Source organism: Halichoerus grypus, chromosome 1 (genome assembly GCF_964656455.1).
Source record: "Halichoerus grypus chromosome 1, mHalGry1.hap1.1, whole genome shotgun sequence".
NCBI classification, from domain to species: domain Eukaryota; kingdom Metazoa; phylum Chordata; class Mammalia; order Carnivora; family Phocidae; genus Halichoerus; species Halichoerus grypus.
This window is the reverse complement of record NC_135712.1, coordinates 29,013,514-29,157,692: the sequence shown is the minus strand read 5'-3', so window position 1 is coordinate 29,157,692 and position 144,179 is coordinate 29,013,514. Positions and strand designations below refer to the sequence as shown.

The 144,179-nt window shown below is 36.9% G+C and overlaps 2 protein-coding genes and 1 pseudogene across 3 annotated transcripts; 1 reads left to right on the top strand and 2 right to left on the bottom strand.

Moving 5' to 3' along the window:
• The first annotated feature begins 31,600 nt into the window (after positions 1-31,600).
• On the top strand, positions 31,601-118,497 carry LOC118535992 (multidrug resistance-associated protein 1-like). Of its 2 annotated transcripts, XM_036092669.2 has the most exons (28): positions 31,601-31,818; positions 36,983-37,044; positions 44,741-44,888; positions 45,642-45,784; positions 50,605-50,782; positions 60,241-60,495; positions 62,800-62,865; positions 64,889-65,026; positions 66,859-67,005; positions 68,750-68,834; positions 68,920-68,986; positions 69,377-69,503; positions 73,329-73,505; positions 76,566-76,733; positions 78,058-78,220; positions 84,015-84,090; positions 90,860-90,920; positions 91,380-91,599; positions 100,901-101,055; positions 102,986-103,141; positions 106,008-106,207; positions 107,376-107,502; positions 109,069-109,170; positions 111,416-111,559; positions 113,870-114,028; positions 115,520-115,686; positions 116,649-116,843; positions 117,391-118,497. In XM_036092669.2, exons 1-28 carry the CDS (start codon positions 31,747-31,749, stop codon positions 117,515-117,517), a joined length of 3,885 nt encoding a protein of 1,294 aa, XP_035948562.2. In that variant the 5' UTR covers positions 31,601-31,746; the 3' UTR covers positions 117,518-118,497. The 2 variants fall into 2 exon arrangements, with proteins under 2 accessions (XP_035948562.2, XP_035948566.2); XM_036092673.2 differs by lacking the exon at positions 66,859-67,005.
• Positions 118,498-126,424: 7,927 nt separating this feature from the next.
• On the bottom strand, positions 126,425-139,201 carry HSPA13 (heat shock protein family A (Hsp70) member 13). The gene is made up of 5 exons (XM_036092667.2): positions 139,061-139,201; positions 137,134-137,474; positions 133,455-133,668; positions 131,498-131,665; positions 126,425-129,589 (listed from the first exon to the last, which is right to left on the bottom strand). The coding sequence occupies exons 1-5, from the start codon at positions 139,146-139,148 to the stop codon at positions 128,922-128,924; spliced, it is 1,479 nt and encodes a 492-aa protein (XP_035948560.1). The 5' UTR covers positions 139,149-139,201; the 3' UTR covers positions 126,425-128,921.
• A 4,326-nt stretch (positions 139,202-143,527) lies between these two features.
• LOC118535990 (large ribosomal subunit protein eL33 pseudogene) lies at positions 143,528-143,923 on the bottom strand (annotated as a pseudogene).
• Between the last annotated feature and the right edge of the window lie 256 nt (positions 143,924-144,179).

Genomic DNA, 144,179 nt, shown 5'->3' with positions numbered 1-144,179 from the left:
ATAGTGTGTATATATGGTTTATGCTTAATATCATGGATTTAAAAAGTACAAAATAAAAAAGTCTTTGGACTTTCCCAATTTACTATGGGCAGGAAGCAGGCTGAGAAACTCACTTTGTTGCAAAAACTTGGCTATCCCGTCTAGATAAGGACCCAAAACGCAAAACCAAGAACTTAGAAGGCCGTGCCAAGAGCCAAGGAGAATCATTCCCAGGAGCAAAACTGTCCCCAATTCCGGATTTCACAATTACTAACCCCAGTAACTGCTGCGCCTCTGATTCTGTCCCTATTTGAACTGGGGATCTTACTACAATTATTTTTGGCTCACCATCATGTGCTGGTAGAAAAACTTTAAAACTGTAGGGGCACCTGGGTGGCTCAGTCGGTTAAGCCTCTGCCTTCAGCTCAGGTCATGATCCCAGGATCCTGGGATCGAGCCCCAAGTTGGGCTCCCTGCTCGGCGGGGAGCCTGCTTCTCCCTCTGCCCCTTCACCTCCCCCTGCTTGTGCTCTCTCTCTCAAATAAATAAATAAAATCTTAAAAAATAAATAAATAAATAAATAAACTTTAAAAAGCTCTCTTTAGCTTACAGTTTATCCGAGAGGGAGGAACCACGCTCCAGGAGCCAAAGAACCTCACCCATGCCTGGACCTGAGTTAGATGATGACCACCTGAGCATGATGCTGTACCATGAGAACCCCAGGGGTCACAGGAGGGGCTGAATGTGTTTTCTCTATAGTCAGAGGGCAGGCAAATTCTCACGCAATAAAGATGACCATAAGTTCTTTGGCACTCTCCTCATTGAGTTAGGGGGTGTTTGTCTCTTCCCCTTGAATTCTGAATGGGCTCTCTGACTGCTTTGGCACATAGAATATGGATGAAGTGATTAAGTGCCAGTTTCTGGTTCCTAAACCTTAAATAATTAATGGTTCCACTTTCTGTATCTTAGAATATTTACAGTTGGAGTCTTGACTCTCCCTGTAAGCAGTTCGGCTGTGGGGACGTCCTGAGATAGGGAGAAAAGCACAGATGAATCTAACCTTCCAACAATTCCTGCAAAGGCCAGGCATCTGAGTGAATCCATTTTGGACCCATCAGCTGAATGCCACCAAAATGACTCCAGCCAACACCACAGGGAGCAGAAGAACTTCACAATTGAGCCCTGCCTACATCTCCTACCCACAGAATCATAAAATGTCATAAAATGTTTTGGTTTTTAACCACTTAGGTTTTAGCCACTTTGGAGTCGTTTATTGCCCTGTCATAGATAACGGGAACATCTCAGTCTGCAGCTGGTGGGACACAGAGAAAAAGCATTCATACCATTTTAATACGGAAAAGAAGAACTGCTGTTTCCCTTGATCTTCTTGGGGTGAAGATGGCCTCAGGGGCAGGTATTGTCTGTTCCACATACAATACATTTTTCCAGCACCACATTTACTGGATTTGTAAGCTTTATGAATTTTGGAGTTCAGTAACTGGAGACTATAGATGTAATACAGATATAATACTCTACATTTTCTTCCCAAGCTTTATTAATAAAGATTGTTATGTTTTGGTCACTCCTTGCCTTTTCATATCTTTGGAATTCAGATGGAGCTATGGGGGGATATTTTTTCATCCCTCTCTAAAGTAGTTCTGCCAAGCCCAATTTCCAGAATTTTAATGCAATCAGATTGGTTTTATTTGTTTTTAAATACTAGTGAAATGGAGAGGAAAGAGCTGATTTTTTTTTTGTCACGTTCCATTAACCAATGTAAATAACTTTTCCATATGCTCACTGAACAATTTAAATGCATTTCTGCAGTCAACCTGCCTTTAATCTTTTTGCAACATATCTGTTAACTGGGGAGTTGAGATCTCCATGGCACCTCTCCCTCCTTATGGTTAGAGAGTGAGGAAAATTATAGAACTTCAACCCTTACAGTTAATCTGTAAAATTTTTAATGCTCATTTAATTTAAACCATAAAAAAATCCCATTTAATCATACGCTATATCCATAAACAGATATGTTTAAAATCTGGTCTTAAGAAATCTTGGGAAATCATTTGCTTTAAAGCTGTTCTAAGAATTTTCATATTCTGCTTATTGTTGACTTTCGGTGTCTTCTCTGAGCTGGCCATCTGTGAAGCTATCTCTTGGCCTTCTTCCCTCATAACTAACTCTGGTCATTGCAAGCCACATAACCTAGAAAACTTCAAATCCATTTTAATCTTCTCAGGTGGAGTAAGATTACAAAAGCTCTGTTTATCTCACTAAACACCTTTCATTTCTTCACATTTCATTCAGGGAGACAAAGTAGTCTCCTCCCATCTTCTTTCTAAATCCATCCTGTTTATTCACAGTGACGGTCATGCAGATCCAGCCTTGTTATTCTCAAGCTAACTCCAAGCATCTAAGTGGTTTTAGGCTCCCCAATATTTCCAATAGCTATTAAATAAGAATCTAGATGTAAGAAAGTGTAAAATATAAGATATTCCTTAAATAAGAATCTGGATTCTCTAGCTGTTTTGTGATTCAATCAGAGTTCTACATCCCTCAGTAGACTAGATTATTTTGGGATTCCATCCAAAGGGACAGCTGTGTACTGACAAGATGTCCCCTTTCTCTGGCCTCCTCAGTACTAATAAAGGAGGGCTCCAGAGCTCTGTGATGTTCTGGTGAGAGCCTCACCATTCTCTCTCCCTCTACCTTCAGTCCTGGTACCCACAGCTTCCCCATCATTATTTTCCCTGAGACCATGAAGATCAGTCTTATTGTGGGGTTCATCTTGATTTCCTTCAGTGGCTACAAAAAGCACATTAAGTGATTAGGAGAACTATACAATTTTCCATTATTGCAAACTTTTGTTCATTCAAAATTTTAATAAACATTTGTAATTCTAAAAAAAAAAAAAAAAAAAAAAAAAAAAAGCACATTAAGTTATTCCTCATCTCCCAGACTATTGGGACCAGAAATTTTGTGAACATCCCTCCTCTTTACCCATATTCCAGCCTTTTCCAATTCCTGAACCTTCCTGCTGCGCTTTTAGAATTCAGTCTTTCAACAGAAAAATCCCACCTCCTTAACCTGTTCCCATACTCTCCTGCTATAACTAAAACTAGATTCTCCCCTGAGGACACTGGTTCCCTGCAGCCCTCTCAAAGGGCGACACTCTCCTCTCCTCATGCACTGGCCCCTTATTCCTCAGCCTGAAAGAGGGGTAGTTGTCTCTTTCCCTGACATTGCCACTTCGAGATCATTCTCCCTTCTTCTCTCCATTGGAATATATCTCCTGCCATACCTCCTCATTGCATCATTTACAGCATCATTTACAGCATTCTTTCATTTCCTGAACCTAACTCCTGGCTCACAGTCAGTGTCTTTAACACTATTCCCGCCAAAATTTCAGTGATGTCAGCAGATCCTTCCAAAGCACTGGTCCCTTAGTTCCCCGAACTCTTCTCGAAGCTTCTCAACTCTTACCCTCGTACACTCACTCCCATGCTCATACGTTAGACTTTTGCCCCATCGCCAAGAAATGCAACTTCTCCATATTTCAATTTCAAGAATTCTACACTTCACTGAACAACTTCTGTCTTTCCATTAACAGGTGAGGAAGATAGAAATTAAAAGAGCTCATATAATCACATTTTTAAACCTTGAGCTAATGTTGGCTATAGAATGCACATTTCATAATATTGCTTGGTGACTCTATTAGGAATTTGAACTTCTTTTTTTTTCTTGGAGAAGATATAGAATAGAGACATTTATTAATTTAATCAAGAACTTATTGAGCAGCTGTAATGCCAAACACTTCTTTTTTTTTAAATTTTATTATGTTATGTTAATCACCATACATTACATCATTAGTTGTTTTTTTCAGTTGTATACTTTATTTTTTTAATTTTATTATGTTATGTTAATCACCATACAGTACATCATTAGTTTTTGATGTAGTGTTCCATGATTCATTGTTTGTGTATAACACCCAGTGCTCCATTCAGTACGTGCCCTCTTTAATACCCATCACCAGGCTAACCCATTTCCCCACCCCCCTCCCCTCTAGAACCCTCAGTTTGTTTCTCAGAGTCCATAGTCTCTCATGGTTCGTCTCCGATTTCCCCCTCTCCATTCTTCCCCTCCTGCTATCTTCTTCTTCTTCTTTTTTTAACGTATAATGTATCATTTGTTTCAGAGGTACAGATCTGTGATTCAACAGTCTTGCACAATTCACAGTGCTCACCATAGCACATACCCTCCCCAATGTCTATTACCCAGCCGCCCCATCCCTCCCACCCCCCACCACTCCAGCAACTCTCAGTTTGTTTCCTGAGATTAAGAATTCCTCATATCAGTGAGATCATATGATACATGTCTTTCTCTGATTGACTTATTTCGCTCAGCATAATACCCTCCAGTTCCATCCACACATCATTACTTTTTGATGTAGTGTTCCATGATTCATTGTTTGCATATAACACCCAGTGCTCCGTTCAATACGTGCCCTCTGTAATACCCATCACCAGGCTAGCCCATCCCCCCACCCCCCTTCTTCACCATCATAGATAATATTATGCCAGATATCTTTGTGCAAACTGCTGATTGTTAATGAATTTATTTACTATATGAATTTCCAGGGGTTCATAGATTCAGAAAGATGAGCACTTTTAACACTCCTGCTGCATTAGTTCAAAGTGGCTAGCTTTGCTCAGAGGAGTTATAATGGGAACTGAGAGATATGAAACCTTTTCTTCCTTTATATTTCTGTATTGCTTGAGTTTTAAAATAAGAACCAGCATTAATGAATCAGTGATAGAGCTAAAAATCTTAGTTTTAAAAATAGCAGATAATATTAACCAGTGATTCACAGAAGACAAAAAACAAATTGGCAATGAATATGTGGGCAAAAAAAATGTTCCAAAGATGAACTTTGAGGCCAGCATGAGTATTCTCTTACTCTTCGTAAGAAATTTAGTTTTTGCCTCTTTATACTTTCAGGATTTTTATCTTTACCATTCTTGTTTTTTTTAATCCGAAGGTATATTCAAGGTGCTATTTTCATCTCATTTACAGGATATTTAAAGGTGTAAATATATTCTTGTTGGTTTTACCTGAGATATGCTGTACTCTTCTTCCAATCTGGCTTTTTTTTTTTTTTTCATTTATGGGCTATATAAATCCCCTCTCTCATGCAGCTCCCTTTTTATCATGTCTTATTCACCTTCATGCCAACCTACTCTTTCTTTGTGGTTCTCCCTCCATATTTAGTTAATGTGGAAACCTCTTGTGTCATGAGGTAAATAAACATGCTCACTATTACATTGCTTAAAGTAAATAATTTTTGGAGTTTCCTCTTTTCTCAGAAACTTTATGAAGACTTCTTTTCTGTTGCTTTATCATACATTTTAATTTCCCTCTCTTAAAATGTACTCATTTTTAGATGAGAACTCTCCTCAAGCAGTGTTTACCAAATTACACGGAATGAGGAATGAGTTTACGTCCATCGTGTGCCAGCTTGTGTGCAATTCCAATTCTTGTGTTGGGACTTTATCCAGAACGCTGTTTCAGGAGCATGTGCTGAGTTCATAAGCTCTTTCATTACTTAGAAGGGTTCTATCTATTTCTGTCCTGCAGGAATGAGATGAGCCTTTTCTATATTCACCACCTGGGTTTTTAACTTTCGGAACAGATAATGCACGTGCATCTGTAGAACCCTCAGGGTGCACTGTGGCCAGAGGTCTTCCTGACCCCATCCCTGTTTCTAATGCTTTATTTGTGAGCATGACCTTTTGCAGAGGATAGTAAGCCACCACCACCAGTCTTGATTTTGGGCAGCCCCTGATTCTACCCCACTCATATTATGGGAATTTTGGTATCTAATTAGGTGTAGAAGAATTTTAAGTGGGATGTAGATGTTGATATTGACATTACAAAGTATCATCTACTACTAGCATCTACGAAGTAGAAGAATAGCTGTCAATTTTCTATTTGATAATGATTTCCAAGTTCTGAAGCAGGAAGGGAATGGCAGAGGACGGAGGGAGAATGGTTAGCTGGCTTCTCACAACTAAGCTGACCGGCTTCTCACTTCTAGCAGCCTGGCAGAAAATTTCCTATGATTCAGACAAGTTTACTACTCAAATGTGGCCATTTCGAGTTTTTCTTTTCTTCTGGTTCAAGAATCAATTATTTCAGTCAGAAGCTAAGTGAGGCAAATTAATTATAGCCATTTTCTTTAAAAGACAAGAGGTCATTAACCAACTACTTTTTATTTGTGAGATGTAAAAAGGAAACCCAAACAAACATGTGGGAAAAATTCTATATAAAAAATGCATTTTGGGGCACCTGGGTGGCTCAGTCAGTTAAGCGTCTGCCTTCAGCTCAGGTCATGATCCCAGGGTCCTGGGATCGAGACCCGCATCGGGCTCCCTGCTCAGCGGGAAGCCTGCTTCTCCCTCTCCCACTCCCCCTGCTTGTGTTCCGTTTCTTGCTGTGTCTCTCTGTGTCAGATAAATAAATAAAATCTTAAAAAAAAAGATGCATTTTATTTTCAAATAATCCTGAATGAAAACGCAAACCAGTGATACTTTCTATCACCGACTCTATCTTTTACTAAGAAAAGCATTTAAATATGTACTATAGGCACAATTCACTTAAACAGAAAGAGTAAATATGTTGTAAAAATCTCGTTAGTTCTCTTAATGGCAGTCTCATATCATGAAAGCAAGTTCATCTGTTCTGTCCCCATAGCTTCTGAGGAAGATATAGTACTGTCGACCTAAATAAAGAGGCAAGCCTAAAATCATTTTTAGAAAATGAGTTTACGGGCGCCTGGGTGGCTCAGATGGTTAAGCATCTGCCTTCGGCTCAGGTCATGATCTCAGGGTCCTGGGATCGAGTCCCGCATCGGGTTCCCTGCTCAGTGCAGAGCCTGCTTCTCCCTCTCCCTCTGCCACTCCCTCTGCTTGTGCTCTTCTGTCTATCTCTCTGTCAAATAAATAAATAAAATCTTTAAAAAAAAAAAAAGATGAGTTTACTTGATTTTGGCTCAGGTCATAATCTCAGTGTCATGGAATTGAGCCCTATGTCGGGCTCCATGCTGGGCATGGAGCCTGCTTAGGGTTCTCTCTCTCCCTCTCCCTCGACCTCTCCCCTCCCTCTCTTAAAAAAAAAAAAGATGAATTTATTTGGGAATAACAGAGGAAGTGTAATTTGGGACGGATAAACTGTAGCAAGGTACAGGCAAATCCACTGAGGGTTTGGGAGGTTTGTATTTGTGGGCAGGGGATATAAAGAGGGGAGAGTTCAGTTAGAGTCTGATAAAATCAAAACAAATGGAGACTAGTCTTGAAAATTCGCTGAGCAGACAAAACTACTCCAGTCATGCAGACAAAGTTCAATTCAGATCATTTGCCAGTCCAACCCAACCTGGGATATTTCTTGTTCAAGACTCTGGAAAATAAGCAAATTTTCCAAAGTCGATATGAAGCAATCCTTGATTACTTTCCTATCATTTAAAAAAAATCCAAATATTACCAGTTTTCTATAAATTAGGTATTTGGGGGAAATCAGTCTCTCAGACCTTAAGTTTTGCTTTCCTGAGGGCACATGTATGAGATTTTCCATTTATATTCTCCGGTTCTGTTTTAGATAGACATTCTTTCATAGTACCTTTGAATCAAGCGGACTGAGTATTGATTTTTCTCAGCACTCATCTGACGATATCATTGTCTACAGATACTTAATACTTAAGTCAGTGTGCACTGATAAATAATTTGATTGCAGGAACATATGCATTTAAACTGACATATCGTTTCTTAGGACATTTTCAGAAATTGCCATATGCGAGTTGTCCTAAATTCTCTGGATAACAACAGATCCTTTAATGTTTCTTCAAGAAACTGAATGTCTGAAATCTATATCCAATCCAAATCAAATATAGAAACATAGGCCATGAAACCTGTACCATTTCTATTCTCAGTTGATTCATATGTAAAGTGGAAAACAATGATCTATTTCACATGTTAAGGATAAAAGTAACTAAGAATGTCTTAGACAACTTATAAATATTTAGTAAATATTATTTTTCCTTATGGACTACAAAAAAATCTAATTCATCATATTTATTGCAAGAGTTCTGTTTGTAATCATAAGAGGGTGCATGGAAATGGACTGATATTTTTTCCATACAAACACTTAGAAGCAAAGCTCTGTTTCACATCAGTGAGAAAACAGTCAACAAGGCAGCCCCATTTAATAGGTTTCAATATTAATACAAGGGTATGCTATAGCTATGTTCAGTTTTCCATATCTCTGGTTATGTTTATCCACTGAGTCAGATAATTGATACAATTCTCCAATTCAAGTTATCAGTGTAGGGATGAATTTTGATATTTTTTACCCTGTAGAAAACATGATTAGAAGAGAAAGATAGCTCATTTCCTCAAATTGTTTACCCATTATCTAACCAGTATAGTCAGATTGTAAGGGATAAATTGCTAGCAGGAAAGCAAGTTAAAATTCTTAGCAAGTCCAAGGCAACTATTTGGGGATTCCAGAGTGCAGTGATGTCGTAGGGACATGGCCAGATCATGCAAGTGCTCACCAGACAGCCTTACTTATTCTATGGTTTTATTGTTGCAAAAACATTAATGTTTTGACTCATCATCCCCTTTGCTACCATGGATATAACAATCATGAAGTCCCTTCCAAAATTCATTTCTGTAATGAGAAATAGGAAAGAAAAAAATTATACCTTACATGTGTCTGAGAGTTGTAATATTGTAAAATTACAGCTTTCTGAGAAGAAAGATGGCACTGATGAATACAGAATAGTTTTACTGAGTCATTGATCCTTCTTAGCAGATGTCAAAGGAAGGCTAAGAAAATCCTGCCAGGCCTAAGAACTATAGGGCAAACTACAAACTACTTCCAGAGAATAGGACTCTTGAGTTCTAACCATGGGCACTTACTTTGGAGTTTTGCAAATATCTGTAAACAAAGGGTTTGGTTATTAATCCAGCTAATCTTGAGTAGAGGATTTTTTTTTTCCGGTCTGAATGATCAAATCCTGAGATTTGATAGAGAGTCACAATTCGTAATCTATATATTAAACAAAATCAAACTTCACTACTTAATTCAAGAAGCTTTAGACATTGAGCTTCTAGTAAAAGGTACAGAGTCAAGGGCACTCAGTATATTTCAGGACTGACCAACACATCTCCTTTAATCCTTTGCTCTTTTCTCGCTATGTTCTTTCTCAAAAATATCTCATTCATAATCTCTGTGAATCATACCTGTAGCCCATATTCCAGTACCAGTCACTTGTTCTCTCCTGACCAGTCACTTGTTCACAAGTACCTATAATGTGCCTTAACTGCAGATATCTGATGTAGTTGTTTTGCAGAACAGAAGGGGAAAAGTGGAGGTTACAGCTCTGCTCCAAAAAAATAAGTCCTCTTCAGATTCAGCAGGGAACCCTCTTGAGTTGTATCTCAGGGCTGACAGTGGACACCTTTAAAATATATACATATTTTTAATTGCACGAGTATTTGTATAGGTGTTTGACTGGCACCTGATCATCGGGAATGAAAAATACCATTTCGGCCAACAGAATTTTGCATATGGGTAAAAAAAGCCCGTTGTCAGTGCCATTAAACAAAACAAACAAAAAACAAAATCCTCCCTATGGCTCCTTTAAACCTTCTAATTTTAATGATTTCCTCTGTTACACGAAACATGATGAATCACGCTGATATGTGGCCTAGTGAATTACTTCCTGGAAGATATTTTTATTTTAGATTGTTCATTGAGAGATCATTTCTCTTCAGAGAAACCATGTTCTTGCAAAATATGTGGAAAAATACTTAACGTCTTTTTAATCAGTTCCTCAACAACTTAAATAAGTTACAAAATAAAGTTATATAAAAATTGTGCTGGTAACTGGCTTAATCTATTGTAAGTGAACTGTTTAAAAATGAATTACGCTTAACAGCTGACATGAGTGATTAGGCAGTAAGTCTTTGTTTAGAATACCTTGAGATGCCGTTAGAGGGCAATGCTTAGTGGGAAACTAGGAAATATACCAGCACTGCATAGAAATGAATAGGATAGTGTACGAGAGAGTAAAGAAGGGAAACTGAGGAAAACAGAGGGAGAGCAAAGAGAAGACAGATGATCAAAATAGTGCGAGACTGGACCCTTTGTTGGTGGAAAGCACCATTAGATAGTGTTTTATTTTTTTTTTTTAAAGATTTTATTTATTTATTTGAGAGAGAGAGAGAATGAGAGACAGAGAGCATGAGAGGGAGGAGGGTCAGAGGGAGAAGCAGACTCCCTGCCGAGCAGGGAGCCCGATGCGGGACTCGATCCTGGGACTCCAGGATCATGACCTGAGCCGAAGGCAGTCGCTTAACCAACTGAGCCACCCAGGCGCCCACCACTAGATAGTGTTTTAGACTCAATTTCAAATTATTTACAATTTCAGGTTACTTTATAGCAATGTCAACCTAGGTCATCTGTCCAGATTATCAGTAAAGTCAACTAGGCCAGTAAGGACCTTCTGTGCGTGTGCGCATATGCACGTGTGTTGAAAATGAGGAAAACCAAGCTCAGCGTTTGAGTTAATAAGGTGTGGAGCAGTGCCAGTGTATTATTTGTACTAATTTAGTGGAAGCAAGAATTTGAAGATAAAGATGACTATAGCTATGACTATGCTGGGTATTCCTAGAAATCTTGAGGAGCCCCCTGCATACTTCGTAAGACATGGATTTGGGATTTGAATCAATCTTACAATCTTAAGTAGTAGGAAGAGTTTAGCTATCACGGAAGATTCTAGATGACACACACGTACACACGTCTTTTTATTGAGACAAAGATTAGCATGGAGCTTTTAAGGGGTTACCGGTTCACGGTGTCAGATAAAACAGTCTCAGAGGCAAGTAGACTCTCCTAATTACTAGAAATGTATCTGTACCTACATCTATCTATCTGTCTACCTACCTACCTACCTACCTACCTACCTACCTATCTATTATTTGCCAAAAATAAGGGATTAAAAACCCATAAGGAATTTTCGAAGAAAGAAAAGCGTAGCCCAAACAATCATGGAATATACTGTTCTTAATGGTGGAGCAACAATAAAAGTACTCTAGACCCAGAGTCTGTAGAGAGCGAGAGCCAAAGAAGGTGCAGGTGTGACTCACAGTGTGATCTGCTGGGTTATTTGCAGAAAGATCCTCCAGATGGGATGACCCTCGGCCCATCCACTGTAAGCCCCTCCTTCCAGCAGCAGCCCTAGGGCCTCTGTCTCCTGGTAGCTCTGGAAAGTTGTGTCACACCTACCAATGACTTTATCAACTCTTCTTTGATTCTATTTCATTTATATTTAAATTTTTATGCTAGAAAGAAAACTATAGTGTTAATACATCAATAGTGGTACTAATTCCAATGCTGTGGGCTTGAGAAATAAATGTAATCAAAACAGTTTTATGTTACAAAATTCCTAACAGATCTAAAGAGTTGTTAATATAGTTAGAACATAGGGAGGTCAGTATGTCATAAAGCACTAGGGTGATACTTGGTGCCTTCCCTTAGAAAACGATTCCTTTAGAATTCTGGACAATAGCTCTCAAATTTGGGGCAATGCTCTGTCACCTTGAAACTCAGTTTTGGGTTCATTTGATTTTAGTGTTCTGCTGGTTGGGAGGAAATATAAACGGCTTCTTAATGGGCCTAGGAGGAAATCTATAAATAGAGCAGTATTGGGTATTGAAGGATTTGGCTATTAAAAGTTGGAAGCTATTTGCCCTGATAGAAGGCTGGTCTCCCCCTCTAAAGGGAAATATACTGTCCCTGATGAGCTATTGACCTAAGGGTTAAGCCCAATGGGTTAGAGAATGAGAAGCCTAGGGATGTTAGAGGGAGATATGTTGTTCATTCACCTCGTGTTTCCATTCCATGGACATCCCCAAAATAATTCTTCATGGCCTTTTATCCTAAATCTTATTCACTTGATCCTATGGAGGTATGGGGTTCTTCATTGAAAAAAACCTGTTAATCCACATTTTCTGATTATACAGACATATTGATAAAAACTAGATGTCCTAGAGATTGAACTCATATCTTCTTCCCCATCTGCCCTGGACTCACGTGAGGCCGCAGTCCCGGGAGTTTACGTCAGCTCTGCGCAACCAAATTTTTCATTGCTTGGTTGTGTCAGTATCTACACTCGATGGGAGGCAGTGTTCACGCGTCTTTCCAGTCTGCCTTCGTTCTTTCAAAGGCCCTCCTTAGAATACCTGTTTGCAGTTTTCTGTTGTGTTTCATAGTTTTTTCACCTTGGCATTTGAAGCTCTGTTTTTCACTCAGGGTCAAGGAATTGAAACTGGGAACTGCAAATTCTGACTTTGCACTCCCACTATGTCCAGTCATGATAGCTAATGCAAACCACGGGTGGTGAGGCCAGGAAGACACCCCAACAATGAAATGCATGAAAGCTTCAGTAATAAAATACCAATATAAGATTTCCTCATTTTAATAAATCCCTTACCGAGTTCCCAGGGAGAAATTAACTAACAAAATTAATCTCCTCACAACCTAAAAGAAATTAAAGGAAATTAAAGTCCCACAGACTGAAATCAAATAATCTTGTCCTGTGAGTTAAGGCCCCAAAACTCTCTAAAAATTTTAAGTTAGAGTCCAAGGAAATTTAAATATTTTGTGGTTTTGTGTTCTTCTCAGTAGCAGCCTGAGCAATTCTCCATGTCATGGAGCTGAGTTTCCTTTGTGGCTACATCCTGGGTTCTGTCTCACAGTCCCCATAAGTTTTCCAGATCCAATAAAAGCAACTGGAGAGCACTCCCATCCAAGGATTTATTATGGCAATGCGTTTTATCACATCTGGAAGGAAAAGTTGATCTGTGTACCCATTACCTTTCTCAGAGGTGTTTAGAGATTGCTGCCTTATAAAATTTAGAAAATCCCTAAGGTGATAGCCCTGGACCCCAGGTTTTTTGAGGTTTCTTATTTTGGTACTCCCCCAACTATTCAGAAGTTTATCACCTCAATTGCCCCCTTTCAACCCTGATTACTCATCCTCTAAGCTTGCATGGAGAGTAAGGGCTCAGTCCCACGAGTCTGAAAGAGGAGTTTAACAACCTCCATTTTGACCTTAGTCTGTACTTTCTAACTGATTAAGTTCTTCTTTCCAGCTTATCTCTTAATTTAGGCAAAAGACCTGGCAGACTTGGCATCCTGCGATGGGAACCTGAACTACCCCTCAAGCAGTAACGACTGCCCTGACTCCAAGACGCCACATGATTGACCCCAAGACAATGACCTATCCAACCTTTACTGCCCCGCTGCTATACCCACTGACCTTTGTCCCACATCTTCCTTATATAATCCTAGAAAGTATTTTCAGCAGTTTGCAGACAGTCTTTGAGACATTAGTCTACTGTCTTCCCAGTGTTCGCTTCACTGAAATGAAATCCTTTCTTGTGTCACCACCACTCACGTCTCTGTCTTTGGGTTTTGTCAATGGCAAGTGGCCGAACATGGTCTATTTGAGACCCCTGTAGCCAGGTGCTCTTGAACCCTTGAGCCCCAATTACAATATCCCCACTTCAGACACCATCACAAGTCTGGGTTATCATCTGTGCTTCTGACCAACTGGCTCTGGATCCCATACCAACAGCTCCCTCCTTGGTTCAATTAATTTGCTAGAGCAGCTCACAGAACTCAGAGAAATGTTTTACTTACTAGAGTACCAATTTATATATATATATATATATATATATAACTAAGGAACAGCCAAATAGAGATGCATAGGGCAAGGTATGGGAAAACCATGCGGAGCTTCCACGACCTCTCTCTGAACACATCACTCTCCCCAAATTTCCATGTGTTCACCAACCTGGAAGCTCTCTGAGCCTATCCTTTTGGGTTTTTGTGGAAGCTTCAGACCATGGGCATGGACGACTAAATCATTGGCCATCAGCGATTGATTCAACCTCCAACCCCTCCTCCTCTTCTGAGGTCAGGGAGATAAGATTAAAAGGTTCCATCTTCAAATCACAGAGTTAGGTCTTCTCTCAACCAGCCTCCACCCTCAGGTGGATTCCAAATGTGACCTCATTAACATAACAAGAAACTCCTTTGTAACTCTCCTCTCTTAGGAAATTCCAAGGGTTTTAGGAGCCCTGGGCCAGAAATGGAGATCAAAACCAAACATTTCTTTCTTATTACAAATCACAATATCCAAAGTCATACCTCAGAGTCATCCCACCGGAGGGTGAGGAGTCTGGCCATTTATCCTTGGACTCCCATCCGCCATCAGTTAGGAGTTGCCCTGGCACATCAACTACCCATGCCATCCTTTCTAGGGCACTGGAGAAGCAATCGGGAAAGAGACCTGCAGGGAGAAAGCTGTGAGCTATGGGGCTCTCTATTTAATTGCTGGGGAACTCAGATGTGCTGGGGGTGGGGGGTGGGCGGTATGCATACAGTGAAGATGCATTCTCAGCATCTGCTACATACTGTAGCCTGGAATTTTCCTGTGCTACCCCCCTACTGCTTCAGCTAAATTCAACAGTTTCCAGGAAATTTCTGAGAATTTAACCTTGGAGGATGATTCTTTTCCTTAAGTTAGTTGAACCCTAGTGCTCCTTTCATTTTAGTTTTCTTTTGCTTTCTGGTCCTCTGGTCCAGATACTAGTCTTTTTTGCTTTTTTTTTTTTTAATTAATTTATTTATTTGAGAGAGCGTGCACAAAAGAGAGCACATGGCGGGGGTGTGGGGAGAGGGACAGAGGGAGAGGAAGAAGCAGACTCCCCGCTGAGCCAGGAGCCTGATGGAGGGCGTGATCCCAGGACTCTGGGATCACGGCCTGAGCGGAAGGCAGATGCTTAACTGACTGAGCCACCCAGGCGCCCTTGACACTAGTCTCGTTTTGAAAGGCCACCCACAGTGGGATAGATTTATAAAGCATGCACAATAAATTCTGAGTCTGTGAAAAAGATGGATTATACAGAGCTTTCCCAACTGCACCTCACTCAACTGGATTGTGTCACCCGGAAGGTATTCTCTTATCAGAGCAACATCTAACCCAGTCTTGGACTCTTCTGCTCAGATCCCTTCAATATGTATCATCTCTACTGTGCCTTCCCTTTGAAAACTATTCGCTTAGATTCTGGAACATTTCTCTGAGTCAGGGCAATACTCTGTCACCTCGGCATTCACTAAATAATGGTTTGTGTATATTATACTGATTTTACTTGTTTTCCACTTTCACATTTACCCATGCTTTATACAATCCTTTGATATGGATGTTCTGCTTTTTAAAGGATGTGTCACAGTTTGGATTCTCCAGGAAGTAAATTTTGAGATGGAGTTTAGTGTACAGGATGTTTATAGGAGAGTATCCTTGGGGTCAACACCCAAGGAGGGAGATGTGAGCAGTAATGGGCAGAGGGAGACATTGAGTGTCCTATCATGATCAGAGCTAACCTGTTTTGGACTGAAATGGCCTGGTCTTTATACCCTAACCTCTATCAGCCTACATTTAATGTAGGCTACCCCAGAGTACATGGCCTTGTGCAATGCCATAAAGGCTGAATAAGAAACACAGGACAAAAAAAAGAAAGAGAGAAAGAAAGAAAAAGAAAGAAAGAAGAAAGACACAAAATAAGATGGCATATTTAAACCCAAATACATCAATAATAACATGAAATATGAGAGCTCTAGATAAATGACATTTTCACACCAACTTTTTAAAAAGTCCGTCTATCTGCTATTTACAATAAACCAACTAATGGAAAAGGATACTGGAATGTTGGAAGTAATGGAATGGAAAATTATATACCATGGAAACATAAAGAAAAAAACCTAACATAAATGTATTAATATCAGGAAATAGAGACTTTAGGGGCACCTGGGTGGCTCAGTCGTTAAGCGTCTGCCTTTGGCTCAGGTCATGGTCCCAGGGTCTTGGGATTGAGCCCCGCGTCGGGCTCCCTGCTCGGCAGGAAGCTTGCTTCTCCCTCTCCCTCTCCCCCTGCTTGTGTTCCCTCTCTCTGTCAAATAAAAAATAAAAAATTTAAAAAAAAAAAAAAAGGTTGGGGTGCCTGGGTGGCTCAGTCGTTAGGCGTCTGCCTTCGGCTCAGGTCATGATCCCAGGGTCCTGGGATCAAGCCCCACATCGGGCTCCCTGCTCGGCAGGAAGCTTGCTTCTCCCTCTCCCTCTCCCCCTGCTTGTGTTCCCTCTCTCGCTGTGTCTCTCTCTGTCAAATAAATAAATAAAATATTTTTTAAAAAAGGAAATAAAGACTTTAAAGCAAACACTATTATACACGATAAAGTGGGCACTTGAAAATAATAAAAGGTTCAATTCTTTAGCTTGATATAAATCTCAAATTGTATGTACCTAATATCATCCTCAAAACACATAAAGCAAAGCATTGCCAGAGATACGAAAAGAAATAGACAAAGTCACAATTATACTGGGAGAATTTTTACACCTTCATACATAAAATAAAGAAGCACATACACAAATCAATCAAGGATTTAGAAAAGTTGAACAATGCAATTATCAATTGTAATTAATTGATACTGATATCAAAATATTGATAATTCCTATTTGCTATTGATAGCAATTATAACTGATAATTCAATTTTTGACTATTTGTCTCTCTGTATCCATCTATCATCATATCAACAAGAACACTAAACAATTAAGAAAGCTGAACTTACACTGGGTCATAAAACAAGTCATTAAAAACTATAAAGATTTATATCACATATATCAGGGGTTGGTAAATTATGAACCACAGGCCACATTGAGCTTGCTGCTTATTTTTCTAAATAAATGTTTGTTGTAATAGAGCCACACGGTCGTCTATGGCTGCTTCCATACTGCAATGGCGGCATTGAGTGGTTTTGTCCTTAGGGCCCTCAGGATTTGTGCTTCTGCTAATTTCGTGATCTTGGCTCCCAATGGAGTAATTCTTTCACTGGGGGACCCAATCATTTTGTGCCATTAAATTGGAAATTGAGCCTACCACCTGGCCACTTTGAGCTCCTCATGCCTGTACATCAACAGGCAAAAAAGGGGGTAAATGTCCTGAGTGGGCAATTAATTCTGACTAGGTAGAGAAAATGGATTGCTACTACACGAGGCGGAAGTGGAATTCAGGAGTTCTCCCCGCATGTATCTCAGCATTCTGGAGTTCACAGCAAATGGAGTATTACTTAAAGTGTCCAGCAGATGGTGCCCAAGTAACATGCATAGTTAATTTGGGGGCTCCTGCAGGCTAGTCCGACTTGATTTGCTCCCACCGCCAGCTGTCCTTTGCCTTAGAGGGTAAAGTCTTCATTTGCAATTGAAAATGCTAGCTGGACAGCCTCCTGCCTCTATATAGAAGCTGAAAGTAATTGCCGGTTTTACTTTGGGTGTAGAAAGAATAAAGGTTAAACCAAGTATCTTCTAGCTTTTATAGACTTACTGATACAGTTTTTATAGAACCATAAAATATTCTTGAAATTAAATCAAAAGTGTGTGGGCATAAAGACAATACTTTATAGCCATATATCATATATTTTAATTGAAAAGTCACTTTTGAAAGATGTGCTCAATTTTTAATCCATACTGTGCATACGATTTTGTTCTACGGTTAGTGTTTAATCCTGAACAAGAACACTTGTTAAGCTTTATTTGATCTTTTATAGGAATTCCCCCATCAGCTGAAATGAATAGCTGAGATTTTATAAGGGATTTAATTTAAATTTACAAAGCTATAGATAATCAAAAGCACTTGTTCAATAAAGTTGAAGTTATAGTGTATAAAGGATTTAATTGTTTGGGGCAAAATGGTTGAAAGCAAAGGCTCAGGAGACAACCTGGGTTCATACACTTCTGTACAATTTGGAGCAAGGTTCTTAGACTGGCTTTATGCCTCAGTTTCCCCAGCTGTAAAATGAAAATAATTATAGTTTCTTCTTCATAGTATTATCCTGAGATAACATGAGTACAAATAAAGCACTTAGAATATGTCTGGCACATAAGAAGCACTAAATAAATGCTGATAATATTATCACTATTATTTAACAAATTTAAATTTCATGAACGTGTGTCTAAAATATTAAAATTTTACTGTATAATTTGGACCACTCATTTAGGGTAAATGTGTCCTTATTTCTTATTTGAATATTTTATGCAAATCAAATTTCTTTGTGGGTGGAATGCAATGTTATTATCTTTCATTTAAGTAGCATGACAGAGTATATGTAATTAAATTTAAATGAATTTCAGGTAAATCAGGATTTAATTCAGGAATCAGAATTAATTTCCTCTTTCTATTTTATAAATGGCACATTCTGGCTCAGTATACCAATATTTACATTCTTGATAATTGAAATATAGTTGCAAATTTTATATTTAAATGTAATAAACAGTTTGGAATGCATACCTTATATATTTCAAATAAGGTATCCAATTTAATATATTTCAGTTAATTCTATAGCTACAATCATATAATTCTATAGCTATAATCATATAATCATACCATATAGCTGCCATAGTTATAAAAGTTTATTCAAGTGACTTTGATGGGAGCACCAGAAGGTTCCTTACTCCCCAACAGTCTCATTTAGGGAGATTGCTGCACCTGTGTTACATTGAGAACCTAGCAACAAGACCTTAACAATTTCATTTTGGTTATATTGAAAACATTTCAATACTCCTGACGTTAACATATACATTTAACACAATCCCACCCTGTACACTTATTTTACAACTGAAGAAATTTTCTGGTAAAAATAAATTTGCAAAACCAAAGAATGTATAGCCTACCAAAGAATGAAACATATTTTGATCCAATAGTTACTAAAGTATTATTGTACAGCCATAAGAATATATCAATTAAAAAGAATAGAAATTTTAGAAGTAGATACAACTGTATATGAAAATTTAGAATATAAGGAAGTATATAACACTAAATAATGGCAAAAGGGATTACTTAATTAGCAATGTTGTGATAAATGAAAAACTTATCTAAAAGAATTACATTCACGTATTTTAACATATTAAAAATAAATTCCAGTTAGATTAAAGGGGTAGATTTTTTAAAAATTCAAGTCTTAAGAAAACCAATTCTCTCAAAAATCCTGCAAGATTTTTAAGTACTAATTGCATAGCATAACTGGGGAAACTTAGCTCAAAGAGATTAAGTAACCTACCTAAGGTCACTGAGCTCATTAGAAAAGTAAAGAATCCAACACAAGTTCATTTGAATATAAAATCTGCAATTTTCCATTACAATTCTATATAAGGTGCTTAGAATAGTGCCTGGCATATTTTGAACTAGATTAAGGTTGTCATTGTTAGCCGTATCCACAGAGCTGGAGGAGTGTTGCAGAACCAGGTAAAATAATATGTTAGTATATAACATATAACATATAACATATAACAAAAGTATATACTTTTGCATAATGTTGCCAAAGTTAACTAGAGCCATTGAATGTTTAAACCTCCTGAACTAATAATTCTTGGTAATTCATTTCAAGGAAGTAATGAAAAGACGTGTATGAAAACACTTTCTGCACAAAGAGTCCTTTGTGACAGTAAAAATTTGAAAATAATCTAAAATTTACTCCATTACTTCATTAATTAAATTATGCCTCATTAGCCATAGAATATTGGGTAGTTATTAAAATAATTATGTAGAAAATGTAGCAAAAGGAAGAACATAAATGTAATCCTGGTAAAATTGCAACTAAATTCAGTAATGGTGCTTATAGAGAGAACTAGAACATAAAAAAATCATATATAGAGTGGCCATTAGAGGAGGATGGAATTTGGGTGATTTTTTTCTTTGCTTTTTAAACATCTTCTTTATGATTGTTCAATTCATAAAACTGTGAGATAATACATTCAGGTTATTTGCCTAATATATTTATAAGCATAATTATTTCAAACGTGAACATAGGTATATTTGACATTTAAATTCAAAATGATGTGACCTTTAAATAGATAGTGTTAGCTATTAAGAAGAAATAAATTTAACATATTAAATAATACGTATTTTCATTTTCTCTTCCATTTTGTCCAAATCAGATAAAAAAATTTTTTTCTCTTTAATCCTTAAATTAACTCTCAATTAACAACTAATCATTGCAGGGAGAACCCATGTCTAAATTTTTGTAGGATCTACTACAATTAAGGCTAGATAATAGTCTTGGAAGAATCTAAAGCTTTTTTTACTTCTCTCTGTTCATTAATGTGCATTTTAAAAGCCAAATTAATAAAACTCTTGCTTCTACGGCTCATCCTTATCCCACAAATTCATCTTGTTAATGTTAATGGGAAGATAATGACTACTTTCTTGTGTCGTAACCACCACCTTTTCTTTAATAGATAAAGATTGATGGTGATTCTGAGTAAGAGAATATTGGTCAAGCGGGGGACAGGGAAAGAGGCAGAAATTGTGCACAGCCTGTCATGACCCCTTTTCACGCTTTTAAATACATGTGATTTTATCATTTCTACTTCTAGGTACTTGAAAATCATTAGCTTTATTTCAAAAAGATGTCTTTTTAATAAGAAGCCTCGTTTGCAAATCTCTATCCTTTATAGAATTCCACTATCTGCTGTTCCCAAAACTGTAATTCATTGGATCTAAGATGTCAATGATTAGGCATTTACCATTATTTCACAGACCTCTAAGGAAAAACGATATTACCAACTAAACTATGAAACAATGTTTTCTTACCTAGCAGATGTGTTCTTTTATATGTACATAGAGAATATTTTTAGGCTTTAGACCGAGGTTTTATTTATCACTCTTGTGCCTACAAGAAAATGATATACAGAAGTAAACCAAATCAATTGACACATTTCTAAAACTTCTTTGTCCTCAGATCCAACTTTTATGAATCTCTCTTCCAGTCAGAGCTGCTGTGGTCCTCTTTGTCTGCACCCTATCGGCCTCTGTGCCAACAAGAACTGGTGTGGGTGGACGTTCTGATAAGTGTTCCACTGTTGTCCCAGTTTCTTCCAAACCGCAGACGCCCATTCTGCAAATTTTCATTGCAGTTTCCTTGAATTTTGCCAGATACCATATTCCTTCTTCCTCTTTTCCCTTAGGTATTTGCTTAAAATCCTTTTTCAGAGAGACCTTTGCTGATCACCACATATAAATTGCAACAACATCACTCATCTTCCTTTGCCTCTTCCCCTCAGCATTTCTCCCCATAGCATGCTATCTGACATCAAAACATTTCTTTATGTGTGTGTTCATTGTCCCCACAAACATAAGACTTATAAGTTTTATGTGGGCAGGATTTGACTGCCTTTTCTAATTTTTTTAAAAACTTGTATCCAACACCTAACACAGTGCCTACTCCGTAATAGATATTCAATGAATAACAGATGAATGACTAAATGACCATTCACCTGCACTGGAAAATTCAGAAAAGGTATTCGTAGTTGGCAGGAATTGCCCTCCCTTTGAAATGCTGGGTTTATGCACTGAGAAAATGTCTTCCTCTCTGAACCCTATTCTATGATAACAACCCCACCCCTTTGTGCTGACACCATCTTCCCCCAGCTGTGTTAATATCACTGTGCACTCAAGCTGTTCCAGCCTTTGGGCTTTGCTTGCACGGTTACCCTCTATTCTAAAGAGCTTGATGGTAAAACAGCTTCTGGTTGGGCGCCTGGGTGGCTCAGTTGGTTAAGCGACTGCCTTCAGCTCAGGTCATGATCCTGGAGTCCCTGGATCGAGTCCCGCATGGGGCTCCCTGCTCGGCAGGGAGTCTGCTTCTCCCTCTGACCCTCCCCCCTCTCATGTGTTCTCTCTCATTCTCTCTCTCTCAAATAAATAAATAAAATCTTAAAAAAAAAAAAAAAACTGCTTCTGGTCAATTCTTAAGTTTATCAGCCGGGTGACTCTTCAAGTTACTTAGTTTCTCAAAAATTCATGGGTTTTGGGGCGCCTGGGTGGCTCAGTCGTTAAGCGTCTGCCTTCGGCTCAGGTCATGATCCCAGGGTCCTGGGATCGAGCCCCGCATCGGGCTCCCTGCTCCGCGGGAAGCCTGCTTCTCCCTCTCCCACTCCCCCTGCTTGTGTTCCCTCTCTCGCTGTGTCTCTCTCTGTCAAATAAATAAAATCTTAAAAAAAAAAAAAAAAAAATTCATGGGTTTGGTTGTGTGGACTTAGATTATAAGTGTAAATAGTATGCCAACGGGCATAATAAGTGCACTATAAATATTAGCTATTATTAAGTTTGGAGCTTAAAGTCTTCAGGGTTCTGTCCTAGCATCTTACATGAGTTTGATGAAAAGTCTTCGAATCTATTGTAATAGATGTGCACTATGCATGACGCACAGAATGTACAGAAAGACACATGTGCAGACGTGTGTAATGTGGCTCAATAAATGTTCATTTAAAAAAGATAAATGTGGACTTTGCCCCACATATGTCTCTTTGGAAACCAAATAATGATTCAGGCAATGGTGGGGAAAGATAGAGAAATAAAGAATACAGTCCTGGGAGTGCCTGAGTGGCTCAGTTGCTTAAGTGTTTGCCTTCCGCTGGGGTCATGATCCCTGGGTCCTAGGATTGAGCCCCTGCTTGGTGGGGTGTCTGTTCCTCCCTCTCCCTCTGCCCCTCCCTGCCCCACTCATGCTCTTTCTATCTCAAATAAATAAAATCTTAAAAAAAAAAAAAAGAATACAGTTCTGCTGCAGGTTTAGCAATACCTAGTCATGGGCAGATTATATGTTTTATATGTTTTCAAGTAATTTGCATCATAAAAAGCATGAAAAAAAACACAAAGAAAACGTGTTTAGGTTTCTGCCTACAGTATTTCCTTACCTGAAATTGATTGCCTCCTGCTATTCCTGTGGCTGGCTATAGTTTATCATTATGTTCTAACCTGTGAGCCTTCCCCAACTAATTTGGAAGGTGATCCATATCTTGATTCATTGTTCTCTAATATTGCATCTTGTTCATTTTCTTCATAGCACCATGCATTTTGTAGTTATTTATTTACTTGGTGTACTTGTTTCTTCTTGGTCTCTCCCTCTAGTGTATAATCCAGTGAGGATAAGGACAATTCACTACATTTCCAGCACCTACCAGAATGCCTGGCACATAGAAGTAGTCATTTAATGCTTGTTAAATACATTAATTAAATAAAGCAGTGCATATTTGAAGAAATTCTCTGGAAAATATTTGGAAATTTCTTTTTGCTAAATGATGTGCATACAACTTTGGGGGGTCAAAAAAATATGATCACAAATAAATTGTACCAGAAGATGAGCAGACTTAGTAGCTTCTCTTACACATTTGCAAATCACTAGTTTTTTGAAGAAAAATGAAAGCGTAGCATATTGGTATGGCGGCACAAAGAATCCTGGATTCAAGGAAATCTAATACTTTGCCCTGGTTTTCTTTCTAACGCTAATGGTGGGAAAGTCATTGAACTCTCTCCTGGCCTCTCTACCTCTGTGACATGGTGGATTTAGAATAAATCCTTTGAGGGGCGCCTGGGTGGCTCAGTCGCTAAGCATCTGCCTTCGGCTCAGGTCATGGTCCCAGGGTCCTGGGATCAAGCCCCACATCGGGCTCTCTGCTTGGTGGGAAGCCTGCTTCTCCCTCTCCCACTCCCCCTGCTTGTGTTCCCTCTCTCTCTGTGTCTCTGTCAAATAAATAAAATTAAAAAAAAAAAAAAATAGAATAAATCCTTCGAAACTTGAGACCTTTTCTACTATTGCTTAGTTTTTAACTTCTCTGGTGTTGATTTTTAGCTTTTGTAATGCAGTCGAAAGCAGAGCAACTTGCACTTGCTTTTAATACATGGAATTAATAAGTGATTTGACTATTTCGACTATTATTTTTGAAAAATATGTAAAAGAAGCCGCATTGAAAATGGAGTCAAGAAGCCCTGAAGGGGGCGCTCTCGTGCACTACAACTCAATGAAAGAAGCATACTTCACATTCCCCAACTGAAAGAAACTCGCTTTACATAACCCAGCAAGAGGAAGGATTTCTCTATGCCCAGCCAATGAGAAACTGCCACACTGAGCCAATGAGAAGCCATCACCACCTGAACGCAACAAAACAGCCCCGCCCAGCTTCTTCCTTGCCCCTCTCTTGTGTTCTCCAGGCGTGTCTCTGCTTTGCCAAGGTTTGCTCGTCCCAAGTTGCAATTCCTCCGCTGTTCTTGAATTAACTCATTTTGCTGGTAAAATGACCGGCTCTTTTGTTTTTTAAGGCCAAGATGTTCTGCTCACTTCATTTTGCTATTGGCTGTCATTTTAGGAAGAATGCAGGGATTAAAAAGTTGGCCATTTTCTCAATGGTGTCAGATTCTGAGGTCTGAGCTTCATAGAGAAAAACCTGTGCATAGTCAATAGAAATAAACCAAGTCATTCTAACTTTAAAAATGTTTGATTCTCCCTGTCAAAATCAATACCTGCCCTTTTGCTGCTAAATGCTATTGTGATCAGTATGGAAATTCTGAAGAGATTTGGTTATGCTTACTACTGGGAAAAAAACAGTAGCCATGTTCAATCAAGAATAAAGGTATCAACTCCAAATGAGGTACCTGCACATACCTTTCCATGTATGTAAAAGAAAGCCCAGTTCACCTTTAACAGGCAGCAGTCTGTTGGCTGACTCAGGTGGAAAGTTGTTCCATCTATCCCTCCAAGGGCATATTTGGAATTGCGATCTGGTGACTGTTTAAATATAACTCATAAAGGTTATACTCTGAGATGTTTCCATCTCCAGTTGCCTATCACTTTTCTATCCAATCTGGACAGCCACAGTGACACTCGCAAACATTTTCAATTCTTGCGTCTTAATATATTACAGGTTCTCTTTGTTGAGTGAATTCAATCATTCCTTTAAATACTCTTGTTCTCCTTTTGAGAAGCAGATCTGGAAAGACAGCCTCATAATTCTGCACACTGGCCGTGCTTTACATTTCTGGTTTCCAATCCGAGCTGAGCCCTAACCTTTAGACTTTTGAGATCCGGCTCTAAATGTAATATGATTGCAATATTTACTGACTACTTAACCACATGCCAGGTTCTGTGCGTAACATTTTAATCTGGTTTCTAATTCAGTTTCTAATATAGTACTTTTGGTGCCCTGTGAGGTAAAAGTTAGGCTGAAAAACTGAGGCTAAGAAACAAGAAGCTAGGTGATTTGCGTAGTTTCACACAGCTAGCAAATGCAAACTGAGATTCTACCTCTGGTCTCACATTCAAGCCCTGCTTTCACCCGGCCCTCAATCATCTCCTCCTTTCCTACGCTGATAAGTCATTTGGGGAAACTTGAGCCCTGGAGGTGCAAAGCTTGTGTTGAAGAATTATGTGCCTGTTTATAAACACATCTGCCTATTGGCGAAACCGCCCTTTTTTTAACATTTATTTTTGTCTACTTTAAAAACTAATGCAGGGGCGCCGGGGACGCTCAGTCATTAAGCGTCTGCCTTCGGTTCAGGTCATGATCCAGGGTCCTCCTCTGTTGGGCTCCCTGCTCCGTGGGAGGCTTGTTTCTCCCTCTCCCACTCCCCCTGCTTGTGTTCCCTCTCTCGCTATGTCTCTCTCTGTCAAATAAATAAAATCTTTAAAAAAAAAATAAAAACAAAAACTAATGCATGCTTGCTATAGGGAATTTTGAAAATATATAAATACAGAGAATAAAAATCTTTCATAATCTCACTATCCAATGGGGACCACTACAAACATCTGATTATTTGCAAACAGTAAATAATTTAACATTTTAAATAATTTAACATTTTTATACTATAGTAATTTAATTAATTACATATACTTTATAGTTGATATCATCTATAAAGTCTATATCATTTAAAATTATATAATTATATTGTCATGTTCAGATATTAACTTTTATCATAAATGTCATTTTTTATCATGACATAATATTGCATCATGTGGATGTATTTATAATTAACTCAACAGTTGTCCTATTGTTATAATTTACTTTTTCTTTGTTCCAAATATATACATAATGACCCAGTGAAAATATTTAGCAATGAAGTATTTGACTTCATTGCTGTTTATTCTCTTGGGAGAGAATATGAATCAATGGTGAATTTTGTTATTTAAAATTAAATTTTAAATTTACATTTAAATTTAATGTAAACCCTCTTCAGAACTTTCTTGGATGGTAGTCTTGTTATGCACCACAGACAAATAACTAGTCTTAGTACCTAGTCTTTTTTCACCTATCTTTCTCACTTTGTTAACATTTGGACCCATGATGCGAAAGTAATCATGGGTAAAACTGCTGGCTCTTTAGAACAAATAAATGCAGCAAAGCCAAGTACAAGTAGTCATCACATTCTTTACCACTGTGGATTCACAGTAAGTTAAAATGTGTGTGTGTACAGCTATTCAGTCTTGACCCTTGAGTATGTATTTCTAATATTTTGTGTGATGAAATTCAAAGTACCCACAAAGCACTCCTGCTGCATGACAAAGTACGATGGTAGCTTTGAGGAAAAACACTTAGACAATAGTTTGAACGGAAGCTGAACTGGCCACTATTTCATGGAACACCATTTTTACACGAAAGAATGACTGAAGACAAAGTATGGTTATTCAGATTTGGATATCTGGCAGAATTTGCTCAAGAGAAAATAAACTGATTCTGCCATTTCAAGGGATACAACTGACGGTGTTTGTTGCCAGTGAAAAATTCAAGGTTTTTCGAGAAAGTTATATTTTTAGACTACCAGTATCCAGCATTATGAGCTTGACAGCTTTCCAATATTTAAAGAATTTTTTGATGACATTGGTGGTGATATCAATAAACTTTTTTTGATATTACATAATGATATGTGTCAACATTTGGAAGATATTCATTACTCAGGGAACTAATATATTCCAAATAACCAAGACATCATGTTACAAAATCATACAGTTATAAAAGACTCATTCAAAATGCAAGAGACACCAGTGAATTTTAATGTAGCACAAAAGGTTTACTGATAGGGCTTCAGCTTCTACATTGCAACTAACTTTTAAGAAACTAACAGAGTTTTGCTGTTATATCCAAGAAAAATACCCAGAACTACCCGAAAAGCAACAAATTAATCCACCTCTTCTAACTACATATGTGTGGGAAGCCAGATTTTCTTCATCTACTTCAATCAAAAGCATATATTATAATAGGTTGAACGCAGACGCAGGTATGGGAGTCCCACCATCTTTTACCAAACCAGACGTTAAAATGTAAAATAATGGGATGCCTGGGTGGCTCAGTTGGTTAAGCAGCTGCCTTTGGCTCAGGTCATGATCCCAGGGTCCTGGGATAGAGTCCTGCATCGGCCTCCTTGCTCAGCAGGGCACCTGCTTCTGCCTCTGCCTGCCACTCCTGCTTGTGCTCTCTCTCTCTGACAAATAAATAAACAAAACCTTTAACAACAACAAAAAAAGATTCTCTCTCTCCCTCTCCCTGCTCCCCACCCATCTCACTCTCACATCTCTTTCTAAAAAAAAGAAAAGAAGATGTAAAACAATGTCAGTATTCTCAGAAAAAATTTTCATTCTTTAAATATAGCTACTTTTCATAAATAACCTATCATTAATGAAAACATGTAATGGGTTTCTTATTATCTTTAAATAAATTGATAAGTAAAAAATTTTAGTCTCAACTAATTTCTAACATAGTGAATATCCATAGAGATATTCCATATACACAGAAGTTAGTTAAGTACTCAATAATTTTGAAGAATGTAAAGAGTTCCCGGGTCCAAAAAGTTTGAGTTAGATCTCTCGGTCTAAGAGAAAGTCGCACACCAGTCTTCAGAGAGATATTCCTCACAGCACTGACCATGGGAGCAAGGAGTTGGACTTAGCCTACACCTTGTTCACTAGGTGACTAGGTAAGTCATAATCATCATAATAATTCATTCAATATACACCATGTGCTCTTGCTGTTCTAAGTGCTTTACTTATTATATGATTGAATTATGTCATCCTTACAACAAATCTATGAAGAAGGCATCTCTATCACTTTCATTTTATAGATGGGAAAGTGAGCCCTGAGAAGTTAAATGACTTGCTTTCATCTTCCACTTCTTAAATGGTGGAGCTGAACTTCAACCTGAAGTCTTACTTCAGAGTCTATGTGCTTAATCACATTCAAGTTCCTCTAAATTGTGGTATTTGCATAGAACAAAGCACCACAGAGAAGTCAGGAACAATAGGTGAGTACTGCATGGCCTCACAATAATAAGTTAAAAAATAAGGGGCGGAGGGAAGGAATTGTATTGTAGTGACTGCATAAGAAAATGCCATTTGTATACTTTTGTGTCACTCCGGATAAATGACTTACGGTGGGTAATAAATGGATTGGAAATTGAGTCAGTGGGGAAGTAAAAAGAAAAGAAAACAAAATAAAAATGGTGCTTCACAAAATGATGGTAGTATGCCATGAACTGAAGAGTACTGTTAATTCAATTTTTAATACCAAGGTTAACAAGAACAGTGAAAATACTGTCTACTCCAGACTCCACCCCGTATACGCACACAACCTACAGTTGCCTTGAGGAAAAGAATTCTCCCCTCTCTGCCATGGAGACAACCATTTGCTCAGCTAACTATGGGAAACATGCAGCTCTTTCTTTCCAGCTTTATTCTAATCAGCCTCAGAGATTCTGACCCTGATCTGTGAAGCTCTCAACAAGAAAGGAAGAGCTGAGTGCCTGCAGAACTTGTAAAGTAAGAACAGAATCCCTGGGAGGACAAGAATCCTCAAAATTGGGGCGCCTGGGTGGCTCAGTCGGTTAAGCGTCTGCCTTTGACTCAGGTCATGATCCCAGGGTCCTGGGATCGAGTCCCTCATCGGGTTCCTCTGCTTCTCTCTCTCTCCCTCTGCTGCCCCCTCTGCTTGTGTGCTCTCCCTCTCTCTCAAATAAATAAATAAAATCTTAAAAAAAAAATCCTCAAAATGAACCTAAAAAAATGGAATACTGTGACATAAAACATGCTCCACCCATTACTAAATCCATATGCCCTTTTATTCCATCTCTCCATGATTTTTTTTCCTGAGGAGGAAATATTTATTTCAAAATTCAGCTAGTGTGAGAATTCAGCGATAGAACGCTAACTTTGCAGCAATGCTTTGCTTATGTCAAGGTCATTTTATTTTATACTTTCTGTTGCCTAGGCAAATCTGAATATTTTACTGTTTTTTCTTTGAAGCAAAGAAAATGGTCATTCCTTTCTTGAAAACTCATGCCTTCCTTCTTATTAGCATAGTCTTACCTTGAGCCTCCTTCAAAATGGAGAAACTTAAAATGGAATCCTGTGGGGCTCCCAGAGATTTTTCCCCCAATTCCTTTGAGTGGAGACTTCATCATTCCAGTTCCCCAATACACCTATAGCCCTCTCTCACCTTTAATAATAACTACTAATAATTAATTACCTTGGGGATCTCTGTCTCCTCCCACTGATCAGTGGATTGTGTGTCTATATGGAGTGTGTATAGAAATCTGTCTGCTTTCAGCTGCCAGAACACCAGCCTTTTCTGAGGGGACTGATTCCAAGAAGAGGGAGGAAAACACATGTTGAATTTAAAGCCTGAGCTATTTTTAGGCCTCTTCTTCCTGGCTTCCTCCTCCAAGGCACAGGTTCCAAGTTCCTTCTTTCCTTGTATCTGAAAAGCAAGGACTAACTCTACAAAGATCTCGTATTTTCCACATGGAATCCACACAGTGAGCATTTTAAAAGTACAGATGGAGCAGGGGCCCCTCAGGCTGAGGCTGTTGAATATGAAATGTCCCCAGATTGCACTTGAGTTTGTGTAAAGTTCTGGAAGAAGTGAGACAAAGTTTCTAAATCCCAAGCTGCAACCTCAAATTTTCACAGACACATTTGTTTCAAACTAAAATCTACAACTTCCTCTTTGCAAAGGGCCAGACAAATATGATCTAAAGAGAGGAAGAAAGCCAAATAAACTGTATTCTAAACATCCCCCAGAACTTTAATTCTATGATGAATCATTTAGTCTAATCCTTATATAGAAATTGTCTGGTTCCTCACAGCTTGGCCCATTCTATGGGCAAGCCAAAATTTCCTCCAGGTATCATCTATGGGCCTTTTTTCTCCAGGAAACAGGCTTTCTTCAATCCTAAATCTCAACTCTTTTTTTTTTTTTTTAAAGATTTTATTTATTTATTTGACAGAGACACAGCAAGAGAGGGAACACAAACAGGGGGAGTGGTAGAGGGAGAAGCAGGCTCCCCACTGAGCAGGGAGCCCGATGCGGGGCTTGATCCCGGGACCCTGGGACCATGACCTGAGCCAAAGGCAGACACAACGACTGAGCCACCCAGGCCCACCTAAATCTCAATTCTTTCCATTTACCTCTAACATTAATTTCAAGGTGCAGACAGAATCTCCCTTAGTCCTGAAACATAATTACCCATCCTTGTGAAATTATCACATTGCTTTATCTTTATCCCATTATTCAGAATTTCTAAAATTACTCCCTCTTAGGATGCCTGGCTGGCTCAGTCTTGGAGCATGCCACTCTTGATCTCAGGGTCAAGAGTTCAAGCAAAAATAAAATAAAATTACTCCTGTTGCTTCAGGTCCTAAGTAAATTGAAACAAAATATTTTCTCAGACCAATGACACATCTCAGGGGTCAGCAGATCTTTCTCAAAGGACTGCATACATCAGTACTTTATACAAGGCTACTGTTTGTCAAGTTATTAAAACTCAAATGCCATCCTTAATATTCATATTCCCTTTTATATGTCATGTTTCTCATTTAGCCCTTTGCTGATTCTAGTTACTACGAAGTTTTTCATTTATTATGTTGCTTTATAACTAATTTGAAGAGTAAAATTTAGATTTCATATACTGTTATGGTTTCCTAATATTAGGAAGTATTAAGGGAAGTATTTCATTTGTTCTAATTTTAAAGTCATTGCAATAAAATTCTCTCCATAAAGTTCTACTGACACCTGTTGTCCTTAACAGTTTTCTGTTCCGGACCGCTGTAATATTCTGTTTATAAACATGTCATCCCAGGGAGAAATGAGTTTTGTGCTTCTATCATAAAGAAGGGGCGCCTGGGTGGCTCAGTCGGTTGAGCCTCTGCCTTCGGCTCAGGTCATGATCCCAGGGTCCTGGGATGGAGCCCCGTGTTGGGCTCCTTGCTCAGTGGGGAGCCTGCTTCTCCCTCTCCCTCTGCCCCTCCCCTCCGCCTGTGCTCTTTCTGTCAAATAAATAAATAAAATCTACAGAAAGAAAGAAGGAAAGAAAGAAAGAAGGAAAGAGAGAGAGAGAAAGGAAGGAAGGAAGGAAGGAAGGAAGGAAGGAAGGAAGGAAGGAAGGAAGAAAGAAAGAAAGAAAAGAAAGAAACATTTTCTAACAAAGCAATCCTGCAAAGTGAAGAGGGGAGAACTTAACTGAGTCAAGTGCAAACTGCCCCAGAGGCAGAGATCATCGCCCTCTACAGAAGGTCCCGCCGCTGCTCATTCCGCCCCTTCCCCCCACCTCCCCCCGCCCGGCGCCGGTCCGCCCGCCTCGCTCCCGCCCCCTGCCTCGCCCAGGGCGCGCTCCCGGGAAGGGCCGGCTCAGGGCAGGGCGACAGCCGGCTAGGTCTGGCTGAGTGCTCGCGTCCTCCCAACTTCTGGGCGCCGGAGCGGCGGACCCCAGCCGAGAGAGGGAACAGCCTCGGTACCTCCCCCCGCCTCCCCTCGCCAGGCGCCCGCGGACCATGTTTTCCATCCCGCGGAGGTGGGGCGCCGGCAGCAACTACGAGCGGGTCCCCGAGGGGCCTGAGGCGCAGGTAATGCTCCTTGGTCCTGGGGACCCTGGGGGGAGGCGGGCGGTCTTCGCCACTCTGGGTGGGGAGAGGGAGGGGGGGAGAGCCGCCGGTTCGGACGCTGGCCTGTGAACTGATGTTTTAGAGCCCCCGTTTTAGTAGTAATCACACACAGACGGACGGACACACACAGGCGCGCAGTCGTGAGAGCGGACACCAGTCCTCAGGACGATGTGAAATCTGAACCATCAAGATCTCAGTCAAGGTGGCTGCTGGAGGAGAGAAAGAGGCTTCTTTGAAGGGGTGAAACACTCCCCCGTCAACAGAAACAAGCGTTTGAGAAAAGAATGAATGGACCTGGCATCAGTGAAGGAGGAGAGGTTGGGATGGATTCCACAAGCAGTGGCAGAACCCACCGAAACTGCAGGGGAGATTCGGGGTAAATACCACGGGGTTAACTGACAGGTGTTAACTGACCGGGTACTGGGAGACTGCGGTTGGGGCAATCCAGAAACTGCGGACACTTAACTGTGCCTTGCTCTGCCCCCATGATTAACACGTGCTTCTTCCACAATAGAAGTCATGTGCTAGGACCCTAGTACAGGGCGACCAACCCTGCGGTGGTGTGTTAGGAGTAATTTCCCTAACAAAAATTCCACTTGTTTTGCTTTTCACCACTGTACAAGACGAAGTCTTAGAAATAGCCCCTCACATAAGTAGTTCTGTAATTCTAAAAAGGAGAAAGAAAAATTCAGGTTCAGGGGATCTTGTTTTAATCCTGGTTCTTGTTAGTGGCTCCAAGTGTCAAATATGACAGCATTCTTCTAATTACATATAAAATGAAACTATAAATGTTTTTAAAAGTAAAGCAAATTATATGTAAAGTATCCTTTTAAAAGTCTATAAAATATAGATGTTGAATAAATCCCTTGAAAATGTGAAAGAGCTCCACCAGGACAATACACCTTTTTTTTTTTATTTTTTACTTTACAGGAGAGATGGCAGTTTTAAGCAGGGAAATGGGTTTAACATCATTGGTGCAACTACGGAAGTGGCCAAAGGCAGTGAATCACAAACTTAATAGGGTGGGAAATTATAAAACTCAAACAATTGTCTCACCCAAAATTGTAGTCAGTTCTTCCTGTAGGATTCCAACAATGTTTATATCCTTGACTATTATTCAACCTGGATAGCTTTATGGACCAGGAATCCATTTAGACAGGATTGAAAATACTAGTTTTAATCGCATTTTCTTTTTGTTACTTCATGATGCCAATTTAAAAAAAAAATAGTTGATGGCTTCAAAGCATATTGAAAACCTTATGTGATTACATTTCATTGCTGAGACTTTATATTTTGACATAATAGATCTCAGACAAAAATCCCACCTACTTATAAGCTAAGAACATGCTTTCTGATAGTTTCTAGGGTTGGCATGGTGACCTATGAATAGAATACTTCTAAATACTTGTGATTAGCAGGGGCCATTCATTCACCCCCCCCCCCGCCCCCAACATGTTTATTATGAGCTAGGCCCTGGGCTAAACCTGAAAATATAAAGATAAATTGAATCAGTTTTCTGTCTTCCAGAGGAACTAAGTCTAGCAAGAGAGAAGTACCTGTCAGCAAATGTTTTGATAGTCAGGAAAGAGTGAGGGTACATTCAGTGAAGACAGTTCTGAAGAGTCCCTTAAATCCTCCCTGAGGCATATGTTGAGATTGCTATGGTAACCCAGAACAAGAATATAAGCCCTAAAAAAAAAAAAAAAAAAAAAGAATATAAGCCTTGGAGGCTGGGATGGGAGGAAAGGAATTACCAAAGGCAGTAAATTTTTTTTCTTTCCCCAAAGGCAATAAATCTTAAATAGGATTGAAGTACAAGTGAGAATTAGCCAGAAGTGAAGTAGAAGGATGTGGGCAGGAGGAAAGATATCTCAGTAGCTGCAGCGTGTAACAGAGTTGAGGATGTGGAATTACGACTGGAAGATACAATGGGCTAACTGGATTAGATCCTATCTCTTAAACTTCTTTAAGTTTCTTAAACTCTGGGCCTTAGTTTCCTCCTCTGTAAAATGGAGTTGACAAAAATGGTTTCACCACAAAGACATATATATATATATATATACACATATATATATATAATTTTATTTATTTATTTGAGAAAGAGAGAGGAAGCATGAGCAGGGGGGAGAGGCAGAGGGAGAAGCAGACTCCCCACTGAGCAGGGAGCCTGTCGGGGCTTGATCCCAGGACTTGAGCCAAAGGCAGCCGCTTAACCAGCTGAGCAGCCTGGGAGCCCCACAGACATGTTGTATTTAATGAGATAATATACTTCATACAGAATCTGGCACATAATAAGTGATTAAGAAACAAATTATTTTTGCTTTCTGGATGTTTTCCCTTCCCCACGAGGCTGTCCTTCCACTTCCCCTAACTTCCTCCACCAATCCCAGAACCCTGCTCCAGTATGCACAAAGGAAGCTCCTGAAGTTAGGGGTTATGAGATACTGTTAAATGTAGCAGTCGCACAAACCATATCCTCGTGGGACCACATCTCAAGGTTGAACCCAAGGAAGATTGAAAGCAAAACACTTCACTAATCCTGGACCCTGGCTATGCTGTGGTCTCATGGTCTAAAAATTTCCTGCTCCTCCATCATCATCCAGAAATAACAGGACCTCTGTTCAAATGAAAATTGCCCTTAAGTCTGCCGTGTTAAGGTATGTTGATAGGACACCTGCTATACCTGCAATGGTAGATAAGTATAATAGATAAGAAAATGGACTAGAAAACAAAGGCCTGTAGTGGGCTTGGGGCAACAAGGGAAGTGGGAAACATTGGGGTCAGTTCGGTCTGCAGACCAGAAGTGCTGTCAGAGTGAGATAAGTGAGTTAGAAGGATTGAGAAATGTTTAATGGAGAAGATGGGAGTAAATTAAGACACTGAAAGATACTCTTGTTACGGAACTTGGACTGGATCGCCTGACGGAAGAACCAAGCGGCACTCAGAGATCTTGGAGGATAGGAGGTTTATTTAACGCCGGGGCGCTCAGAGGAGAGTGATCTCCAAAGGTCTGAGCCCTGAGCACGAAGGGGGTAATTTATACACTTCTACTTCCTCATACTTGGCACATTTGGCGCGCGCGCGAATCAGGGCAAGGAGAAGAACCCGGAAGAGCCTCGGGGCAAGGACTGGGACTCTCTCACTGGCTGGGTGGGCCATCCTAGGACACAGATTTTCCTTATCACTCTTAGAATTGTCCTGTCTTGGTTTTCTACATAGAAGTTACTTTATAGCAATATATCAATAATGAACTCCGTGAGACCCATGCTATGAATTCAGTATTTATTGAAAAGTCATTTGTATATCCTTGGTGCTTGATAAGGCTTATTACCTTCACCAGATATTTTACCTGTCTACTGTAATTTTTTTCTGGGAGGTAAATTTGGAATTTACTGTGATAAATTCAGTGTAAGAAGCCTGGCCCACATCTAAGGAGGCTATTTACCAAAGGACTCAAAGGGCTTCATATAAGATGCTTTCTTTTTTTTACTTAGCTCATGATTCTCTGGATCAGTTGAGTCATGACCTGGTTTGGGTCAGCTTGGCTGATCTTTGCTGATCTCTTTCAGGCACTAAAGCCAACTGGAAAAGGATCGTCTAGGACTAATTTACTCCTATGTCTAGTACTTGTTCCAAGCCAGGATGACAGACCTGTCAGATGAGCACCTCAGTTCTCTCCTATGGGGTCTCTCATCCTCTAGCAGGCCAGCTCAGGATCAGACACATGGTGCACTCAGGGTTCTGAGCACAGCAAGCCTCTCGACACTTAGAATCGGAGCTCTTTTGGTGTCACTCTTGTGGCATTTTCATGATCAAAATTTTCAAGGGGTGGAGACTAGCGTTTACCTCTTGATGGGAAAAGCTGCTAAGGATCTGTAGCCATTTGCAATCTGCCACAGAAATACACGTGTTTTGGAGGTGAATACGATCTCTGCTTTGGTGGTAAATTATCAAGTTGGCAACTCCCTGTGAAATAAAATGTGACTTGCAGGTTAATTCAAGAATTTTCAGAATATTCTCCACAATATGTGCACTTATTTTCCAAATAATATGTTTGGTAATAGGAGTGATGATGATATAGTTCACATGTATGAGTTGTTGTTTTGGGCCAAGTATGGTGATGGTTTTACATCTGTCACTGCATTTACTTTTTGCAACAATAATATAAGGATAGATAGCAATTGAGTAAATGATTTATAGTAGATCATTACTGTAACTCAGAGAACAGATGTGGAGTGAACAATGTTTTCTCAGGACATTTGCTGTATAGGTTGGAATTTTGTTGCACAAATTCCTTCTAGGATAAGAATTTTTTAAAACATAGTGAACACTTTATGTATGAGATCAGAACTGGATTAGAGAGGGTCAGTGCTAAAATTGTTAAGTATGGGACAATTTCTCATAATGAACTTTACTGTGGTGATCAGTTTTACTTTTTAAAATATAGACATTGGTGCTGACTCTAAAAATATAAAATGATTACTTTTGAGGCCTTTTTAAGCCCTTCTTTTGGTTGAACTCACCAGGTCAACAGGAAGAATTTTATGGTAATGTTGTAAACTCCCAAAATAATATGTAATTGTGATAAATAAATGTTTATATATTTATACCTTTATACTAAAATATGTAATTAAGCACACAGATGTAAACCAAATGCCTATTATATTCTCTTATTTTTATGTTTTTAGAAAAAAAAACAAAACTATCTTTAATTTAGTGATTAAAATGTTTTAAATTTAGCCTATATAGAGAGCTAAATTATGTATGTATACATAAGCAAATACATACATATATACAGTCATAGAAATTCAAGGAGATATATATATAGAGAGAGAGAGAGAATGAGAAGTAGAAATTTCAGAAATGATTTCCCTTTCCTACATGATTTCTTGCTATGTAAACAGAGTCATAATGATAATGTTGGGAGAAATCTTAAAATGCCTCTAGTCCAACCACCATTCTCATATCTTCATTTTATTCCTTAGGGATTATGATAGCAACACAGCTGCAACTATTGGTAGATGAAATTATTTCATGTTTACTTTTCCACCTGTTGACAAAGATATTTCAAATTTGAAATAAAGGCATATTCTTCATAGACTACTTGTTATATTTTTCTTTTTAGAAATGCAATCCAGAGAAAAGTGCTTCATTCTTCAGTAGGATGACATATTCCTGGTTTAGCAGGTAGGAATTGTACTGATTTGTTTGTAGCATACCATTCTGAGGAAGATTCCAAGGAAAATGACACCTAAATGTTATTCCTCCAGTCTAAAGCATGGATATTTTTATAAATTGACTTTGTTAAGACTTTTTTCTTATTTTATTACAGAGAAATCACAAGACAGTAACATACAAAGTAGTTCCACAGATAAGATTGCTAATACTCCTGCAATATGTCTGTCCCTTCATAAGATTTGTAACCCTGTTAGGACTAAACAAGGAGAGAAATTTGAATTTTTTTTTTTTAAGATTCTATTTATTTATTTGAGAGAGACAGAGGAAGAGAGAGAGAGAGCACACACGAGCGATTCGGGGGGGCACAGAGGGAGAGGGATAAGTGGAGAATCTCAAGCATACTCCGTGCTGAGTGGGGAGTTCGTGGGGAGGCTATCCCACGACCCTGAGATCATGACCTGAGCCGAAACCAAGAGTCAGGTGCTTAACTGACTGAGCCACCCAGGCACCCCAGAAATTTGAATTTTTTTTAACATCCAGTATATATGTGCATATAATTTCACTTAATTCTCCCCCAAGTCTTATGAGCTAGGCATTTACATATAAGAAAATTGAAAATTGAAGCTTAGGGAAAGGAATTAACTTGTCCATTGATACCCAAGAAGGAGCGCACCAAGTTGGTGTTGGAAGTCAGTTTCTTTGAGTCCCTGTTTCATGCTTTTTTTCACTTGGATAGTCTACTCTTTACTAGGAATGCTCCCACAAATATGTGTGTGTATATATATATACTGCTATTAAAACACATACATAGTCATTTTTATAAGACGTATAATGTGGTTTATCTCACAGAATAATTCATCTATAATGTGTGATGAGGGCTTTAACCCAGAATTAAATCATATTAAAAGAGAAGAATTGATTTTTCCAATTTTATAAATTCAGAAGCTTTCTTTAGAAATGTATTTCTTTCCCCCCATAACAGAAAGATTATGATACAAAAAACTATTATCTTAACTTTATGCCCCTTGTTTTAGGGTTAGTAGAAACAAAATTGCCCAATATGATCTACAAATATGCTCTCAATAGTAGATGAATGCTTAAAAAAAAAAAGAAAAAGAAAAGGTTGATCGTGTGCTGGATGCCCTGCATTATGCTAACCTTTAAGAATGCAGAGACAGGGGCACCTGGGTGGCTCAGTCCTTAAGCATCTGCCTTTGGCTCAGGTCATGATCTCAGGGTCCTGTGATTGAGCCACGCATCGGGGCTCCCTGCTTGGCGGGAAGCCTGCTTCTCCCTCTCGCACTCCCCCTGCTTGTATTCCCTCTCTCGCTGTCTCTCTCTCTGTCAGATAAATAAATAAAATCCTAAAAAAAAAAAAGAATGCAGAGATAAATGCCCTAGTTCGTATCTTCCAGGAATTCATAGATTTAGAAAGATTAAAAAGTATGCTGTCAATTACCCAAAAAAGGCAAAAGGCAATATAAGCATGATAGAGAAACACAGTTTTCAGGAATGCCATCTAACCACATTTGCACAGTTAGGGAATGTTTTACAAGTAATTAATGTTTGAACCCAACATGTAACAATGTAAGAGTGAACCAAGTGGCATTCCAAGTTGAGCAAATACTGTATGCAAACCAGAGAGGCAAGCGTGGACTGACCCCTCCCACACTGCAGCCTGTTGACGTTTAAGAGATTAAGCAGAGTGTCATGTAATTCTTGCTCGCACTTCAGAAAATCCCCTTTGCAGTTGTGTGGATATGGTATGTACCAGGTGAGAATGGAGACAAAGGGAGTGGTTAGGAGGTTCTTCAATTATGCTGTAAATTTATGCTTATGGTCTGAACTATGGTAAAGAGGATGAAGAGGAAGGAACAGATTCAAAAGCTAATGAACGATTAGATAAAGAAATTGAAGAACTGGGAAAAATGTTAATCAGTTTCTGGCTCAGATAACCACCCGATTCAGGTGTGGCGGAAAAACTGTATGTTCAGTTTGGAGAAGCTTCAATTTGAGATGTCGGACTCATCCCCGTAAAAAATATCTAATAGGTGTTTGGATATATAGGCTTTTGATCTATTGATACGGATTTGGGAGTCATTGACTGTATGTCAGTCGTTGAAGCCATGAGTATGAATGAGATCATCCAGAAGGGAGAGCCTATTGAACGGGATGAACAAACAGAACATTGAGAATCCTCAGTATTAAATGGTGAAAGGAGGGGTAATCTACCGAGGAAGCTAAGGAAAGGCATTCCGAATGTAGGAGACAAACCAAGGAAAGAGTGTGTTTGAAAGCTAAGGAAACTGTCAAAAAAGGAGGAAAATAAGGTGGTCAATAGCGCCAAATACTGAAAAGGGGTAGATTAAAAAAAGAACTGAGTATTCTTCATTGAATTTGGCAATGTAAAGGTCATTGGTGATTTTTATGAAAGCAGTTTAAGTAGAAAACTGATATACTTGGTCAGCAAATAATTGGGCAGAAGCAAATAGATTGCATTAAGTTATAAGAATTTCAAGTTAACACAAATCTAAGAATCACTTAAAGAGGATGGCAAAAATTTTACATCAATATGCTACATTAAGTTACACACTAGAAAAAAGAATGGTTAAATAGGAGTTATGTAAATGTGGGCTATTTACATTTAATGATTTTGATTTTTCAAATTTGTGTATGTATAAATATATTTTCCAAACCTGAGTTATATTTCATTCATGTGTTGAGAGGAAGAGTGATGTCTATTCTGGCTTTAAAAATTTCAGACTATCATTTTTAAGTCACAGGATATCATAGAATTTAAATAATGCAAATAAAATTAATTTTAAGGAAATGAACTTTTAAAACTTTATCAGACTATAAAGACTATGCATTTATTTTAAATATTATAAACACCACTTTAGGAGGCCTAAAATATGAGCTAAAATTAAATTTAATAAGCAAGATAAGGCTTAGCAAATTTTAAAATATAACAACTCAATGTCTTGAACAAACCCATAAGCTGTAATTGTTGACTATCACATTTATTTTCTGTTAAGATTTAACATCTCAGAACTAGATAGGAAATATTTTTATAGCATGCTGCTATCTGGAACTGTCACTGGCATGAATCTAATTTGATTTCTTATCTGGTAATTAAACATTTGCAGCTAAAATATAGCTATTGTTTAAGAGAATGTCTCTTTGAAGACAGTGGTTAATTGTGTTCTCAGATCTTCTCTTTGAGTTACAGAATAAAGTCAGAAATTATTTCCTAGGCCAAATTCAAGCTCCCATAATTATATGAATAATCCAATTAAAATGTGCTCAGATGATACAAATAATCAGGGAATTATATGCTTATGATCCTTAATTCCTAAGGCAGGAACTGTCTAGATAGTTTTGATGATCAAATAATTATGAAGCCTTTATTAGCAAATATAATCTGTCATCAGTGTATAATAATCATTGTCATAGAATAATCCCCTTGACATACATGGAAAAATCTAGTTAAAGTTTTTTTTTTTCTTTAAGATTTTATTTATTTTTTTGACAGAAAGAGACACAGCGAGAGAGGGAACACAGCAGGGGGAGTGGGAGAGGGAGAAACAGGCTTCCCGCCAACACGGGGCTCAATCACAGGACCCTGGGATCATGACCTGAGCCAAAGGCAGATGCTTAACAACTGAGCCACCCAGGCGCCCCTAGTTAAAGTTTTTATAGGTCACAGTTGAGTCACTGTTTTAACCAGGGATACACTATTCAGTCTGTCCTCCCTTTCCTCACATATTAATAAAACATATATTACCTATGTCGTATCTTGTAAGTTTTGGATAGACTGACCTTTTGCCGTTTCCCATAACACAGTCACCCTTTTCCAGAAATGTTTTAAAAAGTGATTAACAGTAATGAAATTGATGATGCAACTATATATCTATGTTTTCCAAGTTTTCCAATGTTACTCATCTACAAAATTTATATTTCATCTCATCTTCCTAGCGAACTGCTACTGGTTTGCTGCTCTTAAGATCAGTTGGATGAGATCTTTACTCGCACTTGTTAATGTCAATATCAAATATACGCAAAATTCTCTCTAAGATCACAAAATTGAAAGCAGAGTGGAATATTACACTTAACGGCATTGTCTGCCTTTGGTTAAGTTAGCCTTGGTTTATGTCACATTTAAAAAACTGACCAGTCTCTGGAGTTCTTGGTGTTTAACCACCTGTAATAATGGGAAATTAATACTGCTCTACCTCTTTTAGAGAGCTGCGAGGATCAAATTAATTTAACTGAATGACCTTTGAAAAGAAGTATCAGTCTAAAAAATACAAGATGCACTTAGGAATCAAGTCCACAAGTTTATGGGACCTGGTGCATGCTACATTCCCCTTATTGGGACAGTCAGCTCTTGGTCCCAGTTCTTCCCAAAAAGCTGCCTCATCATTTGCTTTAAAAAGAAGCACTCCTTCCTCTTTTCCTGGATGCTTATGTGTGATAGAAAGACCAGCCAGGGTGATGAGAGTATTTAAATTTACCAAGGGAGAGCAAAAAGAGGAGGAGGAAGCACACACCTGGGGAAAGGCAAGTCACAGTAGTTAAACAGCTGAACCACGTGCATCACAATCAATTCATTTGAAGTGTCACTTTTAGATGCTGCATTATTTGGAGACTCAGCATGAAAGCCAGGGGTCACTTATCCCCGTGAACCAAAACCGCTGAGTTTTTCACAGTTCTAACTCAAAATGCTGAGGCAGTAAATGTTATTAAAAATGCTTTTGTGAAAATCAATGCAATCTTATTTTGAAAATGAATATTTATTTTGTGGAATGGAATAGAAAGACTTAATATGACATAAAAGTAGTTTATTGCTTAATATGTTTTTGAAAGTGCACTGCAGGAAAATGTCCAGGGTATTTGAGCCGACAGAAACATGATTATCGAAGGTCCTTTCTTACTACATTTAAACCTTTTTGTTAAATGTGAATTGTAATATGATATTATGTAGTATAATAAAAGTGAAATTGAATCCAGTGCAGACTCTGGTTACCATAGGGTTTAAATCCATCTCAGGGTCAATCAATAGAGATTGTTCAGTAATAATGACAATGAAACCAGTCCCAGTGTGGAGTAGTGTAATACTTTGTTATGGTCTCTTGGACTAATAATGTACTTTATAATGGAAAGAACAGAAACTATTGAGTCAAAAGGCCTGGGTTTAAACGTGGGTTTAATTTCTTCCTGAACAAGTCCTGTCACCAAGCTCATAAACTGAGAATATCTGAACTACATCACTTAGGAACTTGGCTGGCTTTTATATCCTTTGGGTAAATACCTAGTAATGCAATTGCTGGGTCCTAGGGTAGTTCTATTTTCAACTTTTTGAGGAACCTCCATACTGTTTTCCAGAGTGGCTGCACCAGCTTGCATTCCCACCAACAGTGTAAGAGGGTTCTCCTTTCTCCACATCCTCACTAAGTAAAATAAGTCAGTCAGAGAAAAACAAATACCATACCGTACGATTTCACTCATGTGTAGAATTTAAGAAACAAAACAGATAAACATATGGGAAGGAAAAAAGAGAGAGAGAGAGAGAGAAGCAAACCATAAGAGACTCTTGACAGAGAACAAACTGAGGGTTGATGGAGGGAAGTGGGTGGGGGGTGGGCTAAATGGGTGATGGGTATTAAAGAGGTCACTTGTTATGATAAGCACTGGGTGTTATACGTTAAGTATAACTAATCACTAAATTCTACTCCAAAAACAGATATTACACTGTATATTAACTAACTAGAATTTAATAAAAATTTGAAAAGAAAGAAAAAAATCAAGGAACATATCAAGCAACAGAGTAGCCAAATAATAACAGCTGAAACAAATAGGTATTTATTTTCTTGTTATTGGGCAGAACGCTAGGAATAAGCGGGTAAACTATGTTATAAGGGGCCCAGAGTTTTTCTCTCTTTCCACTTCCCTTCCTTATTATTTGGCATTTTGCCGATGGTGGAAAAGTTGGCTTCTCTATGTCAGAGCATTATACCTCCAGTGCCGGCAGAAAGGAGGAGGGGAAGGGAAAAAGGAGGCAGAACATTTTTTCCTCTTGAAGTTTTGTGCCTCCTTTTGAAAAAGAAAGTTCTCCTCAGCAGACTTTTGTTTAGGTATCCCTAACCATAACTGAGTTAAATTATTAATGCTTAGCAAAAGATACTGAGATTACCAGGACTACCTTAGACCAATCATAAGTTATGACTCTGTGGCTGGGATAAGGACTTACCCTGAGTTTGAGAGATTTTCACCTGAATAAGTATCAGATTCCTGGTGGTAAGAAGATGATGGGGCAGAAGGATGGCTGTAAGGTAAGTATAATTTATTGTCTGCCACAACATTTGTGGTGTAACTAGACCATGAATCATAGTTTGCCAGGGACAGTCCTGATTTAGACCCATTGTTTTTGCATAATTATTCACAGTGTCCTTTGGGGTAAACTCACTGAATGGGGGAGAGTGGAAGTACTGAGATGCGCACTAACTTGCCATACTTCTTTTTTTTTTTTTTTAAAGATTTTATTTATTTATTTGACAGAGAGAGACACAGCAAGAGAGGGAACACAAGCAGGGGGAGTGGGAGAGGGAGAAGCAGGCTTCTGCCGAGCAGGGAGCCCGATGTGGGGCTCGATCCCAGGACCCTGGGATCATGACCTGAGCCAAAGGCAGACGCTTAACTAAGCCACCCAGGCGCCCCAACTTGCCATACTTCTTAAGGCATCTTAAGAAACAGCACTGTCACACTGGCTCATATTCTGTTGGCCAAAGTAGGTCATATGGCCAAGGCTAAAGATTATGGGGCAGAGACAGGTATTCCACATCTAGTTGGACAATTTGTAAAGTCAAGTGGCAAAGGGTATATAATGTCCCAGTGGAATAGGAGAAGTTGCAAATGCAGAGGTTAGATCCATTTCTCCTCTGATACAAGACAGAGGAGTTGTAGTTTTTTTTTTTTTTTTAAGATTTTATTTATTTATTTGACAGAGAGAGACACAGAGAGAGAGGGAACACAAGCAGGGGGAGCGGGAGAGGGAGAAGCAAGCTCCCTGCTGAGCAGGGAGCCCAACAGGGGGCTCAGTACCAGGACCCCAGGATCATGACCTGAGCCGAAGGCAGACGCTTAACCATCTGAGCCACCCAGGCGCCCCAGGAGTTGGGGTTTTGAAGTGAACACCTGACTGTGAAAGTTAGCTATGTAAATTTCAGTAAGGGAGTAAAGTAGTAGGTGCTTCCAATATGAGATGAGTAAAGGAAGTTAGTGTTTCACTGAATAATCCAAGTAATTCTTCTAAAAGCTACAAATGATTATTGCACATTATTGAACTGCAGGATATGTTGTATGATTTTTCACAATACAATCTAGTCATTGCATCCTGATTTTTTTTTTTTTTTTTAAAGATTTTATTTATTTATTTGAGAGAGAGAGAACGAGAGACGAGAGCATGAGAGGGAGAAGCAGACTCCCCGCTGAGCAGGGAGCCCGATGCGGGACTCGATCCCGGGACTCCAGGACCATGACCTGAGCCGAAGGCAGTCGCTTAACCAACTGAGCCACCCAGGCGCCCCATTGCATCCTGATTTAAAAAATAATTTATAAATCAAAGAATAAGATAAATGCATGCAAAATTATTTTTAACTTGATTATTGGTTTTGCTGAATTGTTTACCTTACTCTTTCATTTTTAGAATAATTGTTTTAGGCTATAAGAAACCTTTGGAAAGAGAGGATCTTTTTGAACTAAATGAAAGTGATTCTTCCTATATTGTGTGTCCCATCTTTGAAAAACAATGGAGGAAGGAAGTTTTAAGGAATCAAGAGAGGCAAGAAGTAAAGGTAATTAATTCTTAAAACCTAATTACTACCTAATTAGGTAGTACCTAATTACTACCTAAAACTAGAAAGAGTTCTTCCAAACATGAGATATTATTATTATGAATTTAGAAAGTCCTTAAAATATGTGCAATGACAAGCCATTTTCATAAGTACAGTTGGTTGTTATTGCAACGAATTTCTGTCATCAAATTATTCGGCAACCCCTCCCTTTAATATCAGGAACAATGTGTTGATATGTTATCTTTGGCTTTTTACCAGTATCTTTTGCTCAACTATCATGGCAAAGATGGGTTCTATATCTCATGGCCTCATATCTGTTGGTCCAACTAATAACATGGTGACCAAGAGCAAAGCTTATGGAGCAAGGACGGTTACTCCTTATCTGTCTAGTATCATATATACACACATATATATCCTCTTTAGAATTCCCAAAAAATACAATTTGAAGATAAAACTGTATTTATATTAATTAATTACATTAATGAAACAGTTTCAGCATTCACAAAATAAAATACAACTGTTTCTCTTGCCCATTTATACCACGTGGTGTAAATAATACCAGGTGGTCTGGAGACATACAGTTCCAATGATATAGGTCATATTTTCAAGTTTAACTGAATTTATCCCTTCTTACCTTATTATCTCTGGAGTACAGTACTAATTTTATGGTTGGTGTATATATATATTTCATTTTTTACCTCTATTAGCTCTGTCCAATTTTCTCATTGTTTCTTATTTTCTTTCATTATGTAGGCATCCTTTCATAAAGAGGCACATGCCAGGAAACCATCTCTGGTCTATGCATTGTGGAACACCTTTAAGTTTGTCCTGATTCAAGTTGCTTTATTCAGAGTGTTTGCTGATATTTTGTCCTTCACTAGCCCACTCATAATGAAGTAAGTTGTAGTCTTGTTTTTTTGTTTTTTTTAATCTCCCCACAGGTAAATGATAAGCAAGTGTTCCACTCTCAAAGTTGTAATAAAAAAGAGTAGGGAAGGTCCTTATTGCAAATTTTATGTAGGATATGGACATTCTGTTAGCTTTGCTATAATACAAATGTGAATGATGGTAATATAGTCAATATTTACTGAAGTCAGCCATGTACTAAACACTGTTCTAAAATCTTTATATTAATTATCTTATTTAATCTTTACAACAATCCTATGAGACGGGAAATATTATTACACTCATTATCACGATGCAGAAAAAGAGGTTCAAGTAATTTGCCTAAGTTCACATAGCTAGAAAATTCCAGAGTTATGATTAAAAGCTAGGAAGTCGGTCTTGAATATATATTTAGAAAATGAAATGATACATACCCTTACTATTTTTCTTAGCTGTGGCCTTTTGGGAGTTGAACTTTATCAACCAGGGTAGTAATATATAAATATAAATAAATATAAATGCATACGTATATATATATATACATACACACACATATACATAGAGAGAGACATAATATTTGAAGAATTTCCTTGATATTTCTTTAATATCTATATGCAAGGGTTTTTTTGTGTGTTTTGTGTGACCCTACTGAGAGAGGACTTTTGGAAGCCTGTGTCTGTTTTCTCCTGGACCCATGTATCTTTTCTCTTTGTTGATTTTTTTTTTTTTTGTATCCTTTCAACATAATAAGTCATAGTCATTAGTATGACTAGATGCTGACTGTTACAAGTCCTTCTAATGAATCATTTAACTAGGGAGTGGCCTTGGGGATCCCTGACAGCTATCTAGCCAATCCAAAAAGATTGTGTGAGTAATTGTCTACATAAGCCTGGAGTTAACAAAAATATTGGCCGGAGTAATAAACTGAGGAACTGTTCCAAATTATACTGGGTATGACAAACTGTTTTTCTGGATGAGACCACCTTAGCATGGATAAGGAGAAGTAAAGACATCTATAGACAAACAATCCAGCTATTCCAATTTGTGGAGTTAGTGAAGACAGGGAAATCCACCAAAGGACAGTGAGAAGGAGTGCTTAGTGCAGAGAGGAAAACCAAGAGAGCATGGTGTCAGGGAATCTAAGGCAAGAAGGTGTTCCTTTGTTGTCAGAAAATGTGCTGTCATTTTTCACTCCAAGGTCTGTTTGGCTCCCTTGTCTATGGAAATATAAGCCAAATGTCTCCTGGATTAAAACCCCCCACAGACAAGGTAACATACCTCTTCTTCCCCTGCCTCTCTGCCTCTCACCTTTGTATATCACAGCTATTTTTAAGGAGTTGCCATAGAGTTCTCTCATCTGTGGCCAGAAATCTCTCTCTCAGAAATGTATTGACCAGCATCTTCCTCTCCTGCCCTCTTCTGGTGATCTGTTGCTGTAGTATTAAGATTGTCAAAGTTTAGTGGCATAAAACAATGATCATTTTATTATGTTCACACCAAAATCTATGAGGCAAACATGATAACCACTAAGCTAGAGAAACAAGGCATGATTTTATGGATCTGAACTTCAGAGAGGGATGGATTTTCTTTGATCCACCATGATGGGGGCCCTAGCTGATTAGCAGGGCAGGCGATAGCTCTAGAGGTTCAAATAGAGACGAATGTTTGGGGCCTTGGTTTTGGCTGTCAGCTGGGTTACCTTGGTTCTTTTTTATGTGTGCTGGTGCTGGAATGTCCACAATGGCTACTTAGCTTACATATTCATGCCTGGGCTAAGATAGCCAGATATCCATCTCTGTCTGTCTGTCTGTCTCTCTCTCCAAGCCTCTCCAAATGGTTAGCTTAAGCACAGAAGTCTCAGAGCAGTTGAACTTCTTACATAGCAGCTGGATTTTTTTCAGAGTGAACATGCCAAGAGGCTCAGACAAGTCTTTTTATGATCTAGGCTTGGAAGCCCCAGAATGTCACTTCTGCAACATTATTTTGGTCAAGCAAGCCCCTAAATCAGCCCAGATCCAAGGGGAGGAGACTTAGAATGGTTAGGTTTGACTTCTGAGTGGAAGGAGTAGCAAGAGATTCCCAGCCATTTTTAGTCATGCTCTGATTCCTAGTTTTCAATGTCTACTGCTCAAAAAACTCATTCTAGAATCTCACCATGGCCACTTTTTTCTAAAATAGCTACAGGTCATGGTAATTCAGTGTCTCCAAATATTTGCAGTCTACAGGGTGCTAAATAATTACTAAGTCCTTGTCTATGGGGTAAGGAATGGTCTCCCTAATTTTGTGACACACTTTTGTAACAGACTAGCCTGACCATACCTGCAAAATAGTAATGTCAATATCGCATTGAAATCAGTTGGTTGATGTATCTTTCTTCCTGCCTAAACTATGAGCTCCTCATGGTAACGGATTCTGTGTTACTCAGTGTCAGCGTCCTTACTGCCTAGCACAGAGCCTGGCACATAGAACTCAAATACATTTCCTGAATGCAATACTGAATAAATGGGCTTATCCAAAGTCACACTTTTTCAAGAGATTCTCATTCTAGAGTAGCTGAATAGCCTTAATATTTCCACATTGAGGATTAAAGGATCAGAAATAATTTTATGGGTTTAACGTTAGAATTTAAATAAAAACTTGAAACATAAAGAATTTTATGAGTTTACATGATCATAAACTGAGCCTGGGGGAGCTAATTTTATAAGCTAATTTTGAGATGTATATTTTTCCTTTTGATAAGGGAAATTACTAGAGACTACTATCTTTAAGGATGAGAATACATTGTTGTGTTATCATGACTCATATGTGTAGTAATCAAATATATAAAAATAATACTTTCATTAACATACTATTAGAAGAAATGTTTCTTGTTGATTGTTACGCTTACTCATTTTCCCCTTTTCTATGAATTTTATTATTATATTAGTCAAACCAATGAGTGTTCATAAACGATATGAGGATTTTGGTTTTATGGTCTTCACCATTTCTTGATCACAGATTATTTTTAATATTTCCAGATTTATATGTGTAGAACCACTAAGGTACCTGTTGATAGTCATTTAGTTGTTTGATTTTATGAGAAAGGAAAAAAGTCTAATTGGTAGATATATCCACAATAAGAAGAATAGTGCACCTCTTTCAGGAAATTTAATTCATAGACCGAGAAGACATTTAGTAAGTTGCTCTTGTAAAAATAATTCGGTGTCCCAATGGAAGGCATCTGATACAGATCCACTAAGAAATACAGAATTTCCTGTTATTTCATGTAGGTGAGCTGTGGTATAATTCAGTACTGTCCTTGAGAATACACAATGCTCTCAATAATTTTCAGTGACTAGAGGTTTTAATAGTAATTTTAGAAACACTGGTATATATTTGATTCCAAAGTACAATTCCAATAAAGTTAATCTCTTGAAGTACTTGGTTTATAAAGCAATTTGGGAAACACAATTGCTTTTAATTTTTTTACCCATAAGTTGTCCAAGCTGCAAATAAAATAGATCAAGGCTTAGACATTAATTTTTTATTTTTAAAAAATGTAAACTTTAAAAACATAAACTCACATAAAGAATCAGTTTTTAAAGTCAATGTTCTTAAAAAAAATTTAGATATAGTCTTACCTAATTACATGTGGCTTCCTTCTGGTTATAATCTTAAGTTAACTCAAAATGGCTGTTTACAATAACAAGCACATTTCTGCATTTCCAGAACTCAGAGTAAAAAAAAAAATGTACATTTCTAAAACATCTAATATTATACTTTTTACCTATAAAATAAATAACAGGAACTACTTAAACCAACCAAGAATTGAGCCTGCAAAATAAATGACATATTAATCTGTAGTATCTGAGAGAATATATCCAAGTTGTTTTCACCATGGTGTAGAGTATATGTAGACTTTTTACATTAGTATTATTATTAGTCACACAGATGCAGTTTAAAAAAAGTTGAGAGCATGTATATAATATTAACAATGACATAAGGCATTTTAACCAGTGTTTACAGTTAAAGGGCAATAAGCAACCAAGAGAGCTATGATTAGAACTATCCCCATTGTCTAGCTGTACCCCAGCATGGACCATGATCATCATGACCATGCTATTGCCAAACTTAAGAAAAAATAAGGGAAGATAGAGTAGAGAGAAACTGGATATGGATAAAAGTAATAAGAGGTGAGATATAATTCAGGTCTTTGAAAAAACTGTGTGCCATTCTGAGAGATTCACTACTTAACGTTCTGTCATGTTTCCCTATATTTAACAAAATGTATGATTATGATAAAAAAGAAGCTTTAAAGGTCTTTGTGTCTCAACTTGTATGATGAAGTTAGACCAGAACAGTTAGTTGGTGAGATTACCATATGAAAACTAGAAATTAACCGTGTACTCAGAAGCCTCTGAAAGTAACTGTTGATTCCATGTACTTTATATCATAATTGAATTAAATATAAAGGGGGGGGGCGCTGGGTGGGTCAGTCATTAAGCGTCTGCCTTTGGCTCAGGTCATGTTCCCAGGGTCCTGGGATCGAGCCCTGCATCACTGGGCTACCTGCTCAGCGGGAAGCCTGCTTCTCCCTCTCTCACTCCCCTTGCTTGTGTTCCTTCTCTCGCTGTGTCACTCTCTGTCAAATAAATAAATAAAATCTTTAAAAAAATAAATAAATAAAAAATAAAGGGGCGGGGGGAAGAAGCCAAATTGGCAAGAAGAGAAAAAGAGCAGGTAAACATGTGAGTGTGTGTAACATTTTGACAACATTTAACTTTCATAAGCATTTAACTACTTTAGATGTTTAACATTTCTTACCCTTTCTCAATTTCTATATGACGTTCAGGCAAATGATCATTTTCTGTGAACATCGCCCAGATTTTGGATGGAGTGGCTATGGTTATGCTTTGGCACTTTTTGTTGTAGTCTTTTTGCAAACCTTGATCCTTCAGCAATACCAACGTTTTAACATGCTCACTTCAGCAAAAATTAAGACGGCCGTAATTGGACTCATCTACAAAAAGGTAAAAAATTAAGGAATTCTCAGTTTGTAAATGGATTCTTTCCTTGCATACTTTAAAATAGGAGAGTACGTTAAAATGTTCCTAGGGTGCCCTTTGAGTTTACATTTGTTTTTCCTTAAAAGAACTTTGACTCATCAATGTTGGTTGTATTAATTTCTCTATAGGACTCTCTATAGTCCTTACAGCCCCTCCAACTTCCGGTGAGCCCTAATCCATGAAACTAGATGATGGTTTCTGTCCGCTGTTGTGTCACTGAACTCCTCCCCCCAAAGTGAATGGCAATGAATGTTTTCATGTTGTCTATGTTTATGTATTAATAAAGTTTCTTCTTTTCATGATTATTTTCATTCTGCATACTACTTTTTTCTTCTTCCTCTGCTGACTCTACTTCACTTTCTCATGCAACAAAGCCATCTTTCTCTATATAATCATTATCTACTTCTCTTTCACTCTAAGCCCTGCCTCTGCACCCACTCACCCACCCTTCAGAACAACCTGACTGATTCTTATACCTGTGATAACACTGAAGTTCAATTTGTTCTTTCTTGAAAATGCAATTTTAAATACCACTTCTTTACCATCCAGAGCCTTTTATTTACATCATAATTATAAACAATTGAAGAGTTTCTTCCTTCCCGTAGTTATCACCTGAGTTAGTCAATCAAGTGTATTTTGCATTCTTACTCTGTACTCTTCTGTAGATTGTGGGCCCTTTAAGATTTGGAATAGAAACCTCTTTACCTATTGTACCTTTATCATCTGGGAAAGTGACTTTTATACATTTTTATAAAAGTTGGATGACTGAGTAAATGAGTAAATGAGCCACTGCCTTCAAGAAATTGGGGGGAATTATTAGCATACATAATGTGTGGAACTAAATGCAGGTTTTATAAGAGGTCAGATGAGCAGGAAATCTACAGTGATTGTGTGCAGTTAAAGAAGGTTTCACATAGAAAGAAAGACTTGAAATGGTCTTTGGGAGAGATGTAGAATTTGTATTAGTGGAAGGAAGTATTATAATTTGGGCTGAGCTGTGCATGAAGCGTATAGGCCATTTGGCTATATTGGGCCAAAATGGGGGTATAGAATGGCCTTAGCCCAAATGCAGGGACATGCTGCTATGGTCGTAATTCTAGAGGCTGTAAATTCCAAGCAATCCTAATATGGATGAAGGATATCAAGGAGTCTAAGAATCAGTTTAAATGTTAACACTTGTTTTTGATATACAGTCCATATGGAATAGGATTTCATTCAGTGATTAAAGCATTGGAGCTTGGGAATAGGATTTGGATGGATTTACAAATATAAAAGAGTGGACTGCAGTAGAAATTAGAACAAGCTGTCAAATAAAAAAAGAAAATCAAGCGTTGTGGGTGAGTCTATTACAAGGGCAGGGAGACCCCGGAGATAATAATGGAATAGGTAACACTGACTATAGGGATGAAACCATAGATTCCTTAGAGAGATTGTTTAAGAACAAAGAGCACTCTGGATCAAAGGAGTACAGCAATCAAGCCAGCTCAGTAGAGCTTGCTGTATGGATTACCGTTTAATGCCAAGTCCATCAAACAAGCAGTAGAAGACATAGCCTGTGTTGTTATAACCTGTATTGATGCACTGAGATAGCATGTGCAGGTGGCACTGATGTAAGGCTGGCCTTTTTTCTTTGTCTCGTATCCTACACCTGTTTTCCAGAGAGTCTATCTCTGTGGGACTAATTAGGGTAGTTAGATTTCCATTCTCTTTACGGGTTGTAGAATTCTGATTTTTATCATATTTAGAGACCTTCAGTATCCAAAATGGCTTTCATAGTGGCACCAGATGACCCATATTAATCTGACATTGGCTCTACTTCATCAGGGACTTGTTATTAGAGTGGGGTAAACGTGGTCTCAGATCCTTTTCTTGGTGAGGAAGGGAGATGTTAGGACTTTCTTGTTCTCGACCCATCCACATGACTGCTCTAGTTTGGAATAGGAATATCATTTTTAAGGTTTGTGGGAAAAACATGGGCCCCATTCCACTTGATCACTTTAAGAGTTCATGAGTCTCAAAGCTCAGATTTTGTTACCTGTTAGCTCACAGGTGCAGGCCCCATGACAATTTTTGAGGACTAAGAAACGGGATATGCTTCAAAAGCAGCATCAGTTAGTCCTGGGTTTACTATGGGAAGTCTGGGGGCATTCTTCCACCAAACAATAGAATCTTTGTGATTTTAAAAATGGGTAAAGGTGATCAGAAGGTACAAAACTTCTAATTAAACAATAAATGTCATGAGGATGTATTGTGCAGCATGGCAATTATAGTTAATAATACTGTATTGTGATGGGCACTTGGGTGGCTCAGTCGGTTAAATGTCTGCCTTCAGCTCAGGTCATGATCCAGGGTCCTGGGATCCAGCCCCGCATCGGGCTCCCTGCTCAGCGGGGAGTCTGCTTCTCCCTTTCTCTCTCCCTCTGCCTCTCCCCATGCTTGTGCTTCCTCTCTCTCTCTCTCAAATAAATAAATAAAATCCTTAAAAAAAATACCATATTGTATATTTGACAGCTGCTAAGAGAGTAGATCTTAAAAGTTCTAATCACAAGAAATAAAACTTTTGTAACTATGTGTAGTGATGGATGTTAACTAGACTTGTGGTGATCATTTGACAATGTCATTTTGTATTGTATATCATTTTGCAATATATACAAATACCGAATAATTTTGTTACACACCTGAAACTATATATGTCAATTAAATATGTCACAATTTTTAAAAAAGGGGGGAGGTAGGAAAAACAGGAGAGATTTGGAGCATGGGGTGCTGACAAAGAGAACAGGTTTGAGTTAGAGACCAAAGTATTGTTTTATGTTGAAGGAGGTATCTGAAAAAAAAAAAAAAAATGAAATAAAGTAAAATAAAGCAAAATACAATAAAAACTTCCTGACTTCTAAAACATTTTTTTAACTAAACAAAAGTAATATATCCACATTATCCAGTTTGGCAGCCACTAGTCACATATGACTCTTGAGCCCTTGAACTGTGGCTCTTAAGACTAAGGAAGTGAATTTTTAATTTTAATGAAATTTAATAACAACACATAGCTAGTTGCTACCATTATTGGACAGTAGTGCAGTGTCTAAACTGTCTATATTTGTAGTTTAAAGATTTGTTCTTAACCTTAATTGGGATAATTCTAAAATGCAAGAAAATTAATAAAATTTAGTACATTTAAAAAAATAAAAACATGTAAGTGTAGTCAGGAAGAGGAGAAGCAGAATCCAAATCCTGCACTTAGAGTCAGAAAGAGAATCCTGGCATACTTTTTTTGCGTACAAAAGAACTGAAGAAGAATGAGTTCTTATAAATGTTATGAGGGTCCGCCTTTAGGTCCACCACATCTTTTTAGAAGTATAGTAACTGCTGGTTTAGAATCACTGGGTGAGGAATTTTTAGGACCCTTCCAGCTCTAAATTCTGTGATTTCTATGACTTATAGCTAGGATGGTCAGGAAAAATGTAATGATTAGTATTGCATAGTACTGCATGATTTAAGTCAGAAGGATGAATTGCACGAGGCAAAGACTCTACTGTGGAAATATATTGTGGGAGGGAGTACACAGATGAATACATGGCTTGCTCAGAAAATGATGAGTAGATTAATTTAGCTAGAGATAGTATTTTTATGAGTAGGATGGTGGGGAGGGGTAGGATGGTAAAATAGAAGGGATTGCAACTCTTTTTTCAAAAACTTGAAAGATACATTGTAAAAACGGACTTTAATTCTAGAGGAAATTGGAACTCATTTGAGCCATAGGGTAGATGGATGATCAGGAGAAACTAATGAAAATAGATAGGGTCGGAAATAAGGAGTACCTTAGAACTATTTCAGTAGTTCTGGAAATAAAGATATGAACCAGGACCATGGCAATGAGTCTAGAAAGGAACAAATATTAAGAAGGAGAACGTGAAATTGCAAACAGATTTCATCATCCAATGATAAAGTGAGATATTAGTGAATTGAGTTCAGGGATAATTCAAATATTTCCAGTCAGTAAAAGAGGTTTTTGAGGCTGGAGCCTTATCTGGTTCATCTTGGTCTTGTTAGAGTATAATTCAATAAATGAAATCAATGAAGTTTCAGGAAGTGATAAGTCACATAGTTGTGCCGTGTGTGTGTGTGTGTGTGTGTGTGTGTGTGTGTGTGTAGACTAGGTAAAGAAAATATTGTAGTAAAGAAATCTCAAAATTGGATGAAATTTAAAAATAACAGAGTTTCGTGAAAGTGATTATGATTAAAATATAATTGTAAATGAAAATTTGTTAATTGTCATTTTGATTGAAGAGTATTTATAAACTCCCAACTTTTTATGTGGTTTTAGATTTTACAGTTGATTTTTTTTTCTTTTTACCTGACTCTGGCTTTCTCTCTTTTATCTCTTTAAATACTCCTTACTAGACAATTCTGGAACATGTTGCATCATCCAGTATAATTGTGGTGTCATATTGCAGTATTCTTCCAAATTGTTTCATATAACAAAGAGGCAGTTTAGATTGTATAATTTAGCAATAAGCGGTAACTAAATTCCCCTTCATGGCTTGTGAATTTTGTCCCTTACAGAAAGGTAGAAGTTTATTTGGCAGAAAAAAATATTGAAAGAGAAATCAGTGCTCCTGATGTTAAAAATGCCATGCAGAACAAGATCCAATTATATAGTACCCTTTAGTCTTTTCCTTAATATTTTGAAAGCAATTAATTTTTAAAGAAAATTTTCTCTTGTATACTGAAGAAAATATGTGTAATGCATAAAGTAGGAAAGAGAAAATGGCAGCCATTCATAATTCTAGATTGCAAAGATAAGCATTGATATATTTTCCCCTAACATTTATTTTACCTGCATACATATATATTTGTAATACACTGTTTTATAATCTATTATTTACTTCATAATATATCATGACCAAACATATTGACAAAATACATTATTATATGATTTCTTTATGATTCTTTTTTGTATTTAATCTGTTTGAGGGGGGCGCGTGGATGGCTCAGTCCGTTAAGCACCTGCCTTTGCTCAGGTCATGATCCTGCTCCCTGCTCAGGGGGGAATCTGCTTCTCCCTCTGCCCCTCCCCCTGCTCATGCTCATGCTCATGCTCTTTCTCTCTCTCTCAAATAAATAAATAAAATCTTAAAAAAAAAATCTGATTTTGTTTTTAAGTACATTCTTACATATAAGCATAAATTTAAATAAATGCATAGCAGAAACTTCCGTATATATATTAAACTCTTTTCCTACTATTGTCATTTTTTTCCCTATTTTGCTTTCCACCTTGCTTACCATCTTCACTCATTAATACATATGGTGCACTCAATACATATCAAACTACCTTTTCCACACATTCTTTATAACCATTGCAACATTGTCTTCTGATAGTAGGTATGACAGGTAAAGTTACTGCCAACCCCCACCTCTTGCCCCACCATTTTAGGATAACCTGTTTTGTTTTGATTTTTCTGTGTTTAGGTGCTTGTAAGTATTTCTTTTTAAGGATAATTTTAACATTATAGAATTTACAAATTTCACCATGGTGAGAGGAGGTATACTGTTTTCTAATTAGACTGCTACTTCCTAACTGCTTTTGGTTTGAAATCTTTCCTTCATTCAGAGAGATTGTCTTCTAATTTTTTCTTTAATTATTTCTTCTCATTCTTTGCTTGTAAAGTAATTGTGTTATGTGTTGCGTTTTGTGTGTGTGTGTGTTGTGTTATGTTTTATCTGTATATATAATACACATATATAATAAACACATAATATACATATATAATAAACACATATTAACATATCTGTTGCACTCTGTTGCTGTTTTAAGCACTATTATGTGCATAGAAATAGATATACAATCAGTTCTAGATATAGAGGTAGCTGTAGATATAATGCTCGTGTGTGTGTGTGTGTGTATACATAAAATATAAGGAAACTTAAACTCAGAACAATGAGTAACTTCCCCATAGTCAAAGAGTTATGAAACAGAGTAACTGGCCCTGGAACCCAGGCATTCCACTCTAGAAGTTGTGTTATTCATTATTCTGAATTTATAAAGAAATATAAATGTAAATGTATTAATATTTATATTAATATGTTTATATAATATATACATAAATGTGTATACATTTATGTCTTTTTAAAAAAATTTTTTATTATGTTATGTTAGTCACCATACAGTACATCATTAGTTTTTGATGTAGTGTTCCATGTTTCATTGTTTGCGTATAATACCCAGTGCTCCATGCAGTATGTGCCCTCTTTAATACCCATCACCGGGGTCACCCATCCCCCCACCCCCCTTCCCTCTAAAACCCTCAGTTTGTTTCCCGGAGTCCATAGTCTCTCATGGTTCATCTCCCCCTCTGATATACCCCCTTCATTTTTCCCTTCCTTCTCCTAACGTCCTCCATGCTATTCCTTATGTTCCACAAATAAGTGAAACCATATGATAATTGTCTTTCTCTGCTTGACTTATTTCACTTAGCATAATCTCCTCCAGTTCCATCCATGTTGATGCACATGTTGGGTATTCATCCTTTCTGATGGCTGAGTAATATTCCATTGTATATATGGACCACATCTTCTTTATCCATTCGTCTATTGGAGGGCATCTCGGCTCCTTCCACAGTTTGGCTGTTGCGGACATTGCTGCTATGAACATTGGGGTGCATATGGCCCTTCTTTTCACTACATCTGTGTCTCTGGGGTAAATACCCAGTAATGCAATTGCTGAGTCATAGGGTAGCTCTATTTTTAATTTTTTGAAGAACCTCCACACTGTTTTCCAAAGTGGCTATACCAACTTGCATTCCCACCAACAGTGTAAGAGGGTTCCCCTTTCTCCACAACCTGTCCTACATTTGTTGTTTCTTGCCTTGTCAATTTAACCATTTTAACTGGTGTAAGGTGGTATCTCAATGTGGTTTTGATTTGAATTTCCCTGATGACTAATGATGTTGAGCATTTTTTCATGTGTCTGTTAGCCATTTGTATGTCTTCTTTGGAGAAGTGTCTGTTCATGTCTTCTGCCCATTTTTTGACTTGATTATTTGTTTTTTTGGGTGTTGAGTTTGAGAAGTTCTTTATAGATCAACAGGAAGAAATTGACAACCTGAATATATATTTATATCTTGTGTGTGTGTGTGTGTGTGTGTGTGGTTTCCTGAAATTTCTCCATGCTTTAAGTCTTTTTAAAAAGTCATTTCATTTTAAAAATATGTTTTCTTGGGGCGCCTGGGTGGCTCAGATGGTTAAGGGTCTACCTTCAGCTCAGGTCATGATCTCAGGGTCCTGGGATCGAGTCCCACTTCCTCTGCCTGCCACTCCCCCTGCTTGTACTCTCCCTCTCTCTCTCTCTGGCATATAAATAAATAAAATCTTTTTTAAAAATATGTTTTCTCTAATTTCTGGGAAAAGTTTTTGAACATATCTACTCATAGTTTAAGAATTCCATTTGTTCTAATATCCATTTGGATTTTTGGTGCCTCCATTACATTTTTAAAAATTTGACAGTTGTGCTTTTAATTTGAAGTAATTTTTCTATTCGTACTCATTTTTAATGGATATCATGTTCTTTCACTATAAAGATTACAGAGAGATATATATTTTTTATGTTTCTTGTGATATGTTTTTTCCGATAGGAGGTCATTCATTTGATTCCTTGGCTAATTTAGCTACTTTGAACTCTTCAATCTGCTAGTATTTTCATAAATCCTAAATACTATTTATCTTTTCCTTCTAGAAGTATGAGAGGAAATATATTTGTTTATAATTATAAGTTGCTGGTGGATTCTATTAGAGATCAATGGACCTCTCTGAAGAAATGTTAGAGACTTAATGAAATGAGAGTTCCTGTGTTTGGATTTCCATTGTTTCACTTGGCTGCATTAGGTGGTCAATAACGTATCAGGAGGAGGTTAAAGAGCTACCTTTGGAGGAGACATGGCTAAAGCTTCATTGTCGTAGGGACTAGTATTTTTTTCCTTTTTTCTCTCTTGTGGCAGTAGTAGTCATTCTGTTTTATCATCAGCACAGCTGTCCCCCCTTACTAGTCAGTAACAGAAATGTTTCCAATTTACTGCATAGAAATTTAAATGAGGATTGAACACTGCAGTAGCCATAGAGCTTGGGGGATCCTGGCACCTCGTGAACCTCCCAGGGCTGAGCAGTCCCTCTGGTGGGCCCCGTGGCCTCCCCCTTTGCATGAAGCCCTCCTGCTTTAAGCTTCGGAATGTTAGAAGAGGTCCACTGAAGCCCCTGACTACTTATTTTCCACATGAGCCTTTTATTGGGGGGTGGGGGTGGGACTTTGTATTATCCATTTATTGAGAAAACAGACTTTGAGTGCCTCCTGTAGTTTCTCATTTACTCTTGCTAGTTCCACCTCTCTATCCTGTCTCTTTAAATCAGTATAGTGGAAATTCCTTAAAATTCTTGGCATATGAATGGACTTTTGCCTGGCTTCCAGTACACATACCAATTCTCCACGACTTTGACAATTTATTTATGCATTTCAGTGGGAATTTTAAATGGGTGGAGAATTTAATAAATGAATTTCTAAGATCAACCTTAGTAAGAGTTACCAATAATTAAGCTTGGGAATATTGAATTCAATATACAAATATTAAAATAATGTGCACAGAAAGTGAGAATTGGGCTTTGGAAGAAAAGATATATTTCCATCTGCTCCAAGAAGCCTTTCCAGTATTTTTATCTCTTTAAATTCCCATGGCCCTTCTTAACTATTTTTATGCTTACGATCATCCTGTGTGGGAGGTATATGTGGGTGGGTGGGGGGGTGGACTCCACAACCAAATTATAATCTTCTTGAGAATTGGGACAGTGTCATTTTTAAATTTTCTAGTTTCAAGCATAGTGCATAGCATCAGTATTCATTAGATATTTATTGGATCATTTATGTACTTTGTATTGATAAAATTTAGAAGGTTTAGCATTATAGCGGTGCCAGCGAATAGAGGGGATCCCCAATGCTAGAAATCTAGAATAGATTTTTTTGTGTGTGTGAGTTCTATGCCCAATGTGGGGCTTGAATTCATGACCTGGAGATCAAGAGTCACATGCTGTCCTGACTGAGCCAGCTAGGTGCCCCTAGAATAGATTTCGTTTTGCAATTTTGTAATCGACAACTTGTAGAGGGCTTTTGGTGAATATATTTGCTTGAGAATCCAAATGTTACTCTCTACCAATATGCAGTGAAGTTTAAAACTGTGTGTTTTGATCAGTAATTGTATTTTTCTTCATCTGAAAACATTTTTAAAAGTTTCAGTATTTCATAATCCTAACACATAAATAATCTTTTAGATTTTCCTAAATATATATTGAAAATTGATATTAAAAGTTACCATTGTTTGACAATAAAGATGCCCCATGATCTACAGAACTCTTTAAATATTTTGCCTCTCTTTTTTCAGGCCCTACTTTTATCTAATGTTTCTCGAAAGAGGTTTTCAACTGGGGAAGTTATTAACTTGATGTCAGCGGATGCCCAGCAGCTCATGGACTTGACAGCAAACCTCAATCTCCTCTGGTCGGCCCCTTTTCACATCCTGATGGCCATAGCACTTCTTTGGCAAGAGCTGGGCCCAGCTGTGTTAGCCGGGGTAGCAGTCCTTGTGTTTGTTATACCAATAAATGCTTTAGTTGCAACTAGAGTAAAAAAGCTGAAGGTAAGAAAAAGACTGCCTCATGTTACATATGTCAAACAGAAGCTGAATTTTCTGACTGGAGTTGACAATAACCATCTAGTTAATTCTGTACATGTGGAAATAATCCAGATTTATCATTCATTCATTCATTCAACCAGTATTGATTGGACATCTGTGCCAAAGTACAGCAGTGAGGAGAACTGATAAGTTCCAGCTTTCCTTAAAGGAGACAGGCATTAAGAAATAAAGAACATAATGCCTGGTGTTAATTTGTATACAAAGAAATATAACTTAGGCTAGGGTGATAGAGTAACAACGAGAGGGCCATTTCACATACAGGGGCAGTAAAGTCCTCAGGAAAGAAACAATGTATCAGCAGGGTAAGGGAGGAATCCATGCGGATGTCTGAGAAAAAGATTTACGAAGCAGAAGAAACAGTGTGCACACAGCCTGGAGGTAAGGGTATGCTCATTTTGTCTGAGGAGTGGGCCACGGTGAGCAGGGCGTGACTGCATACAGCAAGTAGATACTAAGTGCTTAACTGAATCCATGTAAATAGTCTTCCTTTACATTCAGTCATTCATCTTACTATCAATACATTTTTTGACATCTGACATGGACCAGACGGTGTGCACTATGCTGTGCTGTAGGAAAGGAGAGACAGGACACAGTTCACTGCACTGAAAAGCCACGCACGCTGTCAGGGGAGAGACAAATGGTTTCACGTGTTAAAGTAACCACACAGGTGCAGATGTATTGCTTATGACACTTATTTTATTATTTTAAATGGATCAAAGATTAATAATATCTATGTATGGAATAATATCTATGTATGGATATGGAAATATGTCAATCATATGTTAGGGGAAAAAAGAAAGAGACATATGTATGTATGTACGTGTGTATATTATGCATATATGTACATAAATATCCTTAATCCAGTTTTCAAAATGTGAATATACCAATGCACGTGGGTGTGATAGAGAGGCATAAATGGAGTTATATAGATATAGATATAAATGGACTTGTATAAGCATAGAAATAATCTAGAGATAAAGCACCAGTCTTTTAAGAATAGTTACCTATAGGGGCGCCTGGGTGGCTCAGTCGGTTAGGTCGTCAGCTCTTGATCTCAGCTCAGACCTTGATCTCAGGGTCGTGAGTTCAACCCCACACCCAGCGTGGAGCCTACATTTAAGGAAAAAAAGAAAAGTTACCTGTAAAGTAGAATTAGATGGAAAGAGGGGAGATTTTTCACTTATTACTTTAATACATTTAAGTGATGAAGGTTTATGCCTTCTTTTATATTTTTCTGAATTTTTAAAATTCAAATTACCAAATAATTACCAAAAAGATGACTAGTCTTTAAAGGTGAGAGCTAGAATATACCATATAACTATGAAATAATTATGAATTATTAACACACTAGTATTTAGAATAACAAGCTTGTTTATAATTTTAATAAATACTTTTAAACTAGCTTTTTAAAAAATTCTGTATTTTAAGTAATTTAGATTCAAATATTTAGGAATGGAAATAGATTTGGGGGACCTTAATATAGGGCCCTAAAACTTTCAAAGAGACTGCAATATTATGTACAAATATGCTAAGCAGAAAATATGCCTTTAATCACACAAACAGTATTATGGATGTTAACTTGTAAATGTGTCCTTGGTTAGATATACAAATATTGTACTTATTATTATTTAAATCATAATTATGACAATATTATTGGAAGAAATCCTTAAGAAGCAATACGCAAGCAATGATAAGTATAAAATAATATAAATGTTAAATATTTGAATAAATATACAGTAATTACATAAGATTTGCCAAAAAAGAGTCAGTATTTGAAAATATACATTTTAATCACAAGTATTAACACTCAAGATAGTGTACTTACAATATACAGACCTTTATTTTTATTCCTGTGATACTTCTCTTATAATATGTATGTATTATATATGTAAATAATTGATAGAGTTTGGGGAATTTTATCCCATTTTAATAGAAGATGGATATTATTTTATTATTCAATTTTAAACAAATTACATCTAAATAAATATTATATTTTCTACTATTTTGTAAAATACACACCTTGCTTATATTCTGCTGACTACTTTTAAGTTTTAAAATATCTATTTATAACTAATTTTAACATTATCAATAGAATAATATTATATGAATATTTTAAGATGGTTTTCAACTAAATATTATATAAAATAGAGAGAATAGCCTGTATTTTGAAAAATAGCTGTGGGCCATGTAAGTTAAATTATTAACAACCTTTGTCAAATATGCCTTCATTTTTTTCCCCTTAAATAGAAAAGCCAAACGAAGAACAAAGATAAACAGATAAAACTACTCAATGAAATCTTACATGGAATTAAGGTAATATACAAGGAATATGACTTTAATTTCACTATTTAGAATATAGCCATGTTAGTCAATAAATGAATTTTTATCATTCTTAATATCAAAGTAATTATATAATTGTATATAACATTCTTGGCAGAGTATTTCAGATTTCAGATGTATAGGAATGCTTCTTGCTAAAATAGTATTTAAATAAAACCAAATAAAATGCAGGTGTTTTCTCTTTGTTTCTCACCCAACAACTGAACACAAATATCCCAAAAGACACAAAATGTGACTTGTTTGAAGGGATTGGGTAGAAGAGATGGAATGAAGCAGGCAAGAGTGGCCATAACATCATCTTCAGTGTGAAGGCAGATTTATATGGGGGAATGATGACATATCATTCAGGTTCTTTTATGTGGAATAGAAATGATCATACAAATGTGATTCTGCAAAAGGTATGTTATAAATTATTTGTTCCATAGGAAAGCTACACCCCATGCCATTAATATTTTCTCTATGATAAAAGAGTGAAACCAACCTCATGAATAGATGATAGAGATTCAAATCCTGTTGCACCTGGATTATGCTTTATCAGATGTTTCTAAAGGGCAAAATTTACAAAGCCCACATGGAATTTCCTTCTGGAATTGATAATTGCATAGGAAATTTCCTCTGTCTGGTGCATCTATCACTATAAACATAGGTTATGCCCATTATATGTACACATTGATTCACTTTAGAAATCAATAAAAATTATGCTGTATTGTGCTGTGTAGAACTTTCACAACATTGAAAATTACTAAAGTGAAAAACACTGTTAGATAAAAGATACCCTGAAAAGAGACTGATAATCATTTATTTATCTAAAATTAGGAATAGCCTTAAGTAGCTCTGAAATTTAACTCAGATTAAATTATTGAATAACTGAGATTATGTAATAAGGTCATACACTCCCAAAGTAATGTGATCCAAATGCATCTTGTACCTCTCAGTGGGTTAACTGATAACCCCTGTATTCATAAAAAGGACAGCAATGTATGTTTATAGGTTTTAAATATTGATACTCTTAAAAGGAAATTTATACTATTAGTAGGACTAGGACAGTGTAGATAAAATAAAGAACATCTCCTAAAGATACGAGCAAAGTCTAAAATTTGAAATAGCAGTCCCAGCAGTGAATACACTAGAATACTGGTAGAGGACCAAGTATAGGCAAGTTGAAAGTATAGCATAGTTTAAAGGTGTGGGGGGTCGGCATCCCAGGGGTAAGGATAACAGATACCATGGCCTCTCTCTGATAATGATAATAGCTACCATTTAGTGAACATTTTCTATGGATCACACACTGTACTTACCACTTTATATCTGTTTCCTCATATAATTCTTATGAACCCCAAGAAAATAATTTCTCATTCTCATTATCCAAACAAGGAAACAAAGTGTGCAATTAAGGGTCATGTGTAAGTTCACAGAGCCAGTGGAAGATTTTTAGGGTTCTCCAGAGAAACAGAACCAAGAGGATGTGTGTGAATATATATATATTCCAATTTACAATCTCAAAACACCAGTCACCTTTCCAAAAATGGCTTCAAGTCCCATACTGTCAGTTTCCAAGAAATTGGGAGTCCAGGGAGAGGAGCGTAGCTATTAAGAAATGGGGAGTGGATTGAAGTGAGAGTTGGACCAGCAGGAAAAGTACCAAAATTAAGCTAAACGGAAACTGCTGTGGAGTTCATGCCAAGAGCTGGGATGTTGCCAAAGTCTGACTCAAGAATAAGCTATTGGTGGGTAAGGACATAAGGCTAAAGAGAGATGGTGATTTTCCTCTCCCAGCCACCTACCCCATCCCCCGCAAAAAAAAAGCCCACAATTCAAGGAAACATTTTGACTCAGCTGAAAATAGGAGCATTTTACTTTATGAGTTTACCATAATTTTTTTTTTTATCTTTTACAATTGTGTGTGGGGGTATGCTGTGTATATTTGCATGTATGCATGTTTTTATTTTTTCTGTGATATTGATTTTCAAATAGTTATTGTCTGATTCCTTTACAGATCCTCAAACTTTATACATGGGAGCCCTCCTATAAAAAGAAGATTATTGAAATTCGAGAGCAGGAATTGGAAGTTCAAAAATCAGCTGGGTATCTTGCTGTATTTTCTATGCTGACATTAACTTGCATTCCATTCTTGGTGAGTGCGTATAATATTTCCTGTTTTGATTTTCAAATTTGATTTGCAGATTCACCTCCAAATTACTTGGAATTGCAGTGCCCAAAGTGAAATCTATATCTGAAATAAAATTTTCAAGAAATGCAGTCATTGACTTATGTAGATTAGGGACTGGAAGTTTTAAAGAAGGGGAAAATATGTGCATTCTCATTGGTCTGTATTTTTTACACATAATAAGATTTTACTTCTTTGTAAATTTCTCACAGAACAAACATGTGCTAGTCTGTTCTTAAACAATATAACCTGCCTTTCAGAGTTTCATTTCAGCTCTGGAATGTCTTGATTTGTGTGATTAATCCCTTTTAAGCAAGACCCAACACACACCATATAGAGTTGGGAAGAGAATTAACATTCATTGAATGTTTCTCCTGTATGCCAGATAAGTTATAGAGACTGCCTTATTTCATTCTTGCAATAATAAGGCCTTTGCTTTTTTCATTTTACAATAGGGAATGGAAGTCCATTCTAGTGTGGGAAACATCCTGAAAGTTATAAAATTGATATTTGGAGGCAAATTGGTATGAACTGAGGGCATTCTCCATCATACCATGTACACATTAGGAATCCCATGCTATTTAAACTAGAGTATAAATTGCCTTGAGGTATGAAGCAATGATGAAAGCGAAAGGATAACGAAACCACATAGAACTGAAGCATCAGTTTTTTGGTTTTTTTTAAGATTTTATTTATTTTCTGACAGAGAGAGAGACAGCGGAAGAGGGAACACAAGAAGGGGGAGTGGGAGAGGAAGAAGCAGGCTTCCCGCGGAGCAGGGAGCCCGATGCGGGGCCCGATCCCAGGACCCTGGGATCATGACCTGAGCTGAAGGCAGACGCTTAACGACTGAGCCACCCAGGCGCCCTGAAGCATCAGTTTTAATCAAAGTTACCATTCCTGGTGGTCATAGAGTCAGGAGAAATTCCATGTGTCTCTTTTGTTGGTAATTTAAAATATTGTTATTTTTATTTAAACAAATATGTGGGGATTATGAAAATAAAAGCAATATTTACATTTGGAATTCTTTGGTAAAAATGTCCAAGAAGCATTTGCTTAAGGTAAGTCCTAGGTACATGATACTCAGTACATTCTCATGCATATATGAACTTTTCTGCCTTTTCTAAATGAAACTTACAAGAGTAAATATAAATGTTATGAGCCATAATTTATTCATACTTTCTTCAGTTAATTTTATGACTCACAGAAAGTATAATCATTACATATGAATCAGAATGTATACACACACCATTGGAAAATAAATTTACATAATATACCATCTTGAAAAAAAGATCAATTAGTATACATTTTATTTTAGTTTAGTTTTTAAATTTATTTGTCAGAGAGAGAGAGAGCACAAGCAGGGGAAGCAGAAGGCAGAGGGAGAAGCAGACTCCCCGCTGAGCAAGGAGCCTGAAGCAGGACTTGATCCCAGGACCACGGGATCATGACCTGAGCCAAAGGCAGATGCCTAACCAACTGAGCCACCCAGGCGCCCCAGTTTGCATACATTTTAAATGGGAGTCATAACTCTGGTAAGAACACAGTGTCTTACAGAAGGGAGCTGGACCGCGTGGTCTCAAGGATGCCATGGTCTAAGATACACAATTGTATGATCTGTATATCTTAGTGAACTGAACATTTATTTTATATTCTTCAGCAATCGTACTGAATAGTACTGAATTTTGGTAAACAACAATAAAAAAGGTTTTAAATTTTTCCCCTAATTTTTGGAACCTTAACTCATCCTGTCATTAGCACTGAGTAATTGAAGGAAGGAACATGTGTCTATTTTTCAGGTGTCCCTGGCAACATTTGGCATCTATTTCTTATTGGATGAAGGAAACATTTTAACAGCCACCAAAGTGTTCACATCTATGTCTTTGTTTAATATTTTGAGGCTTCCTTTGTTTGATTTACCAATGGTAATCTCAGCTGTGGTCCAGGTACATCCGAAATATGCTTAAACTAAAAATCATTCATCTACTGGAGTCTATGGTTTGCACATTTTCTTTCTTTCTTTTCTTCATTATTTATTTTGCTTTTTGTGGTGGTTTTACACTGCTTTCAAAATTAATCTCCCTGAATTAATGAGTAATAGAAAACATTAAAGAATGGAAGGAATCATGTCTTCTTTGCCTATGCTTTTCTTCTATCAAAATGACTTTTAACTATTTTAATATAAGATTTTGTTTTCTTTGCTAAGTGTTAGTTTCTTTTATTTAGCTTTTTAAAAGCTGGGGTCAGACGCCATGCCGTCAAAGGGCTCATTTTCTGTTTTCAATTGAAAAATTTTTAGCGAGGTGCTTTCCATGGAACTGGATAGGAATGTTTCCCCAGGGTTCAGCAACATTTCATCTGCACTGAGTGAATAAAGCAGGGAGACAAGTGCATTGCTAATATCAGTCTGCCAACAAACCATACTGTAATCTCCAGTCTCTGGAGACTCTTTGAATACTATAAGGAGTAGAAAGCTGCTAAAACCACAGGGAATGTGAAGAAGTGAGTTCCTTGAATCCTCTGCCCTGAGATTTTCTGTTAAATTTTTTGAATGTCAGGTTTGGATTGCCTGGGTGTCCCCCATTGAATCCTTTTTCTCAAGTCTGAGTTCATAAACAAAGTGAAGCTTGGCTTATTAGAACCAGCTCTTTGATCTAAGAACTTTGCCTTTAAATTTTTATATTTGAATAAATAGTAATTTACAGTTACTTCATAGTAACTATAATAGTAATAATGATATTAAATTATATTAATTATATTGAAATTATAATAATAGTATATTATTTGAATAAAGAATTAGATAGTGAATACCAAGTAATCCACTTTTGTTACAGCATGCCTTTTTTTGTTGTTGTTATTTTACTAATAATGACCAACAGAGGGCATAGAAGTACTACTGATGTGACGCTTTTAACACTTGTTTCATAGCATTCTTCTCTTAAGAAAAATGCCATTCTTAGAATAAGTTTTGTTTTGCTTTTGAAATTAGAATCCAGCTAAAGGTCTGGTATCTCAAAGTGTTCTCCAACTCCTAGTGGTACATTTCTGCCTTCACTAAATAAATACAGAGAGCAATTATCAAAACAAAGAAAGAGAAGGAAAGAGAGGAGCAACCCTGCATACTAATATGATACACTTGGTAAACAAAACCATGGCCCAGTTTCATCTTATCCACTAACAATAGATGTCTTCTAGCGTCGAGTGAATAAAAATGCACTAGAGATTTCATGTAAGTCAGTTTCAGGAAAACAAAATTGATTTTATTTATCCTAATAGTAGCTAAGCATTTTGTAGCTATTTTACTGAAACCCAGTGTTATAATTGCCAGAGCTATCATTTAATATTCAGAAGCCAAATTCATTCAACAGTTCTGATGTTGTTTTTAAAAACTAATCTTTCTATAATTATTAATTAGTTATTATGGCTTTCCTAGAGTGTTAAGAAGGAATTTTTGTTTCTTTTTCTCATGCCTTCCTGCATAAATGACATCTTTTTTGATCTTTCATTCTTGAAGCCGTTCTTTCTTTTTAGGAATGAGATTATTTATAAACATTAGAACAATTCAAGCTATGCTTGCTGAATATTTAATCAGTATCTTCAATTTGCATCACAAATTTTTAATCGTGCTGTAAGTCTTTTTAGTTGAAGTTCTACTTAACCCCCAAATAAATTCTGTGTTTATTTTGATAGACAAGAATATCATTGAATCGTTTGGAAGACTTTCTCAACACTGAGGAGCTTCATCCTCAAAATATTGAAACAAACTACATAGGAGGTCAGCATTTCCTCTGCATTCAATATTTATTTGACTTCCGGGTTAAAGATAATTGGCTCTAAAATGTATTTATTTTTCTTCTCAGATCATGCCATTGGTTTTACAAATGCTTCCTTCTCTTGGGGTAAAACAGGGATTCCAGTACTAAAAAAGTAAGTCATGGTTTGGGGAAAATGAAAAACAAAAATTTTTTTTAGCATTAAATTCTGAAGTGTTCCATATTTTTATTTCTTAGCGTTTTTAAAGGAAAAGATGAATATATTGAAATTTACAAGAATTTTCTTTTTTAACCTCTCATAATACCTTCTGTTTTTATGGATTTTTTTTTTTTTTACTCTTGTTTTCTATTCATTTCCTCTGTTTCCTCTGCAGCATTTGTTGTTTGCATTTTGTAATGGCTGGGTATTCATAGAATAATTTAGTATCATAGGAATAGCAGCAATTTCAAGGACAATGCTCAGCACTCTAACTTATCTGGGAATAAACATTAAAAATGTAACAAGAACTTCCTATATCATCTCTCTCCTTTTCTTGTCATGCAGCTTGAACATAAAGATTCCAGAAGGAGCTTTAGTAGCTGTTGTAGGGCAGGTTGGATCTGGAAAATCATCTGTGCTTTCTGCCATTCTGGGGGAAATGGAGAAACTTACAGGAGTTGTTCAAAGAAAGGTAAAGCCAACAATACATTCATTCCACATCTCCTAGTGTAATAGGCTATGGCCAACACATGGTTAGCGTCAATAAGAATTTATCAAATCAAATTGAAGATGCAAGTATTTAATGGGTATTTCTAGTTTGTAGCAAACATTTCAATTTCCACAAAAATTGATTAGCTATGGATGGATTAGTAATAGCATTCTGTCCTCCAAATACTTTAGTGAATCATTTATGAATGCTTATGGTAATTGTTTGATGATATTAACTGAATTGCAACCAATTATAGAGAAACTAATGCAATTTATATTTTAATTTGATTTGGTTTCTAATTATCATTCATTGCAAAGTTACCTAAGTAATTACAGCCACATTTCTAAGAAGTCTTGTAGTTGCTCAGGGGTAGGATCTTTGACCCAGAAAAAAAAAATCAGAAAAATAATATATATATATTTTTTATTTTATTATGTTATGTTAGTCACCATACAGTACATCATTAGTTTTTGATGTAGTGTTCCATGATTCATTGTTTGCGTATAACACCCAGTGCTCCATTCAATATGTGCCCTCTTTAATACCCATCACCAGGCTAACCCATCCCCCCCACCCCCCTCCCCTCTAGAACCCTCAGTTTGTTTCTCAGAGTCCATAGTCTTTCATGGTTCGTCTAAATAATAATACTATTTTTAAATACTTTTAATTTCAGCCCTTGGACTATGGAGAGGACTACTCCAAGCCTTTTGTTCTATTCTTAAAAGTCAATGGGAATAAGAATTCAACAGGTTCTTAATCAACTGTTATTTTTTTGAAACACTAGACTATCTAATGAGTTTTAGATTTAACTAACTCTTAGGTAAAATACTAACCTAATTCCTCCTTGTCACTTCTGACAAGATGGAGAAGTTCTATGGATGTGAGACCAGTTTCTTCACAGTTTTTCTCTCTAGGAAGAATCAACTCCAACTCTTTCATTTTTCTTCATAATATGTATTTCCTCATATCCTTATGTCTTTCCTGATTACAGTCCTCTAATGATTAGCCCTTAATTTTTTCTTTTCTCTTTCAGTATTATTATTATTACTTATTTTAGGATCAACTATTGGTATCTGGGACTTTTTCTGATAAGATTATACTTAATACCACTATTTAAACCTTAAGTATACTGTCTTTGTACCCTTATGTTCTTCATAATGATTATAGTCAGTCATTTGTCTATAGTTGAAGATGACTGTAACTTATCTTAGGCCAGTGAATATCCTTTAAAAATATGATTGTCATATTGACTTTATTTTCATTTATTTAGTGTCTTCAGCTATTTTTACCGAGCAGTTATTGCACACATACTATGTGCCTGGCACTTAGTACCAGGGAAACAGGCATGAATATGATATACCCCTCTTTTTACAGAGTTTATTGTCTAGTGAGGGAGATACTAAAATCAATTATGACAAGTGTTTAAATCAGATATAAAAAAATGAATCAAAGTATAAAAAACAACAAACTCTGAAGAGTTAGAAAAATTATCAGATTTTTACTTGATATTAAAAAAAATAATTAGGAATTGATCAAGATAAAAACAATATCAATTCTGGATTTCATCTAATGCATTAATGTGCAAAGACCTAGCCTGGTTCTTGGCACAGAGTCTGCTAGCTCCCTGTGAATTTTTATGGTTATTGTTATCTTTATTATGATTGTTGAAGCACTCATGGTAAGATTTAAAGATTATTTCTGATCCTTTGAAGGTTTGAAAGTAAGAAAATGTTCATGGTGATGCAAGAAATTATAACAATGCTGTTACTAATCACAAGACAGAGAGGACACCCTTTGTTTATATTAAGCGAGAGTTGTGGAAGAGAGAAGATACTATCTGTCAATATAATTGACAATTTTGTCCTTCGGGAAGTTCTTTGGTCTGGAGCAATGGCAGGATATGAGGATATGGGGATAAATTATTTCGCAAAACATTTTTTTTTTTTTAAGAGAGGGAGAGAAGGGCAGGGGAGAGGCAGAGGGAGAGGGAGAGAGAGAATCTTGAGAATCTTAAGCAGGTTCCATGCCCAGCGCGGAGGCCGTCTCGGGGCTCAATCTCACGACCAGGAGATCATGACCCAAGCCAAAACCAAAAGTCATACGCTTAACTGATTGAGCCACCCAGGAACTCCTCAAAACATTTTTAATCCTGAATTTATAACTGTCATTCTTATCATCTCTAATTTAATAATAATAACGAACTTGTAACACTTAGTGTTTACAAGGTGCTTTTATGTTTTATCTTTCTATTCCTCAAGGTTTCCTATGAGCACTTTTTTGAGGCCTATCATATCACAACATTCAACCTTCAGTCTCCTTGTTCTCAATATCAAAGGTTCACACCAGGCACCATTCATGCAGAGTTTTCAGTATCCAGTTCTTTAATGGAACCTTAGGGATTTGGAAGACAGTTTTTGAATTAGCAAAACTTCTATTATGGTTTCATTATTAAGAATAAAATGAAATAAAAACACATTTTCATTTGTATATGAAATTAAAATAATAATTATTCTAAAAATTAAAGGAAGAATTTATACCTCTGTGAAAAGGGATCAACTCTTCTTCAGCTCCAGTCATACCAACACATCAAGTCTATAGCTCTCAATGTAGTATTTAGTTTCTGTTTTATATTTTGCACCATTGTTCCTGTTCTTCAGTCTTTTTTTCGGTGTTCTTCCTCTGTTCCCCTTATCTTGCTAAGTATATAAGTGTTCAAAATCTCTATCACTTGAGAATTGATTTAATATTATTTTAATCAAAGGTTATTCAGGGTAAAGCAATTCAAGAGCAATTACTTTTGTGTTCAAGATCAAGTCAGATCAGAATTACATTGTTTGGGATCAAAAGCCACTCCATGTCTTACGTGCTCAACAAAGAAGAATTAAAGTTAATCTTTGATTTTTAAAGTACCTGGAGAAATCTAAAGGCTAATAGTTACATACATATACGTAGGTTAGTAGGTCAAAAAGTACTTTAAGTGTCTTGTATTGTGTAGTCAAAATAAATTCTCTAAAATCAGTGTATGGATAGAGTCCATGGGACAGATTGAAAGGTAAGTCTCTAGTTTAAATATTGTGGGTCCTCTCTAAGAAAAGGAGGGTTAGTTAAAAGGATATATTATACAGTAAACTGTCATATATTCAGGAATCATTTTGAGTCATAAAATCATCAAAAAATAAGCATAGGAACAGTGAGTGTGTGGAAGATATGGATGTGCCACCCAGATACCCTGTCTAGCAAGGGTATATTAAGATATAATAGGGTGGGCCTTAATCCAATATGACTGGTGTTCTTAAGAGAAGAAGAAATTAAGACACACATACCCACACAGAGGGAAGGCCATGTGAAGACTCAAGAAAAGGCAGTCATCCACAAGCTAAGGAGATAGACCTCAGAAGACGTCAACCTTGCAGACAACTTGTCACACTTCTAGCCTCCAGAATTGTGAGAAAAGAAATTTCTGTTGTTTAAGCAATCCGGTCTGTGGTATCTTGTTAACGGCAACTGGAGCTGACTAATACAATCAGCCTCTGCTTCCAGAAAACTCCACCAGAGACAGATAACTTTGATAGAAACTACAATGAAAGTAAATAAGTACAAAGTAACTCATTTGAAGGGGCCTCTACGAAACATGTATAAAATTAAAATGTAAATACGATATACTTACAGTTAAGAAATAACCTAGTTTTTTAAAAATTCAGTTTAAAGTTAAAGCAAAACTGGACTGAATATGTTCCTTTAACGTGGTATATGCAACTTTTTCTTTTCCCTTGTTAAGAACATGTCTTTTATTTCTTCCCTTTTTAGGGTTCTGTGGCTTATGTTGCCCAGCAGGCCTGGATTCAGAATTGCATTTTACAAGAAAACATTCTCTTTGGCTCCATCATGCAGAAGCAGTTTTATGAGCAAGTATTGGAAGCCTGTGCCCTCCTTCCTGATTTGGAGCAGTTACCAAATGGAGATCAAACTGAGATTGGAGAAAGAGTAAGGAAAATATAATTTATCATATGCAGGAATAAAACTCCATTCAGCCGTGCTAATAAAATATTTATAGTCTTTTTCCTGAGGTCCTAGAGAGCCATACACAACTATAATTTTTTAAAAATCATTACAGAATTCCTATGAAAGAGATGGCAATATTAAGGACAAATAATTATCTGTAATTGACTATTTGGAAAACAGATTTAAAATCAGCAGGAAATTCTGTCGTTAGGATCTACGTGGGGGAATGAAAGCCCACCAACTGGATCATCAGCACTTTGTTTTCATTGCTGGCTCACTAACGAGTGAATGGTAGTTTGTTTTTTTTGTTTTTTTTTCCCTGTGTCTCTTTGCACAAAGTCAAGCCTAGGACAGTAGCAACAGAGCGCCAGTCTCCAGTGGTGGCACCGAGGCCAGGTTCTAAAAAGGCTCAGGGACGATGCTGTCATTAATGTGCCTTCTCCGTGTTTGCTCATTCTTGCTTAAGAGGATCTTGTTTCCCATAGTCTTTGTTCTATTTTATTTTCATTGCATTAATGAACAGTCATTACGCTGCCCAGTGTTTTGGAGTTAAAACAAAACAAAACAAGATAGCGTGAGCCAAAGCATGAACCCCGAGAGATTATCTCCGACCCGTGACTAAAATCTCCATTAATTAAACATGAATGCAAAAGCAGCCTCTGCCTGCGATTCATGTGTGCTGTGAAGATGAGTAAATAATCCTTGCCAAGTGCTTCGAATTTCTGAAAAGAGAGCATAGCATTGTTAGGCATTTTTACCCCTGGCCCCCTGTTGTTTAATAGTCCTCTTATATAAATTGATAAATAAAATAGAGAACAAAATCATAGAAAGTGGGCATATTAAAAAAACTCTAGAATGAGGCAAAATTTACCTCTTACGTAGACTTATGTTGGCTTCGCTCATAGTCTGTTACTTTGCAGATGTATTTTCTCAAGTTATTAAATAGATTTAATTTTTTTCCCCACCTCTCTGTTTTTTTTCTGGTGTCTTCACTGTCCGCAGGCAAAATGGCACCATGGCTAAAATTATGCAGAAATGTGACTTCTTCAAACTTGTTAATACATACTGAATATTATGCCAATAAAGCCAATCACTAATAATATGAAATAGTTGATAATATGTAACTAAAAAGAATCTAAAAAAGAAAAAGTTTCAAAATATGAAGTATATATTTAATATAGGCATAAATGTTATTGCTGTTTATAACTTCTACTTTTTATTATTAAGTGTCTCCCAATCTGATGATATACTTTAAAATAAACATGTAATTGAATATTTCAAAAGGCAATCTGTTTACAACTGTTAGGAGACACGCAAGATAACAAATGTAGATTTTCCTCACTTTCCTTTATCTTTTCCTTTGGCATTCTTCAACTGACCACAAATATTTATCAATGTATTATTATATGCCTTTATTCTGCTGTGGGGTACCATATTTTCCTCACTTTCCTTTATCTTTTCCTTTGGCATTCTTCAATTGACCACAAATATTTATCAATGTATTATTATATGCCTTTATTCTGCTGTGGGGTACCCAATGGTGAGCAAGAGAGCTATCACCCTGCCTTCAAGAGATTTTCAGTCTAGTGGATCTCTGCCAATGAAATTATCAGTTGTCCTTTATTAATATTAATCATCAGACAGTCTATGTGCTGGGAATGCAAGGATGAATTTAGCTCATAGTCTTGTGAGGGAGACTGATGTGGATATAGCCATTTCTGGCAATGGGATGAGTAAATGGAGCACCATCAGGACAGGAATGGTGGGAAGGAATCAGTTTACTTGGAATACTGGGTGGAAGATTGCTTTCAAAGAGGACTTCCTAGGGTGAATAGCTTTTGAATTGAAAAGGGAAGATATGGGCTCCCTAGCAGAGTGACCAGCCTCTGCTAGTCTGTTGGTAGGCAGCATTGGGAGAGTGGGTGATGGCAGATGAGATGTGGGCATCACAGGTGTTTAAACAAGGTGATTTCATAATCACAGGATATGCAGTGACAAGGCAGAGGATGCACTGGAGAGAGGAGTGATTGGGTGATGATAGTGAGGTTGATTGCATCTGTACTTGGTGTTGGATTTGTTGTAAATATTTTATATTCATCTTATTAAATGCTCATGACACACTCATGAGTTAGGGGCTATTATAATCACACACACAGAAGCACACACACACACATATATATACACACATGCACACATGTATCATATTACTTTATATATTTTTTTCATGCCTGTCTCCCCTGCTAAACTGTGACCTCCTCATAATAGAGGCTCAGTTTCATTTATTTCTGAATCCCAAGTGTTAGCGTAGCACCCAGAATATGGTTATACAAAGGAGGTATTTGTTGAGTAGGCGGAGGATGAGAAAAGCAAAAAAGCAATGGCATTTTATAATTAGAGGTAACTGGCTAAGTTCTGTGCTGCAAGGAGGGCTTTTAAGCCAGATCTATAAACACTAAATATAAAATAAATCAAGTAAATTGGGCCTGGCCCCATAATTCTCTATATGTGGCTGTACATGTCGACTTTAATTCTCACACGGAATGATGTATATTCCTTATTCTTGCTTCTTAGAGTTGTACTTTTGCCAACAAGACTTGTACTAATCTTTCTACAGAATAAAATAGGACATGGTGATTACTGCTTTGGTAATTTAGCTATTAGTCTCCATTTTCTATGTGTCAATTTAAAAATGATCCCTGGTGTCGGTATATGGTTGGCAGCCAAAAGTCTTATTTAATATTTCAGAGGCATGACTTTTCAGAGTTAGGGGATTGGAAATTGCTTTCTCCTTAATTGTTAGTATCTACTTTTGCGAGCAAGCAGTTAAGAGAAAGTAGATACATCTGTTAATTTGCACAAGTTAGTAGCACTTGGAAATAGGGGGTGGGGGTAGGCCTTTGGATTTTGTAATAAAGAAGGGTTTGAGGGCTAATCTTGAGTTGTTTTCTATCCATGCTACAGAAGAGAAATTGGATGTCACTATACGTGCTTTGAGATTTACACATTTTTGGTCTTGGTTTTTTCCTCCTCCTCCATCTGCAGGGTGTGAATATAAGTGGGGGCCAGAAGCACCGCGTCAGTCTGGCCAGAGCTGTGTATAGTGGGGCTGACATCTACCTCCTGGATGATCCCTTTGCTGCAGTTGATGTCCATGTTGGAAAGCAACTTTTTGAGAAAGTGATTGGGTCCTCGGGTATTTTGAAAAACAAGGTAGCTGTAGTGTCACTTATGCTTTTGGGGGGAAAGGGGAAGATGATAATCTGCATAGCATTGTGCCTAAAATTCCAACATTTTGTTCATTTGTTGAAGTAAAGTAGTGATATTTCATATGAAAAAGGGGATATCATACTGACCTTTTTACAGATAAACTTTAATGAATATTTTTTAAAGTTTTTTTTTTACAAGTTTACTCTGACAATAATTTATGTGATTGTTACCTTATAGACTGATACCATACTCTAAGGGGATTTGTATGTCAGAATGAATTGGTTTTAGTTTACTTGATTTTTTTTAAATGGTATTTTCATACATAGCACTTGCAAAAAAAGTATTATTTTACTGATATTTATTACTTAAAACTATGGTATTATTAACATAGTAACAATTCACCTCTCTTGTGAAAGGGCCAAGAAGAAAGGAATTAATATTTACCAAGTGCATACCATGTCTGATGCTAAATTAGTTCATTTAGTTCTTATAGCAAGTCTCTGAATAGGTATTATTATTCCTGTTTTACCCATGAGGGAACTTGGGACTCAAAATGATTTGATACAGGGAGCTTAGCTTAAGAATAGCAGAGATTTTAATAACATGTAGAATTGTTGAATCACTATGTTGTACCCCTGAAACTAATGTAACATCGTGTGCAAACGTACTTTAATTAAAAAAAAAAAAGAACAGCAGAGATTTTAAAAAGTCTGTCTGACCACAAGGCTGTACTCATTCCTTCATAATATGCATTTATAGACTTGTTAATATAAGGCACTCTGGAAAACGTTAAATAAATGCATAAAATGTTAAAGTATATATCTAAGTAAATAATAGATAAATGTCTTTACTTATTAAAATGAGCCCAAGATAAAAACCTCTGGTTCAATCCTATGGGTATGTGTACAATAATATGGAAAGACTTAAAAATAAATACTATGAATTATGACTGGAATCAAACACTTTATTGTAATGCTATAGGACCTTTAAAAAGTAAGCATGAATGACAGATATGAAATTTTTAAATTTGTTATGAAATTGATTCGTTTTTAATGAATGAAGACTACCTGAACCAGAGGGTTAAAACACTTGCAATCTTTTGTTTGTTTGTTTGTCTGGTTTTTGTCTAACAGCATATAATCATTCGTTGTGAAATACATATATGCAGCCTTATACTGGTCCCTACTAACAATTACACTCTGAAATAGTAAAAAAAAAAACAACACACACACAAAAAACAAAAAATTGCAGCTTTCTTTAAAATAGATTATTTTTCCTTTTTTTTTTTTTTTTTTGGTAACCCAAGAAATAAAACACTGTTTTTCAGACTCGTATCTTAGTGACACATGACCTCACACTTCTGCCACAGATGGATCTGATTGTTGTAATGGAGAGTGGCAGAGTTGCACACATGGGAACATACCAGGAGCTGCTGTCGAAAACCAGAAACCTCACAAATTTGCTTCAGGCCTTCAGTGAACGAGAAAAAGGTGAGGCACAATGAAAAATAAGCCTACGATGCCGTGTGCCTAGCCATTCCGAAAGTCCATTAATTGTGTGATTTCTTACAATGCCTTTTTCTTCATTCATCCTGCTTAAGTCAGGAGCTGGGCACCTTCCTTTCTCTAGAAAAGAAACAAACGTTAGGACACATCAGCTAAAAATTACCCTCATTTATGATTTTTTAAGCAAAATGTTATGCCCCAAGATCTGTTTGTTCATCTCTGAAATAAGAGATTAGATGATTTATAAGCTCTACTGCGGGTCTAGAATATAATGGGTCTAAACATTCTACTTTCTTTAAAATTAAGAACAGGGAGCATAAATCCATGTCAAGTAAGTAATAAATATTTTAAACATACTGTTGCATGCTGAGGAGGAGAAACGAACAAACAGAAAAGGAATCTGAGGAAAGACAAAGGGGAATGATATTTGTCTTAACTTTTATGAGATAACAATTGAGTTTACCTACTAATTTTTGTTACTATACTCCTACCATTTTAAATTGAGATTATACATGTTTATGTAAATGAAGTGGTTTGATCCTTACCTAATTAAGACACAGGGATGTTTGAAGTCGAGTATTAGCTTAATATTCTAGAGGTCAGTTATTTCTCATCTTTGAAAGTGTAGGGGCGCCTGGGTGGCTCAGTTGTTAAGCGTCTGCCTTTGGCTCAGGTCATGATCCCAGGGTCCTGGGATGGAGTCCCACATCGCATCAGGCTCCCTGCTCAGCAGGGTGTCTGCTGCTCCCCCTGTTTGTGCTCTCTTGCTCTCTCTGTCAAATAAATAAATAAAATTAAAAAAAAAAAAAAGAAAGTGTAATGTGCGTCATCTCTTTTTCCATCTATAGATGCTTTCTCAGGTAGACCGCTATGATACTTGTCCTATAACTTCCCAGAATACCACTGAGAAATGACTATAAAATCAGTTACCTACTTCATAATTTCAGGGTAACAGAGGAAATACAGAGCTATATCTCAGTATTTCCTATATGAACTCATATCCACTAATCACTTTACACTGTATCTAGTTATAAAAGTCATAAAAATATGAAACCAGTTTATAACAGGATCAGTGCAATTTATTATTTGTTGTGAAATCAAAGCGATTTTGTTGATGTATTTCTTTTTTTGGACCTAAGCTAATACACTTTAGTTATATACTACTATTTTTTGTCTTTCTTGTCTTTATTCCTTTCTCAAATTCAAATATTCTATCTGTAGATGCATTCAGAAATATCTGATGCATCATCAGATGGCTATGATCATTCTTTTTTTTTTTTTTAAAGATTTTATTCATTTATTTTTCTGAGAAGAGAGCACGAGCAGGGGGAGGAGCAGCAGAGGGAGAAGCAGGCTCCCTACTGAGCAGGGATCCCGATGCGGGACTCGATCCCAGGACCCTGGGATCATGACCTGAGCCAAAGGCAGATGCTCAACCGACTAAGCCACCCAGGCGTCCCAGCTATGGTCATTCTTAGTAAAAGAAGCACCTTCTCTTCTCTTAATGGCTAACAATTTTTAAAATGATCTCTTATCTTCTTGGCCAAGCTAAGTAATAATTTATGCTTACTGTATGTATAGGAAAGAGATGACTGTGAGTGTCTCCTAGGATGAAAATGTGGTCTGTCATTTTTCTCTATTCCCAGCTTTTAGGTAGCTTCATGCTAGGCACATTACAGGTCCTCAGTAGCTGTTTGTTAAACAGGTGAATCTGCTGGAAGCATGTCTCCTCAGGAGTTAATGGGATGATTTGGAATGCTATGAGCCAGTGTATTTTTCATGTGGCCATTTATTTTAAAGGCCACATGAAATATAAGTTGTATTACTTTGGAAAATATAGCTCGAAAAGCAGGCAATGCATAAGTTTTATGGTCAATATTTAATTTACCATAAAATATAAACAGTGTATCTTTTGAAAGTTGTGGAATTTGCTCTTGTTTAAAATCCCAGTTTTTGGAAACAAATATCATGCCTTCTCTTTTATTTCTATATACCCTCTTATGTACATGAATCCTCTATGGTAACAAATGGAAAGCAGTATTATTCTTGAAGTTGGCCTGACATTAATAGATGTTACTACCTCACTGTCAGAAATATGCCAGAGTTAGAAAAATGCAAATTGAACTTTTTTTTCCCTAATGACTTCAATATTGTCTTCTCTATTAAAATTCAGGAAGGTGATGAGTAGAGATAATTTTTGTACTAAAAATATAATACATTTTTGAAAAAGGATATTTCTGGGATTTTGATTTTTTTGGATGCTGAATAAAAAAATGTAAAGGCTTTTTAAAGGCCACCATAAAATTACACATGATGATACTAGATGTTAGATAGGTATTTGTAAAGGGTCAGTCATGTATAGTGTAATTCCCTTAGGGCCCACACAGAGCAAGGCAAAAGTAGATTTTGATGATATAAACCACCCCATTAAATAATAGTTTCAAACCAGGTTACATTCAGTGTCAAGTTCTTATTTATTTATTTATTTATTTGAGAGAGAGAGTGCACGTGAGCACGAGTGGGGGGAGGAGCAGAGGGAAAGGGACAAGTAGACTCTGTGCTGAGCCCAGAGCCCAGAGTCCTACACGGGGCTCCATCCCAACAACCCTCAGGTCCTTACCTGAGCCGAAATCAAGACTCAGATGCTTAACTGACTGAGCCACCCAGGCGCCCCCAGTGTTAGGTTCTTACAGTGCTGCTCTTAGATCTGGACCAGCATGACCTAGTACTACACTCTACCTTGTTCTGGCCTTTCTTAGCTGCCTTTCTGGTCAAGAGCCCAAGGATTGTGCCCATCAGGGGTCTCCTTCCAATCTTCTACTTTTTGAGTATTCCAGATATTTTGGGGTTCCAGAATTCTCTGCCCAAATAACATAAACTTGCTCCTCAGTCCTATCCTCCCAAAGGCAGGCTAATCTACTGGCATTTGCCACTCTTTGGCCTGAGGAATTTTTTCTTTCTTGGAGGGATGGGTTAGGGTGAACAAAGCCTGGACATATGGGCTGGGGTGTCCCCAGACATGCAGCAGGATGGGGTTGGGGTGGGAGAGAAGGGGACAAGGGACTTTACTGGGACTATCTCACCTAGGACTGTTACGTTTCCAAGGAGCTCTTAGGATTTCAAACACTCTCACATGGACCTTAGCTTTCAGGTGGTTGGGAAGGTGTATTGGTTGGGATAAGCAATAGAACTTATTTATGATAAGTTGGTTGGCTCCATCTGTTACTGTTAAATAATTAGGAATATGGTATGTGGGCCTTCATTTATATTCTTGCCCTGGTACCCACCAATGTGAGGTGCAGGCCTGTCCCTGTGGGGCATTTCTTTTTCTTATTTGTATAAGTAGTAGGGAAAACTCACATTATATCTGAGAGCATTTTTATTGGGATTTAGGGGAAAAGGATTACCTAGACAAGGAGTGGAATTTGAGAGGTATGATCCCCAGTACTGAAACACCCTGTGGTCTATCATTTATGTTTTAATTTATCTTCTTTGATCTTGAGTCTGTTCAAGAATTCTTTTAAAAGGTACACAATGCTTCCATTTTAAAATTCAGGTTAACTTAGGTGACACCAGAGTGGGAGTAAAAGTAAGCACAATTTTGTGGAAAAAACACTGGGCCAATTTCAGGTTGCCCCAGGCTCTAGTTCTGACTCAGAATAACTATGTGAGTCTTCATAGAGTTGACTTTACACCTCTGGTTCTTCCCATTTATGAAAAATGGGACTGAACTAAGTCTTTTTTTTCCTAGTGGCTGATGTGGAATTGAACAATGCACATTTTTATCATTCCCTTGCCTCCAAAACTACTTACGACTTAGCCACTTTTTCTTCTTTTCCTATCATCCTCACCTTTACTATTAAGGTTAATAACAGATAACTTAGAAAAAGTAGTTTTTATAGTATAATTTGGGTTTGGATACATCAGATCTTGGAGACTCCATCCAGCTCTGAAAAATCTACAAATCTCACCTTAAGGGGATATTATATTAGAGAATCAGTCAGAGGTGAGAAGAAAGGTCAATGAAGAAAGATATGAAGAGTAATGATAAATTTACATATTTATAGGTTTAGTCTAGGCTACTTCTTTTTTTTTTTTTAAGATTTTATTTATTTATTTGACAGAGAGATACACAGTGAGAGAGGGAACACAAGCAGGGGGAGTGGGAGAGGGAGAAGCAGGACTCCCACCGAGAAGGGAGCCCGATGCGGGGCTCGATCCCAGGACCCTGGGATCATGCCCCGAGCCGAAGGCAGACGCCCAATGACTGAGCCACCCAGGCGCCCCTAGGCTACTTCTTACCCACGCTAACAATCCTGGTGATAGCTAGGAGGATGTCATGGGTAGTAAGTCAATATATTCACAACTTTTACCTTTACTTAATCCTCCCCGAAACCTCCTGAGACCGCATGGTCATGATTTTACAAAGATTAGGTATCTTGCACAAGTTAAGACAGATTGTAAGTAGCAGAATTTGAATCTGATACTACATCTGTTTCATGCGAGGCCAGCCAAACTCTTAAACATTTTATCAAATGTGTAGGAACAAGTACACTGACTTGGTGTGAAGAGACAGGAAGGGGTGTGTGGCTCAGCTCACTCTTGTTTGCTCTGTCTCTGTCTCTCTCCCTTCCTCTCTGTCTCTTTGATAACTGTTGGTTTCAGGCAAGTCACTTATCCTATCTGAGTTTTATTTTTCCTTTGCAAAATATGGATAAGCTTAACTATTCTCTTTATCTTACAAGCTCATTTGGTACTCAAATGTAATGTATGTGAAAGACCTCTATAAATTGCAAATATATAAATTTTAAAATTATTATTATAAACTATAAAAATGAAAACGGTCCTTAGGCAGGAGGGGGCTGAAACATCTCCAGATCAAATTTTCATTCTGTGAGACATGGAATACCATGTTTCGTAGAGATGGTTGGTGTAAGTCAGATTTTTCCATTAAGGGCTATTAGATGTTTACTTCTAGAACTAAGAAAACATAGAATTCATAGAAGAGATTGTAGAAATTCCCAGGTCCAGTTCCTTTTTTTTAAAGATGAGAAGTCTGAAATTCAAGGAGTTTAAGTATTATACTGTAAAAAAAAGACAAAACTCAGCCAAGCTCTGAGATGTTTCCCATCAAATTCATAAGCAGTAACTTGAACCTCAATCTTATAGTTCTAGATGTGAGACCTTGGTTTGTGTGACCTGCTTAACTTCTCTGTGCCTCAGTCTTTTCATCCCTAGAATAAAGGGATAGTTATAGTATCTTCCTCGTAGGGATCAAGAATATATATACATATATATATATATATCATTTAGAAAAATGCTTGCCATATAGGAAGCTATTATTAGTATTAGTGACATTAGAAAGAACATGACAGAGATTTGGGGAATTTACCATTGTGTTTCATTAGTAATCTTCATAATAATCAAATTGTCTATAAGGCTTCATTAAATTGCATTTTTCTTTTAAAGACTAGAGTCATGTTCCTCTTGGGCAAATACCTAGCCATTCTGTGGAAGTCCAAAACAAGTTAACACTCCTCTCTAATGTCCAAAAAAATAATTTGTGTAGGCTTTTTCATTATGAAATCTTAGTTTTAGAAGATGTTAGAAGATACTTCAGGTGAAGGGGAAGTAATGGGAAAAATGAAAGGGCTCCCTGTATACCTGTGGATCCAGAACCAAAATTTCTCCAACGGTATAATCTTTCATCATATCTCTCTCTATTTTATGCATTGTTTGCTTATATGTATATGAAAGCACTCACCATCTTCCTCTCCAGCTCATGCTTTAAAGCGAGTCAGTGTAATCAACTCCAGAACTATACTGAAAGACCAAATCTTGGAGCAAAATGATAGGTGAGTATTAGGATAATACCAGGCTCACTGGGATTATGAATAATTAATTACAATCCTTTTAACATTTAAAATGCTTCCTTTATAAAGGATCTACACATTATAATGGCTACAATATGTACTTAGTGGTCTCCAGGTTTTAAACTCTAAGTTAGATGGATGTGTCTAAGGTTTTAAGAGAGATGGATGTGACTTAGTTTGGGAAATACATGCTCGTTAGACTCTCAATAACTTCTAGACAAATTCTAGTAGCAGAATTGTGTGTGTGTGCGTGTGCGCCCTGTCCCCAACCCATAACAGTCATACCCACTGCTGATGTGAATGTGAAATAAGCTTTAGATGTGAGAATTCTACAATGGACTGGTATGGGTATCAGGCCAGGATATGTGACCTAGAAATAGGGACTTGGTGTAGGAATTGAAGAATCTGTTAAATGAAGCAAGAGAGAGGAAAAAACGAAGAGAGGGAGGGAGAAGTGAGGGAGGAGGTGGGGGAGAAGGTATGAAGGGAAGGAGGGAGGGAGGAAGTGAAAGAAGGATAGGAGAAAGTGAGAGAAATAAAAATCATAAAACATTGACCCTGATTGGATTTTGTTATATTATACTTCTTTTTTTTTCAAAAGTGACTAAAATGAACAGTAATTAAAGCAAATTACCCTAATCTGTTATTTGCCCCAGTATTCCCCACAGCAGTTGCAAATAGGAGACTGAAAGAAAAAAAAAATAGGAATAAACAGAATTATAGGGAGCAGCCACTCATCAAAATTGCTAAAATGGAGAATCGGGATGGATTATAAGGAAGCAAGCACTTTGGGATCCATTGGCTCAGAATTTTGTAGATTTGACCTTGAATTAAAAAATGGACCTTGAATTTATTTATTTATTTTGAAAAGAGTGGATATTCCTAAGGATGTGTGGATGATGTGGATGTTGCAGGTTTGAGTTTTGCGTCTATATCAGATTCAGCTGAGTCAGTAGATCAACTAAATCATTGTCTCAGATATCCATACAACTTGCTCACCCACCTTTTGCAGGTCTTTGCTCAAATATTACCTTATTGATGAAGATTTTGGGTTTAGCCACCCTATTTTGTCACAGTACTCCCCAACCCCTTCCAGGCTTATTTTTTTTTTCTTATAATCCTTATTAATTTTCAGTATACTGGAGAATTTATTTACTTTTATTTTGTCTTTCACTTCTGGGTTTTAAGCTTTATAACAGCCTAAATTTTTTTCCATTTGTTCATTGCTTTATTGTCATCTAAAAAGTTTCAACTAAACACTGAATAAAAAGCTGTGTTATATGTTATAATAACATATAAGCTGATGTTCAATAAATAATTGTTGAATGGATGAATAAGTAACTGAATTCTGAAAGAACACTCAAGGATCTTTTAATCCATCATTTATTCTATTTTATTTTTTTGACCATTATGACATTACTTTTCATTTAAATGAGTGTCCGTTTTTAAGGATCCCCAAGAGAAGTGAATCTAGAAGCAGTGAACCAGACTTTGAAATTCATGTGCTATAGGATCTACACATCTCTAATCCTTAGGAGAATTTTCACCTGTGTACAGTTTCACCATGTAGTCAATATGTAACTTGTTTAAAAGCTTAGAACTTAAAAATCAGTAAGTATTGCTGTTAACTTAATCATACCCTTCTCTCTATAATAAATCAGTTGTCCTTATTTATAAAATCATTGTCAGTCACAATATCTAAATTGAACCCCTTGAAGTTTTTGTGAATCATTTTTGGAAAGTTTCTTCTTGAAACAGGAATCCCAATCCCTATAAAAATTTATTTACAGAATTGATTTCTAAACATTTCTCAAGTTGTGGAGGCTCAGACTGAAGCCAGCATTCTGAAACTTACTTCTACAGTGATTGAGTACATTGGGAAGATCGCCTCAATTCCAATATGTTACATTCTTGTCAACACAACGAGTATCAAGCTTACTTCTTAATAACTGCGATGAAAATGTTATTGGAGGTCCATGAATTCCCCCATGCTGATCTTTTCTTGTTTGTCATCATAGTATTTAAATCATTTTTTATCTTGTGTTTGAGAGACCAAAACAATTTTTCCAAAATATGTGCATGTTTGGCTACTTCCTATGTATTTCCTAGTTTATTATTTTCTGTGCTACTTCTCATCCTAAATTTCATTTTTTATCTGCTTTACTGTTTGGTAAGATAATATTACATGGAGAAAATTTTTCTGACTTTTTAACCTAACTTTCTATTTTTTAGAATTATCCAATTTCCACTTAGTGCAGCATTAAGATAGACTAGGGGCTGGAAGATACACACAGGCAGGAACTTTACAGCAGTTAGAGAGTCTCTACAACGGGACATACTGAGATAGAATGCAGTGATTCTTCCTCATGGAAGAGTTAGTTCATGGGGAAAGTGGCTAACTGCCCATCAGGAGGGGGGTAAAAAGGGAGTTGGACTAAATAATGTCTGAAATTTAAGACTTAGAATTACTTTATGACACGTTAGTTCAATTCGCTAATGGGGACTAAAATAATTTGAACTGTTTCTACATATTGCTTTTCACTTCCTGGTTTAAATTTACATGGTATATATTAATTATTTTATTTCTTTAAATATTTATTAATATCTTCCTCGAATAAAATAAATCAGGAATGTGATTTCAGTATTAGACTGCCCCCTTCTGTCTTTCATGTCACTCTTTTAATCACTTTAATCCTCCCATACATATTCCATACTTTGCAACTGCATGCTCAGTTCAGGGATAATGGTTTCAGTATGTTAATTTTATATCTTTTACACAAAAATATGCAGACGGGTATTGTGCCAACTTTCCTGAGGTTTTCTGAAGGACAACACAAGACTCATTTTTAAAACTTCTCTACCAGCATAAAATAATTTGCTCTTTTAAAATTCAGATGGAATCTGTTATTCACAGTAGAGTGCCCAGAACCAAATGCAGTATTTTTGTGGAAAAAGAATAAGTAACATTGTAGTTTGCAAAAGCAATGCCCTCCTCTATGGTGTCCAATAAATTCTTGGTCTTTGTTAGTTATGTCTAATTAGGATGCTTTAATTCCCTTTTAACAGTTGGGTTTCATAGCATTTTATATCCAACTACATTAAGAATTAATTTTTTGGCTTGACACCAATGCTGAATTTGCTTATTCAAACAGAAGCCATGCCAAGGGCTTGACGGATGATGACAGTAATTAACCCAAATCATATACCAGGAGCTGTTCCAATGAAAGTGTCTGTTAAATAGTGTATCTTTTCCTGATGGTGAAGCTGATTCTACAAAGGCCATGTATTACAACCTCCCACAGAATGTTTCTTGACACTAGTGCCAGAGATAGAAAGGGAAGAGCCACCAGACTGATCAAATAAAGCCTTTCTTATTCTGGTAAATAAAATGGAAAACATGGAGAAATGGGGGGAAATTAAACTCAATTCAGAACTTAACATACCCCATGCTTCTGTGTCCCTACAAGGAACAATGAGAGATGTGTAAAAAGAATGATCATTACAGCAAAAAACTAGGAAAAATCTACAGCCACTACAACTACTGAGTTTCTTAAATGAATCTTAATATAATAAAATGAAAAATATAATGCAGTTATAGAATAATATTTTAGGTTCCTTGCATACTGAGTTACAAAGACCATGTATAACGTTGTTTAAAAGTTGAAGAATGGTTTTAGAATAACATGTGTATTATGATACTACGCACATGTGGAGGAAAGACTGTGGCAATATTCACAAACATGTTAGCACCGAATGTCTCTGGAACATAGGATTATGAATCTTCCTTCTCCTGCTTCTCTTCTTCCTCTTTTTTTCTCTCCTCCTTTGCCATTACTTTTCTTCATGCTGTTAGGTATTTTCCAACTGTTTCTCCAATAATACAGTTCTAGAGGAATTGACACATACCACGTGATTGGTTAGAAATGTACCAAGATTGAGACAGAGGAAGTGTTTGTGGCCCTTTACAAAGCCAGAGAAAGCTTTAAAGGAGGTAGGAAAATATCTGGTTCAGTTTAGGGTGGTATAGAGATAAACAAGCAAAGAGATGAAGTAAGCATGTTACTGTAGAGATCTGGAACTCAAGGGAGAGGTATGGACTAGAACAAGCAATTTGAGAGTCACCCACAAAGAACATTAAAGAGAATACAGAGAAAGGAATCTAAAGAGAAACTCACGGAGGGCCAGAGAGGTGTGAGAAAATACAAATTCATGGTGGTAGGGAAGTTAAAGGAAATGTTCCTTAAACAAGGGAGTGGTCAATGTTGTTAAATGTCATGAAGAGTTTAAGTGAAATATTTTTTAAAGTATCCCATGGGTATAACAATAAATATTTTACTCATTTCATCAAGGCACCATTGATGGAAACACTTCCAGCCAGGTGCCAGACAGTTGAAGGAGGCAAAGTGGTTTAGCAGAAAAATGTTTGGCTATAAAAGGAAGGCAAGAAGTAGGATGGTAACTGACGAAAGACATAGAATTGAGAGTAGTATCATTTTTGTGGTGATGGTTTTAAGATGAGAAGAATGTGTTGTTCTCTATGGGCTGATGGGAAGGAGTCAGGAGTAGGGAGGAGAAGATGAAGTTTAGAAAAAATTGGGAAGAACTCAGGGTTTCTTAGATTTGCCTTAAGATGAGAATCCCTTGGATCATTTGTTTGAAAGGCAGGTTTCTAGTGGGGAAATCCTATAATCTGTATTTCTTTTTTTTTTTTAAAGATTTTATTTATTTGACAGAGAGAGACACAGCGGGAGAGGGAACACAAGCAGGGGGAGTGGGAGAGGGAGAAGCAGGCTTCCTGCGGAGCAGGGAGCCTGATGCGGGGCTCGATCCCAGGACCCTGGGATCATGACCTGAGCCGAAGGCAGACGCTTAACGACTGAGCCGCCCAGGCGCCCCTATAATCTGTATTTCTAACAAGTACCATCAAGTGATTCATTGACAGGACAGTGTGGAGACACTATAGTTAATAAATGTGTTTTGAGGAAATGGGACAGAATGGGATTCAGATCATATGGTTATTCTTTTTTTTTTTTTTTTTAAAGATTTTATTTATTTATTTGAGAGAGAGGATGAGAGGAGAGAGAGAGCACATGAGGGGGGGAGGGTCAGAGGGAGAAGCAGACTCCCTGCTGAGCAGGGAGCCAGATGCGGGACTCGATCCCGGGACTCCAGGATCATGACCTGAGCTGAAGGCAGTTGCTCAACCAACTGAGCCACCCAGGCACCCTGGTTATTCTTGATCTGAGGAGAGAATTTCCTTTGTTTGCTGTAGGAGAGAATTAGAAAAGGCTGCGTAGAGGTGCATGTAAATGTAGAGATCTGGTGACTGACTTTCCTGTCTGCCCTTACTTTCTCCATCAAGTAGGATGTGGGGCCCCTTCTGAGAGTCATGCAAGAATTTCTAAGCACTCTTAAGAGCCCAGGTAGAGGGAAGATGTTAATTCATGGTGGAACCAATTTACAGAGCTGCATGATTTTTTTTGAAGCAAGTGTGATGAAGATTGACATGTGAGTTCTAACATGGAGGTTTAATGGAAAGAAAGCAGAGCCTGACAGTTCAGAATATTACCACAGTTTGGATAATATTGTAATCATGGAGTACAGGCTGGATAATGAAGTCAAAAGAGAGACGTAATAGGTTTGCCTGGGACTGAGAGTTTCTTGGAATATGGGACAGTCAATGCTAAAATCAGGAATATCTGGGAAACTAGAATCATTGATCATCCTAGGAGAGCAAGGATGGTAGGAAAGTTGGATTCAGGAACTGGAAGTCTAGATGGAATTAAAACCAAATGTAGTGAGAGTTATTGAATGTACAATTTAGAAATAGAAGGGGTTATGGCCAGAGATTGAAATGTTTAGAGTTGGGTTTTCCAAGGTGGGTTAGTTCCTGATTATAAGATTCATGGCTTAACGTCGTGACAGTTGATGATCAGAGTAGAATGCAGAGGAAGGACCTGGAAGTATGAAGGTCATGAGATTGAAAAGAGATTGAGTTTAATAAGCTGTCTATGTAAACTATGACATCACCCAGGATGGTGGCAGAACAAAGTGGGACGATGAGCCCGATGCCAGTCTTTTTATTTATTTGCTTGTTTGTTTGTTTATTTATCCGAGAGAGAGAAAGAGAGAGAGAGAGAGCACATGAGCAAGGGGAGGAGCAGAGGGAGAGGGACAAGCAGACTCTGCGCTGAGCACGGGGCCCACCATGGGGCTTGATCCCATGGCCCTGAGATCATGACCTGAGCCAAAATCAAGAGTCAGATGCTCAACCAACTGAACTACCTAGGTGCCCACTTTAAAAAAAATTTTTTTTCAATTTTTATTCTTTTTTTTAAGTAGGCTCCACACCTACTTTGGAGCTCAAACTCACAACCCTGAGATCAAGAGTTGCATGCTCTACTGACTGAGCCAGCCAGGTGCCCCTTGGTGCTAGTCCTGATGGGCCAGGAGGCAAGTAGATGAGAAGGCATAGAGGATGGTACAACTGGGTAGCATTAGCTTAAATAATCTAGGGATTTGGCTCAAGTTTGAAGGATAATTATCTAGAAGAAGCAGTAAAAAATCAGACTATATGTTCTGACTTTAAAATATATGAGATATTGGCAAATAAACAATCTCCATTTGAAAAGATTAAAGGAACAATGTTATCAGGGCAGAAGATTATGCAGTAAAATGGTTGATAATGTATAACTTTAAAAAATGTGGTTGATCTGAAAACTACAAAATGTACATTGTCTTGCTTTATTAGGCCCTCACTGGATCAAGGAAAACAGTTCTCAATGAAAAAAGAAAAGATCCCTATTGGTGGGGTAAGCACCAGAATTACTAGTATTATTTGTTATTAACCACACAAATGTAAGAGATTGCATTGCATTATTAATAAATATCATATATTTTTCATTTGAGGAGGGTTACTATATAATAGTTAGAAGAAATTACATTAAATGGAACTGTTGGTTTATTATAGTGGTGTTTAATTAGGATTACATGTTACTTAGCTATGTATATTCTTTTTTACTAATGATAGTAACCAATATTATTTGAACATGCATCATTTTTAAGCACTTAGGACTATGCTGGCACTTTAGATGTACTTATAAGGTCACTACTGTTAAAATTCCAACTTACAGATGAGTAATCTGGGAGTTAGAGGAGTTAGTAACTTGATCAAGATCACAAAGCTTAGGAAAAATGCCATGTAGGATTTAAATCTACTTTGTCTGACCTTTAAGTACAGTAATCTAATTCCATATTAATTTTTCCTTTAGATGAAGTTCTCAATCATTCTGAAGTACCTCCAAGCCTTCGGCTGGCTCTGGGTGTGGCTGAGTGTGGCTGCTTACCTCGGGCAGAATTTGGTGGGCATTGGACAGAATCTATGGCTTAGTGCCTGGGTAAAAGAAGCAAAACACAAGAATGAGTTCAGAGAATGGAAGCAAATAAGAAGCAATAAACTTAACATCTATGGATTACTGGGATTAATGCAAGGTAAAAAAAAAAAAAGTCCAGGGGCTCTTTTTTTCTCTTTCTGACCTAATTTATTCAAATGCAAGCATATGGCATCATTTTATTTCAAATAAAACCTATGCCATATTTTTCAAATATTTTGAGATAATTCAAATGCGTATGCTTTTAATTCATTGTATTTGAGAAAGTAAACCAAAACTTATGTGTATCCGCTACATGGCCCACACTAAATAATGTATTTGTCTCATTTATTCTTGACAAAAAGTATTTGGAAAGGTGTTATTATTCCTATTTTACAGCTGAGGAAAATGAGTCCCATATGCTAAGTCATTCAGGACCCAAAAGTCTTGACCACATGGCTACTCACTGTATGTGTGAGACCTGTGATTGATATGAAGATCAATAAGTGAGTCAGTTACAAACTACATTGTAAGTAGAGTCTAAAACTACATGGCAAGCAATAAGTGCTATAAAAGTAATAAAAAAAAACCTGTGAGGATACAGAGCAAGAAAAAGCCATATTTGAGAGTTAAGATAATTTCCAAGGAATAGTTGTCATTTGAGGTGTCCCTAAAAGAATGATTTGAATTTTGTGAGACTGAGGTCACAGAAAAGGAGAGGTGACCGATGCAGAGAGAAAGATGTGAGTAAAGACAGGGGTAGGGAAGAAAGGGGGCTGTAGGCATGAGTGAGGGAGCCAGTTTGAGTGGTCTTCAGGTTATTGGTAGGGCAGTAGGGGAACTAGAGGTGGGAAGGTAGTTTGGAGATGTGTTGGAGATGATAGTTGGAAAGGCAAGTGGAAAACTTTGAGAATTTGAGGGAAAAGAGGTGAATTAGAGTTATTTTTCAAACTAAGAATGAATTAACAGTGATGAAAAAGAAAGATGGACTTTTATTGGAGGGATTAAATCAGAGACCAGGGAGAATTTGGGATTGATAGGGAAGGAATAATCAAGTATCTTCTAGGTGGAAGTCTGGATGGGAGATAATCTACTATAGAAAAATCTCTTCTCTGATCTGTCTCCATGTCATCCAAGGCACCTAGTCCAGTGCTAACCAATGAGTAGGGAATGGAATAGGATTGAATGAATAAAGGATGAAGGAAAATAAATGAACAAACAAATGAATGGTCAGAGAATGGCAATGCAGTTGGAGAAAAGGGATAGAGAGGAAAGACACTGCAGTGAAAACATACATAAGAATGGGTGATTTGAAGCTAAGAAGAGGGCCTCATTCATGGTTTTGAAGTTCATTTTGGGTAACTGGGGAATGATGAAGACAAAAATAAGGAAATTGGGGGGGGGAGTCTTAATACGTGGGGCAGAGAATTCAATTGACTTCAACTAAATTCAATGGTGAATTCAATTTTGGACACATTTAATAGAAAGTATAGATGCATTTTTCTACTTTTTTTTTCTCCCAGTAGGCAGATTTAAATGCATATCTGGAAGTTTGGGAAGCAAATTTCATTTATTTGTAAAATGGAGGGCTTAGACTAAATAATTTCTACATTCCTCCAACCTCTAACACTCTATAGCTCTGTGGTTCTACCGAGACGTTGAGTCATTCTCATAGAGATAACAAGTGAGCCATAGAGAAGATATGATCACTATGAATGAGGATTAAGAGCCACAAGGGTGAATTATGGTTACTTGGGGAATGCCCATGTACAGCCAGGTAGGGGATTGGCTTCAGAGAAATTGAGCAGAGATAAGTTCCTGATCAATAAATAAACAAAAAAACAAAAAAAACCCACAAAAGCACAATAATGTGAAGGCTTGCTCTGTTCCTAGAAACCCAAAGCATTTTATAGAGGTTAGATACATGAAATTGCCTATATTTGACATTTTATGACACACAAAAATGGTAATTTCATATGGTTTAAACTAATTTATTAATTCATTTAACATATATTCTAATGAGGGACTCCTTAAGCTTGGGCATGTTAATTAAACTTTTAGTTTTACCATTTATAGAAGGTAGATAATTTCTACCTAAATATTGTTCCAGTGATTAAATTACCTAATATGTATAGAGCTTACAGAAAAGTGCTGAGCGTATAACAAGAGTGCAGTAAATGTTAGCTATTATTTAACAATAGAGGAAATGAATACTATGCACAAAGTCCTACAGATAAAAGTTTCAGAGCCAGGTTTGAATCCATGTGTACCAGATTCCCCAAACTATGTTCTTAACCACTAAATTAACATTTCCAAAAGTTTTACATGAAACAGTAGACATACTCCACGAATATAGGGATCTGTACTCCCAATAGGTCTGGAAAACTGAGGACTGTATTTTTCTGTTCTTCTGAAATCTTTTTTTCCTTTCACTAGAAGTTTCCAGATATTTTTCAGTAAACTGATCTGTTTAGTTCTATCTAACCCAATGTTTCTCAAATCCGTTTGACCATGGAAAAAATGTTTCTTCTTGTATTGGCCATTAATATCTTGAGCAACTTGTTTTCCATAGAATATACTTTGGAAAACTCTAAATGATGATACACTGCCTTCCAAGTGAAAAGTATGATGTAACAAAAGCCAAAAAAAAAAAAAAAAGAAGAAAGAAAGAAAGTTAAAGAAGTTCTCACTGGTTCTGAAATGCTGCAGAAATGTTAAAAAGAAAAAATTGAGAAAAGACCCATGATTGTAGTCAAAGATGCATCATCTAGAAAGAGATAGAAAGAGAATACAGACTGTAGGTAGTTGAACAATTCATAATTAAGGAGTAGATACATATTGCCCTTCAAAGAAGTTAGGTGATTTGAAAGAAAAAAAAAGGATATTCAAAAGTATGGTAGAAATAAAGAGATTTTTAAAGTACAGACATTTTGTGTATGTTTATAAAAGAAAAGAAAGGCACCTTGAGGGAGAATGATATCCAGGGAGAATTCAAACGAGAAAAAAATATGTGGAAGTCATGCTGTCTAAGGATATTCATAAGGGAAAACACAAAGAGATACATGCATTTGGTAAAAAAAAAAAAAATGAAGATAAAATAAAAAGTATGAAACTTGGGGCTTTGCTTCTCTTCTCCTTTCCCATCTTTATTGTGTGGCCATAGTATTGCTTATAAGTGTCTCCATCAAAAGTATGCAAATATTGTGAGACAGATTTATATTTATTTTGCCATTCTGTTAACAATATTCATTGGGGAAAGAGATGTTGTTAATGACTAAAACGAGATATAAAGAATATTTATAGTATGAAAGGTACAGTGTGTTTGGTTTTGAACCAGTGAGAGTCAAGTTTATTGGCTTGCAATTCGCAACTCATTGAGGAAAGAATAGATATAGCAGTCTAGAATTCTGAACAGCAAAAGAAACATCCATATATACAAATATCTCTATATCTGTGTCTATCAGATCTACATATGAGAGTTAAACTCATACCAATCCAGGAGCTCATGTTACAACTTTAGGGGAAATTCAATATAATTTGGAGAGGATAAGTGAGCAAATATCATTTCCCATACTAGACAAGCTATGTCAGTTTAATGTTCACAATTTTACCATTGTAAAGTCTTACTTTTTTATCAGAATTTTTAAACTTTTTATTTAAATTCCAGTTAGTTAACATACAGTGTAATATTAGTTTAAGGTATACATTTTTTTGATTTGCCATATATCTTTTTTTTATCTTTTTCAAGTTTTTAAATTCCAGTTTGTTAATATACAGTGTAACATTAGTTTTGGGTGTAAAATTTAGTGATTTATCACTTACATACAACACCTGGTGCTCATCACAACAAATGCCCTCCTTAAAACCCGTCAATAATTTAACCCATCCCCCCTCCCCCCAGCTCCCCTCCAGTAACCCTCAGTTTGTTCTCTACAGTTAAGAGTCTGTTTTCTGGTTTGTCTCTCTTTGTTTTTTCTCTATATTCATCTGTTTTGTTTCTTAAATTCCACATATGAGTGAAATCGTATGGTATTTGTCTTTCTCTGACTAACTTATTTTGCTTAGTGTAATACTCTCTAGCTCCATCCATGTCATTGCAAATGGCAAGATTTCATTCTTTTTTTCTTTTTTTTTAAAGACTTTATTTATTTATTTGACAGAGAGAGATAGCAAGAGCAGGAACACAAGCAGGGGGAGTGGGAGAGGAAGAGGGAGAAGCAGGCTTCCCGCTGAGCAGGGAGCCCGATGTGGGGCTCGATCCCAGGACCCTGGGCTCATGACCCAAGCCAAAGGCAGACGCTTAACGACTGAGCCACCCAGGTGCCCCAAGATTTCATTCTTTTTTATATGGCTGAGTAATATTCCAGTGTGTGTGTGTGTGTGTGTGTGTGTGTGTGTGTGTGTGTGTGCCACAACTTCTTTATCCATTCATCAGTGGATGGACATTTGGCTATTGTAAGTGATGGTGCTATAAACAGTGGGGTGCATGTGTTGTATCCCTTCAAATTAGTATTTTGGTATTCTTTGGGTGAGTACTTAATGCAATTGCTCTATCATAGGGTAGTTCTGTTTTTAACCTTTTGCTGTTTTCCGGAGAGGCTGCACCACTTTGCATTCCCACCAACAGTGAAAGAAGATTTTTTTCTTGTTCTCCACATCCTTACCAACACCTGTTGTTTCTTGTATTGTTGATTTTAACCATTCTGACAGGTGTGAGGTGATATCTTATTGTAGTTTTCAGTTGTATTTCCCTCATGATGAGTGATGTTGAGTATCTTTTCATATGTCTGTTGGCCATCTGTCTGTCTTCTTTGGAAAAATGTCTATTCGTGTCTTTTGCCCATTTTTAAATTGGATTATTTGTTTTTTGGGTGTTGAGTTTTGTAAGTTCTTCATATAATTTGGATGCTAACCCTTTATCAGATATGCGATTTACAAATATCTTCTCCCATTCCATAGGTTGCCTTTTCATTTTGTTTATTGTTTCCTTCACTGTGAAAAGGCTTTTTATTTTGATGAAATCCCAATAGTTTATTTTTGCTTTTGTTTCCTTTGCCTCAGGAGACGTATCTAGTAAGAAGTTGCTATGGCTCATGTCAAAAAGGTTGCTGCCTATGTTCTCCTCTAGGATTTTTATGGCTTCAGGTCTCAAGTTTAGGTCTTTAATCTATTTAGAATTTATTTTGGTATATGGTGTAAGAAAGTGGTCCAGTTTCATTCTTTTGCATGTTGCTGTCCAGTTTTCCCAGCACCGTTTGTTGAAGAGACTCTCTTATTTTTAATTAACTATCAGTAGATATAGGAAATATTTTGTAATGAGGCAACAGATTATGCAGTCTAATCAAAAGGATTTTTTCCTGATTGGATCTTTGTGTAGAGTGGTCTTCAATCATTAAAATATGAATCTTCTCGGGGCACCTGGGTAGCTGTCGGTTAAACATCTGACTCATGATCTCAGCTCAGGTTTTGATCTCAAGGTCATGAGTTCAAGCCCCATGTTGGGCTCCACTCTGGGTGTGGAGCCTACTTTAAGTAAATGAATGAATGAATGAATGAATAAGAATCCTCTCTAATTTTTCTTTCATTTTTAATTTTTTTGCATTAAAAAATTAAAATTTTTCTGAAGACTTATTTATTACATGTAATTATAAGTTTTCTGTAAGTGGGTAAGCCTAAGAAATGAAAATGTATAATTTCTGTTTTTTTCAGTAGACCACAGCTGCATCTTACAGAATCTGGTACAATGAAGAGCAGGCTGTATTCACTTACATCATCATAGCTCACAAAATAAAAAGGGCAGAAGTGCTTTAAAGCATAAGCAGCATTGTCTGTCACATGTTAATACCACAGGCCTACTATGAATAATATAGAAAGCTAACATTTAAAAAGAAACTAGAGTTCAAAGCACAGTGTTAGATCTATATTTTGTAACAATAATAAAAATTTTAACCTCATTTTCTAAACAAGAAATAGTTCTGAACATTTTCTTCCTAGGTCCCAGCTATTCTCCTTAGAATCTTTAGGACACTCTAAACATCCCCAATCTATTATTTTTTATGCCTCATTGTTAGGAACTTCCTTTCTCCAATCCAATGTGAAAAATATAGGCACCTTCTTTTCTTTTTTTTTTTTTTTTTAAGATTTTTATTTATTTATTTGTCAGAGAGAGAGAGAGAGAGAGCACAAGCAGGGGAAGCAGCAGAGGGAGAGGGAGAAGCAGGCTCCTCACTGAGCAAGGAGCCCGATGTGGGACTCGATCCCAGGACCCTGGGATCATGACCTGAGCCGAAGGCAGACGCTTAACGACTAAGCCACCCAGGCGTCCCTAGGCACCTTATTTTCAAGGTGCAATGTTTAAAGACTACACTGCTGCTTCTAGTTTAAGATGAGTGAGTGGATCATCTACTTTACTTACCTCACAAAATTCCAGTGAGATGACAGTGAATAAATATAAAAGGAAAGACTTCAGAAGATTTCGGAGTGATAAATTTCTACATAAGCAATTAAACTGATAGTTGATCAAGGGTAGAAGAACCTGCAGCCAGAAATGGATAGGGGAGAAGCTATAACACAAGAGGGAGATGTTCATTTGGGCAGTGGAGAAACACTAAACTCATGGTCACAGGTAGAGAGTAGGATTGAGTTGCATGGAAATAATCAAAATAATTCACTAGACCATTGTTCTCCTGGCCCATCAGTCTCTCCTACAACACCCACCACCATCACCACCATCATGTTCACAGCAACTGGCATTGTAGCAATACAATGAAAACTAGAAAGCTGATATCTAAAGAGGAAATTAGGGTTCCTAGTGTGTGTGGCCTACATAGAAGAAATCCTCCTTAAATGGCTTTTGGAAAAGCTCCAGTCTGGAGTCACATCTGCCCACTTCTGTGGAATTTGAAGCAATCCCTTCCATTCAGAGGAAAAAAATGTTGGGGGAAATTAATGTGTGCAATAGCAGAAGGAAGCCACACCAGATACCTCTATTAATTAACCATGTGTTTATCTCATATGTTTAAACTGATAATGGTGGATGGCCTTGCATTTTAATCAAACCAACAGTATAAATAAGAGCTAATAAATAAAGCAATGGAGTCCAGAAATAAAATAATCCTATTTGAAATAGAAGCTTAAAATGTCAAATTAGTGTCTTCAGAGATTCAAAATATTATATCCACAAAGCAAGTGTGAAAATGTGCTGAAATAAGTTCAATCTTAGACAAAGAATTCTCAAAACATTTAAGGAATTTAAAGAGATTGAACAGGGGTGCCTGGGTGGCTCAGTCGTTAAGCGTCTGCCTTCGGCTCAGGTCATGATCCCAGGGTCCTAGGATCCAGCCCCGCATCGGGCTCCCTGCTCAGCGGGAAGCCTGCTTCTCCCTATCCCACTCCCCCTGCTTGTGCTCCTGCTCTTGCTATCTCTCTGTCAAATAAATAAATAAAAATCTTTAAAAAAAATAAAATAAAGAGATTGAACAACTGTGAGAAGATAAATTAGAAGAAATTATTCCAGATGCATACCATCGAAAAGAGATGAAAAAATGATAAATAAGAAAATTAGAGGAACAATCCAGGAAGTTCAACATTCACATAAGTCTTTCAGTAAATGCAAGTGAAAATGATCAAATTCATAATACTTAACATTTCCCATAACTGAAGAATGCAAGTGTCTGATCTTGCAACCATTCCAGTTTAGAGTGGAAAGAAAGGGGGTTCCAAGAGAGTAGTTTATGTTGCAAAGAGAAGGGGGCTAAATAAGGTGAAGGAAATAGTAGAATATCTGATGAGTTGAAATATATTCAGAAGAGATTTGCTGACTATTGAAGTGTTTGGGAATAAATTAGTGCTTGTTGCATAGGAAACTAAAAATATGGAAAAGGTTGGTGAACTTCATGCATAATATATGCTTAGTGGCAATATAAATATTGAATGTTTATTTGAGGAAAGAGGGTGACAACCTGTTTTTGAAAGGGGAAAAAGGAAGTTTGGGGTGAGTGAGGTAGGAAAAAAATAGAAAATATTTGAAGCTAACAAATCATTTAACAGCAGCATGCGATATTATTTAAAATATAAAGGAATTAGCTGAAATAATTTAAGATGGTCAGGGTCAACTATCATTGTTTTGTTTTGTTTTACACATACTTACAAAGGAATAAGAATCATATTGGCAATACACTTTTGTTAGCAATTTTGTGTATTAGAGAACAATGGAGCAATTGTGTATCCCCTATGACTCAGAGCAAACTAGCTTAAGTAACATGGAAATTTATTGACTCCCCAACCTGAAGAGTCCAGGCATAGTCTTTGTACACACTCCATCCCTGTGCTCAGATGAAGTGTTCACTACTCTATTTATCAGCTCTGCTTGTTGTCCTCATTGGCTTAATTCTCAGGCTTCACATGGTGTTGGAAATGTTCTCTCGCAAAGAACTTCCTTCCATAGAAATCCATGAAGTTACTCTCCTTGAAACAGTTTGAGTCACATATCCATCTTTAACCAATCACTGTAACAAAGCATGTCTTCTTCCAGCCCTACAAGTTCTCCAGTTTGAGAACTTTTTGTCCTTTCATTTCTCCTCACGCATGGATAGCTCTTTTATGAGCTTGTCTCTTTCTTACCATAGTTTGTCAAATGCGGGTAAAAATAGTTATATTGTTATAGCATCAATAGGTGCTTATAACTATTTCCAATCTCTTCCACTACAGCTATATGTCTATTATTTATATGTCTGCCTTTTCAGTTGTTGCAAGAACAGCCCTTCCACCAACCAAATCTCAGTAGCTTAATAGACCCAAATAAATAAATAAATAAAATAATAAAAGGTTTATTCCTTATTCTTGGGACCCAAGTTGAAGATGCAATCCATCCACCACTATAAATTTTGGCAGGCACTGTACAAAGGTAATAAACTTTAGCAGTTCTGATACCAGCAATTAAGTGCTGTAACCGGGTATTACGTGTTGTTTCTCCTTCAACTTGTTCAGAACTCTTCATAAGGTCCCATAAATCACAAGGAGGCCAGAAAGAACAATTCTACCATGGACCTAGAAGCTAGGGGAACTATAATTATTTGGCTAGCAGCACCAGTGAATACCGTATTGCCCCATAGGACATCACAAAATTATTAGGTTGCTAGTATTCGGTGAACCTGGTTCTGTTATGTTTTGTGCATTTCTGTAGAATCTAAGCCCATGAATAAGGAGAGCCCTTCTTTGATGAGATGGCAACCCATCAGAGTGTATATTTATTATCAATGCACCATATACATCTGTACTTAATTTGGTCCACAATTACACATTGTTAAGTTTGCTCTTTGAGTTTTCCATTTAAAAAATGCTATGATAAGCAACTTTTTGAGAGTTAAGGTACAAAATTCCTTTAAGAGGTTAACATACCCCTGATAAGATTTTGTGTTTAGGTCTCTTTGTCTGCTCTGGAGCCTATATACTCACCAGAGGATCCCTGGCTGCGTCTCGAACTTTGCATACTCAGCTATTGGATAATGTGCTACACCTCCCGCTCAGGTTTTTTGAAACGAATCCCATAGGTCAGATCATCAATCGGTTCACCAAGGTCAGTAAAGCCACACCTCATTGAATAGCATACCTAAAAATGGTGATCCATATTTAGTACCTTGTAATAGTATTTGTAAATATATATAAATATATATATGTATATCACCCTGAAAAGATGGATTATGTTTAGTATAGATTTCCTTATTATTTTATTTATAATTCTTGGGACATTTATAGTTGATGTATAGCAGCACCACATCTTACACACATAATCAAAATAACCCTTGAAAATTGCTGAAAGGATCTAAAAAGCATATGTGCTCTGGTGTCTACGACTCCAATTCTTACATACATTTAGCTTGAGAATCGCTGGTTGGGGCTGAGAAAGTAAAGAAAATATAAGTCTATATGAAGATAACTGGATTTTAAGCATTCTGCTTTTAAGAAAACTGTGAGCTCACTTCTGGTAAATGGGGGATAGGTGGGGCTTCCCAGAGTGTCTCTGCTTACCTACAGGGTTTCCCTCCTGGTGTTTACTATCAAACACTTAAAATTGCACCGTCCAACAGAAATGTAATGCAAGCCTCATAGGTAATTTTAAATTTTCTAGTAGCTGCAATAAAGACGTAAAAAGAGACAGCTGGAAATAATTAATTATAATAATATATTTTAACATAGAATGTCTGAAGCATTTCAAACTCATTTAAACTTGTTTAAAATTATTAACTAAATATTTCACATTCTTTTTTCTACACAGTCTTCAGAATCTGATTTGTATTATTTGCTTATGGCACATCTCAATTTGCAGTAGGCACATTTCAAGGGCTCAATAGACACATATTGCTAGTGGTTCCTGAATTAGATAGTACAAGCCCACAACTGTAAAATATGCCAATATATTTGTGTGTACATGTAAAAAAGTTTTGGTATGTGTATGGGGGGAAGTGAGGATAAAACATGAAAATCAAAGTGAAAGTACCTAGCGTAATAAATGTTTGGTGGAATATTAAATCTTGCCTCATCATACCAATGTACATGCTAGCTTTTAAAATGTATGGAAGAACTTGATCTTCAGCATTTTTATCTCTCAGTGGACATTTCTCTAGGACCCTACTGAATAACTGTCACTTTTGTACAGTAACATGTCAAATGCTTGGGTCTTAAACGGATGAGAATATGGGAAGGTTGTTCTAAAGACAGGTAGAAAACTTCATATGGTTATGATGCTCTTATACTATTTGGTATATGAGATAATCAGAGAATTCCCAAAGCAAGACTGAGATTAATAAAATTCCATCTCCACTCTTTGTGTCAGTTTTGTCATGAACTGAGTAGTCGTCCATCCCTCTAGGTTGGGTATCTTCCTACTCTCTGGGATTTCTTAGGTCATACCTTATGCCATGGATTTGACAACATAGATTTGATTAAGTTATATGTGAATTGATGCATGACCTTCCTATGATCTTCTTTCATTGTCCACTCCATCTTTCAGCTTCTAGTTTTGCAAATGAAGATTATTTTGTTTTCCTGCCTCTTAGAATCTTGACAGGATCCAGCTACCCAAAAGACCACTGAACATGTTCTCAGTGGATAAGAATGGCTCACTAGTATTTTATAGAGTAGTAGATAGTGGTAGGCCAATGCCCCTGAACACCCAACTACTGGGGTTTGGACTCTGTTTTTAAGCAGAGTCTGACATTAGTCATATAAACTAAGTGCTATGTAGTTGTCATTGGGAAATGCAAATTGCTTGATCATGGTCATTTGTTACCAGAATGTGTTTTTAACTATTACAACTCACCACAGGGGAAAAATATACGAGGGTGGATCGGGGAGGGCAAAGACCATGTAGTTAGACTTATTTGATCATTAGATTGTCACATCTGGGTAATTTTTAAAAAAATGTTTACATTAAACGATATATTTCTTTTCCTCATTTTAAATCATGAAAAGTTAAAAATAAAGTGACCTGATATCATTTTTTTCAGGACATGTTTATAATTGATATACGTTTCCATTACTACTTACGGACCTGGGTGAATTGCACATTGGATGTTATTGGAACAGTTTTGGTCATTGGGGGAGCTTTACCACTCTTCATTCTGGGGGTTATTCCCTTGGTGTTCCTCTATTTTACTATACAGGTAAGTACCTGGATTTTTATGTGTATTAATAACATAAGTTCACAGTCAAGGGTTCAAGTTCAGACCCACTTCAATGGCCCATTAGTTCACGTTCTCCAAAAAGCAGATTCCAAGAAAGGATTCCATATAGTAGAGAGTTCCCAGGGAATGCCTGTAAAAGATAAAGGAGAGGGAGCAGCAGAAGGATGGGTGAGCCCTCAGACAGTGATGCAGGTCTGATTCTGGTGGGGGAGAGAAGAGGATTGGGTAGGAAAAATGTTGGATTACGGGACAGGTCCATGAAAGATTTATTGCATGAATGGGACGTCTACAAGCAGTGTCGCCCACTGCAGTGTCCCACGTGTCCCTGAAATGGGCCTGCTTTAGCACCCCTGCCATACTCAGTCATTGGCTGGAAGCAACCTGTGGGAAACATGGCCTCCATGCTCATAGAGTAGTAGATCCAGAGGGGCAGGGGCTGGGCTGCCAGTCAGCCGTGCCGCCGGCCGCAGCAGAACTGAGTTGTGCATTTTTAAGGCCACCACAGAATCTATATGGTATTTACATGTTAGCAGACAGTGAATTTGCCTGTAAGTCCAAAAGAGAAACCGGTAACTGCCTTTTTGTCCTGTTATCCCTAATATCGGCAAAGGATTCCTAGAAGAAGGAAACAGATCTCTCATGATACATATCTTTATATTCCAATTAAAATGTGGTCAACCACATTCCAAGATTATGTCCCTGGGAGGCTACAGTGTAAAAGGAAATGTTTTAACACATATTTAATTTAAAAATGAAAGTATTTTGAGGCTCTTTACATAAAAGGATGCAGTTCTTGTAGTTCAATGCTTTCCCCAAACTAAAGTTTTAAAATTCATATTGGAGTTTAATCTGCCCAAACCAGAATGTTAATCATGTTCTCATTTCTACACCTATGCTATTATTATTCCTCCTACTTCCTATGTTTTCCCTATTCTCTCTGCCTGACTGGATCTTACTTACCCTTCATGGCCTAGGTCATATTTCATTTCTGTGTGAAGTATTCTCTACCAAAATAGTGCAAAGAGATCAGATTCATCCAGGTAATTATGGATTTATTATACTGGTAGTATTATAAGCTATTTTTTTAGACTACAGATTGTCTCACCAATGAGACTGTAAGTCCTCCAGGGAAGACACTATGTCTTAGAGCTAAAAGAAAAAAATTTAGAATATGAGGGATGGTATTGAGAATCAATTGTATCTGCTTAAAAAAAAAAACCTCTCATATCACAAATGAAAATGTATGTGATAGTCTTGTGGTTGGTAAATTATAATAGGATGACCAGGAGTGGAAATGAGTCCAGAAACCATATCTTGTTAGGGGACACTGTATAGGATGAGCCCTGAATGGGAATTCAGGAGCCTCAAATTCTACTTCCCTGACTCCTATGCTTGACACATCATTTCCGTTTCCAGGCTTCCTTGCTTTCCCCTATAAAATACGAGATTTGCTTTATATCAGTGCTACTCAAAGGATGGGCCCTGGACCTATGGACCATACCCCAGACGTATTGAATCAGAGTCTCTAGTTGTACCTCTTTTTTAAAAAATCACATTTTACAACGTGTGTGTGTGTGTGTGTGTATTGTTATTGTTGTTGTTGTTAATCACATCCTAATAAAACTGGGAGGAAATAAAGAATCTATCAGGGTGAGGCCCAGAGTCAAAATTTCTTTATGATATTAAGTCCCCTTGAAGTCCCAGAATGCCACAATCCTCTGTGTTCTCCAGGGTACTTGCACAGAGCAGAGTCAACTGCAGGTTGACATGTAGTTTCACATAGGTTTTTGCTCAGCTTGTTCATTTTTACCAAAATGAAGACATTTTAAAATCAGGGATTTTATGTAAAACTCCAGATCCAAAGATTTTCTTGAAAAAATTGCAAGATGTGGAAACTCTTGATTTTCATTTCCAGTTTGTAGCAATTATCTGGGGCTGATGAATGATGGCCCAGTTAACTCAGGGCATGCTCCCTCCAGCTCTCCAGTCTCCACTCATCCCAACTAGTCTCAACCAAGCTAGAGGAGAACTAGCCAATTATATTGATGGCTGCACTGGTGGGGTTTTTTTTTTGTCAACAAAATAAATAAATAAATAAATTTTTCCTCATGATTATATTTAGGTACAAAAATACTATTGTTTGTACAGTTGGTTGACTTCCTTCATTTAATGGGTTAACTCCCTAGTCACATTTCCAACCTGTGACATAGAGCTTCTTCCATAGTAGGTACTCAGTAATGGTTGTATGAAAGGATTATCGAAGTGGAGCTTTGCCCAATTCTGTTCTAGTTATGCTGTCCAGAATTTGGGCTTTTTACTGTTCCAAGCGTGTATTCATTTCTTAAGGCTCCTGTATGTAACAAATTTGGTAGCTTAAAACAACAGAAATTTTATTCTTTCACATTTCTGGAGGCTAACAGTTCAAAATCAAGGTATAGGCAGGATTGGTTCTTTCTGGAGCCTTTGAGGGAACATTGGTTTCATGCTTCTCTCCTAACTTCTGGTGGCTGTCAGCAATCCTTGGCATTTTCCTTGGCTTATGCACATACTACTCCAGTCTCATCTTCACATGGCTTTCTCCCTGTGTCTTTGTCTTCTCTTTTTCTGTCTCCTACAAGGACACTCAGCATTGGCTTCAGGCCCACCCTAAATCCAGGATGATCTCATCTAGAGATCCTTAATGACATCTGCAAAGATTCCATTTCCACATAAGGCCACATTCACAGGTACTGGAGTGAAAACTTGAACTTCACTTCTTGGGGTCACTTAAGTGTCTTGCCATTTTCACACCATTGAAGCATTTCTGCTACATCTTTCCAACTGCCTCTTTCTGTCTTTGGGTTAGAGATACTATGTGGCGAGTTCTCGGCAGATTCGACGGTTGACAGGAGCGTCTCGCTCTCCTATCATTTCACACTTTAGTGAGACTTTATCAGGGGTGTCTACTATCCGGGCATTTGGACATGAACAGAGGTTCATCCAGCAAAACAAAGAGGTGGTGAATGAGAACCTGGTCTGTTTCTACAATAATGTAATTTCAAACAGGTAAGTCATATCAGTATACCTAGTTCAAGACCAGTCTCTTTTTAGATGTCTTGTGCGCTAACTTTTAAACGGAAAGAGTGTTTTGTAATGGCATTTCATCAAATTATTTAAAAAAAGAAGAAAACCTTAAATGTTTTAATATTTAATATACATTTAAGTTAAAGTGCATCTATTTATATTAAAATAAAAAGTACATGCTACTTTACATGAAAATAAGGTCCCAAGTTTTTTTTCTTTAAAGATTTATTTATTGAGGCACCTGGGTGGCTCAGTTGGTTGATCCCAGGGTCCTGGGATCGAGTCCTGCACAGGGCTTCCCCTATTCTTTGGGGGGTCAGCTTCTCCCTCTCCCTCTGCCTGCCACTCCCCCCTGCTTGTGCTCTCTCTGTCAAATAAATAAATAAAATCTTAAAAAAAATTTAAAAATTTAAAAATAAAGATTTATTTATTTGAGAGAGAGAGAGATAAAGAGAATGAGTGGGGAGAGGGGCAGAAGGAGGGAATCTTTAAGCAGACTCCCCACTGAGCATGGAGCCTGATGCAGGGCTTGATCCCGTGACCCATGAGATCATGACCTGAGCCAAAACCAACAGTTGGATGCTTAACCCACTGAGCCACACAGATGCCCCAGGTCCCAAGTTTTTGAGGGTTATATAGGATGCTATTAGAATTACTAATAATATGACTCTATGTTATATTTTGTATTTGTAGAATATATTTTATTTACATACAATAATTTATATTTTAAATTTGAGGTTATCATTTCACATAAAGGAGAAAAATGAAATATTAAATGGTAGCTGGACACGTTTTAACTTTTGGAGACTAATTTTATCATGTAAAAAAGGGTATGTAATTGGAAAGGTGATCGATTTTCCAATAGGATTTTAAAATATGATGCATCGTTTTAGCTGGTGTTCTTTTTTGATTTTTAATTCTGATTAAGTTTTAAAAGCAAAGTTCTGCAAAAGTAAAGTGTGTTTTTATGTAGAGGGAATCCTTTAATCTATCATCACTGCAACGATCCTATTTTGATTGAGTTCTAAGTAAGTGAGGAAAAAAAGGAAGCAGCTATTGATGTTTACATTTTCATTTCCCAGAGGAGAGTTCATACTAAGTGCACCAAAACTTTTGCATCTCAGCTGAGGAGTGTCTTCCATTATCACAGGTGGCTGTCTGTTAGACTTGAATTCCTTGGCAACTTAATGGTATTCTTTGCTGCACTGCTTACTGTGCTGGCTGGCAGTTCTATAGATTCAGCAATAGTTGGTTTGTCCATATCCTATGCCCTAAATGTAAGTAATAATGATTTTGTGGTATATGATATGTTTATAATCCAATTAATTAAGCTCTCTTCTCCTTTGCCTGTCTGAATTATATATGGTATTAACTAAGTAATGAGAGACAAATCAGGATTGCCCTGGAGGCTCATTTCTTCCTCTGTTGCTACTAGCAGGAAGCTGGCTCAGCAGTTCTAAGTGAGCTCACAGAAACAACAGGCTGAGTGTTAGAAGACTCAGAAACTCCTGGGGTTGCATAGTTACCTAGAAGTTTCCTGTTCTCCTATCCTTATAAATTTATAGAATGTAACAGTGGTAGGGCCTCTCTCCACCGTGGCCTGTCCTTCCAGTTTGCCCAGCCTAACCAAGGAGATGATGCAAACTCTGGGGAGAATATAGGCTCTGGTGGTTCTTTGCTTGTACGTTTTTCCCTAATAAGCCCTATTTTATATTACACTGGAAAGCACTAGTGGTATCAGTGTGTTCATGACCTCTTTGTAAAATAGAATATTCCTTAAACTACTAAATATACTTACACATTATTTAGAAGATAAGTCTAGATGATTTGAGTACCTACCCTTCATCTCTTATCCAAAATGCTTAAGGCCAGTTGCATTTCAGAATTCAGAACTTAGGCTTGTAGAAAGGAAATATGATACACATACCATAGTCAGTGTTTGGGGCAGAACCCCATAATCAAACTACTTGTTCTGCAGTGAAATACATGCATGTTTACCCTAAGTGGGTTAAATAAAGACTTTAAAGAACCCCAATCAGTTCTCAAGTCAGGTTGGCCATCAAATGATTTGGCACCAAACTTGAGAAAAAACTGAATTGGCAGAGTTTTTTGACTTTTAGAATTAGGCTTGAATTACAATCTGTATTTGTGGGTATGGTGAGAAGAAAGTAGAGTTAAAAAAAAAAAAGAAAAAGAAAAAGAAAAAGAGGAGACAGAAGTGGTCAAAACTTAGGAGAATCCTCATTCCGATAATGAGGAATGCCAAAGGTAATATTGTGCACAACTTTTTTCTCACTTGGGGTGTACATTTCTTTCTTTCTTTCTTTCTTTTTTTTTTTTTAGATTTTATTTATTTATTTGAGTGAGAGAGAAAGCACAAGAGGGGGGGAAGGTCAGAGGGAGAAGCAGACTCCCTGCTGAGCGGGGAGCCCGATACGGGACTCGATCCTGGGACTCCAGGATCGTGACCTGAGCCTAAGACAGACCCTTAACTGACTGAGCCACTCAGGCACCCCGGGGTGTACATTTCTTGAAGCAGATCCCATCAATATTGGTATTCATCATTCCTTACACCAAGTAGGGTGTATGTAATTGGAAAGGTGATTGATTTTCCAATAGGATTTATTGGAAATATCTATTCTGCCAAAAAACCATTATTTATGATATGTATGAGTTTAATATACTTAAACACTTGTGTGTTTATGCTTACTTCTAAAGTTGTTGAATAATCAGAAGAGATAAAGCATATGAAAACCATGAAAAGTGAAACTTTATAAAGTATTATTAATATTACGTAAAAGACTAAAGAACCACTCATGAAGGTTGGGTTTTTTTTCCTCCAGATTACTCAATCTCTGAATTTTTGGGTGAGGAAAGCTTGTGAAATTGAAACCAATGCAGTTTCCATTGAAAGAGTTTGTGAATATGAAAATATGGATAAAGAGGTAAGCACTCCTAAATAACCAATAAATAGATGCAGGATTAAGATATTTTAATGCACCTTAAATTGACATTAAAAAAAATAAATCTTAAACAAAACCTGCTTTTCCAAATTCATGTTGTAATATTCAGCATTTCAATGAAATTAAAACTCAATCTACTGTTAAATACACCATTATTTTATATATCACCGAAATAGAAAAAAATATCAGAGTTAAATAAATTGCAATAGTACATAAATTGGAAGATATGTTGTATTGTAAAGATTAAATATGATTACCTGTTTTTAGAAGGCACAATGATTTGTCCTCTACCAATGTAGAGTAAAATATGCAACCTAAGATTATAACTTTGTGAGGATTTTACATTGTGAAAAGTGTCTTAGTATTGTCATTTCATAATTGAAGTCTGTGCAATTTTTAAATTAACTACATCTTTATTATTTATACTTTCTGTTCCATTTACTCATCATTAACGTCTCTGTGGATAGAAAGGAGGAGGAGAATAAATCAGTCTGTTTTGTTCCCTTTAATTAATTATAATTTAGAAAGGAGAAGGATTAGACTATTGGCAGAGTATAATATTTGAGTTATCTTCATATTTTACTAATCTGGGTTACTTCTGCCTCCCAGTTCCATGAATTAACAAGGCAAATGTTAAAGTTGACTTGACTTTCTTTATCTTCTTCAATCCACCTATAAAGGTATCTGAATCATGAAATGTTCCTCTTTTGCTTATGACTCTCAGGAAGAGGTGTCCCTCCTTCAAATAGAAACCTGAGTTTCCACTTATATTTTTGGTAATATCTGTTCATGTCTTCTGTCCGACTTTGCTCCATTAACCACTTCCTTTAATTTCTACATCTCAGGACCCTGACCCCCTTGCCTATAAATAGGCTAAAATATTATCTACATCCTCCAACTCCTACTTAAATTTGGAATCTTCTCCTAGATTCTTCCCCAGGTCTTACCTTCCTTTTTCACACAAATTTCACGGAAGATTAATCTACCTTCACAACCTCCAATTATCAGTGTTCAGTTTGCTCAGTCTGTTGCCATGTGGTGACCACTCTATAACTTTATTGTTTTCTGTATCTTCTAATTTTTTGTATATATACTTTTGTATATAAACTTTTTGTTTATGTACATATAAATTTTTAATATATATTCTTTTCATATTGAAAAAACAATAAAGTGTGTAAAGCACATACACCCACACATTTTTTTAAATCATCTTCATGTAATTTGACGCAGGTGTGACAAATACCGTTACGAAAACTCTTGACGTGGAAGAAGTAAATTGTTCATATAATTCTGTTTACCCTTCTGTAACCCCATTTCTCTGCACCTTTTTACAGAAGAATTTTCTGGAATAGCCTCTATGTCTCTCATTCTATTTTGGACTCTCTCCAAACAGGCTTTAAATCCCACCACTCCACTGAACCTGCCCTTGTCAAGGTCACCAGTGGTCTCCTGTCAGTCCTCACTTGACCTGATCCATCCTCTGACACTGGTGATCGCTCCCTCTGATGAAGACACTTCCCCTCGCTGCCCAGACACCACACTCTTTTGCCTCCTGTTCCTCCAACATCCCAGGCAGGCCCCTGTCTCAGGACCTCAGCATGTATAGTTAGTTAGTTGTCTGCCTGGAAAGCGCTTCAACCCATATCCACATGGCTTGTTCCCATATCATGTCCAACCAAGACTTCCCTATCCACCCTATGTAAAATTACACCGCCACCACTAACCTTGCCTATCTCCCATCCTCTGAAGCTTTATCACTGTCTGACATTCTACATATGCTGTGTGGTTCCTTCTGTCTCTCTCTGGCATCCTGTATGCTCTCTAAGGACAAGAATTTGTATCTGTTTTGCTCAATGATAAATCTCCATCAACTAAAGCACTGACTAGCATAGTAAATACTCAATATTTGGGCAATGAATGAGTGACAAACTGTCCCCCATCTCAGCTAAAATTTCAAACAGGTTACCTTCAGCAACTTTGTAGAGTTTTAGAAGATTCTTCTTAATAACTGTATAGGAGATGGGCAGCCTTGTTACCTTCAAAAACTTATTTCTAAGCTTTTCTTTAACTAGCTGAGAAGTTTTATGTTGGTAATATTTAAAACTATTTTCAGGAGATCATAATATCCACGAATGTTTTCTATCACTTTTGTTTATATACATGATAATTACTTTTTGGAGGAAAAGGTATTTTTTTTGTGATTATTATAATATTTCTTTGTTTTAAGGCACCCTGGATAATGTCTAAAAGACCTCCATCACAATGGCCTGATAAAGGGATAGTGGAATTTATTAATTATCGGGCTCGATACCGAGATGATCTTGGTTTAGCATTACAGGATATCACTTTCCAGACTCATGGTGAAGAAAAGGTACTATATATATTTCAGAAGTTTCACTTTCCCTTTTATCTGAATTCATTCATTGTTAAGGTCAAACTATGATATGGTATTGAATAGAAGATGGTCTTTGTTCAAATTTCATGTAAAAGTAATAAACTCATGTGGTTGGTATATACAGAATAAGTTTTTCCTCTTTAAAAAAAGGTATTTTTAAATTGTGCATACTGTATTATGAAACATAATTTTAGCATACTTTGTTTTTTCAGCTTTATTCAGTTATAATTAACAAGTAAATATTGTATATATTTAAAGTGTACAACATGATGGTTTGATATATATAGTGAAATGATACCACGATCAGATTAACACATCCATCACCTCACATAGTTACAAGGTTTTTTGTTTTTGTTTTGTTTTGATTTTTTTTGGATGTGGTAGGAACACCTAAGATCTACTATCTCAGCAAATTTCAAGTATACAATACAATACTATTAACTATAGTCACCTCACTATACTTTAGATCGCCAGAACACATTCTTCTTATTCATCTGAAAGTTCATGCCCTTTGACCAACATCTTCCCATTCTCCCCACCCCTCAGTCTCTGGTAACCACCGTTTACTCTGTGGTACTATGAGTTACACTTTTTTAGATTCCAAATATAAGGAAGATAGTACAGTATTTGTCTTTCTCCATCTGGCTTATTCCACTTAGCATAATGTCCACCAGGTTCATTTATGTTGCCACAAATGGCTGGATTTCCATCCTTTTTATGGCTGAATTATTCCAGTGTATATGTGTGTGTGTGTGTGTGTGTGTATATATATATATATATATACACACACATTTTCATTATCCGTTCTATGGACAGACACTTTGGTTGTTTCCATATCCTGGCTATTGGGAATATGAACATGGGAGTGCAGATTTCTCTTCGAGATACTAATTTAATTTCCTTTGGATATATACCTAGTAGTAGTATACGTTATTTTTACTTCCTTTATTAAGTAAAGAGCAATAATAAGACAATAAAATTAAGTTACCTAAAATACAGTAAATCTATAGGAAAGAATATTTGTGTAGTCATTGACACCATGTTTTCTGGGATTATTAGTGAGAAGGGAATACACTTGAGATGTAATTTGGTTAATAAAAGCTATATACAAAACTGTTGATAGTATATCAGTTTTCTGTTCTAAAAAAAAGCAAACAGGTAGACTACATTAGCAAAAATCCTAGAAGAACAGTAGTAAAGCATATATCGTGGTTCTCTTCAGGTGACAGGATTGTAAATAATTTCCACTGCTATAGTTTTTCTCCCATTTTTCAAAATGTTTTATGAAAACACATTATTTCCTTAGGAAGATTTTACAAGTAAATAAAAGTAAAAAATGAAGAAAAAAATTGACAACAGTGACCTACTTTTCCTTTTTCAAAGACCTGGCTTTTATAACCCCAAACATCTCTTTTTCTAACCCTCTAAACCATGTCCACTGCAGTAACATCAAGGATAAAAAATGTCTTTGGAACAAAGGAAGTCATTGTGGAATTTTGATTATCCCAATTAATTCAACAGATTCCTGATGTTTCTGGTATAGTGTGTCAGATTTAAGATTTAAGATCTTTTATCAGGGCAAACCAACCTCCTTAATGTTTTCTCTGCCTAATGTGCCCATTAAAACCAAGACACAAATCAGCACCCAGAGGGATTGCTTTAGTCCTCATGGTCAGAGGAATATGTGCAGTCACTTGATGTTTATGACAAGTTGATTATTTTGTCCATGAATCTAAGATCCTCAGATGTTACCCATAGCCATCCTCAATAGTTTTAATGCCAGAGTTATTTTGATACACCAAGGAAATTTACAAACATCCCTTTGGATTTTCTATCCTGGCAAAGGGTTCCTGTCCCCTTTGTTTGTTTGTTTGTTTGTTTTATTTGGAGAAGGAGAGTAGAGAAGCCTCATTTTGAAAGGACCAAGAAAACCACCCCATTATCAGAGTCATCTTTGGCCACACTCTGAGTAGCTAGTCCCAGGATGGTTCAGGGGTGGTTTGCTCTTCCTGGGGCTGTTGGCATGCTCTAGTCAGGTGCTCATTAAATTACTCAAAAGTAGAGAAAAGACACATATTAACCTGAGCCTTTCCAGGGAGTAATGAGTATTTGGATAAAGACTGATCCTTAGAAGTCAACATTATGTCTTCCATGCCAGGCAGGGCGATTCTGTTTGGCAAAATTAAATCCCGCTGACCCGATACCTAATGTATTTGTTGTCAGTGCAAAGGTCCCAGTCCCTTACCAAAAGCACAGTGCAAACTGTTTATGATCATTTCATTACAGATTGGAATTGTGGGACGGACTGGAGCAGGCAAATCAACGCTTTCAAATTGTCTATTTAGAATTGTGGAAAGATCAGGAGGCAAAATTATTATCGATGGTATTGACATATCCACTATTGGACTTCATGACCTTCGGGGCAAACTTAATATTATTCCACAGGTAGAGTCTATTTTGTCAGTAGACTTTCTTAACTCCCTTTAGTTGATCTTCTTTTTTTTTTTTTAAATGTGTTCCTTCCAAGCATCTAAATTCATTTTTAGAAGCCAGAGCATTTGAATGTGTAATGAAAAATCACTACATAACTGAATCCTATTAAATACTCTTACTCTAAAACATTCTTCCTAAATGCATTTATCCATTTGAAAAACTGGTATGTTGCTTTAAGTTTCCTTCATAATAGTAAATGCAAACAAAATTTGAATGAAGAGATCAGACTGAAATGCATTGGTATTTTTTGAAAGAAAAAAAATACTGAGGCTTTTGCCTAATTGGTAGAGGGAGTGTAGAATTTTGCCTCTTTGATTTGAAGTTTGAAAACATTTTAAAAGATGAAAAGAACAATAATTCAGTTAGATCATTTTTTTCAAGTCCTTTGATTTGTCTATCTATGGCATCAAAAGAACTTGATCATTAACAAATATGCAAATTGGCTCAAGAATATGCATCTACAGTCAAAGATGACTTATTCAGTTGAGTTTGAGAGATTTAAGCTGAGTATTTATGAGATACCTTTGTATTTACCTTGAAAAAATATCTTAAAATATAATCTCTTTTTCATATTGTTTAGACATATGCTCGTATTCATGAATTTACTTCAAAAGCAAATTTGAATGGAATTCTGGCAGAGAAAAAGATTTAATGAAGAAAAGAGATATTAGTCATTCCTCTCTTATAAATAAATACAGGTGTAGTAAAATACAGTTTCACCAGGCATGTTGGTATATTGGAAAGAGCGTGACTTGTCCTATTCAAATTCTACTCAACCACTCACCTTCTGTGTGGCTTCGAACACGAGCTCTTTGGACCATCCAGTTCAGTCTCTTTAAATGGGGATATTGAGGGGCGCCTGGGTGGCTCAGTTGGTTAAGCAACTGCCTTCGGCTCAGGTCGTGATCCTGGAGTCCCGGGATCGAGTCCCGCATCGGGCTCCCTGCTCGGCAGGGAGTCTGCTTCTCCCTCTGACCCTCCTCCCTCTCATGCTCTCTGTCTCTCATTCTCTCTCTCTCAAATAAATAAATAAAAAATCTTTAAAAAAAAAATCTTAAAAAAAAAAAAAATGGGGATATTGACTTCCATCTTTCTAAGTTGGTGTGCTGATTGATAATATTATATACATACTATAGTTTGCATTTATTCTGTTCTGTGTTCTATCTCTGACTAAATGGCAGCTACAGCAACTACCATCATCATTATTGTGGCTGATGTTGACATTGTTAATGAGAAGGAGAAAGAGGATCAGGAAATTTATAATGATTTAATCTCACTTACAGCTTACCCTGATTCTCTTCTGCTTTTGTTTTCAATATAAAGTGAATTTTATAACTATTTAGGTTTGATCGTTTTGCTTTTTATTTTCTGAATCTGATTTTTTAAAAATGTATTTGTGCCTCATGGGACAGTAAGATTACTGGTGACAATTTTATTCTCTAGGATCCTGTTTTATTTTCTGGTACCCTTCAAATGAACCTGGATCCCCTAGACAAGTATTCCGATAGCGAGCTGTGGGAGGTGCTAGAACTGTGTCACTTAAAAGAGTTTGTGCAGTCCCTTCCCAAGAAGCTGCTCCATGAGATTACAGAGGGAGGTGAAAACCTCAGGTAAGCTGCTAAGAACAAAGCTTGGCCAAGTTACTCCTTCCAAGGCTCCTTAGAAACTTTGAGTTAGCCTCAAAGAGAAGTCGCTCCTCCTGAGTCACCAAGGACCTCCTTTGGTCTGTTCAAAGCACACAATTGCTGATTCCCTCTAGGGAAGAGGGACAAGGAATATAATGGTAACCACTGGCTGGGAAACCTCTGGTGAAGGAAAGAAGGGGGAAGAAAGGAACGATCCGGTGTGGAAAGTTTGTTTAATTGACTCTTCTTTTTTGAAGACTCCTATTCAAATAGCTTTCTTCCTTTAAAGTGTTGTAAGGGACTCCTTTCTCCTTCATGGCTGTTTGATACCCAATGACAGTCCCTTTCACATGATCAGAGACCCAAGGAAAGTGAGCTAGGTCCCCTCAAGCCCTGCACTGCATGACTCGGTCTGTCTGATTGCTCTCCTTACCTCTGTCTGTTTCTGCCACATTGGCCTCCTTGCTGGTTCCTGAATATGCCAGGCCAGCTCTTGCCTGCCTCAGGGATCTTGCACCCGCTGTTCCCTTTGCCAGGAACAAGTTTCCACTGGAAATCTGCGTGGCCCACTCTCCCCTTCCAAAGGGTCTTGAATTAAAAGGCAACGCCTTCAGTCCAGGGAGGGTTTCTTTGGCAGGCCCATCTAAAATGTCCACCCCAGGCCCACACTCTATACCCTCCCTTTTTGTGTGCTTGAATTCTTCTTATTACAATGCATTTTACTCATGTATCATGTTTATTTTTTTCTGTCTTCCCACGAGAATGTAAACTCCACGTAGAGATTTTTGTCTCTTTTGACAAAATAAATATTTCTTGAACAAAAGAATGAATGAATATGTGACTTAGAAAGAGAGTGAGTAGTGATATAATCAGAATTTTAGAACAGGAAGTGTGTAACCATAAAGTCCATTGTAGAAATTATTTTACTTTTTTTTTTTTTTTAACAGTGTTGGACAAAGGCAGCTTGTCTGTCTTGCTCGTGCTTTGCTTCGAAAAACAAAAATTCTCATCTTGGATGAGGCAACAGCCTCCATTGATTTTGAGACTGATAACTTGGTGCAGACCACAATCAGGAAAGAGTTCTCTGACTGTACCATCCTGACGATTGCTCATAGACTGCACTCTATCATTGATTCAGATAGGTATGCTTTATTTGTTTTCAGAAAAAAAACATATCTATATCTCCACAGGGATAGCCACTGAATATACCAAACAACTAATTGCCACTAATAAAGGATTGTACCCGTATTGAGAGATACAAAATTTTCCTTAATAGTAGGAAACATATTTTCCAAACAATTAGAAGAATATGTTAATGCTAAAAGAATATTAGAAAACTGGAGGGGCGCCTGGGTGGCTCAGTTGGTTGGGCGACTGCCTTCGGCTCAGATCATGATCCTGGAGTCCTGGGATCTAGTCCCACATCGGGCTCCCATTTCGGGGGGAGCCTACTTCTCCCTCTGACGCTCTACCCCCTCATGCTGTTTCTCACTCTCTCTCTCTCAAATAAATACATAAATAAAATCTTTAAAAAAAAAGAAAACTGGATATACTTCTTGAGCTCAGTAGTACCCATATTTTGTAGTGACATATCTCACACGGTAATTTACATTTTACATTAGCAAGAAAAACAAGGGTAAGCCGGAAAACTGATTAAGGTTACCTGACTGGATTCTTTTCACATTGCAGGGTACTTGTTCTAGACTCTGGAAGGATTACAGAATTTGAAACACCACAGAATTTGATATTCCAGAAAGGACTTTTCTTTGAAATGCTAACAGAAGCTGGAATACCAGAAGACTCAGTGACAAAATAATAAAAACTTTTAGCTACAGATTGAATATACTGAATAAAAAATAGATTCGTATTTTAAAAATAACAACGGGGAGAACTGCACAAAGGCAGGCCCCTGGCTACATGTTCGCATAAATACCAAAAAGCATCAGAGTTCCAACTATCCTGGGCTGCACCCAACCTTCTCTCTTCCACTCATGCCCTCTGGAATATCTGCCTTCTCCACATTGCCCAAAGTACTACATGCCATGTATCCTTTAAGTCTCTGACTTCATTCAGGAGTCACCTTCTCCGTGAAGTGTCCCTTGATTTCCCCCCTGCTCTCCGATCTGATCTAGCTGTCCCTTTTCTGTACTCTCACCATCCCCGTGTGCATACTGGTGTCATGACAGGGACCATACTCTTATTTTAATTATTTTAGTCTGTCTTCCCACTAAAGCTACTTGAAGGCAAGTACCCAGTGTCAGTCATCTTTGTATGTTGGGTTCCTAGCATAGTGATTTTCATCTAGTTGATACCCAACCAATGTTTGAAGAATTAATGACTTGGCATTTTCGAGTAATATAATACAGGTATTTATAGACAGACATAATATGTGTTGAGCTACTGTACAGTATATAAAATGATGGGGAATCACAAAAAATATTAGGAGTTATTCAGTTGCTTTTTAGAAATAATATATTAACTGTATTTTATGGTATACTTTATTTTAAAATAATATTTTATAATATTTTTTACTATTGACTTTGAGTAAAAAACAGTACTTTCTATGCAACATTATTTTTGGCTGGATTAACCTCAGTGACTTAGGTATCAGATAGTATACATTCACAAGAAGATTGTTGGCTTGTAATACTAATCATATTTTGAAGGACTTTTTAACTTAGTAGTTTTATGTAATAGAAGCAATATTATTTCTTGAATTGCCCTTCAATTTGAAGTATTCAAATTTAGTGGTATTTTCCTTTTAAGATGATTTTAATAAAATATTTTAACATGTTCTTGAAGACCTATCAACTGTTTCTTTTATTCACCTTTTCTCCTTCCTGTGCATAACCATGTACAACCTACCTTCATCCCCTACAGGTATTTATGAAAAGTTGCCTGAAGTTATAAAACCCTATATTATCTAAAGCCTCCTCCCATTAGAATCTAAGCCACTAGAAGTGTTATCCTTTCTTTACAATCCCTGAAGTGCCTATCAGTATGTTTTGTACTCAGTAAATAATGAATAAATATCTGTTGAATTCCATTAAGAAAGGGATCTAAACTCCAACAAATGGTGCTGGGAAAATCGGACAGCTACCTGCAAAAGAATGAAACTGGATCACTTTCTTACACTATGCACAAAAATAAACTCTAAATGGTTTTTTTTTTTAACGATTTTATTTATTTATTTATTTATTTATTTATTAGAGAGCAAGCGAGAGAGAAACAGCATGAGAGGGGAGAGGGTCAGAGGGAGAAGCAGGCTCCCTGCTGAGCCGGGAGCCCGATGTGGGACTCGATCCCAGGACCCCGGGATCATGACCTGAGCCGAAGGCAGCGCTTAACCAACTGAGCCACCCAGGTGCCCCTAAATGGATTTTTAAAAAGACCTGAATGTGAGACCTAAAACCATAAAACTCCTAGAAGAAAACATAGTAGTTTCTTTAACACTGGCCTACCAACATTTTTCTAGGTATGTCTCCTTAGGCAGGGAAACAAAAGCAAAAATAAACTATTGGGACTATATCAAAATAAAAAGCCTCTGCACAGTGAAGGAAACCATCAACAAAACGACACAGCAACCTACCGAATGGGAGAAGATATTTGCAAATGATATATCAGATAAGGGGTTAATACTCAAAATATATAAAGAACTTTTACAACTCAACACTCAAATCAAGTAATTCAATTAAAAAGGGGAAGAGGACCTGAATTGACATTTTCCCAAAAAGGACATAGACCTGGCCAACAGACACATGAAAAGAGGCTCAACATCCCTCATCATCAGGGAAATGCAAATCAAAACTAGAGTGCGATATCACCTCACATCTGTCAGAATGGTTAACATCAAAAAGACAAGAAATAATGAGTGTTGGCAAGCATGTGGAGAAAAAGGAACCTTATGCACTGTTGGTGGGAATGCAAATTGGTACAGCCACTGTGGAGAACAGAATGGAGATTCCTCGAAAAATTAAAAATAGAATTACCATATCATCCAGTAATTTTCCTACTAGGTATTTACCCCCCAAAACCTGAAAATGCTAATTTGAAAAGATATATGCACCCCTATGTTTTTGAAGCATATAGTCTTCCAGTGTTTTCATTATCAATAACCAAGATATAGAAGCAACCCAAGAGTCCATTGATAGATGAAAGGATAAAGAAGATATATATAATGGAATATCACCCAGCCATATAAAAAATGAGATTTTGCCATGTGCAACAACATGGCTGGGAGGGTATAAAGCTAAGTGAAAGAAGTCAGTCAGAGAAGGGCAAAGACCATATGATTTCACTCATATGTGGAAGTTAAGAAAGAAAACAAAGATGAGAAGAGAAATTAAAAAAGAAAAAAAAAGACTCAAATACAGAGAACAAACTGGTGGTTGCCAGAGGGGTGGTGGGTAGGGGGATGGCTGAAATAGGTAAAGGGGATTCAGAGGACACTTACTGTGATAAGCACTGAGTCATGCAGAGCATTATTGAATCATACTGTACATTTGAAATTAATATAACACTGCATGTTAACTATACTTGAATTAAAATAAAAGAGAGGGATCTAGATATTTCATTGTTAAAAGCTTATGTTTTAGCCTCTTTACACCTATAGTAAATCAACCAGAGACTCTCTGTAATTTATTTTTTTAATTTTTATTTATTATTTTTTGAGACCCTCTGTAATTTAAAAAATCTAATGGGAAATCGACAGTAGCCTGGATAAATTATAGTATAGTCACACAGTGGAACTCTATACAGCTATGAGAATGAATGAACAACAGCTACAGGCAACAGCATGGATGAATCTCATGAATATGTTGAGTGAAAGAAGCCAACCACAAAAAAATATTAGTATGTGATTCTATAACTCTGTACATAAGTTTTTTAGAAAGGAAAACTAGTCTATAGCACTATTAGAAGTCAGGATACTGGCTATTCTTGGTAAGGAAGGAGGGGTAAAGTTTGAAGGGGTACACCGGTGGGCTTCTGCAATAATGATTATATTCTGTTTCTTGATCTGGGCCTGAGTATTGGTTCAGTTTGTGAAAATTCATCAAGCTGTATACTTAGGATATGTGCAGTTTTATATATACATATACACATATATGTATAACATATAATATACTTAAAGAGAAAAATAAAGCAAAAATAAAATAAACATCAAAAATGTAATATTATATATAAATGATGGAATCATTAAATTCTACTCCTGAAACCAATATTACACTATATGTTAACTAACTAGAATTAAAATAAAAACAAACAAACAAAAAAGACTAAGCAAAATTACTCAAAGATAGTTTCGTCATGTTTTAAGAAGCTATATGTTACTATAGTAACACTGTATGTTAACTAACTAGAATTTGAGTAAAAACAAAAAAAAGACTAAGCCAAAAGTACTCAAAGATAATTTTGTCATGTTTTAAGAAATTAATATTACATTTTCATTTCAATTATGTTCACCAAGGTTATTCAATCACTGAAGTACACTGGAAGCAAAGTGCAGGGTACTCAATATGACTGGATTACAGAGAGGTAGTTCATTTGAATTTTATAAAAAGAAAACACCTTTAGTCAATGATTGATTTGTTTAAAGATATTAACTACAAAATATATTAAGAAAATAGTGATTATAATTTCAATATGTAGAAATATTTACCTTAGCTGATAGAAGGAAAATGCTAAGCAGGATTAATTTGAATCCTTTTAGGGATAATGATATTTACTGAAAGCATACCATATGCCTGTAATGTGCAAGGCATTGGAATCTTTTGTTACTTCAGTCTTCACTAAAGAATATAAGAAAGGTATTATCTACCCCATTTTGTCAAAAATAAGATTTCAAGAGGATCTTGGCCAATAATATGTAGAATCCGGGTCTACATGGTGAGAAAATTGATGGTCTTTCCAGTTCCTACTAATATGTCTCATTCCTGGGAGAGCCAGTTAAAAAGAGTCTGGTGGTTAAAAATGGGGGAGAAAGATTTTAAACCAATAGCTTTGTAAGCATAGTAAATGGAATTAAAGTTTGGGGGCAGGCTGCTTTTTCAAATATATCATTAGCTTGAACCATATGAAATAGCCATTTTTGTAGGTCAAAATGGTTTAATAATGGCAATTTCATATACTTTTAAACATAGCTTTGATATCAAACAGTATTATGAAGACATAATGCTATATTTTAATACAAAATAATTATAACTGATCTGTAGGGGCTTGTAGGAAAAATAATCAAGAAAAATAAAATAAAATATAGTAAGTTAGAGAGTTCAGGATCTTGGGACAGGGTGCCTGCCTGTGTTAAAGCCCACTCCCACCACTTTCCAATTGTGTAAACTGGGACAAGTTTACTTACTCCTCTGGGCTTACTTGGGAGTAACAGTTTTATCTACCTCCTAAAGTTTTGAAAATTAAATCACATAACATGTAACACTTAGGACAGTGTCTGGCATGTAGAAAACATTCAATGGCATGTTAACTATTATCTAAATATCAACAGTCACAGCTCCTGTAATTGTAGTCTCATATTTACAAACATCATGGAACACACTGTTAAGTGAATAAAAAGGACAAAATCGAGCCAGTGTTTATAAAAGTCTATTCTGTACAGAGCAATTTTGGGATAACTGGAGATTAAGATCTAGTCCCCGGTGGTAAACAATATAGTATCATATTATTATCAGGTTATTATATTATGTCACGTGAGAAGGCACCAGTCAGGACAGATCTAGTTCCTTCTAGTTTTCCTAATTCGCATCTTGCTAGCTGTCATTTTGCAAGCACGTAGGCCATCTGTAGAATACTGAAATCAAGACTTAACGGCTATCCTGTAAGCTACATTTCTCTAAATGTGCTTATAGAGATGAAAGGTATCTAGGTAATTCATGTGACTGCTCTGCGGCTGAATTAATAAGGTAATGAGTATGAATGGGGAAAAGGCTGACTGGCTTCTCCACGATTGCTGGCGAGGTAACCAGAGTTGCTCGCTTGTTATGTATAGATTGGCCAGTCTGAGCACACAGTTAGTTACACAGTTGATCAAAGCTAGGAATCTTTGGTTTATCTCCTGAGCGTGGCACAAAGAACAAAATAAATATGAATAGACCTAGGAGTAAAATGTAAAAATAGGTCATAACTTGAGAAATATTTGTGATATTTTTAGAAAAAAAATCTGAAAGATTTGACAAATATTTGCTCCACAATGTTTAGAAAGAAAATGCCACACATGCATTGTTTTGTGTGCACCAACGGAAGTGATATAGGATCAGTTTTTGAAGTCATGCTTCAAAAATGTAACTCATCTTTAATATACTTATGAATGACCATTGGTTTATTGCCGATATGTGTAGTAGAAAATGTCATGTGGTGATCAGAGAGCAAGGCTGACATAAATGATTTGGAATGAGTGACAGCGGAGTACAAACAGGAGCTAGGTATACATATTGATAACACTTCAGTTGCCACTGATTCCCTCTGAACACCTGCTTTTAGCTCTGTTCTGAGCCTTTGTGCAACATTCTCCTGGTATTACAGAACAGCCATCTGCTTTCCCTGTATTGCCATATCAGTGATTCCACAGAGGTAATGGATATGAATTAATGTTGACCATGATGTGTAAAGTCCTGTTGTTTCATGTATTTTGTCTGATTATCTAGTCAAATGAGTTCCTTCTTATTCCATCTTGGCCAAAAACAGAAGTCCAACAAATGACACTTTGGCCAAATGTTTAACCCTATAATAAGGGTCATAAGTTTAAAAGCAGAAGGAAGAAAAGAAGGAAAACAAAGAAAAAAGGGTAAACAACTAAGGGGTTTATTTTTATGTTTTTATTTTTTATTTTTTTAAGTAATTTCTATGCCTAAACCTTGAGATCAAGAGTTGTATGCTCTACCAACTGAGCCAGCCAGGACCCCCTGTGGGGTTTATTTTTCTTAAGTAGAAACAAGTCTCAAGGTAGAGAGGACAAAGCTGGCCAGGGTGGTTCCATAACACCACCAGGCTGCTTCTGTCTTTTGCTCAAACATCATCCATAGCACATCTTGGTTGGTAGTTGCAAAAACCCATTGCTTTATCCCCAGCATCATGTCTGCATTCCAAGAAGAAAGGAATGGTGAGGAACAAGACATTTAATAGCACAAACGTGTAAGCTTAAAAAAGGGAGGGGGGTAAAAAAAAAAAAAAAAAAAAAGGGAGGGGGGTGGTGCCTGGGTGGATCAGTCGGTTGAGCGTCTGCGTTCCGCTCAGGGCATGATCCCAGGGTCCTGGAATCGAGCCCCGCATCAGGTCCCTGCTCAGCGAGAAGTCTGCTTCTCCCACTCCCTCTGCCTGCCTGCCTGCCCACCTACTTGTGATCTCTCTTTCTCTGTCAAATAGATAAATAAAATCTTAAAAAAAAAAAAAAAAAAGCCTGTGGGGTTTCTATCTACTGATTTATGCTTACATCTCAGTGGTCAGAATTGTATCACTAGCCACCCCTAGCTGCAAAGGAGGCTGGGAAACAGTTTTTAAAGCAGTGGATGTTGTTGCTCTAAACAACACAAGTAGGAATGAAGAGAAAAGATACTGCAGTAGCATTTAGCAGATTCTGCCATAACTACTTTTTGCCACAAAGTCTTTTTCAAGACTTACCTCAGCAAAATAACTTGAGTTTAGCAAACTGGGAGACAGAGGAAGAGTAGTGATTACAACTAACTGAGATCCAGATTCCAATTTCCAATTCTATATAGGCCATGTTCGATGATTTAAGGTGAATGGATGAACTCTTAACAGGAGAAATGTGTGTGTGCTTATGTGATATACATATGTTAATAAAGTTACAAGGAGGTCTTTTACGTAAGCCAAATGATAGTTAATTCAATGAGGTGTAAAAAAAACAGCATTTGGTCCTGCTTTAACACCCAAGTAATGTCAATTTTTTAACTTCATGTCTGTTAATTCATATTACAAATTAAGTAAACGCTTTACCAAGGCAAATTTATTTTCTTTCATACTTCATCAGGAGAATTTTCAATAACTTGCAGAAACTTGAGAACTACAGAATCAGGAGCTTGAGAATTTTAGCTAAAATAATAACCTATTTTATTGTGCCATTTTCTTACAAGCCCACATAAATTGGCAAGTCACTGAACTTCTTTGCTTATTTCCTTATCTTTCTACCATAGCCATTTGTAATATTGAGTATTTTCTTTGCACTAGGTACTCACAAAAACCAATGAATTAGTCAGAAGTGTAAGGGACTAAATAGCATTATCAAAATCTGTAATTTTAATATCATCAGCTAAATAAGAAGTCTTTCATGGATACCATCCAGTAGTTTAGTAACTGAATAAAATCGGTACTATGGGGTTGTATTATGTGATGGATAAAGCAGCACAGCACTGCGTTTGAGCATGGATTGGACTTAAATCCTGATTTTGCCACTTATTAGCTGTATAATCCTGGGGAAATTTCTTGACACATCTGTGCCTTAATTTCCCTGTCTGAAAATGGGGATAATAGTACCTACTAGTAAGTTTGCTAGAACAAAACTAAATTGGTTTTCACTAAAACTTTTTAAAAAATATTTTTATTTATTTACTTATTTGAGAGAGAGTGAGAAGGGGGTAGGGGCAGAGGGAGAGGGAGAAGCAGGCTCCCCACTGAGCAGGGAGCCCGACACAAGGCTTGATCCCAGGACCCTGAGATTATGACCTGGGCCGAAGGCAGTCGCTTAACTAAACCACCAGGCACCCCATCACTAGAACACTTAGAACAGTACTGGTACATAATTAGCACTCTATTATCTATTGGTCAACAAATTAATCCAAAACTTAGTGGCTTAAAACAACAAAAATATATTGTAGTTTCCATGGGCCAGGAATCCACTTAGCTGGACTATTCTGGTTTAAGTCTCTCATGAGATTATACTTAAACTTCAACCATGGCCACATTATCTGAAGGAAGAGAGGGCTCGCTTTTGAGAAGGCGCTCACAGCTGGAAGGTGGTGCTGTCCGCTGGGGTGCTTATTCACCATGTACCTCTCATCATTAGCAGGGAGTCACCAAATCTTGCCCAAAGTCAAGGGAAGATCACAAAAGGAGATGAATACCAGAAAATGGGTGTCATTGGAGGCTACAATGGAGGCTGCCTACCCTCAATGGGGTACTGTGTTTTTGTTGGTTAAATAAACTAAATATGGGAGTGTCACTATATTTCCTCATTTGAGTCCCTCAGCAATGGTGGTTAGAAAAACTGAAGGAATCACAGGAACTATTGGAAAGTCAAGTCTACTATCTTTATTTAAGGGCTCATCTGAAAAGACTATATTAATCAAATGAATTTCCTTAGATATATAAAATATGTATATATAGTTTTTGTCCAAAGAGTAAGACAAACTTTATTAGAAAATTATTAAGTATTACTGAATCAACCAAAGGATTACAGTAGGATTATTCACTAAGTATAGATTAATTTAGGTCTTTGCTCCACTATAGTCAAAGGTCATGAACTGGTATTCAGAATTCCGGAGCTACTGTTCATATGATACAGGAACTGTCACTTCTAAATTAGGAAAATAAATGGAAAAGGATACAAGCAACCCCAGAGTCAGGATGCAGGGGAGCGGGCAATAGCTGCTGAGCTCACATGCATGAGCATCACAGCAGCTGTCCCTGCTTCCCTTTTCACTTATAAACCTCAAATATGTACTCTGGCCTAGCTGTGAATGGAAGAGAAAGTACACAGTTTAAAAAACAAACTGCAAAGTGGTATTTATTTACATTAAAATGTGAATTACCTGTATACACACAACTTGAAGAGGCACAATCTGTTATGCACAATAACTATATAATCTTCCGTACATGTCATACACAGTAGCATCTGTGAAGTCAGTGGTTGGGGTGAAAACACAGTACCGCAACATTCCTGATACAAAATAAATTACTCATTCACATATTCTAATCATACAACAGTTAATATTTAAAAAGTTAATGCACTTCAAAAAACACTAGTTACATGTACAACCAGAATGTATTGTTTTATGAAAAATGTCTTAAGATTATTAGGCATAAATGATCCCTTTCGGGATCCCTTTCTCTTTTAAATAAATAAACTACATTGATTTCAAGACCATTTATATATAGGCCCCTAACATATGACTGACAGACATTACTTCGTATTTTTAAAGGTGTAACTATACTAGAGAATATGCTAAACTATTGCCCCCAAATTCCAACACTGCCATCCTATTTTTCAGACACATTTAAATTCCAATTTTAGTATATGAGATTAGCTGCCCCGTTCTGCAAATTGTTTCCACTAAAAAGTGATAACAGATCTTCCTGAACTATCTCATGTATTTGAGAGAGTCAAGACTTTTTTTAAAAATGTTAAAATGCTTTAGGTTAAAGCTGATAATATAAGTGGAGATTTTGATAGATTGAACACTTTTCTCTTAAGACCTTTGCAAAAAGATCTCTTCCAATTCTAAAATCTATTAAAGATTCATATCAAGTCCAAGAGAACACTGGACTATTTTCATAACGCAGTGAAGGATTCATCTTTGGCATTTCTCTGTTAGTTCTAAAATAAAATATGTCAACAAACATTTTTTATTTTTCTATCTACTTACTAGACATTCTGTACACAAAACTATGTGATTGAAATTGTGTTTTAACAGCAATCTCATTGCTAACCTTTTTTTTTTTAGATCTGCAAAAAATATTAACATTCAGCTTTTTATTCTCAGAAGCTGAAATGTTTCGATGTTGCTGAAATGAGTTTGCTTAGTTCTGTTTTTCAGTGACTAGAAATTCAACATCCTTTAAATTCAACAACAGATAAAACAGACATACTTTTTACATTAACAAAAATGTTGACCAGAATGTAATCTTCGAATATTAATATGAAGCATGCATGCATTAAGAAAAAAAAAAAGTCTTCAAATATGGCCATCACAGAAATATAACTGCTTGCTACATTTTCTTTCTTGGTTCCTGTAGCATTTCTAAAAGGAAACAAACAAAAACAAAACGAAACTGCTACAAATGCTGATTTGTAGAAATTCTTCCACATTGCCTCCCACATTAGATTGCCACATTATTTCCAATATTCAAAATTTTTTTACTCGCAACACATACTATCCTTAAGGCTAAAAACAGTCCAAGTGTGACTACTGTAAAATGATAGTGGGAAACAACAATAAGGATTTTACAACTGAGCACGTTTTCCTCATTCAAAACCAGTATGGGGAAAAATCTCAGTGAAAACTGAATCAAATATGATTTGATAGTTCAAATGCAAGCTACATTCTCCAGGGCTTACTGAAAATAAACAAAGAAACAAAAACAAAAACATAAATACTGTAGCTAATTACTGGTACTTACCAGTGTCTGCAAAGGTCTTGGGTAACAAAAAAGAGCTAGTAATGATGGCTTTATTGTGACATTAAGATGTGTAGAATGAAGTTATTAATTCCCTACTGTTTTCTAACCAGGCAGAATCATGGAAATCCAAGCAGAGAATGATGCATAGCAACTGAAGGAACTGGAGTATAAATTGGTTACGTTTACTGTCTGGTATTGAAACATCTGAATAAATCTACAGCTATTTTAGAAAGAAAATAAGTTGATACAATAAGGAATTTTAAAAATCTGGAGAATGCAGATTATGTAAATAGGACACGTAATTGAATTTGTGAAAGTAAATTTATTTATGGCAGTTACTGAACATTATATATATATGCAGCTTATATTACTAATACTGCTATCTCCCAGCCAATGTAAAAACCTGACACCAATACTGTCCTTCAAGTATAGTTCAAACTAATAGTTACATGTGATAACCAAGCAAATCAATTACCAGCTCCCGCTAATACAATTTAGTAAGAACTGGGAATTGTAATACTGGTACCAGGCAATGTTTACAGAATGTAATTTTAAGTGCATATGGTTATCTACTTCCAGATTCCAGAAAACAAAACCACCCATGCTCCTATAACAGTTTTACTTCAATTCTATCATTTTAAAAGTATTTGTTGGAGTGAGATCTCTCTGAAATCAAATAGGATCAATCTGGTCACATTTAATCCTAAAACAAAATGTTATGTAAAATTCTGTGTATCTAAATGTTACCTTTCAGGTAAATTTGTGAGATATTTTAGAGATTTTTCTTTATTGGAGGAGGTGGTCTGATAAGGAGGAAGAGCTCATCAGACAATCACAAATAATCATCCCTCCATCATTCAGTTGAAGTTGGTCTTTTGTAAATGCTTACTGGGAATTTCTAAAGCACTGACTTGGAGAGGCCAGGAGCCTCCATCAATCCCTGCTTGGATAGCCACTCCTGTCACCACTGCCAGGTCAGGGTCTACAGAAGTGTTGGGATCCTTTCCAAAGAACTCCTGAATGACTTGGCGGATTCGAGGAATACGAGTAGAACCCCCAACCAAAACCACCTCATCAATCTCAGTCTTTTCCAGGTGGCCTTCTTTTAATACTTGCTGAATGGGTACAAGTATTTTCTGGAAGAGATCTTCATTAAGGGTGTCAAAGAGCTTCCGTGATATTTCTGTTTCAAATAACACCTGACTTTCTCCGCTTTTCTTTTCAGAAAGGCCAGCTCCAAACACACTGTTCACATGGTGGCCATCAGTGGGAGAAAATCTGTCCTTTGGCAGTTCAGTGTCACTACTCTGAGGCTCCTTCTTGTCCTTTTCCTCCACTGTTAGTAATACTGACAATTGAGCAGACTGATGAAGAGTCAGATTTAATTTGACCATTTCCACAGCTTGTCTTAATCTGTGAATTTCCTCTTTCCTAGAGGGTAGAAAGCCATACGTTTGATAGATCTGTTTATATAAATACTGAAGCAGTCTTTGATTGAAGTCTTGTCCTCCAAGTTTATTGTTTCCTAAGTTAAAAATAAAAAGGCGTGTTATATTTATGCATTTGTACGCGTATATGCATATACATGTCTGTGTAGTATGTATGAAAATGATGTAGGGCGCCTGGGTGGCTCAGTTGGTTAAGCGACTGCCTTCGGCTCAGGTCATGATCCTGGAGTCCCTGGATCGAGTCCCGCATCGGGCTCCCTGCTCGACGGGGAGTCTGCTTCTCCCTCTGACCCTCCCCCCTCTCATGTGCTCTCTCTCATTCTAATAAATGAAATCTTAAAAAAAAAAAAAAAAGAAAAGAAAATGATGTAATGAATAACAAATCTCTTGCTTAATGTACTTAACTATTTAGATTTTATTCATACAAAGACTGATTAAAAATAATTGGATTAAAGTAATTTTAACTCAAATGTGTATTATTAAAAAACAGTGCATATCGGGTGCCTGGGTGGCTCAGTCGTTAAGCGTCTGCCTTCAGCTCAGGTCATGATCCCAGGGTCCTGGGATCGAGTCCCACATCGGGCTCCCTGCTCCGCGGGAAGCCTGCTTCTCCCTCTCCCCCTCCCCCTGCTTGTGTTCCATCTCTCGCTGTCTCTCTCTCTGTTGAAAAATAAACAAAATCTTTAAAAAAAAAAAAACAGTGCATATCTGGTTAAAATTTTTAAAAGATTTTATTTATTTATTTAATTGACAGAGAGAGAGACAGCGAGAGAGGGAACACAAGCAGGGGGAGTGGGAGAGGAAGAAGCAGGCTTCCCGCAGAGCAGAGAGCCCAATGTGGGGCTCGATCCTAGGACCCTGGGATCATGACCTGAGCCGAAGGCAGTTGCTTAACCAACTGAGCCACCCAGGCGCCCCTCTGGTTAAAATTTTTAAATAATAAAAAAGGAAGTATCTCTTAATGATATCCCTAAATAATTTTTCAGAAGATAAAGGTTGACAAAAGATCAGCTTTTAATAGCAATTTAAAAACACTGAATATGATTACTCTCAAGAGAAGAAAGTCTTTAGAATTAAAAAAGTACCAGTAGGCATTTTATCTTTTTTTTAAATCCTTTTGCTTGCTAGATTAAGAGCTAAAATTAAAAAAAAAAAAAAAAGGAGAAAGAGAGATTTAAAAGGAAAAGATTAATGTTAATATAAATCCCTGGCACTGAATTTGGTTTTAGAGTCCAGTTAGGAAAAAGAAAAATGCAGAAGTTAGACAACCTATAACTTATAGCTTCACTTTTTAAACAGGCTCCATTCTTTAAACTAAAACAAAATACTTAAAAAAAAAAAAAAGATTTAGAATACAAAAACCTATAATTTCCTAGAGAATACTATTATTAGATTTTCTAAGCATATCTATTTTGTAAAACATGTTAGCAAATGAAATAAACTGATCACTCTTCATTTTAAAGGATTTTTCTTGCTTTCGTTTCCTTCACCAAAGCCATGAAGTCCTACCGGCTCAGTGAGCCACAACTGGCAGTGATATATTTATTTGCCTCAGGCATTTTTTTTTAGATTTCAGTTTTTGTTGTTATGATATATATATAAATGGTGGTTATAAAATTACATATACAGACTACCAAAATGAAGTCAAAGTATACTGAAAAAAATTTTATTTTTATTTTATTTTATTTCTATTGATTTATTTGAGAGAGAGAGAGAGAGAGAGAGAGCACGTGCGCAAGCAAGGGGAAGAGCAGAGGGTGAAAGAATCTCAAGCAGATCTGCACCAAGTGCGGAGCCCCACGCTGGGCTCGATCTCACAACCCTGAGATCATAACCTGGGCTGAAACCAAGAGTTGGACGCTTACCCGACTGAACCACCCAGGCATCCCCTGAAAAAAATTTAAAAATAAACACTTAACACATTAGGTGTGCTAATAAGGAAAGCATTATCTGAATCTCTTTTAGTCTCCCTGTATTTTTCTTACCAGACATTGCTCGGGTTAGAAACATTCCTCCTTGTTTATTTAGCAATGACACATCTAGAGTTCCTCCACCCAAATCTATCACCAAGACATGAAAGACATCAGCCTTGTGGAGGCCATAAGCCATGGCTGCCGCTGTGGGTTCATTTATCACCCTCAAGATCTTCAGTCCTGTAAGATTGGTTGGAAGGAAGAACAATTCATCAGAGGACACCATTCTCAAAATTCCTTCCCCCTCAACGTCATACCATGTTAGTGTGTTTTATGCGACATGAACTCCACTGAGTAACAAAGACAGTAGTCACAAACCCATCAAAAATAATGAAATGGGAAGGATAAATATTGGTTGTTCTAAATGGAATCATTAAAATCATTCTAAAAAATTATTAATATAAGAAAAGAAAAGCCCAGATTCAGTGGAATACATCATTCTAGTCTGTATTATTTAATATTTAATTTTAAAAAATCCTAGCCCCTTTTAATTTTCATTATTTTACTTGGGAATATAAGAGCAATAAAACTTTAATCATTATGTGCTATAATAAATTGCTGTGGAAATGAAATAAGCTTACTATGCTCTTCTTTTTAAAGTGACTTTGAAGAAAAGCAGATAAGTAAACAGATGAGATTATTTAAAAAATCTAGATGAAATGTTCCAATAGGTAAAATGACTCTTAAAAAAGTACTTAAAATTTAAGACCCTCAAATGTAAATCTGAAATATACAGCAAATCTGATCTTGAAAGTAATGCTAAACAGTGAAAGTTCAGGCAAAAGGTCAGATTTCCTTGCGCAAACTTCCTGCTTTAACCTAACTGCCCCAGGTCATGAGTAGTTTGGAAAGTAATACGGCATTTATGTATCAGGAGCCATAAAAAAATTATTCAAATTCTGAAGAATTTATTTAAATTCATACCCTTTCCCTTAGCAGTTTGACTTCATCACTCACTCTGCTCTGGTCACACTGACCAACTTACCACCTTCAGATGTACCAGCAAATTCCCATTTTATGGCTGCTACACTGACCATTCTCTCCTGCAATATTCTTACCCTATATATCAGCTTGGCTAACAGACGTGCCTCCTTCAAATCTGCTTAAACGTCACTTTCTCAATGAGGCCTACCTGACCACTCTAAAACCTACAAGTCCCCCCCACCTCCTGATCACCACCAGCAATCCTGTTCCTGTTCTACTCTTTTTTCTTCCATTGCATGTTACTTTCTGATATACAGTGTATCAGGGTTTTCAACCAGGAGCAATTTTTCCCCTCTGGGAGCATTTGGCAACATCTGAAGACAGAAGATTATCACTACTTGGAGAGGAGAGGGCTGCTAGCACCTCATGAGTAGAAGCTGGGGTGCTGCTAACTGTCCTATAACGCACAGGACAGTTCCCCATAACACAGAATTATCTAGCCCAAAATATCAAATAAGGCTAAGAGAGGGAAACCCCACAATATACTTATTTTTAATACAGACTTTCTGTTTCCCTCCAGTAGAATATAAGTTCCATGAGAACAGAGATTTATCTGTTTTGTTTATCAAGGCACTCAATATTTATTGAATGGTTTTAAATGAGTTCTCTTCCACCTCAGATTTTAAAAAAAATACTACATTCATCATAACATTAAAGAAAGTTTATAGAAAAAATTCCTCATTGCTAACATGCACCCATGTTCTCAGTCTTTATTATATGCCTACCTAACTGGCTGTTTTCATAGTATGTTGCATTTTACATTGTGCTATAAAATTTTCTTAATTTCTGTTTCTAAACCTGTATCAAAATCCATCGAATTTACCCAAATTGGGTTTATTTATGTGCCTCGTTAGGTGGTTTATTTTTTATTGGGTTTATTTATGTGCCTCGTTAGGTGGTTTGCAAAGTGATACACCTTACTACAGAAGATTTTCAACCTAAGAACACTTTGAGAAAAATATAACTCAAGCAAGGGTGATATTACCTGCAAGGTTAGCAGCTTCAATTGTTGAATTTCTCTGTTTTAGATCGAATTCTGCTGGTACAGAAATAACAGCATTGGCAACTGGCATTCCAAGATATTCCTCTGCCATTTCCTTTAACTTCAACAGTAGTCTAGAGCCAACATATTCTGGGGAAACGGTGATGGTCTCATTACTTGTCACAGAAAACTCAACCATTCCATTTTTGTTTAAAACCTGTGAATAGGATTTGCCAAAAAAGAAAAAAAAAGAAAGAAATGTAAAATCATACATATACACATACACATATATACTTAAATACATACATACATACACACTGGACTTATTCAATAAAAAACTTAACTTTATAAGGTCATAAAATTTATTTATAATCTATCATTTACTAAGATTAGAGGTTATTAAAAGCTATACTTTAAAATCTATAAAGTGAATCTACAATAACAGCAGAATAATAAAATCCATCACCACGCATATAAATGGAATATAGAAGATTCTCAATATATATCTGTTAAATGAATGAAAGAAAAAAAGATGAAATATAAGGAATAAAAGTTGCTGGATCATGTATTTGACTTAGGATCTTCTTTTTTTTTAGTTAACTTGTTTCCAAAAATAATAGATACCTGAAAAAGTGTTCTGGCACATATTAACAAGAATAATTTTAGTACTTCATTATGTTCTTATCCAAGAATCAAATATCACTTACATTCTTATTTCCATGAAAACATGTATTAAGTCATTATCCCTGCTAATGTGGTTGTACATTTAAAAAACTAGATTAATTCTAAAACATGCTATCCTACTTTCACCAACAGACTGAATTCATATCAAGAGTAAAGAGAATTAAGTCTTCTAAGAAATTGTAAGAATTTTACCCCGGTCATTCTAGACTACATAATTAGATTTCAATGAAGAAAACTTGACCATCTACAAACCTATCTGGGAAAAACAAAAATAAGCTACAGATACTATTAAAATGAGGTTCAAAGACACTATACTGTCAGTTCCCACATGAAACAGGAACAACAACAAAAAAATCACAACACTTAGAAACTTAACACCACCAAGAAAACTCAAACTAACTCTTGGTTGGAAAATAGTACAGGGGGTCCTCAAAAAACTGACAATGGAACTACAATCGGATGCAGCAGCTCCACTTCCGGGAACACACCCTTATGTGGAAGAGCCACCTGCACCCCATGGTCACAGCAGCATTATTTACGATGGCCGAGCCATGAATACAACCGAAGTGTCTATCAACAGATAAATGGATAAAGTTGTGATATACATACACAATGGAATGTTATTCAGCCATAAAAAAAGAAGAAATTCCTGCCGCTGGTGACATGGATGGACCCTGCGGGTATTACGCTAAGCGCAGTTAAGTCAAACAGGGAAAGACAAACGCTGTATGATCGCTCATATGTAGAATCTAAAACAACAACCAAACTCAGAGAAAAAGAGATTAGACAGGTTACCACAGGCAGGGGATGGGGGGAGAGTAGGGGAAATGGATGAAGGTGGTCAAAAGGTACAGATTTCCAGTTATAAAAGAAATAAGTACTGGGAATGTAATGTCAACATGATGACTATAGTTAATACTGCTATATGGTATATTTGAAGGTTGCCGAGAGAGTAAATTCTAAGAGCTCTCACAAGGAAAAAAAATTTTTTTTCTTTTTTTGTATCTATACGAGATGATGGATGTTAACTTATTGTTCTAATAATTTCACAATATATTTAAGTGAAATCATTATGCTGTACATCATAAATTTATACAGGGCCGTATGTTGATTATATCCCAATAAAACTTGGGAAAAAAATAATTCCTGAATCAGTAAGTAATGTACTCAAATTCTTAATTTTGAGGAAATGTATAGCTCTATATAATTTAATCATTACTTAAGAAAGACTTATAAATTGATAAAGGATCCTAAGAAAAAACCTAAAAAAGAACAAAGAAATAAACCTAAGAAATGCATGGGACAGATTTATTTTCTCCTTTGAAAATGCATAAAATATTTAAGAATTTTATTCAATAAGCAGCACTGATACAGCTATCAATTTTAAAAGCTATTCACTTAGAATTCCACTTCACAGTTTACATGAAAAACCCTCTATGGAAAAAAACACTTAAATATTTAAAAGATATGGGAGGGGGGATGGGTGAAATGGGTGATGGGGATTAAAGAGTACACTCATCATGATGAAAAAAAATGTTTTAGACAAAAAATAAAATACTTAAAAGAAAAAACTGGCAAAACACAAACCTACATATAGTCATGTAAAAGCATTAGCAATAGAAGTGGATAGGATGGGAAAGGCCATTGTAAGCATGGTAAGAGTCTATAACTATTTTTTAAAAATTTTTGAGATGATTTTGCCACATAAAAAATTTAACATTCTTGACAGCTCAAAAGCAAAATTATATACCATCAGTTAAAAAAAAAAAAGAACATAAAAAAACACTGTAAACATATCACAAAGTATTTTACAAAGGAAAAGAACCCCCCCCAAAAAAATAGGACAAAGGACAAGAAATAGATCACTAAAAAAATAAAAATGCCAATTAACAAATGTTTAAAAAATCTGACCTCAGTAAAAATCAAAGGAATGCTAATTAATACAAAAATACCATTTTTCACTTATATATTGGCAAAGATTAAAAAATAGTAACTGGGGCGGGAGGGTACCTGGGTACTCAGGTGGTTGAGCGTCTGACTTACGGCTTCAGCTCAATCATGATCTCAGGGCCCTGAGACAGTACCGTGGCAGTCTCCGTGGAGTCTGCTTGAAGATTCTCGCCCTCTGCCTCTACTCCTACTTACACTTACTCTGTCTGTTTCTCTCTAAAATAAATAAATCTTAAACAAACAAACAGTAACTAGGGAAGATATAAGCCCTCTAAAAAAAAGTAAAGAGTACACAACCGTTTCAGTGTACAATTTGGCAATATAAATCAAAGTACTTAAAGAACTCAAGTTCTTCTACTTCTAGAATTCAAGCTAAGGAAATTATCAAGAAGTACACAAAGATATATGTACAAGAATATTCACTGAAGCTGCAACGTAAGTGAAAAACCAGGGGAAAAAAATGTGCCCTTACTGAGACTGGAAAATTAAATACTGGAATAGCCATTCTAAGGAACCATGTCATATTGTTGAGTTTCAAACAAGTCATAAAATAGCATGCCTACTGTGATCTCTTTTAAAGTATATAAATATGTATATCCTACCACACACAACACCTATCCATCTGTCTAGCCATCCATCCATCTATCCATCCGTCCATCCACCCATCCATCCATCCATAGTACATGGGGCATCATTAGCCTTCTTGCTACAATGAAAGAGCTAACCAGGCAGGCAGGCAGGCATCCTTCCATCCATCCATCCATAGTTCATGGGGCTTCATTAGCTTTCTAGCTACAGTGAAACAAAGATCTAAGCAGATACTCTGAGGATTGCAAAGCAAGAACATAGTAAGGCTCCAAGTCCATGATAGAGCTGTGGAGCCAATGAATTAAGTCATCCTGGAATTGCTGTAGGACTGCTTGTCATAATGTAGCTTCCATGCAGAGTAAGTAAGTTGAAACAGAATGTTTTATAGCTTGAAGCCAAAGCATTAATTGAAACAGTATGCTTAACTAAAATTAAAACAGATTTTAGCTTAATCACTTACCTTAAATGGGTATCTGCCAACTTCAGCCTCCAGCTCTTCTGGGGTAAAAATCTTGCCTATGAATCTCTTGGCATCATATATTGTGTTCTGAGGATTTGAATCGGCCAGCTCTAAGCTTTCATAACCCACATATACATCATTGTCAGTAAAGGACACCATGCTGGGTATACTGATATGCCCATTTTCATCTGGAATGACCTTTACTTTTCCTGTGCCAGGAAAAAACACCCCAACAGAACAATAGGTGGTACCAAGGTCAATGCCAATCACTTTAGGAGTAGGCAATGGTAAGTACTGTTGTGCCAAATACCCAGCCAACAGGAGAGTCAAAACAGCTGATCCTGAAATACAGGCAAATGAAAAGATGTGTTTTATTAAACTAGTACAATATGTTAAATTACTATAGCAAAGTCCTTTTAATAACACTCTTTGAGAAAAGACTAATACACTCTCAAAATATTTTCTTTTATAGTACTAAAGATAACACTTCTCTCAGACATCAAGTTTTTCATAATGCAAAATGACTATAATACAGTTAAAATGAAGGAACAACAAAACCAAAAAACCCCTGTAGTTGTATGTCTGTGTACTACACCTACGGGGGAAGAAAAAGTAAAAACATATAATTAATTGTGCTAATACTGACAGGAAAAGCCATTCATCTCTGGCAAAAGCTAGATAAATATAGTATAGATATAATTCAATTTCTTGATCAATTAATATTTAGATATTATAGCTTTATAAGCAGCTTTAGTTATCATTTAAAAGAAACTCCATTATTAAATTTCCACAGCAAAAACTCTGTTATTGGAGGACTAAAACTTTTTATCCCCTCATCTCCTTTTTCCTTTCAAAAGGATGAACTGGATAAATTGGTAAAATGATTTTGAAAGTAGTTTAAATATGAAACTGCCACTTTACAAGAGAACACAGTTAACTTTTTCTGTATTTAAATACAAATTAAGAAAATACTTCTTGCAGAAGTTAACATTTAGGGAAGGGGAACCATAAATGTGTAACCCTAAATGCAATATAAAGCTCCTTGAAGGCGGGTTTTGTTCACTTTTGTATATCCCTTGCACTAGGAATGGCTCCTAGCAAACAGCAGATGCTCAACAAATACTGATTTAAAAAAACCACACACACACACAAATATGAACAAACGCCATGCAGATTGGAAACGTAAGGAATGAAGAAAGATGCCACTTCGAATTTAAAATTAATATGTTATTTGGTTTCCGGAGATTATGTCCATACGTGTTATATACGACCCAAAACGTCAATTTGTAGGAGTCTGTTTTACTAATTGTGAGCTCATCCTCATCAACACATAACTCAAAAAAAAAAAAAAAAGAAAGAAAGAAAGAAATCAAGTGCCAACCCCACTTTCCTCTTGCTCCTACGTGGAAAACTTCAGAAACATTTCATTATTTTCTCGTTCGGGGAGGGTTAATCACTAACTCAGATTGGTGGAAAGTGCATCAGACTATACATCCAAGAGGCCTGGCTCTCTCAAAATGCAGCATCCCACGAGTCTACAGCTCAGGCCGCCGGTACTGCTCCTCCCCCTTCCTCTACAAAGGGGTCTTGGAGATGCACGTCCTTGCAGCCTCTCAAAGGCCCCAATTCAACCAACGATTCAAAATCGACGTTGTTTTGAAAAGAACCCTTCCCGAGGCCCGACGTCCCTGGGATGTACGCAGAGGGTCGCCGCCGGCCCTACATGGCCTACTCTGGCCCAGGCCATTTCTGGACGAACCCTCAATCCGGCGCCCCGAGAAACCAAAAACCGCCTCTAAGTCACCTTTCCCGAGTCCTTCCCACTGCGCCAATTGGATCCGGGAGGTGACAACCACCCCTGCCCATCCCGGCCTCCCCAAACTGCTCCGGTGCCCACAACAGCCATAGAGAACCCCTGGTCACTGACCTAAGATCGTCATCTCTCCAGCCATCACAGTCCCGCCGAAGAGGCTTGGGATGACTGTACCAGACGTGAGGGACCGCCCCCACGCCATCTCCCAGCCCCGAGGCTTACTGGGTAGTGTAGTTCTCTTGCTCCAACGCAGTTGGAGAAGCTGCAGCTCTGACCAGAGAAGAGACTTCATTTACCATCAGGTCGCGGGGCCGAGAGCCTCCATTCAACCGCTGCCAGTGACGTCTGAGCCGCCCTCCCACGCCCGGATTACGGAGCCAATTAGGCTGAGGTGGAGGAGAGCCAAGAAGAGAGACTGGGGTTTATAATCAAACCTGAAGAGCCTGGAACCAAGTTGAGGTAAAAACACACTATCTCTTTAGCGCCGCCCCACCGCTTTGCATTCTGGGAAGTGTAGTTCGGGCCTGCCCCCGTTCGCGGTAGGGAGAGCGAGGACCCGTAGGTTATTGCTTTCTTTAGCCGTGTTCCTCTCCCAGGCCTAGGTTCAAGCCTTTGTCTTTCGTTCTTCCTACCTTTTAAAGAATGATCCTTTGCCTGGGATCTAGATTCTGGATGGGGTTCCTCTAAACACCTGTCATAATTGGCAGGAATTGCTTTCATGGACAAGTCCTGTAGCATGTAATGGCCATTTAGGAAACTTGTGAAGTGTTTTTCAGATTCTAGTCTATAAGAGACCTTTTTTTTTTTTTCCTTCTTGGTCACTGGTAGTACTTAATGGCTCTTTCTGAAAGTGTTTTGTCTGTCATTGCTGTTAAAGTTCCCCAGAAGTATAATCCTGGAGAATTGAAATATGTTTCCTCACCTTAGATGTAAATCAAACAATCCGTGTTGACAACCGGTCAACCTGCTGGGGGTATATACTACTGGCTTTTTGACTAAAAAATGTATATGAAAATATTGATGGTTATTGAAGTTGAAGTATAGTTAATGGGGATGCATTATAATCTCTCCACTTTTGTACATTTAAAAAAATCTTTCATAATGTAATCTATAAAAAGTGTGTGTATGTCTATAGTGAGTACTGTTCAGTATAATTTCTTTATGAAGAACACATAATTCAAACACTCAAGTCATGAATATTATTAGGTATAGATCATATTAACCAACATTTATTGACCGTAGTGGTAGCCCCTGGTAACAACCGGAAGGAGAGACAGAAGGTAAGCACCTACATATAATTTATTATGGTATATACTGTGAAAATGAAGGAAATCTCATCATTTTTAAAATGGAGCAGGAGAAGCCTTGAAGGGGGAGCTCTCTGGGACTACCACGGGTTGTCAATTGCAGACCCCAGGAGGAAAAGCCATACCTTGCATCCTCAGCAGGAGGAAGCTTAATTTCCTGCCCCAGCAGGAGGTCGTAAACTTTTCTCCTTGCCCAGCAATAGCAATAGCCAATGAGAAGTTCAAACTCTTTAGGGGCGCCTGGGTGGCTCAGTCGGTTGAGCATCTGCCCTCAGCTCAGGTCATGATCCTGGTGATCCTGGTGATCCTGGGATCCAGCCCCCGCCCCCCTCGGGCTCCCTGTTGTGCAGTGGGGAGTCTGCCTCTCCGTCTGCCTTTGCCTCTCCCTCTGCTTCTGCCTCTCTACCTCTCCCCCCCCCCCCGCCCCAGGGTTTGATGGCTCTCGCGCGCTCTCTCTCTCTCAAGTAAATAAAATCATTAAAAATTAAAAAAAAAAAAGTTCAAACTCTCACTCTACTACAATGGACTTTTGTTCAGGGAAGTCCTTCACAATTTTGTCCTGTCCTCCATAGAAACAAGCCCCTCTCATTTGGTTCTCCAGACTTGCCTATGGTTCACTATAGTTTGCTTGTCCTGAATCGCAATTCCTCTGCTATTCATACCACATAAGCTCATTTTGCTAGTAAAATAACTGGCTAATTTTAGGATTAACAAAACCATAATTGTGTATGGATAGAAGGCAGAAACAGAACTGAATAAACACTGTAATTTAATCTTGAAGTCAAGAAGACTTCAAGATCTTTATACTAATGTTATAAAGAATAGCAACCAAGAGAGTTGGGAAATAAGGGTGAGGGCAGGGATATGGAAAGAAATGTGGATATACTGTTTTCTTCATTTTTCTTAGCAGGGAGTTCATAGATATTTAGAATGGAGAATTTGAGACATAGGAGCTTAAATAGATAATTCAAGGTTATGAAGGCAACTTTCTGAAGGACTAAAAAATGATAAAACGTATAAAAGAATAAGCTATAGAGAAAAATAAGTGGGACAAAATTAAAATGTGTACTTTTTTTCAGTTTTCCATAGAGAGGTGTCAATGTATATAATTTAAAGGAAAATTTAAAAATCCATATAGCAAAATATATGAACAAAGGAAGCAATAAGTCAAAAATATATCAGATGACAGATTTAGGCTCAATTTTTATTATATGCATAAATATAAATGGGATAGACTAAAAACTGCCAGATTGCCTTTTTTTTATATAAAGTTGTAACTATTTATTAGAGACTTTTAAATAGATAACTAAATGAAGTTGGTAGCTGGAAAATATCTTAGAGGGCATCTGGACCCACCCCCTTATTTATAGAGAGAAAAATAGAGGCCAAGAGAAGTCAAGAAAATTATGATCTCAATTAGTGTTCATTCTCTTAATAAATTATACTTCACCTTCAATTTAGTGATTAGAGGTAATCTTTAACAATAGTAGCTGGAGTGAAAAATTATCTAATTATATATCCCGATATTTCTCATTATTATTTCAGAAATGTGCTCTGTTAGGAAAATCATTGCCAAATAACAAAAATCTTACAATATACCAGTCTAATTCAGGGGACAAATTATCCTTGTTGTTGTTTAATTCACACTTATTTCTCTTCTCTCATCTATATAAGAAAAGTTCATTGAATGGAAAATTGATCCAGTTCTCTGCACATTCATTAGAAGAATAAGTGTATTGAAATTACAATTTAGTTTGAGTTACATTGTTAGATTCTATGGAACACTGTAATATTTAAACATAAAAAATTACTTCTATGTTAAAATTATGCCATAACAGGACAAATCTCATTTATTGAACCAGAGTATTTATACATCTTCCCCCTTGTGCTAGACTGCTCTGGTTCCATATATTTCTGTTCTCTGGGAATTTAAAATTTATTGCATGAAGATTTTTCATGTAAACGTATTAGGAAATAAATCTGATTTGTAACCAAGAAGCTGGTACCGGTGTTGTTGTTTTTTCACAGAACCTTATTATCGTACCTCTGAACTTTTGAAGGATGAGTATGTTTGCCCTTTATTTTAAAAATAGCTTATATTCTGGTTATTGTCTGTGAGTTTCAAATTAATTTAAGTGGATATATATATTACATATGTTTACAATAAGAAACAGATTGTTTTTAAAAAATCTATTTCCGATTAAAGCAAAACATAACAAAATCTTGAAGTCATATGAACGTATGAATACTTCTTACATGATCAAAAATATGTCCCAAACAACAAACCAGCACCAAACTTAGAATTATTACCAGTAAAATTGAGACTGAGATAAGAATACTCATTTACAACTATTATATAGCATTGCTTTGGAATTAACAGCCTGTGCAAGAAAATACAATAGAAAGTATAAATTTAGGGAAAATAAAAAGGCAAATTTATCATCATTTTCTAATTATATGATTATTGTCTTAGTTCGGGCTACTATAGCAAAATAATACAAGCTGGGTAGTTCATAAACAACAGAAATGTATTTCTCATAGTTCCGGAGCCTGAGAAATCCAAGGTCAAGACACTGGCAGATTAGGTGTCTGGTGAAAGCCTGTTTCCTGATTCATAGACTGCTGTCTACTCTGTGTCTTCACAGGGTGGAAGGGACAAGGGAACTCTCTAGGGTCTTTTTCATAAGGGTATTAATCCCACTCATGAGGATTCTACCCTCATAATCTAATCACCTCTCAAAGGTCTCACCTTCTAATACTATTATATTGAGGATGGGGATTCAACATAGATTTGGGGGGTGGGGAGGAGTGGAGACACAGTCTGTAGCGATTATATAAATTAAAACACACACTAAAAATGTCTGAGAAACAATAAGAATTGAATAGAGGGCTCCTTTAATAATATTGTATAAGAATAACTTTTCTATATGCAAACAACATCCAGTTAGAAAAAAGTATGGCAGGAAAGATTACATTTATAGTAGCAAACAAAATCCTTAGAAGTACATTTAAAAATAAAAGAAGAAAGCTTTAAATCTCTCCTAAAAATCAATCAATCAATCAATCAATCTTTCCTAAGACTAGAACAAAATATTGAAGTAAATAAAAAGACAACACCTTTTTGAATAGGAAAACTCAAGAAATTTATTATAGAAAATTTTAAACATACATAAGGCAGAGACAGTTAGTGACCATGCCCCTCATCCAGATTCAATAATTATCAATTGGTAACTCATCATGCTTTTTTTTAAACAAAAATACAAGAGAACAAATCTACACCTTTATTTACTTTTCATTAAATTTAAATCCTTGAGGGGTACAGCATCACACGGATTCTGTGGCCAATGGGTTTAGCAGGAAGGTTGCTTCGGAATTTGGCACGAACCATGCCACTGTTTCCATGAGCACGAGTTACTTTTCCCCAGATTACTCTGGTTTTGTTTGGTTTGCCACCAGGAGTCACTGTGCTGTTCTTTGCTTTGTACACATAAGCACATCTCTTGCCTAGATAGAATTCCATTTCATCTTGAGCATAAACACCTTCAATTTTAAGAAGAGCTGTGTGCTCCCTCTGGTTCTGGAGACCCCGTTTATAGCCAGCAAAAATGGCCTTGGACCACAGCCTTCCAGACATTATTTGGCATTATAGGAGTCCTGTTCTCAGCAGGCCTCCACAGACTCCAAGAGGCGGAAAAAGAAAGGCGAAGCCTAACTAATCATGTTTTATGTCTATCTGCCCTATTCCTCAATCTCATATTACTTTGAAGCAAATAGGAGATAAATCCTTTTATCCTTAAATATTTCAATAAGTACATGTAACAAAATTTTTAAACACAAAATAATATTGTCAAACGTAAATATTAAAGGTAATTCTCTACTATTAAGAATCTAGTCAGTGCTCAAATTTCCAAATGCTTCATAAATAT

Coding starts and splice junctions, on each gene's coding strand:
- HSPA13 (XM_036092667.2), bottom strand. CDS start 139,148: ATGGCGTGGGGGCGGTCCCTCACGTCTGGTACAGTCATCCCAAGCCTC. Junction 133,669..137,133: donor TTGGCAGATACCCATTTAAG/GTAAGTGATTAA, acceptor TCCTATTCACAG/GTTTTAAACAAAAATGGAAT. Junction 131,666..133,454: donor TGAAGCTGCTAACCTTGCAG/GTAATATCACCC, acceptor CCAATCTTACAG/GACTGAAGATCTTGAGGGTG.
- LOC118535992 (XM_036092669.2), top strand. CDS start 31,747: ATGTTTTCCATCCCGCGGAGGTGGGGCGCCGGCAGCAACTACGAGCGG. Junction 65,027..66,858: donor TAACTTGCATTCCATTCTTG/GTGAGTGCGTAT, acceptor TCTATTTTTCAG/GTGTCCCTGGCAACATTTGG. Junction 84,091..90,859: donor ATCTTGGAGCAAAATGATAG/GTGAGTATTAGG, acceptor TTGCTTTATTAG/GCCCTCACTGGATCAAGGAA.